The 144,179-nt window shown below is 46.0% G+C and overlaps 1 protein-coding gene across 3 annotated transcripts; it reads right to left on the bottom strand.

Annotated features, from left to right (window-relative positions):
- Positions 1–33,380: 33,380 nt before the first annotated feature.
- On the bottom strand, positions 33,381–122,939 carry LOC137421694 (mucosa-associated lymphoid tissue lymphoma translocation protein 1). 3 transcript variants are annotated; one of them, XM_068107989.2, is made up of 15 exons: positions 122,750–122,939; positions 87,257–87,320; positions 81,548–81,633; positions 81,259–81,383; positions 81,000–81,144; positions 80,268–80,348; positions 74,828–74,863; positions 68,069–68,272; positions 61,723–61,900; positions 58,258–58,332; positions 49,795–49,928; positions 45,727–45,873; positions 41,499–41,656; positions 40,178–40,306; positions 33,381–36,804 (listed from the first exon to the last, which is right to left on the bottom strand). In XM_068107989.2, the coding sequence occupies exons 1-15, from the start codon at positions 122,772–122,774 to the stop codon at positions 36,388–36,390; spliced, it is 2,004 nt and encodes a 667-aa protein (XP_067964090.2). In that variant the 5' UTR covers positions 122,775–122,939; the 3' UTR covers positions 33,381–36,387. The 3 variants fall into 3 exon arrangements, with proteins under 3 accessions (XP_067964090.2, XP_067964092.2, XP_067964091.2); XM_068107991.2 differs by having other exon boundaries at positions 122,817–122,919; XM_068107990.2 differs by having other exon boundaries at positions 122,799–122,883.
- Positions 122,940–144,179: the final 21,240 nt, after the last annotated feature.

Genomic DNA, 144,179 nt, shown 5'->3' with positions numbered 1-144,179 from the left:
ACTTTCGGGTTTCCGGGAAAGGGATTCCTACGACAGAGTTGTCATCACTGTGACCGGTCAACCTGCGTGTCAGGTTTTGCGATCGATTCAGGAGAGAATCATCGCCGTGCCGTGCACCACGAGACCGGGTCGTCGGCCATTTTGACTCGCGCAGGACTTGTGCTTCGCTCACGGTTTCGTCTCTTTTCGACCATCTCCACCGCATTCAGACGTCGATCTGGGGCGTGTGTGTGACGTGGCTTTTTGAAGGTTAATTCGTCCATACCCGAGGGTGTGATCTCTGTCGCCTGCAGGGCGCCTTTGGATTTCCCAGGCGCCTTTGTGCAGCTTCAGCTGTGTGACTGTATTTGCCATCCGCATGGGATTCTGGTCTCGATTGGACCTCGTTCTGGCGATCGCTGGAGCGAATCAATTTCGTCTCGAAGCCGGGAATAAGAGACATTGGGGAATGTTCGTGTTTCACTCACTTGGAGCACAGTGAGTTAAATATTACAAAACTGATGGTACCATTCCCCCATGCTACCATTGGTACCATTCTGCTAGTCAATTGCTTACGGGTTAACGTTCTTGCTTTCGGTGGAGAAACTTCCCAACATTGGTACCAAATTGTACCATTGGTACCAATTGTAAAAAATTGGTACCACAAATTGGTACCAAAACTGATGGTACCATTCCCAACCGTTCCCCCATGCTCCTGCCCATTCCCTCCTCCCCCTCCCTCCTGCTCCCCCTCCCTTTCCCCCCTCCCCCTTCCCTTCCTCTCCCCCTCCCCTCCCCCTCCCTTTCCCCCATGCCCCTCCCTTTCCCCCCTACCCCCTTCCTTTCTGCCATAGCCTTTCCCCATCCCCCTCCCCCTCCCTTTCCCCCATGCTCCTCCCTTTCCCCCTACCCCTTCCTTTCTGTCCTACCCCTTCCCCACCCCCTCTCCCTCCCCCATCCCCTCCCCCTCCACCTCCCCCTCCACCTCCCCCACCCCCTCGCCCTCCCCCTCCTCCCTCCCCCCACCCTCCCCCTCCCCCTCCCCCCACCCTCCCCCCCCCTCTCCTCCCCCCTCCCCCCTCCCCTCCCCCTCCCCCCTCCCCTCCCCCTCCCCCCTCCCCTCCCCCTCCCCCCTCTCCTCCCCTCCCCCCCATTCCCCTCCCCTCCCCCCCCCTCCCCCTGCCCCTCCCCCCTCCCCTTCCCTCCTCCCCTCCCCTCCCACTCCCCCTCCCTTTCCCCCCTCCCCCTCCCCCTACCCTTCCCACTCCCTTCTCCCTCCACCCTACCCTCTCCCCTTCCCCACTCCCCTTTCCCCTCCTGTCCCCCTCCCCTCCCCTCCCCCTCCCTTTCCCCCCTACCCCTTCCTTTCCGCCCTACCCCTTCCCCATCCCCCTCCACCCTCCCCTCCCCCTCCCTTTCCCCATGCTCCTCCCTTTCCCCCCTACCCCTTCCTTTCTGCCCTCCCCTCCCCCCTCCCCTCCCCCTCCTCACCTCCCCTTCCCCCTTCCCTCCCCTCCCCCGCCCGGCAATGCCGGGTACTTCTGCTAGTAGGACATATTGATTGTACTTTTGAATACTATTATTGTTGTACTGTTATTCTTGTGTGATCTTAATACAATATTTGTTTGTGAGTAACAATGGGGTGGCTTCTCCCTTGATCTTTGACCTACAGAATAACACATTTTTCTGCCGTGACTCTTCTCGGGGCTCGGAGGTACACCGTGACCAGGGGGTCGGGGAGGAGCACGTAACAATATAGATAAATGACTGTACCCGAGTTGCTGTTTTGTCATGGTTTAAACCAATCATAATTTAACCAAACCAATTAAATATATATATACACTTGAGTACCAGCTTGCTGGGATGAATGATCCTGGTGTATACCCCGGTTTAGAATAGGTACACCGTATCCCTGCGCATCGTAAGAGGCGACCAAGGGTTGGCGCCAGGAAGGGCATCCGGCCATAAAAACATTGCCTCAAACAGGGAACCATGATTGTCATGGGACCCGCAAGGCTAACCCCCGCTCTAGCGGGGCAAATGGCCTTAAAACGATCATTCCTATTCATATATTCATCACCGAAAGAAAAGGTGAAGCAAACTCATCCAACTGCATATTCATCCGCCACCACAGCTCCATTCCAAGCTTCAAATTTTCATCCTAACATGTTACCATGTCATCATGCACCCTATCTACCACCCTCGACTTCACCACATGGGCATCCAGTTCACCCATCTGAGACGCCTGCAACACCGAACCTCATGGACCTATTAATAGCTTCATCCTATGGCGTACCAAAACCGAGTCTGCCTTATTTCCAGAGTGGCAGAGAAAGTGATTTTGCCCTTCTCAAGCTTGCATTGGATAGCCTGATAAGTAATCACACCTACTTGTCAGAGGAGTACAAATATCAAGTACTCTTAACCCACCTCAAGCTCCCAACTGCATACAAACTTGCTCAGGCCTACATGCATGATCCGAAGCCATACACGGTGGCCTTACGGGCCCTGCAGGACAAGTATGGACAACCAAGGCAACTCGTACAGAGCGAAATTGGTGCCATCATGAACATGGCACCAGTGAGGACTGGAGATGCAGAGGCCTTTGAAGAATTTGCTCTCGCAGTGCACTCCCTTGTGGGTATGTTACAATCCCTCGAGGGTGAGCATGGATTTGAACTACGATGTGGTTCACATGTAGACAGGCTAATTAGCAAACTGCCACCGAGCTATCGTGATGGATTCATTGAACACTGCATTAACCAAGGACTTTTAAATGCAGATTCTAATCAGACCTACACGTTGCACCATCTGGCAGCTTGGCTGCAGGAGAAGGCCCGAGCTAAACGTATAGCAAACCAAGCTGCTGTCCTCTACAAATGCGAGGACCAGGGATTAGAGAGAAAGGAACAGCATTCTTCATCTTTCAAGAAGAAAGAATCACAGGCCTCGGTGTTTCACAACTCTGAGTCACCAATAGCTGGCACAAGGCCACAGCCATTGCGTAATGTTTCTTCAACAACCAAGACCAAGCCTTATTGTCCTCATTGTGACACCAGTGATCATTACCTCGGTTCCTGTGCGGAATGCAAGAAGCTTTCCACAGACCATATTATTAAGTGGATAAGGGAACATGACCGTTGCTGGAGGTGCGGTCGGTCACACCCAGCTGATCGCTGTACACTTAGGAAGCCATGCGTTGCTAGCAACGAGTTGCACCTAACCATCCTACATGATGCAGCGCAGAGATCCAGTGATACCGTCCTAATGACAGGCTCCGCACCATCTGCAGTGTACCTTGACAAGCCTTCCCGTCCACATGATGTCCTGTTAAAGGTCGTAAAGGTGCTTCTTCATGGCCCACAAGGGTCCATAGAGACCTATGCCATTCTAGACGATGGTTCAGAAAGGACTATGCTTTTGAATTCAATAACGGAGCGGCTGAACCTGGTGGGTAAACCTGAAGCATTACTGCTCAAGACAGTGCGAGAAGATACGTTGCAGTGTACCGGGGCTTCTGTCAAGCTTCAGATATCATCGGTCGAGAACCCGAACCAGAGGTATGGGATAGATGCAGCATTCACTGCCACGATGCTGCGCTTATCTGAGTATTCGTACCCAGTGGCCGATCTTCAGAAACGGCACCCCCACCTAGCTGGGATACCACTCCCTTTGATTAACAAGGCTCAACCAACAATATAGATCGGGTCAGACTATCCGCACCTCATCTTACCAAAGCAACCTGTGCGATTTGGCCCCATGGGTGCTCCAGTAGCAGTTTGTACCAACCTGGGCTGGTCACTACAAGGACTGGTCAGCGTACTAGAGCAAAGTGATGTGACTGAGCTCCAGAAGTCAACCTTCTGTGGAACAATGTCGGTGGACATACAGGCCTTACCTGACCCTTCACAGTACAAGACTTGGAACGCTCTGGTTGTGGCTGCACAGCAGTGTCCCAACGGGGTGGCCTACGATCAAGACTATCTTACCTTAAGCGCTCACCAGCATGGGGAGATAGAGAATCCTCTGCTTCAACGCTCACAGCACAATAGTTTTCCGGACGAAGTCCAGATACTTGCCACGGGTAGGGATTTACCCATCAGAGGTCGACTGGCATCTCTCTCACCTGAATATGACGGTAGCCTTGGTCTCATCAGAGTAGGAGGAAGACTACGCCGTGCGGATGTCCTTACACAAGATGCTGTGCATCCTATTGTTATAGATCCTCCTCACCCAGTAACCAAGCTCCTTATTCAAGAATGTGATGACCAACTGCTTCACTGTGGTCCGGAGAGAATTCTCGCTGAAGTACGTCGCAAGTACGGGATTCTGCGTGGTCGAGAGGCTATTCGTCGACACCAACATCAATGCTACGAGTGCCGAAGATGGCGTGCCAATCCAGAGGTGCCAAGGATAGCTGATCTACCCCCTGCTCGGTTACGACTATACAAGCCTGCCTTCTACTCTACTGGAGTGGACTGCTTCGGTCCTTTCACCATAAAAATTGGAAGACGAACGGAGAAGCGCTGGGGTATAATTTTCAAGTGCCTCACTCCCCGCAGCGTACATCTGGGCCTCCTGGAGGGCCTTGATGCTGATGCCTTCCTAATGTCCGTCCGTCGCCTCATCACCCGTAGAGGGAAACCTCACGAGACCTCTCCGGGCTCAGATGGCCGTGCTCGAACTGCCAGCGTTCAAGTTCGTGGCAAGAACTATGTTCGACCACTTGCTAAATTGATCCGGCTGTCGAAGCTTGAAGATGATGGGTGAGGGGTGAATGGACTGATAGACTTTCCCTTTTTACAAATTTATTCCACAAATTTGGGGGTGGCTGTTAGAAAGTCTCTGATGTTATTCGTACGATATATGTGAACGTTTCCTGCTTTGCTTATGAATGTTTTCTTGAAATATGTTGATGCCATGTTGGTGTAGTGCGAGCCTGTAATTCTTACTTTTTTCTCTTAATTTGCACCGGAAAGGGAGGAGACTTCCAGCTTCTTGCTGATGGCTCGTGTGAGCGAGTTGATTGCCGCCATCTTTCCCTTCTTTTATTAAATGTTGTGCCGAAAGGGAGTTTAGTGTCTTGTCCTGTCCGAACCGTTTGATCACGTCCCTTTTCCTGGATCCACTGTTCTATATTATCCTCCGTACTAGCTAGCCTTTACCGTAGGATTTCAAACCCTACTTTTCACTTACATCATAACACATACCTGTACCAAGTTCTAATTAAAATCCCTTCAGCAGTTCACAAGTTATCACATTTTTACCTGACATGACCTCTGACTTTTGGCCTTTGACCTTGGGACCCAAAAATCTAATTAGTTAATCTTTAAATCATTATACATATCTGTACCACGTTTGAATTAGATCACTTCAGCTGTTCTCAAATTATAGACCTGTAACAGATTTTTGACCTTTGACCTCTTGACCACAAAATCGAATCAGTTCATCTTTATATCATTTTACATAATTGTACCAAATTTGGTCAGAATCCCATCACTGGTTCAGTAGTTATTGTGGTAGCAGGTCTTTTACCTAACATGACCTCTGACCTTTGGCCTTTGTGACCCCAAAATCTAATCAGTTCATCTTTACCTCATTATACATACTGTTGTAATTCAGAGATACAACATTGTCCCAAGAGTAGGTTTAATCGTAATCGTTCTCAAACAGCATCGAGAGAGAAACCAATAATCATTGTATTAATATTACTTCAGGTGAATACAGGTGCATACAGGTGGTATCTCGATAAGCGAGCAGATAGTGTGCATTGCAGAATCGTTACCATTCTACGGAAGCCCAGAGGTGCTATAGAGTTACATAGCGATGATGGATGAAGAACTCCTGTCTGCGGCTCTGCGCTGAAGCCTGAAAGGCAGTCTCTTTTATAGGAGCCGCGGTGGTGTCGCGTCGCGGCAATGAGGAGAATAACATCAGTGTCGTAACTTGGATGACGATTTCATCACACATACTCGTACATACATGCACCCAGTTTGATTAAGATCTCTTCAGCCGTTCTCAAGTTATTGCGGTGATGAAAACCTATCACGGACGGACGGTCTACTTCGTCGGCGGAGGCATAAAAATGAATCCTTTAGTTTAGCACATACACATGATAGTTAGGTGGCTTAGTGGAAATATCGTTACAGGTTGGATAAAAGCGCCATTTTTGGTACAGAGCTTCCTTTTAGCCTAACTTTTGATTTTAGAAGGGGTGCCACCTGAACGGGGTCATGGATCCGGGTCAGGGGGGCCGGGGGCACTACCCCCCTCCCATATTGCTGAAATACGGGTTTTACACCAATCTTATATTGTCTATGAGCACAATTTTTTGGTACATAACATTTTTAAGCACTCCATTTCATTTTAGACTGTGAGGTTCCTGAGAACAGGGGCAAATGGTCGGGCGATTGGGGTGGGGAGCCCCCCCCCCCTCCCCTACACCATAATATTATTTTTCTTTGCTTGTGATAATTATGAGGCACATTTTGGCAGAGCTCATCTTGTGTCCCAACTTTTGACTTTAGATTTTCCTATTTTTGAAATAAAGCACATGCAAGATCTTCAGCATGGGCCCTGGAACCGGGGGGAGGGGGCTGGGGGCTGCAGACCCCCCCGCCCCCCAATTTTCTAGCAAAAAATAAAAAGCAGAAATGAGACAGATGTATCTTGCAATGCAGTAGTTCATAGTCTATTTCTTACAGCTGCACTTGCAGAGTGGAGAGCAATCCAGATTTGCATTGCTACATTTGCAGGTAGAACAGTTTCCTCTGCAGGAACATTTGATCAGTTCTCGGCATGCTCTGGAACTGTCATCCACACCGGCACCCAGGATCCTGATTCCTTGGTCCAGCCATAGTCTTCCGGAGATGGAATCACTTGCAGAGACTGAGTACTTGTTGTCCAGATTCCTGCCTGATATATTGCCCTTCTTACAAGCTGCAGCAGTGCATCCTGTGTTGGGGGCAGGTTCTCCATTGTTCGATTCTCGTGGCAGAAGAGTTTTCTCCTCGTCTCATTGACAGAACTCAGTGGACTGGATTTGTCCTATAGGATTACAGTCAGTCTCTCCAAGATTTGGAATATCTCAGAGCCAACATGCAGCTTTTGGAAAGGATGCTTTGCTAGGTAGGTGAATGCCTCTGTAGCATCGTCATACGCCTGCCAAGCCCGCCAGGCTAACTTTTTGCCCTTGCCACGGAATGCTGATGTTGTGTCACATCCAGAGAATGAATGAAACACAGGCAGGGATTGTGATTTCGATGTCCCAAGACTCTGGCAGATTGAATTGATGTGGTAATATCTGTATTTCCTTCCCATTCAAAAGGCCACCCAGATATCAGTCGACTGTTGGGTCTTGAGGAGCTCATGGAATTGGCCTACAATGATTACTACAACATCTGTATCTACTGTTCGCACTAACACTTGCTTTGCTCCTTGTTGAAGAGCATGGACAATGTGGACAACGATCCTGGTGTCGGCTTCCTCGTGATTACATTTTTCCATGTTGTCTGATCCTGAAGATGACACACTTTCCTCTGAAGTGACATTGATATTTTTGCCCTGTGGCCAGTTGAATCTTTCGATCTTGGCTGTAAGAAAGGCAAACAGTTCCTTCTTGTTGACTGGATCACGAAGAAATTCCATCCAGTTGCGTGATAATTTAGTTTGGCCAGACACTTTTCTGCGCACACCAGCTCCCCTCTTTTCTCGTGTACTCTCTTTCAAACTGCCTTCGATGTATGTGTCCCATACCAGGTCTAACCTCTTTGTATGTTGCAGCTGCTTCTCTAGGTATGGAATAAAGACTTCATCTGCATGATTGTCAAAGGTGCTGACACCAATCACAGGTAGACAATGGACAATAACGGCTCCATCCATAATCTTGCAACAAAATGTTGACGGTGGCTCTCGTTGCTCTGGCTGCTCAAGACATTGCAACAGATCTGACTTGGTACCTGGCAGATAAAGTTTACCAAAATCTGACAGAGAAGGAGGAAATGACTGTATCTCATGTGCAAATAATTCATCCAAGTCACTCTCACGGCTCTGCATGGCGATGTATAGTTGGCCAAAGAGAGCTACATTATTCTGAAGCACTTTGATGAAGCGCTTCTTTCAGCCTTGTCTTGTTCACGCTTTTTTCGATACCTAATTCAACGAGACGATTTACGTACAGAGTATGAATTTCACTTAACTTGAAGAAGAATATTCCTGAGTCTACCTGGCATTTGATGTAGCTTTTTAGTTCAGCAAATGCACGTGCTTCATTCATTTTTTCATCATTATCCAGCGTTTGAGATGCCCTCATGTGAGAACGGTACCGGTTTCTTAAGCTCACTAGACACAGTAGATGATACTTTGCTTCAAGTGCTATGAGATCGCCTCCAACTATTCTAGTCATGAGTTTTGTGTCATTCAGTTCGGTTATCATTTCCCTGATATTGTTGTCTGCTTCTCGGGTGCTAACTTCACGTAGGGCATCTTCCTCTTTTCCCTTTTCACAGAAGATGCATTTCTCAACATCAAATGATCGGCGCTTTATAGGTTTCTTGCTTACAGCATCACTGGAATCTTTCATTTTTCTTTTTCTGGCCCTTTCAATCTTAGAGTTACCGAATTTCAAATGACAGGACTTGTGCCAAGAAGCAGCATGTGAAGCAAAACTGTCAGCAGTTTCTTCACCAAAGTAGAGCTCAGTAGGAAGAGCATCATTGGCTCGAAATGCTTCCACAATTAACAAAAATGATTTATAGGCATCTGCTCCATCAACGCCTTTATCTAAGGACTTCATGGGACACTTTAACGGTTCATCCTTGTCTTTCTGACAAATGATGCAGCGGCTCCAGTTGAAATCCATGGTGATACGTCGAAGCTGTAAGCACAAAATTGAAATGGATGGATTCAACATCAAAGGACATCAACATCAAACATCAAATGATTCAACATCAAAAAAATTCAGATGTCTGTATTTTATGCTACGTTGAAATTTTACCTGACACAAGCAGAAAGATAACTTGGAGAATTAATGTTGCAACAAAGTGTCGCTGATTTTGTGTGGGCAACAAACGACAGGCCTAATCCAAGTGCACCCATCATAAAACGAAAACAACAACACATGTCAACTCAAAAATAAATCTCTAATAACTGCGAACAAAGCCCATATTTTTGACATTGAGAAATGGGGGGGGGGGGGGGCTCCCCCTGGGCCCTCACCTGACCTTTAGCCCCTGTTACAAGGGCCATCACATTCTAAAATGAAATGTTGTGCGTAACCTAGGTTATGAACCCAAAATAGTGTTAATAGACAATGTGAGAAAGGCATAAAACCCGTGTTACAGCTACATGGGAGGGGGTTAGTGCCCCTAGCCCCCCTGACCCGGATCCATGACCCCGTTCAGGTGGCACCCCTTCTAAAATCAAAAGTTAGGCCACAAGGAAGCTCTGTACAAAAAATGACGCTTTTATCCACCCTGTAACGATAATCGACAAAATTGAGGCTAAGCCACCCTACTATGAGGGGTAGGGGCAGACTGGAAGTTTGGAACGATTTCACAAAAGTTTGGGGGAATAGTTCAGTGACGTGACTGGACATGACAAACACTGCACAGATATGGATATACCGTATATTAAATATTGCACTTGACCTCAACACCAGATAATTCAAAACACCTTACGAACACACACACGCCACGTTACCAAAAACACCTCACCGCCAAGTAAACGACGGTTTGAGGGAGTAGTTAAGTGACAAGACAGACACCAAGACAGTGACGTGGCGTGTACCAAGACAGTGACAAGACTGCACATATATACATACAAGTAATACATACATACATATATATTATATATATATATATATATATATATATAATATGTATATATATATATATATATATATATATATAATATGTATATATATATAATATGTATATATATATAATATGTATATATATATAATATGTATATATATATAATATGTATATATATATAATATGTATATATATATAATATGTATATATGTATATATGTATATATGTATATATGTATATATATATGTATATACGTATATATATATATATATATATATATATATATATATATATATATATATATATATATATATATATATATATATATATATATATCTACACTGCCGATCAAAAGTTTTAGAACACCACAATTTTTCCAGTTTTTATTGAAATTTACGCAGTTTAATGTCTCAATGTACTCTGAAATTAAGCAATGAACAAATAAACAATTGGAGATAAAAAAAGAAATCATAGAATCATTTTGTTTAACAAAATTTAATTTATATTTTTGACTCAGCAAAGTAGCCCCCTTTTGCAGATATAACCGCCGAACACACTTGTGGCATTCTTTCTACAATGGAAATCAAATATTGTCGGGAAGTTCTTCCCAACACTGTTGCAGAAGTTCCCACAAATGTGTTGCACTTGTAGGTTACTTTGCTTTCACCCTTCTGTCCAGTTCAGGCCAAACCAGCTTGATGGGGTTTAAATCTGGAGACTGTGCTGGCCATTCCATGATTTGAAGCCTACTGTCTTGTTCTTTTCCTCGAAGGTAGTTTTGACATAGCCTGGAGGTGTGTTTCGGGTCATTATCTTGCTGTAGCATGAACCCCTGACCAACTAGGCGTATACCAGAGGGTACTGCAGGGCGCAGCAAAATGCTGTGGTAGCCCTTTTGGTTGAGAGTGCCAGTCAGTCTGTGCAAGTCGCCGACTGTGGATCCAGCAAAAGAGCCCCAAACAATCACGCTTCTTCCTCTATGTTTGACATTTGGTGTCACACACTGAGGAACCATCCTTTCGCCTCCTCGACGGCGTACAAAAACCCTGCGTGATGAACCAAAGATTTCAAATTTTGATTCATCGGTCCATAAGACCTTCTTCCAGTCTTCAGTAGTCCACTGGCGGTGCTTCATGGCCCAGGCAAGCCTCTTTTTCTTATTTTGCCATCTTAGCAATGGCTTTCTTACTGCCACTCGACCTGTCAAACCTGCAGCTCGAAGTCTTCTCTTCACAGTTGAAACTGAGACTTGCTTACTTCGACCAGTGTTCAGCTGTACTTGAGCTGTTGTCCTGTGAGCCGCCTATCACGCAAGCTGTTGACTCTCAGAAACTTGTCTTCTGATTCTGTTGTGGCTTTGGGTCTGCCAGACCTCTTCCTGTCAGAGTTTCCTCCAGTTTCCAAGTGCCTTTTGATGGTGTAGGAAACTGTACTCACTGACGCCTTGGCTTTCTTTGCAATTTATTTGCAATGATTCTATGATTTCTTTTTTTATCTCCAATTGTTTCTTTGTTCTTTGCTTAATTTCAGAGTATATTGAGACATTAAACTGCGTAAATTTCAATAAGAACCGGAAAAATTGAGGTGTTCTAAAACTTTTGACCGGTAGTGTATATATATTATATATTGTCATTTTCCCGGGGTTAAGACCCCAAGAGGACGAATGACCGGAACGAGCTTTAACTCCGAGGCATACTCCGAACCTTGGCGGGATTATCTTTGGCGCGTGTGGGAAGGCCCGATCCTTACCTGATCGGGAACACACAGGGTTACTCCAAACCCACAAACAAAGAAATGGAACAAGACCAGAAAAGTAAGATTCAACAAATAATGATTTAATGAAAATAAATGCAAAGACAATAAAATGTAGGTGAGGTAAAAACTATTTCCTAAATTGAGACGTCTCCATCAGACTCGAATACAAACAAGGGAAAAGATTAAATAAAAATGAATGATGTTTCTGCCGGCCGGCACTTAGCTCTGTCTCAACAAGGGGGCTTGGCGTTCGTCGCCTCCTCACCACCGCGCGGGAAGGTCACAAGATGGCGTGGAACCGCGCCGGTAGCCAGCCGCCGTCATGAGGCAAGCAAGTAGGATCCCTCTTTGTTTCGCTCACGACCCCTTCCTTCTCTGCAGAGCACCACCATCAACCAACACCTCCTCCTTCCACATTGCAAAAAGTCCCAAAGCCCCGACACGTGTCCTCACCAGCGCACCCGAGACAACAGCATCCACTGTCCATTGGTCATTTCATGAACCTAGAAATGTTCAATCCTATGAAGTTTTTTGATGGATTTGTGCTCCCATGGGTTCCTACAACAAATTCAGCTTGGTTGCCTAAACTTCATCTTTGGGCAAATCTGGTAAATTCCATAAATCCGAGACGGCCTCTGGTGGCCATATTTCACATTTAACTTTGGAACAGTTTGTCTTCGAATGATGTATAATACCTCTTTTAAGGAGTTTTGGGAGGTGTAGAATCCATTTCTGTGGTTATTTTTTCGGTTCAAGGTGAACATCAGGTCATGATCAAAGGACAAGGTATGACACGGTCCCGTTTTGGACTCTCAGAGGACAAATCACATTATTTTAGTCATTACGTGGATAATTTGTTCATATTTCAAGATGGCCTACACATGTCCCTATAATTTTGGGAGTACAGGTCAATGAAAGCTTCAACTAAATAATATTTTCGTATTTATTCATGCACAAGTCTTGAAACACGTCCTAACATTTTACGCACTGTAAAATAAAGATTAAATTTTACGGATGTTAATGTATACGGATGTTACAAGGATTGGTATCTATACTATAGGTACAATATACTACCTACATGTACAACATATGCGACATGAATACTACTGATATCATCTAATAATCTTCATCTTTCGCGTTCTCCCACTCATCAACCAGGTAATCAGATTCAGCCAGACCATCCTCAACCTCTTCACGGCCTTCATCCTCTTCCTCTTCCTCAAAATCGTCCTCCTTAACATCCTCATCCTCAACATCCTCCATCTCGACACCCTCCTCGTCTCCAGCCTCAGCCTCTTCTGTCTCAGTGTATGGATTGCTGCAGCCCCTGCCAGAGCAGTTGCAGTATGATGTGCACGAAAGATGTTCTTTGTGGCAGCCACAAACCTGAGTGCTGCACTTCTTGCCCTGTGCCATACACTGACACTGAATCACGTCAATCAGCTCTGGTGGAGCGGGGTCACCCTGAGCAATGACAGGAGCGAGGACGCCATCCCGGATCTCCCAGCCGAAGTGAGTGATATCGGCCGACTCTTCAGGTGGGGCTTGCTGGTTTGCCGCTTTCCACAGCATGACCTGCAGATGGGCTCGCAGCGCATGCTGGAACAGGTTGGTGGATGTTGGAGGCAGGGCCATGACTTTGGGACTTTTCTTCTTCTTTTTGAAGAGTGCGAAGTGTGCAGCCTCCATGGATGTCCCCAGCAGCTGAGCATACACAGCGAGGAAGAAGGTTTTCGCCGCCTCCCACAGATCTGCCTGCGTGGTTTCCACCTCCCCAAGCACATCAGCCAAACATGGGAAGTCCCCAGCAAGCATGGTGTTTAGTGCGCTCATCTTGCCTTTACCATACGGATATGAGACCATATCGCACCCGCTGAGGGCGTGGATGCCAAGCAGCTGCAGACACTTTGGCCCTAAGTCAGCGCAGGTGGTGTTGATATCCAGCAATGTCACATCCCACCGCTCCATCTGCACCTTACACTCCAGCCCCTCCTGATACACCCAATATACGTGTAGAACAAACATGTCTGTGTAGTTGCTAAGTACACAGGTTATGCTCTTGCCAGATTTTGCAGCCTGAAGGACATAGGAGATCATGGTGATGTCCGCCTCATCATGACCAAACAAACCATCGTTCCGAGTATCCATCGTAACGTTCTCTCCAAGACTGAATGTACTGTTACGTATTACCTCCCCAAACCCCGGTTACGGTGCACCTCAGAGACTGGAGCGGAAACACGGCAGAAAGATTTGTTATTTTGCGGATTCTAATAAACCATGGTAAAACCACACCAATGCAATTGTAGAACAAAACAAGTAATTGTATTCAGAACTCTCACATACACAATAATAACACTATTAAAGAAAGTACAATGAAAATATCACTTGCATCAAATGAACAATACATATGAATCACTTTCTTCACTCCTCGTGGCTTGAATGTTTGTAGTGGTCCAGCCCTGCTGCAGGTTGGGACGAGGCACTTCCCATCATCAACAGCTGAATCGGCCATCTCAAACTCTACTACCGCAGAAAAAGACTGAATTAAAAACTAGAACGTGGAATTGACACTTTTCTTTCCACACCAGATACACACTTTTCACCAGATTACACACTTTTCATTACATACCACTCTTACTAAGGCGCCATCTTGTGTGCTGACTTTGTGGGTGGGGTATTCCCATTAGGAAGAAATTTGCATAAATTCATGTCAGAATTGGCTAGAATATGAATCCGTGTAAAATTCCCCTTCATTTGAGCCTAATTTGAAGTCTCTATGACAATTTTGAAAATTTTACCCCTGCGATGCAGGTATTTTTGGATGCATCTTTGATTTATGCAAATTACGAAAGTTGCCCAAGGATATCGTAAGAACAACCAAACTTAATTTGTTCTAGGACCCCATATGAGTACAAATCAACAAAAAAAACTTCAAAGGATAGAACATTTCTAGGTTGGGTATTGAATACATAGGAACATCAACCCGACTATCGAGATGAGAGCCAGAACAGAGAGAGATGAGAGCAAGATGGCGAGATGCGTCTTTTTCCTATCAGTTCTCGAATATTCCACGCTGACGTCACACTCTGTCCAATCATCGAGCGCTACTCAATCACGAAGGCCGGGGTGTGGCCTCCCCGTTACGAGTCGTCAGGGGGCGGAGTCTAGTCGTCGTTTGGGAACGTGCAGATGACGTCGTTGGCCGTGAGGCGGGGCTTGACTGGCACGATCGGCAAATGCGCTGGGTGTTGCTTAGCCCTAGCGGCGTTATGAGCGAATGTAGTCATTTGTTACTCCCACCAGGGAGTAATGCATTCGATCGTGCCCGTTCGTCTGTGTGTGTGTGTGTGTGTGTGTGTGTGTGTGTGTGTGTGTGTGTGTGTGTGTGTGTGTGTGTGTGTGTGTGTGTGTGTGTGTGTGTGTGTGTGTGTGCGCGCGCGCGCGTGCATATGTGTGTTTGTGAATAAGATATCTGGAAAAGTTCTGAACTGATTTGGATGAAAGTTGGTGGGATGATTACCCTTGGGATAAAGAAGAATTGATTAGTTTTTGGTGAAGCTCAGGATATTATTCCGGATCCAGGAATTTTTTGAAGGATTTTTTACCATTGGAAGATAGGGCTCAGCAGCGGCCACCCACGGCGGGAATATGCGCTCTACTGAGTGGCGTTCTAATTATAGTTGTTTTTTGGCGAGCTTTTTAATTCTAATAAATACGGAGGGAAGATCACAGGGGCAATTTACACACTGGGGAATTAATCTTCTCTTTATGGCAACATGCAAACGCTAATATCCGGACAGACGTCCTACTTAGATACATCGACATGAATGGCGATTCATCAATGTGTGGCCGTCCCTCTGATGGATGTTAAACAGGCGTCCCGTCTTGCGACATTAGGTAGTGGATGTTAAAGATCCCATGGTGTCCTTCACGAAGAGTAGGCGAGCTATCGCCGACACCCTGAACAAATTACAAATTTGTACTGACTTCTAGCTTTATATGCATGATTTTCTACATGAACAGATGATTCAGGCAGAATCATTTCACCAAGCTTATTCTTGACATACTGACGCTCTACTAACAAACCAAACGTTTCATTAGTAGGGCGTGGTTTAAAACCAGGAACAACCAATCAATGCTAAGCACGTGAGGACGAAGTTCAAGGAGGAAGAAGAAGAAGAAGGAGGAGAGGAAGAAGAGGGTCATTGGTTTTCACGCGAATTCTCTTCTCTTGAGGGTTTTTGAGCTACAAGGTGTGCTAATGTGCAGTGGGTAAATACTGTACTTCACTGTTCTTTGGTTTCCCTTTGGACTATTAGCAGATTTCTACTTCACCACCTGCTCGCTGCTCACGACAAGCTGTCAAACTATTCTACGGCCTGGGGTTATTTTTTTTTCGTCCGCCATTTTGGATCATATTGTCGTGCGACTCCCAGTTAACACCAGAAAATCGTGGAATGGCCTAAACGGTTTATTGGAGGCGACGACCAAACACGGATTTCACTATCAAATGCGGGAGGAAGAAGGAAAATGGAAGGCTGTGGGAAAAGCTTACCTTCAGCGCACCGACGTAGTTCCGGTCCTGTAAGGGGATTAACTCAGCGGGCACAGGTGTAACGGGGAATAGAAAATAATACAAGGATTTATTACAAATTAAAGCAAGGACAGGAAAATATGCGCAGATAATAAAATAAGGTAACTAAATTCGGATCCCACACACCGACTTCAGAAACAAGACAAGGAATGGATTAACAAAAGAAACACGTTCGTTATGTGCGTCTGTGGTGTGCGAGCTTATCTGTCTTGTCGTCTTTCAGGGTATCGTCCCCCACGCGGCTCCATGTTCCGCCGCACACCACGAGGTCCCTCGCTCCAAGCCTCCCGCCGCTCACGAGTCCGTGTACCAAGCTCCAAAGCACCGAGCACCGCTCCAAGCACCAGCACCGCTCCAAGCACCACGAGGTCCCACAGCAGGAAAAGCACCAAGCGTCCAACGCAGGCTAGCGGCTCCACGCGAGGTCAAAAACAAGCGAACTCCACCCAGGCCACGACCCAACTCGGGCTGCGCAAGACGAAGAAGACCGAGCGCCGCTAGAGACTGCCAGAGCACGAGCGTAGATGTCCAAACACCAAGAGAGCAACTCAACTACTGGTCAACTACTCTGTCTCTCCCTCTCCTTCTCGAACTCAATCCAACTCTCGTGTCTTTCTCTCGTCTCTCTCTCCCGAACCAACTCTCGTGCTCTCCCTCTCATCTCTCTCTCTCGAACCAACTCTCTCTCCTCGTAAATGGCGTTCGGCACTCGCTAATATCTCCTGGCCGGTGACGTCAGCCTTGGCGCGCTACCAACCAATCAGTGTCTTCCACCGACTCATTGGCTCGCTCAGGCCCATTCCTACCGCGCCACCCCAACACTCGTTCTCTGTTCCATGGTCATAGCGCTTGGTACTCGAGGTGGATAGGCCTGTCGGAGGTGTACTGGCGGCGGCGCCCATCAGCGGTGTCTTGGCTTGGTTTCTTTGCCTGCCCGTCTTCCAAAGTCATGTCAGGGAAGGGATTTTAATGTTGCACTAAGGAGATCCTAACTAAGTGTCTAAGTGGTTGCGGTGCCAAAAGGGACAAAGGTTTGGCTGACCAGGTGAGGACACACAGGGGCACTACTCTTTAATCCCTACTCTACTTAACACACGAACCTCCTGGTAGGTTCACAAGTATACTCCTTACTGACAAAACGCCTACACATGGAACTTATTACAGTGTGGTTTCCTTACTGCGACTGACGAATACCTACCTACACAGATCTAGATCTATCTGGCTCTACATATTGCTACCCCTACCGACATAACAATATTTTGTTTTAACCACCACTTGGATCACCCAGAAGCATTAGTATTTTCGTCTCCTGAAAATCAACATTTTATGAAGGGTTTACCAGCTGAGACCTATCAGCTTCTAGGGAGCATTGGTCGTATCTTGGTGGAACATCCGCCTTTACTGCCATTTCGCCACGTTCGTTGAGCGAAATGGAGACCGGGGATTTCCAGCAAGCATCTTACCACCATATGACCACACGTGAGTAGAAATTCACACACATAATTTCTACAACTTCCTGCACTAACCAGTCAAACGTCAGGCCTAGCCAGCCGGCTCATGAAGACTCAAGCCAGGCTGCCCCTGGCTGACCCGATAAGAAAGGTGGGATAAATTAATGGTGGCCATTAAAGAAGAAGAAGAAACTTGTATGTATGTATACTCAAAGGCAAAAGTTATTGTGACACACAAACAACAAACAGAATCAGTGTTAAACTTTTACTGCCGCGAATGAAATGTTATTACATGGAAAGACAAATGTTTCAAGGTATGGTAACGATCAACAGTCCATAAGAACAGTGCACCTGGCATATGCAAATGAGCCACAACACAAGAGGGGGTTCACAAGCAAGTTCACACAGTCAGTAGCGAGTGTGTCCACCTTGTGCATTGATGCAGGCCTGGCACCTTCGCCTCATTGAGGCCACTAAACGTCGATGAAAGTCCTTGGGAAGATCATTCCATATCCGAGGAAGGATTTGGTGGAGTTCCTGCAGCGTTTTTGGAGGATTCGGATGACGTCGTAAACGTCGCTCCATTTCATCCCAGACGTGTTCAATGGGTGACAAATCAGGGGATCTTGCAGGCCAGGGTAACACATTAACATTGTTCTGATTAAGATACTGCTGTACAACTCGAGCAATGTGTGGTCTGGCATTATCGTGTTGAAACGTCACTCCAGGGCCGTTCTGTTGCAAAAACGGTAAAGCGGCCATTTGCAAAATCTCGTCTCGGTACCTCACAGCATTCAAGTTCCCCTCGATCACAATCATTGGCGTTCTTGCTGCAGCTGTTATCCCACCCCAGATCATAATGCCCCCACCTCCAAAATGATCCCCTTCCAGAACACATGGCCTGATGTAACGTTCACCTGTGCACCTGTAGACACGTGTCCTACCGTCAGCTCGGTGAAGCTGTGCCAAATGGTGTTTCTATGGATGTTGAATCGACGAGCAACATCACGCTGCGAGGTACCAGACTGAAGCACACCTATAGCTCTCCATCTGTCATTTTCCCCGAGGCGTGGCATGTCGAACTTGTTCCAGAACGATGAATAGAGGTGTTTTTCTGACTTCTGCACTTCTTCAGACTGCATTGAGTGGAAATGATAAGCGTCTGGTTGTCTGGCCTTTTAAAGTGAACATTGCTGGCCATTTTTCTCGAATATGTCATGCTTCTTGCAAATTTCGTGCAATTCGAACAACAACTGCTTGGTTGCGTTTCTTCGACCATTTTAACACACTCTTTCTCTGGTTCAAATCCAAAAATTCATTCACAAGATTACCAATGAAAAAATTCCATGTCACAATAACTTTTGCCTCTGAGTATATTTACCCATACACTGTATATATAGTAGGTGGCGAAAATTTTGATATCAATTATTAGCGTTTTATCTCATGAAAACCTAAGCGTGGTCCAGCAAAGAGAAATATGATTACAGTGTATCCTAATTTTTTTCAAGTGCACAGTGTGTTCCAGAAGGAAGCATCACTTGGTGATATTTTCACAACTTCATATATCGCCCACCGTAGGTGGACCGAGATGGGCACTCCCGGCTGGAGGTATCTTGCTTCTTCCATGCTTCCACCAGAGGGCAGACACTTCTATTAGAGGGCAGACGTGCTGATGCTCGTAGATTGGCACTTTTTTTTTTCTTTTCTTTTTTTAAAATACAGAATCGAGGCTCGTGAAAGAGCTAACATTTATTTCACAAACAAATCAAACAGACAAACAAAATATATAAAAAGAGGAAGCGGAAGACAAGATGGGGAGAGAAAGGGGAAGCACACAAACACAACATTTGAGAGCAGGGAGATGCGTGGGAAGGGGGGGGGGGGCGGGTGGGAGAAGTATAAAACAACAAGGACATCAAGGACTTCCAGGACAGAAGTTGGTATTTCAAAAAAGTGGATTTGGGGTGAAATTAGCAGGGGTAGAAAAGATCAAGGTTTTGGATGGGGGAAGATAAGAGATGGTGGTGTAACACTGCTAAAATTAATATCTAATTTAGATATAATGGAGCAAGTGTATCTGTCCAGCCATGAATGTCACCTTTTATGACATCATAAATAAACAGCATCTATTCGTGTTCTCTGTGTTCCAGTTAGAACATAATGAAACAAATTACATGCGTGTTGGTAGTACCCAGGGTCAGGTCATGGGCACAAGAAAAAATTATCTGCCTCTGTGAGGAGCAAGGGGAGGGGGAGATGACCTACGATTTTCACCTGTACACATGCCACAGTGCAAGTGGTTTACTGACCCCTGCTGCAGACAGGGGATTATTGGCCATGGCACAAAATATTGTTGAGGTTTTGAGATTGTACATATAACATCATTAAAGGTTAAAGGTTTGCCCCCCATAGTTAGTCCACAAGCAACACGTTGGCCTATTAAAATTAGTTATGTCATAGTATGTGTAAGAGTATGCCATTTCCCAAGTGACATCTGCGTTGTGTAAAGAATTAAGCTTAGGTCCCTTTAATTTTGTGGCCACCCTTCAATTACATCATGGGCAAACTCGATCCCGCGCCCCATTTGGCATCCCTCAATTTGTTACGCTTTGGGCTACCCGCAGCAGTTTGTTACGCTTTGGGCTACCCGCAGCAGTTTGTTACGCTTTGGCCGCCAGCAGCGTTCGCTGCCCTTGGTTTCGCTCAAAACTAGTCCAATGACACGAGGTAGGCCTGGAAAGAGGGAAGAGCGTGAGGACGAGGTGTGGCCGCGTCAAGCAGCGCGTCAGAAGGCGGTGACGGTAATGGCAACAGCCAACCAGAGCTCGGTGGACATGGCTTGAGAGGGCGTGGTAAGGGCGCATCTAGCAAGTGCTGGAAGGTTCGCTGGTCAGGGCTATATAAGCCTTTGCACAAAGCCCTTGAACAGGACTTATGAAGAGGACTTGTCGGCACGAGAGTTGAGAGATGAGAAGGGAGAGGCACTTACAGAGGACTTGATGAGGACGGGAGCCAAGCGCTGGTATCAAGAGGACTGGTTGGAAAAGGACACGGAGTTGAGAAGGGAGAAGCCATTGAGAGAACTGATCCGGAGTGTTCGTGTGAGAACTGCATTCAGAGGACTGGCGTGCACCCGACAGCTTCGAGCCTTGATTGCGAAGCGCATTGTTCGCGCTAATTGAACTATTGCGAACTATTCGCTTATTACGTACGTGGCTGAGTCGCGAGTTAACCGCCAAAGCCAGCCTACCGTTTGCCCTATAATAATCCCGTGCATGCCAAACGACACGTGGAGAGCTCCTGCCGTCTGTTCATCTACTTCGAGGTGCGAGTTGGGGACTGGAGAGCGAGCTTCCTGGACACCATCCCTGGACCTTCGACCTGTTCGTCTGCAATCCCATGTGAGTGTGTCTGAGTGTGACGGGCCCGTTTGTCCAGGGATAAGTTAAGACTGTTTAAGGCTGCACTGTGTATTCTTCTTCTTCTTGTACAAAGTGTAAATAAATTATGTTATTCCTTTCTTCCAAATTCGACCGTTGCAGTCATTTCCTCCATTGGGTAAGCGTGGCACGATTATGAACCGCTGGATCGGGTTTAGTCATTGCTAACGGCTCGGGTCCCGGGTCGCTACCGCTCGGCGTTTCCACCTACACCCGTGATTCGGGCGGGGCTTATTTCCTCGTTTCCGGTCAGCGTTAGTACTTAGGTAATAGCGAATTCATAGTCCTAAAACCCTATTTAACGCTGTCCGGGAAGGACGTCATAGGTCCCGGGTCCCGTCGGCTACTAAAAGACAAGGGGACTAATCTGCCCTACTTTGACACAAGGAAGCAACTGTCATTTTTGTCGAAATTGAGTTATCACTTGTTCTAGGGTATTTGAGGTATGCTCTACACGTTCGTACACAAAATAAAGTAACACGACCCTCCATTTCTGAGATATTAACATGTCAAAAGGAAGCAAGTACAGAAATATTGTCATAAAACTTTGACAAAAGGAAGCAACTGAGCAGGTCTTAGTTAGCCAATCATATATCAGCATAGAAATGGCAGATTGAGGGAGTTAACCAATCAGAGAGCTCCTATTATCCAGCTTGGCTTTCTCATGGTTTTTGCTCTGTGTTGTGCTTGTGCAACTGGTTGTGAAACCGCCCGAAAATGCTGAAATTATTTGATGTTTTCGCCCATTTGAGAGATATGTAAGTACCTGACTGTTCAATATGCTATTAGGCATTCAATTTTTAGACTCTTTTGAGTGAAACTCACGTTAACTAGTGTTTATTGTCTATTTACTAGACGTTTATATCCTGTCTTGTTTGTGCGCAGTTTCTGTGTCCCATATATTGCTCAGCCCAGAATAAAAACTGGGTTCTCTTCACAGGCATGGTGCTCATGGTCAATGAGGATGGGGGACCAAACACTGTGATTCTCAACTACTTTGAGAAAGGACACACCTTCATGTCTGCAAATGCATTCCATGCACAGATTGAACGGGGCATGCGATCAAAGAAGAACATCTACGACTTTGCAGACTTCGTTGAAGTTGTTGACAAGAGTGGTGCTGCCAGCCAGATGGGACCAGCAGACTTCAGTTTGTGGGGGAATGGAATGAGCAGCGCAGGATTCACCAACAAATCAGTTCTCCGCACGGTCCATGTTGCTCAGTTTCAGCGAGGCTCCAGCAAGATCTACTGGAAGACATCAATCGAGGATGATGATTTCTCGTGCGGGGAATTTCTGAAGAAGAAAGTTGCTGAGAAGTTGTTGAAGGGGCAACGTTTTCCCTCCAGGAATAGTGCACGGGGAATCCCAAGCAACAAGAAGGATGACATCCTCAAGAAACTGTGCCCCCTCATGCCTCCAAACAGATGTCAGTTCTGGAGAGACATTGCCGAAAACCAAGCATCTCAAGATCTCATTGACAATGAGTGAAACAAAATGAGGACAAGATATGTGTGACCATGTAAATATCAGGTTTTTGTGATGTACATTTTTATGTAGCATTTGATTTAATATCATTTTATCTTTTTCAGCTTTTTAAATTAAATATTGCCTGTAAAGTAACGTTCTTATTACACGTATTTTGCGGTTTCATGTTTAATGTAATACATCTATATGTACAGTAGCATGTTAATTCCATGTACCTGGTAACACGTTTGTATTACATGTAATTTGTTCGACCTTTCTGTAATGTACATACACATGTTTGTACTCTGTCATGATTTAACACTTAATTTGTTTTTCCTTGTCATCTTCCACTAAAAATTAACTGAATGCATGACCAAAGAAATTACATTTCTCCACATATCTGGTTGTTTATTCTTTTTCCAGTTGTGATACACGTTCTTCTGTAGCAGAAGTGTTTGAGTGAGTATTTAAACAAAAAAAAACAAGCCCAAAACAAACCAAAACAAAATAATAACAAATGGTCTGCTTTAGGATAGTATTGTGCATTGAAAGTATTCTGCCTTTTTATAGGGGTGGGGGGGGACGTCGATTACGTACATGTGCCTGCACATACCCTTCCCGCCCTGTCACTCCTTGATGTGTAAACAAATTTGGATTATTAATAAATACACACAAAACCAATAAATATATATCTAGCACAGTTTCATACCAGAGTGATCAGAAAATTTGAAAAGTTGCTTCCTTTTGTCAAAGTATTAGGCCTGGAACTATTACCATAATACTTTGACAAAAGGAAGCAAGTGACATAATTCACACAAAAATATGAATTCATATCTCCAACCATGGTTGCCTAAAAAGTCTTCTTTGAGTATAGTTTGAAAAACTTTATACCCAGGAAGTAAGAAACTCTGCCAAAGAGAGCAGAAAGAAAAACACATTTCCTCATTTACAAGAAAACTCCTTTCAGGCAGTTGCTTCCTTTTGTCAAAGTAGGGCAGTAATCCCCCCTTGGTAAAGGGGAAAGGCCCACGCTGAGATCCGCAACAATATATTTGCCCCGCATCCCACACTACTCCCCCCCCTCCCTCCCCCCCAGGCTTCTCCTGAAGGGAATGGTGTTTCTCATGTAGGCCTAATACAATTACTATGTATACCCATTGCTGTCTGGTATTGCATTCAAATTACTTTTTTTTAAATGAGATCATATACATCATTTAGAATTTTTAATTTTGCTATATCTATGGGCAAAAAGTGTGCAAACAAAAGCAACATTTGGAAAGCAACCACAGACAAATGGCCTTTTGGCATGATTTCGAAACTTTGACCAGCCTGGGGAATTGTCTCTTCAATAATCATGGCTTTAAAAAGTGCTCCTCCAATAAAACATTTTCCTTAAAATAGTATGACACTTTGGAATATTATGTTAGTAACATGTTTGTTTTTAACACACTTTTAAAATGTTATCATTCCAGGAATATATGGTTGTCCACAATTTATTACAGATCGTTAAGTAAGGTTGTTTATCTTTTCCATCCTTGAGGCTCTCAACATGTGAATAACGTAATGATTACGATAACAACAACCAACAGCAGATGAAGAAAGCCTGTCTAAAGGGAAGATGTATTTATTTACAGAGTAAATAACAAATCAGGAATAGGATGTTAATCAAAAGGTTTAGATAAATCATGAAACTTCTTGAATAGAGCAGGAGAAATGGAAGGTATAGGAGGTTTATCAAATGTTGTAGAAAAGTGGATAAATGAACAAGAATAGTAAGTTCAAATCACATGAGATCTGAGCTCTATTCTATATATTAAACAACTTTCCTTCTCTTCCTGCAAGGCAAATCCAATCGGAGACAACCTGAGATAATTCCAAAAAGTCCGCAACAAATGTGTGTCCATTCTCAGGAGAGCCAGAAGACTACATCTGTCCAACCTCAAGAATTAACTTTCAAACTTGTCTCCCTCCTGTAGAACCTGGTGATACCTTGTGTGGCCTGTCTCGAGAGTCTAGACTCTAGACTCTAGACTAGAGTATGCTCCCTTCCATCCATTCCCTCTCTTCAAGTGGCATCACAGCCGACTCCGCATGTGAGAAGGCAGGATGCCTCAATTCTGTGTTTGCTTGCAAATACTGTGTCGCCCAACCATTCACCCTCGGTACCCATCCTTCCCTGTCGTACCCAACTGCTCCTGAACTCTATCTTTTGCACCTGAGAAGGTTCTTTCAACCCTCGACTCTGACTCCGACTGAACCTGACTTGGAAATCCATCTGCTTGGAAATCCATCTGCTTGGAAATCTGCCACCATCACAGCATTACATAACTACAAGGGCACTCGCTATAGGTCACACCTCCACCAGGCTTAACAGTTTACGTTTTTGTATCCCACTGATAGGCCGGATCTGGATCCGGAACTGAACCAAAATCGAATCGGCGTCTTCTCATCTATTAACCAACTCATCCACCTAGTTTTGTCGGAACTCATCCACAATTGTGAGATATCCTGCTTTTATGTCGTTTTTGGCCCAACCTTTCAATGCTGAAGAATCACTTAACCAATTCTATTTTCTGGATTCAGATCTTCACCAAAATCTAATCTATTTGTCCTTGTCACAAACCCAACCTGTCCACCAAATTTCGTCCAAATCTGTCCACAACTTTTTGAGATATCCTGCTCACAGACAAACAAACAAGAAAGCCGTCATGCAGGGCACGATACTTGCGAAATCTCTAAAACAACTTTGAGCATAAAAATAATGGGCGGTTAAATTCAGTGACATGATATGCAAATCATATTCAAATGTTAAGTCAACTGGATAAAAATTAACGATTTTAAAAATTCGGCCTATGTTGACCTTTTGGCCTATATTGACCTAAAAATAATTTATGGTTGAATTCAGTTACTTGATGTGTAAGTCCTCGATCTTCAAATTTCAAGTCAATTGGATGAAAATTGAGGATTTTTGAAATCCCACAGGTCTAAGTTATTGACATTCGGCCTATGTTGACCTTTTGTCTGATGTCGACCTCAAAAATAATTGGTGGTTGAATTAAGTGAGCTTGTATGCAAATCCTTGACAAATTTAAAGTCAATTGGATGAAAATTGAGGATTTTAGAAATTCGACAAACTTGTTGACCCTTGGCTTATGTTGACCTTTTGACCTCAAAAACAATAGGCTTCCTGCTTTTGACCAACTCTACCATTTTGTGAAATTTCATGAAGATCCACGTCAAAATATGACCTGATGAAAATTTATGATTTTAGAAGTTTGACCTTGAGTTCACCTTTGACCTTTTGACCTCAAAAATAAAAGTTTTTGACCTTTGAGGGAAGCACACCAACAGTAGGGAACAGGGACATCAGGAGATCTGTGGAAGGGAGAGGGCTGGGACAGGGTACAAGGGATAAACAAGATGGGCACTACAAGGATTTTCAAGAAAGAAAACGGAATTAGGGTTAGGGTTAGGGTTGTTAGGGGTAGGGTAGGGTTAGGGTCAGGGTAGGGTTTGAAAAGGTGGATTTGGGGTGAATTAACGGGAGTAGAAAAGATCAAGGTTTTGGATGGGGAAAGATATGAGATGGTGGTGAACAGCTGTTTTAAAGACCTGGAGGGAGGAGTGGGATTGAAGAGAGTGACTAGCTTATTATTCGTTAATTGATAATGACTCCTGTTTGGCTGTACCGACAATTAGCCAGAGTCCGTGAGACATCGTTTGTTCCTTGCCATGGTGTGATGCAACTGTATCATACTATGGCAGATGTAATACAAAATTGGCCTCCATCAGTATGCCTTCAGGCATTGAGGGGAACTGGGGATACACTAACAGTACAATAAAAAGAAAGCGAAAATACTTCAACCTAAACACAAGTTTTTATTTTGAAAAGCTTCTGTTGCCCAGTTTTCTTCAAAACATCAGGTTAACCAACACCTCTTTCGGTTTTGGCCACTGATGACATTACCAGGAATAGGGGTGTTATTTCTTTCACATTCTGGATGTTATGAACACCTTCCATGTTAGTTAAACTCAAACTATCCTTGAAGATTTGTTGGTCCCCAACTGGTTTCATCGTAGGAGACTATAGGTTTGCTCTCCGCCCGTCACACCTGTCCTTTTTCAGACCTTTTTCCTTTCCCTTTAACATGTACTGAAACTTGGCGCATGGCTTTACTATGATATGTTACAAAAGCAGTTCGAGTTTCAGGGCGTTTTGACATTTTTTGACGGAGTTATGCCCTTTTTGGACTTGGAAAAGAGCACATCGGTAGGGGACATTTATTGCAAGGCAATTCTCGCTCTTGTTTCATGTTAAGACCTTCTGAGATTCTCACATATCAGAACTGCCCTTAATTCAGATAGATTCTTACAATGAAGACCAAATGGGACCATAAGGTGGGAAAAATCCCTTCTGGGAAGGTGTCCGTTCCTGGAATCGCCATATTTTTGAACTCATCAATCCTTAGGGATGTAGCAAAAGCAACTTCATAAAGTCAAGATGAAAAATCTCACATAAGTTTATAAGAAGGCTTCACTAGGAGCATGGAGAGGTTTAAGGCACCATTGTAGGTCACTGCATCACATGGGCTGGCAGGATAGAAGATGGCACATTAGAAGATGGCTCCGAGACGCTGGCACAAATTCCTGCTCCCATCCTCAAAGACAAACGACGTGGCAACCCAGTCTCTGTACTTAACCTTATCTATGTCAATGACAACGACTTAGTTACCGGACACTCTACAGCCATTCAACTGTGGGACCAGATTGATGGACGGAGTACTAATCCATTCCCAGAATAGGTCTATTTTGAGCCAGCAGATTGATCCTCAGGGATGCATCAAAAGCAGCTTCTTCAAGTCAAGATGTGGCCTCTCTGAGAATCTACAATGAAATGTGACTGGGGCGAAATGTAAGCCATGACATGGGCTGTTCACTTTCGGCCTCTCACTGCGATAGGCATTGGCACTCGTCTGCTCAAATGCCACATGTGCATACTTTGGCAGAAAAGTTTGGGGAGGTCTATTTATTACGGAAATGCAATTATGGTGTAAATTTGGACCCCGAACTCCCCATTCCCCATGTACAGTGGAACTTTACTTCATGGATTTAATACCATAATGCTAAGGCGTTTCCTTCGATTACTAAAGCTTAGGCCAAACATGGAACTACATATATAATATATACATATCTATTGATGTACCGCACTCTTTACAAAGCAAGCTAAGCACCTTATTGGCCACGGTTGTACTGGGTGGTTTGCCATTGCCTTCCCAGCGTTTTTGGCTGTGCTCTTTTCTTCTTAAATGCTGAGTATCAAGCAAGGAAGCAATCTTTTTAAAGTCTTTCATTTTTAAAGTCTTTGTCATGGTAGCATTATGGGGGAAGGGGTTTAGGGTGGGAGGAAGACCCCAATTCCCTGTATGTAAATTTGTATCCTATAGTGCTACGCGGTGGTGCTCAATATTACGAAACATCTCAAAGAAGGTTGAACCAACCTGATACTACGCATTACGGTGATGTTGAAATCTGAGCGAGAATAAGTTGAAAATTTTGAAATATTTAATTTCATCCATTTTAAGCGGAGGTTCAAACCAAAGCATTCAACACTGAGCTTCATTTTGCACCGAAGGGGAAGTTATTTTGATAGCACCATATAATCAGCAAGGATGGCCGAGGCCCTAGAAGTATACAAACTTACCTCTGAGCTGTCTACCCTGGATTCGTATCTCAGGCTCTCACAGTGAGGAAGTGTGTAATCATTAAACAGGTGTCCCACCTGCTGGCATTAGTTGGTGGACGTTAAAAATCCCATCGTATCCTTCGCGAAGAGTAGGCGAGGTATCGCCAGCACCATGAACAAATGACAAATTCCTGCCCGAACCTTAGTCGAATGTCAGGCCTGGCCGGCCGGTTTGTGAAAGACTTTAGCCAAACTTCACCACTCTTCCTGCTCCTTGTTCACCCATCCTACTTCTCTCCACTCACTCCTGCTCCTTGTTCACCCATCCTACTTCTCTCCACTCACTCCTGCTCCATGCTCACCCATCCTACTTCTCTCCACTCACTCCTGCTCCCTGTTCACCCATCCTACTTCTCTACACTCACTCCTGCTCTATGCTCACCCATCCTACTTCTCTCCACTCACTCCTGCTACATGCTCACCCATCCTACTTCTCTCCACTCACTCCTGCTCTATGCTCACCCATCCTACTTCTCTCCACTCACTCCTGCTCTATGCTCACCCATCCTACTTCTCTCCACTCACTCCTGCTCTATGCTCACCCATCCTACTTCTCTCCACTCACTCCTGCTACATGCTCACCCATCCTACTTCTCTCCACTCACTCCTGCTACATGCTCACCCATCCTACTTCTCTCCACTCACTCCTGCTCCCTGTTCACCCATCCTACTTCCCTCCACTCACTCCTGCTCCATGCTCACCCATCCTACTTCTCTCCACTCACTCCTGCTCCCTGTTCACCCATCCTACTTCTCTCCACTCACTCCTGCTCCATGCTCACCCATCCTACTTCTCCACTCACTCCTGCTCCCTGTTCACCCATCCTACTTCTCTCCACTCACTCCTGCTCCATGCTCACCCATCCTACTTCTCTCCACTCACTCCTGCTCCCTGTTCACCCATCCTACTTCTCTCCACTCACTCCTGCTCTATGCTCACCCATCCTACTTCTCTCCACTCACTCCTGCTACATGCTCACCCATACTACTTCTCTCCACTCACTCCTGCTCCCTGTTCACCCATCCTACTTCCCTCCACTCACTCCTGCTCCATGCTCACCCATCCTACTTCTCTCCACTCACTCCTGCTCTATGCTCACCCATCCTACTTCTCTCCACTCACTCCTGCTCCCTGTTCACCCATCCTACTTTTCTCCACTCACTCCTGCTCCATGCTCACCCATCCTACTTCTCTCCACTCACTCCTGCTCCATGCTCACCCATCCTACTTCTCTCCACTCACTCCTGCTCCTTGTTCACACATCCTACTTCTCTCCACTCACTCCTGCTCCTTGTCCCATCCTACTTCTCTCCACTCACTCCTCTCCTCCAGCTCCCCTCACTCTCCTACCCACTCACCCTTCCCCCTGCTACCCGCTCCCTCACCTCCTGCTCACCCGTCCTCCTGATACCCGCTCCTGCTCCCAGCTCTTATCCTCCCCCCATTATTTCTCCCTCACCTCCCCCCTCCCTCTCTCTCTTCCCCCCTTCCACCTTCACTTCCCCCCCGCCCCCCCTAATCTCTTTCCCCCTCTCTTTATATTCCCATCAGCGAAGCGACCCTGCACTTCCCGGTAATGCTGGGTTCCTTTGCTCGTATATTATGTATATAATAAAATGTATGGCCCGTTTAATGCTCGGACAGAAACTGGATGTAAATGAGATGCGGATGCTGAGATTGATGCACGGAGTGATAAGAAAGGACAATATTAGGAACCAGTACATCAGGATGTCAGTCAAGATTGCAGAAGTATCAAAGAAAGTAGCTAAGAAGAGATTTAATTGGTTTGGTCACGTGACGAGGCGAGAGACAGAGTATGTGGTGAATTGAGTGATGGAGTTGCAGGAAGAAGAGGAGGAAGGTCAAAAAACCAGATAGAAGGATGTGGTGGTGGGAGATGTAGAAGTTGTGCGATTGGAAGAAGAATGGACAATTGACAAGAGGAGATGAGACGAGTAATGAACCTGCATTGTGGCGATCTATACCCAAGTAAAAATGGGAGAGCCGAGAAAGACAAACAGACTGGACATTTAGAGTGAATTGTTTCTGTGCAGGGACAAGACCGAGCTGCACAGAGGCAAATTGGTGTGGAAACGACCAAGGAATAGAAATGTTGCGGTACAGGCTTTAATTATACTAGGGCGTGCCCGCACGTACGTGCTTGCCCGTACGTGCGTGCAAAAAAACATGCGTGCAAACAACAACAACAAAAAAAAACTTTGAAACCACGTGGCAGTAACGACCACAGAACCCCCCCCCCCCCCTCTATTTACATGAAATGGTTTGGTCCATTCGCAAAGCCAAAGCGAACGGCTTGCGAGTACGGTGACCATACCTTGGGAACCACTTGTCCGATTAATTTCAAACCTTGAAAAGGCACATCCTCGGGTCCCCAGCAATATACCTGGCAAGTTTCAAGTATATCGGACCGGTAGTTGTCAAGAAACAGCGGTCGCATACAGACAGACAGACACACACACACACACACAGAGATTGCTGGAATTATATAGAGATATGGTGTGTAGGAGGTCTTAACGTAATGAATGGTTTTCCTGCACAGGTAGATGCAGATGTATGTGCTGAACTCTCAAGTCAACTTAGGGGTCATCCATTATGATGACGTCATTCGAGTGGGGTTTATTAAAGCGAGTTGGAGCAGCAGTCCGTGACATCAAGATGCATCTTGGATCCGTCTCACTCCTGGAGCACAGTGGGAAGTGAAGGATGTCATGTTGAGCCAACAATGTGGGCACCGCGACAATGCATTCGAAAACAGCAAGGAACAAAGAATGAGGAACAACAGGAAATAAGAAAAATGAAAAGAAATAAGGAAGAACAAGACATTTGGAACAAGCATTCTGAGTATTGCGCTGCTATACATGTCCCCAAAGTTCAAAGTGCCATAACTTTGTCAAAAATGATCGAATATGCAAATTTATGCACAGTTGATGCTGGTTTTCAAACTTAATCTGAGGTATGCTGAGACACATGTGTCACGTCTCGCCTCGTTGATAAACCCGCAATGTCGCTCGTGGAGCGGCCTGCACGTATTGCACTGTGTGAATTATATAATTACCAACTCACGGTCTGAGGTACTACTGATTAAAGAGATATCCATTTTTAAAAAAATATTTTCGTTTAATTAACGATACCTGCCAAACCACGTGCCCTATCGCAAATTCCAAAAGGACATTTTAGTAGACTGACATGCTGAACAGATCTGTGAAGTTTCCCCTCTATTGGATCAAAAAGGAGGGAGGAGCTCGGTTTTAAAGGTTCATGCTTAAAAACATCATAACTCTGAAACCATGTGACGCATGCCGTCATGCTCACTGACCTTTTTGTTCGTCATGGGTATGTGATTCTGCCTGCAAAGTTTGGCCTCGATCTGTTCAGCCGTTGCAGAGAAAAAGGGGGTTTTCGTGTTTTCACGAAAAACAATATGGCGGCCAAACCACGTGACCTGACGTCATAATTACCATTAAAATATTCTACAGACCGAGTCCCCCCTACGGTGAAAATTTGATCTCAATCGATCCAATTATTGCAGAGAAAATCTTTTTTAAAGGAAATTAAAACTTAAAATGGCACCGAGTTAAGGATCATCAGAATTATCAGAATTCCCAAAGTTCAAAGTGCCATAACTTTGTCAAAAATGATCGAAACGTTGTGAAGTTCGAACTTGACCTGTAACTTATCATGAGGAAACCATGTACCAAGTTTGAAACCATTAACATTAAGAGTTTAGAAAAAAAAAAGTCCGGAAAACTGTTCTTTGCGTGACGGACTGACGGACGGACAGACGGACAGACGGAGGGACAGCGTGCAAACCTATTGTCCCCTCCGGTGTACACCGGTAGGGGACTAATAAGATGGTTACTCAAGCAATGGCATACAAACCAGCTCGATATATGGTCTTTGTTTTAGGCCTTTTGGGAAAAAAAAACTCTGAACCACTATGGTTAGCAACAAGGGTAGTTACTTTGTTGATGCAGTATGTGCTAGTACAGCTAGACAATACTATTCATTTAAAAACGTTGACAATTGGCCTCATGATGGAAAATCCATGAGCAAATTGCTTTACTAGAATTCAAAAGACTGGAATCATTGATTCGGATGTACGAATCATGTACCATACTCCATTAGAGAGCTTCCGCACTGCCAAGGCAGCTTCCTTCCCCCACCATCTGTGATGGTTGCTGCTTTTGCGACGTCAGCAGTGGATGAACGTCCTCGATCTCAAGCAAGAGGCAGAGATATCTCACTGGGCACCTCCTGTGAATTTGATTGGCCAGTACCCCATCCTGATTTCCAGTGTTCCATCCGAAACCATCTCATGCTGTATCAGTAGAGGCTGGTGCCCCTGTAGGTTGAGTTCTGGGATGGATTCTGTTCTTTAGATACACCAATGGCATGTATTAATCACTGGCAAATCTAAGGTATCGCTTCACAGCAAACTTCACTTTGTGCGGAATAGATCCACACCCATCCAAGTCAGCAACCTTGTCAGCAACCTTGTCTGCTAATCTGTAAAAAAAAAACAAGGAACTGTGTCATCTACCTGTAACATGTCTCTTGGTGGAAGAAACTCTGTCCCTACATAAAGAGCAGTTGGAAAATATCTCAATTTACTAGTACTAGGCGTCCTCAACCATCCTTTTTGTGGAATGTCAGCTGAGCCCTCACTTTTTCACCTTTATTCACTTTTAAATTAGTTTTCTCAGCAATCGTTTGAATACTTGACACAAAACTTTCAATAATGGAGAATTTTTAACGAAGTTGCATGACGATTTAATGGAAATCGCGCCCGGCGTTCTGAAAAAGTAAGTTTTCTCCAGGCATGCATTGCGGGGTGTTTCAGGTATCAGGAATAAACGGCCTCGACCTCGCTTTGCTTGGCTTGGCCAATTTTTTTTTGTCAGTTTTTCCAAGAGGTGTGATCTCTGGAGCATCAGTTATAACCTGTCTTGGGCATATATATTATCTTTCCAAGGAGGTCAGGTAAGTGCTTCGAAATTTTCCCCAGAGCCAAGAGCTTCCTCAACATACAGTCGTGGCCAAAGATATTGGCACCCTTACACTTTAAAAAAAAAAAACTAACAATTTTCTATAAAAATAAGTTGAAATTGACAAACATATTTCATCTCCACAATTCTTTATTTTCACAATTCTTTATGTTAATATTACAGAACCTTTCTTTTTGATTCAGAACTCAATATATCATTTTAAAATCAGAAAATAAAAAGACATGGCATTGACAAAATTATTGACACCCGAGACTTAACATTTGGTAGCACAGACTTTGGACAAAATAACTGCAGTCAAGCGCTTCCTTTAGACATGAATGAGCTTCCTACACCATTCTACTGGCAGTTTGGCCCTCTCTTCTTGTGCAAACTGCTCCAGTTCTCCCAGATTTGCAGGGTGCCTTCTCCCTACTGTTGTTTTCAGATCTCCCCACAGGTGTTCAATGGGATTTAGATCTGGACTCACTTCTGGCCACTTCAGAACAATCCAGCATTTTGTCTTGAACCATTCCTGGGTGCTTTTAAAAGTCTGTTTGGGGTCATTTTCCTGCTGCAAGACCATGCCCTTCGGTGGAGACCCAGCTTTGACACTGGGTTCAACATTGCGCTCCAAAATACCTTGGTAATCTCCTGATTTCATGATTCCATACACACATTCAACGTACTCGGTGCCAGAGGCAGCACAGCAACCCCAAAACATCACTGAACCTCCTCCATGTTTGACTGTAGGGAAGGTGTTCTTTTCTTTGAAGGCTTCATTTTGTTTTCTCTAAACATAGAGATGATGTGCTTTAACAAAAAGCTCTAATTTGGTCTCATCTGTCCACAGAACATTCTCCCAGAAGGATTTTGGCTTCGTTCAGATGTGTTTTGGAAAACTCCAGTTGGGCTTTCTCAGCAGTGGGGTCCACCTGGGTCTCCTACCATAAAACCCCCTTTCATTGAGTTGGCGACGGATGGTTGCAGTTGAAACTGTCGTACTTTGTCTGAAGGTGAGCTTGAATCTGTTTGGCAGTTGATTGAGGTGCTTTCTCCACCATTGAAACAATCCTTCGCTGCCTTGCGGCCATGTCCAGGGAGGTTGGCAACAGTGCCATGGGCCTTAAACGTCCTGATAACATTGCGTACGGTAGACACGGGAACATCAAGGTCTCTGGAGATGGACTAGTAGCCTTGAGATTGCCCATGCTTGGCTATAATCTTGTGTCTGACCTCCTCAGACAATTCTCTGGTTTTCTTTCTTTTCTCCATGCTCATTGCGGTACACACAGTGACACAAAACAGCAGAATGACTCCTTTTCTCTATTCAAACTGGTTCACCGAGTGATTTTTATATTGCAGGCACCTGCAACTCACCACAGGTGAGTTCAATTCCAAAGTAAAGCAGAACCACCTGCTTGAAATCTAATTATTCTTAACGACTTCTAAAAGGTGCTGATATTGGCTGGGCCATTTTAGGATTTCTGTGTGGATTAAGCTAAGATTTAGTAATTTTTTCAGCTTTTTTTGTTTTGTTCCACTGCAAACTAAAGAAATACATATCTGGATACCAAAAGATTTTTTTAATTTCAACAATTTTCTGGAAGAAATGGTTCATTGTTTGAAAAAAGTGCAAGGGTGCCAATATTTTTGACCACGACTGTAATAGTATACAAGCTGATATATTTGTTTATTCAACTCAAGCTCATGGAAAAGCTGGAACACTGAACGGATCAGGACGCAACAGTACAAAAGGAACAGTCGAAAGAGGGGAGAAACACTAATAGAGTTGAAGGACAAAATTGAGAGGACTTGGACAAATAATGAATTGGGGAAGGAATGGGGGACAGGAAGGGATGCATGGGGTGGACAAGATGGATACAGAAGCAAACTCTCAGGAAGGAAAAAACTGGAAATTTGGCAGGGGGTAGATTTGTACATCAAGGATATGGGTTAACGGTGGTAGAAAAGATCATGGTTTTGGATTGGGGATGATCCTTGCAGATGGTGGACTTGAAGACCTGAAGGGAAGAATGAAATTGAAGTGGATGTGGAAATTGGTTGAATAGGCAGGAAAAAAAGAGTAACGAATGAGTAGTGGTGAGCAGTGATTCTGGATTTTGGCAGTTTCACCAGAAGAGGGTTGCTGGTAGACCTTGTGCCCGTTGTCGGAACTTGGGGGGCAAGGGGCAGTGTGTGAGGGGGTACAAAGCACGAAAAGAGCAGAGGGTGCAAGACCAGAAAGGGGGTGGAAGAAGACAGAAAAACCACCGACCTGTCTGCGATGGGAAAGAGAAAAGCCAATAGACTCAGCTTTATCTCGGGAGATTCCAATTATCTGGAAGGTCTTGGTTTCCACGCCATCAAGCTGAGCAAAGTCTGAGGCAGGGGCACCAGCCCAGAGAGGAGTGCAGTACTTCATGAATCTGGTGGTAAAGGCCTTCATCCGGAGACGTCATAGAACATGGCTCTCTTCTGTGGACTGGTGCGGCTTCTTTCCCATCGAGCATACAGCCAAAGCAACAATGAAATGGCTTCAGAAGAAGAACATGGAAGTCCTTGAGTAGCCCAGCTAAGGCCGAGACCTGAATCCCATTGAGAATCTGTGGAAAGACTTGAAGATTGCTGTTCACCGACTCTCCCCATCCAACTTGACAGCTTGAGCAAATCTGCAAGGAAGAATGGGAGAAACTCCCCAAACTCCCTGGATATGCAAAGCTGATGCAGACATGCCCAAGAAGACTCAAAGCTGTAATCATTGACAAAGGCGCTTGTACGAAGTATTGACTCAGAGGGTTGAATACTTTTGTAAATTAGATATGTCTGTATTACATTTCTAATTATGTTGTAAAAATTTCTAAAAATAAAATTTCACTGACATTATGGGTTAGATCAGTGACAAAAAATCTCAATTTAATCCATTTTAAATTCAGGCAGTAACACAACAAAATGTGAAAAAATCCAAGGAGTGTGACTACTTTCTGAAGGCACTGTATACTGTAATCAGCAAGTCCTAACTCAAAGGTGATGAGGTCCTCACACAAAGCAATAATTTCCTGCATGTGAAGCCAAGTAATCACATAGTTGTGATCTTCCTCTTCAACAGTCTTTAAGGCACCAGTGATAACATAAGCATTGTTTATGAATGATGATCAGAAACATCATAAGACCTTGCAAATGGCAATTTAGGAGTTACAGTCTGACTCGGTGACCGTGATGCAAACTTTGGGCTGGACTTTAGAGTTGGGACTGCAGGCAAAGTGGAAACTGGAACAGCTGGCAGGGAGCTAGCGTTTGCAGAGCATTTCATACAAGAAGTGCATTTTTGAGGGTTGGTCTCAGTTGAAATGCCTGCTTGAGAACCCGTCCTAGGGGCCATCGGTATTTCTGCAGCCAATCTCGAGGAGACATTTGTCCCAGAGTTATGTGCATTGCAGGTGGGTCGCTGCAGGTCCAATGCAGCAAACAGTGGACAGCCAACGTCTACAGGTAATGTCTCACATTGCACATAATCATGAAGCTGGCTGTGGAGCTCCAATGTGAAGGTCAAAGAGCCCTGTGGTTCACAAAATGACAGGATAGAATAAATAATGATCAAAGGACAACTCATGAAAACATCGCTTCAAAAATGTCCCCATTCTATAAGAAATCACAAAGCAACGATGATCAGTTGCAGAACACATTAAGAACCATTGTATTGAATTTATCATCTTAGCAAGAGCACCATTAAAGTGATTTCATTAAGAAAGCAATAATCATTTACCATCAATTGAAGTGAAAATATATTTTTTAAGAAGTGATGTGAAAAACATCACAGCTGTAAAATAATATTTTCATTTGGCATGGGGATCCCCCCTTCCTTCGGATCTTCACCAAAATCGAATCGATTATTCCTTGTCACACACCCAACCTGTTCAAGTTCGTTGGAATTCTTCCATAACTATTTGAGATATCATGCCATATATAGTTTTTGGCCCTATCTCTCAATGGTGAAGAATCATTTAAAATATTCTATTATCCGGATCCAGATCATGACCAAAAGTAGGCATTGCTGTCCTTGGCCAGTCACTACATACACAAAATATTTCAGAACGATTGCTTCAAAATTATGGACAAAATTTGCGCGACAGACGCGGTAGACCAACATACTTGGCAAAATAATTTTGCCAAGTAACAAACAGACAGACAGGTGAAAATAACCTCCATCCACCTTCCGTGGCAGAGGTAATTAGGAAAAGTATCCGTCCCCAGTGACAGGAAAAGTTGAAGTTAATTTATCAATTTGAATTATTTCACTGGACTTAAAAAAAAAGGTTAATTGTGTTGCACTCCAGGTTTCACTCGGAGCCAAAGCTCTGAGCTACTTATACCACCCACCGTAAAATGGTGGTACAAAGCGGGCGGCAGAGGTTTAATTTGTCTTAAAAGAGGGCAGAGGGAGAAAATATGCTGCTTTAGAAATAAAATTTGGCAACAACATTATTCACGCCTGTTCTCCCATCATTTCAAAAGTGAATGTTGAGATTTTCAAATGCAACACGGAAAGCGGCTGCTGCCATAAACGGGAGACAAACAAACGCATGGACATAATGGATGACTTTTCTTTGAAGTAACTTCAACACAGAAATAGACCATTCGGCCCATCAAGCTTGCACAATGTATTTTTTGTTTTTAATCCATGGTCTTGTCTTGTGGAAGAGCTAAGACAAAGAACAGATCAAAAACACAACATAACAAAGAGAACATCAGTAGACATCTCTTTCACGAGCCTCGATTCAGTATACAAAAAAAAATACAAAAAAACAAAAAACAGGGGAAACCCCAACAGCAGGGAGGAGGGAGAAGATAGACTGAGACGGAAAAACAAGGAATGCAGGCAACAATAAGGTAGGGGGAAACGCAAGAGGGGAGAGCAGGACAAGATGGATACATAAGCAAAATTTTGGGAGGGGTGTGGGATGGATTAACGGGTGGAGAAGACATCATAGCTTTGGATGGGTTATGACCTGAGATGGTGGTGAACAGCTGTATTGAAGACCTGGAGAGAAGAATTGGATCAAATAGAGTGTGGAAGGCTGTTCCACAGGCAGGAAAAGAGATATAAATGAGTGGAGGTAAGCAGTGGTTCTGGATTTAGGCAGCTTCAATAGGAGGGGGTTTCTTGTGGACAGCTTGCGTCCAGCAGATACTTAGGGGAGCGGGGGAAAGGACAGAGGGTGCAACATCAGAAATGAGGTGGAAGAAGAGAGAGAGACCAGCAACCTGTCGGCAATGGCAAAGTGATATGCCCATAGACTCAGCTTCATCATGAGGGATTCAAATGATCTTTAAAGCCTTGTTTTCCATGGCATTAAGCTGAGCAAGATATGAGGCAGGGGAGCCAGCCCAGAGGGGAGAGCAGTACTCCATTAAACTGTGGATGAAGGCCTTGTAGGTGGATAGAAGCCCAGGTGTGCCAAGGAAGGTCTTGGCACAACGGATGCCCAGTTGGTGTCTGACTTTGGAGGCCAACTTTGAAATATGGCTCACCCAAGAGAGATCATGGCTGAAAGTGAGACCCAAGAGTTTGAGTGAATGAACCTCTGAGACGGATGTTCAGAAAGCAGATGGGAGGATTTGCGGAAAGGTCCTTTCAGAGAGACAGAGACAGAGACAGAGACAGAGAGAGAGAGAGAGAGAGAGAGAGAGAGAGAGAGAGATTTCTCAGGATTTAAAGACATGTTCCAAGTGTTTGACCAGATTGTGATTTTGTCAAGGTCTGAGGAGAGGTAAGAGGATACTGCCTACTTGTCAGAATGATGAGGGATGTCACGGCAGAGAGTAGAGTCATCAGCAAAGAGATAAAGCTGATTTTCCAGAGAGTCAGAGATCATTGATGAAGATTCAGAATAGGATGGGGCCTAGAACACTGCATTGGGGTACTCCATCCTTGACAGGGAGAAGAGAAGAAAGGATTCCGTTGAGAAACATGTCTATGAGAGTAGAAGAAGTCAGTAATCAGAGTGAAGTTGGATTTAGATTCCATAGGCAGACAGTCTGGAGAGTAAGACAGGATGCCAGACTGTGTCACACAGCGTCGGCGCCACCGAAGCAGCTTCCTGAGCAAGGGTTATACCGAGTGGCTTGCCATTGTCTTCCCAGCAGTAGTTCAGGCAGGAATTTATAATTTGGCCATGGTGCGGCCGATAGCTCACCTTCTCTTCGCGAATTTGCAAAGGACACCGTGGGGATCTTTAACATCCACCAACTAATGCCAGTAGACAGGATGCCCAGTTTAACGTCCATCGGAGGGACGGCACAAGCATTGATGACTTAGTCTGTGAAAACCAGGATAACAGTTTATAGCTGGGCCGAGATTTGAACCCTGGCTAGCCAGCTTAGAGGTGAGTGTGTGTATCTCGAAGCCATCCTGTCAACGATTCTATGTTGTATCTATATGTTTAAAATGTATCTCGTTTGGTATCATGTTCTTCTTCTTTTTGAATGTTGAGCTTTGCCTGCGTGCAGAGCTTTTCAAACGTAGGGTGAGAAGCAGCCGCCGGAAACAGGAGAGTTAAACATGCGAACACACAAATGTACGGACAGACACCACATTTTGCATTAGAGAATGGATTGACAGACACATATGATATGTGGGATTTTAATCCGAGTTCCTAATAATGAGCCAAGAGTTTAGAAGAGAATGATATTTGGCAAACACTGTTAAAAATGGATTATTATAAAAGCATTTAACAAGGTTTATGGGTAATGAAAATAACTGACAACCATTAAGGGCATCTCAAAGGATTGGACAATGCGTGCAAAATAGTGGCCTTGGTTTGCTGCACTAGACTGTCATTCACTGACCGTTCTTCTCTTAAAGGTAAACCACAGAACCAAAAAGCCAATTCAGCATCACAAATATAACAAATGCAACTGCCAAGTATTACCTGTAGTGCCTGCAGGCCTGAAAGTCGGGTGTACACACAGTTTTGAGGAAAGGTATGTGCCGAAAGCACAGGGCTTCCAGAGTCTTCAATGCTCTCGCGGTTCACGGCTTTTGGATCCACATTAAGTTCCTGTTGGCCACACGTTAGCAATTCCAAAAGAACATGGTCAAGATGATATAAGCAGATGAAGAACCACAACCAGGACAGTCATTAAATCCATGCTACATTAGTCATGATTGCAAGTCAAAAATAAAATAAATAAATGAATACCAATCACCAAGCCGATCTGTATACAAATCAGATTTTGGAATGCCTATGACATATTAGCTTGAATTCTCAATTTACCTGTCATATAAACTTTACAACTTTGAGATTATGAGGATGACAAGGTCAAAAATCGCAGCGCGCCCATTTTCGAAAAGAACCTTCCTCTACCCAACCCCAACACACACTGCAAAAATGAATTTAATCGGACAAGCCATTCTGCTCGAAATTTACAGAAACTAATTTCAAGATGGCTGCCGTGGCGGCCATATTGAAAATCGCAGCGCGCCCATTTTCGAAAGAAACCTTCCTCTACTCAACCCCAACACACACTGCAAAAATGGATTTAATCGGACAAGCCGTTCTGCTCGAAATTGACGGAAACCAAAAGTTGACGGACGCCCGGATGGCTGCCGTGGTGGCCATATTGAAAATCGCAGCGCGCCCATTTTCGAAAGGAACCTTCCTCTACCCAACCCCAACACTCACTGCAAAAATGGATTTAATCGGACAAGCCGTTCTGCTCGAAATTGACGGAAACCAAAAGTTGACGGACGCCCGGATGGCTGCCGTGGTGGCCATATTGAAAATCGCAGCGCGCCCATTTTCGAAAAGGACCTTCCCTCTACTCAACCCCAACACACACTGCAAAAATGAATTTAATCGGACAAGCCATTCTGCTCGAAATTGACGGAAACCAATTTCAAGATGGCTGCCGTGGCGGCCATATTGAAAACCGCAGCGCGCCCATTTTCGAAAGGAACCTTCCTCTACTCAACCCCAACACACACTGCAAAAATGGATTTAATCGGATAAGCCGTTCTGCTCGAAATTGACGGAAACCAAAAGTTGACGGACGCCCGGACGACAATACCCCTTAGCCCAATGTGGGCTGAGGGGTGAAAAGTGACATCTATGTGAGGGGTGCAAAGTATCAATCCTGTCCGACCTGAAGCTGTGACCTCTAAAGGCCTCTTCCTCGAAATGCAACCACAATGGAGAAGATATTGCTTTGCATTAAATGGATTTCAGAGCCATCGCAGCACAAAAAGCCTACCATTGGAAGGTTTGTGAGGCAGATTGAAGAGGAGAGGGCACCCTGGGCCGGTCGCAGTACACGCAAAAAGACTACCAGCACATTGCTGAACTCCGCAGCAAAGCAGAGCCGTACTTGAGCACCAGATGGGAAGTCATGTTGTATGGGTGCTGGTAGCTCTGGTCAGACAGAGGAAGACAAAATAACTACTTTAGTGATATGAATTCAGGGAAATTAGCTGACAAAGCTTAGCCTAACTGCTTCCATTCAAATGAAGTATTTTAGTAGAGATGAAACCCCATTTGAAAGGTTAAAAAACGGCAAGTATACAAGTGAGAAATAAGTATAATTGAAAAAAAGTTCTATGACAATTGGTCAACTTGCATCCCAAATTAATTTAAAATAACCATCAATATCTCTCCGTTCTCAAGACCGAACTCTCTTATCTGTCTCCCTCTTCCAAATCCTGGTGGCGTCTGGTCAAATCCGTTTCTGGTGTTTGTTCCCCCTCCATCCCCTCCCTTACCTCAAACGGCTACACAGCTGACTCCGCACGTGAAAAAGCTGAATGCCTCAACTCTGTGTTTGCCTCTAAATCTTGTGTCCCAAACCCATCCCTCTCTGTACCCACCATACCCAGTCGTACCCTGCTGCTTCTGGACTCCGTGTCCTTTCCTCCTGACAAGGTGGAAAAGTTTCTGTCAACCCTCGACTCTGATTCTGCAACTGGACCCGACGGCATCAGCCCACGGGTCCTAAAATCCTGCTCTGCTGCTCTATCTCACCCTCTCTTTTGCTCAAGGTCAACTGCCATCTGCTTGGAAATCAGCCAACATCACCGCTTTGCACAAAAAAGGTGCAAAAACAGATCCTAGCAACTACAGACCAATCAGCCTTCTCCCAATTATCAGCAAAGTCATGGAATCCATCATTGCTTCTGATATGAAATCTTTCCTCTTCTCCAATGGCTTGATCTCTGATCATCAATTTGGTTTCAGACCAGGTCACTCTACTCTGGACATGCTGCTTCTGCTGTCTCAACAATGGATGGAGGTCCTCAATGCCAAACAGGAAATTAGAGCCGTCTCCCTCGACATATCACGTGCCTTCGACACGGTCTGGCACCCCGCTCTGCTCACCAAACTCTCCTCCTTTGGTATCCATGGAAATCTCCACGCATGGCTGGCGGACTTCCTCTCTAGTCGTCGTCAACGTGTGGCCCTGAATGGGTTTCTCTCATCTCCTCTTCCTGTTCAGGCTGGAGTTCCCCAAGGCAGTGTTCTGGGCCCCGTGCTTTTTCTGGTCTTCATCAATGATCTCTCTGACTCTCTCGAAAATCCTCTCTATCTCTTTGCTGATGACTCCACTCTCTGCCGCTCCATTCCTCTTCCCTCAGATCGGCAGTCTGCTGCCTCCTCACTCTCTGAAGACCTGGACAAAATCACAGACTGGTCAAACAAGTGGAACATGTCTTTCAATCCTGACAAATCTCACACTCTTACTATGTCTCTCCGAAAAGATCGACTGGACAACCCTCCCATCTACTTTCTCAACAATCCTCTCCAAGAAGTTCTGTCGCTCAAGATTTTGGGTCTCACTATCTGCCATGATCTTTCTTGGGAAAACCACATTTCCAAGCTGGCCTCCAAAGCCAGTCGCCGACTGGGCATCCTCCGTCGTGCGAAGTCCTTCCTCGGCACACCTGAGCTCCTCACCACATACAAGGCTTTCATCCGCAGCTCAATGGAATACTGTTCTCCCCTATGGGCCGGTGCTCCTGCCTCACACCTAGCTCGGCTTCACGCTGTTGAAACCAAAGCTTTCAGAATTATTGGAATCTCCCGCGATGAAGCTATCTCTGAGGGCCTTTCACTCACTCACCGCAGGCAGGTAGGTGGTCTTTCTGTCTTCTACCGACTCCTCTCCGGCCTTGCACCCCCAGCTCTCTCTGTGCTCTGTCCCCCAAATATTCCTACAGGTCGCACAAGATCTGCCAGCAACCCTCTGATGGTTAAACTGCCGAAATCTCGGCTCTCCGCTCACCTTCACTCTTTCATTCCTCTTTTCTCCCGCCTCTGGAACAAACTCCCTCACTCCCTTCAATCCCACTCCTCCCTCCAGGTCTTTAAAACAGCTGTTCACCACCATCTCTCATCTTCCCCCATCCAAAACCTTGATCTTTTCTACCCCCGCTAATTCACCCCAGATCCACCTTGTTTGAAATTCCAACTTCTTTCCTGGAAGTCCTGGCAGTGTCCATATGTTTTATACCTCTCCCACTGCCCCCTTCCCACGCCCCCCCCCCAAAGCCCTCACCCTCTCTCAGATCTCTCGATGTCTCCATGTCTCTCGGTCCCTGCTCTCAAATGTTGTGTTTGTGTCCTTCCCCCTCTCTCCCCATCTTGTCTACCGCTCCCTATGTTATGTTTTATGTGTCGGTTTGTCTTTCTGTGTGATTAATGTTCGCTCTTTCACGAGCCTCGATCTTGTATACAAAAAAAAAAAAAAAAAAAAAAAAAAAAAAAAAGGTACCTGAAGTGGACAAAAAAATGGAAACACCAATATAAAGTAACACAAGTCAGGAGACGACGATGGTTCACGAGCGAGCGGTATTCAATGACAAAGGACGGACTATAACCGAAACAGGCCCGGACAGGCCAGGCCTGGAAATGTCAAAACGAAGGTTACCGACCTTGAAATGAGATAGAAAATAATGTATAATCAGTTATGAGGTTAGTTAGCTACACAATACCGAAAATTCGGTGAAAAATGAAATGAAAATTAATTAATTAATTTTTTTTTAAAATGAAAATCGAGCTCCGTGGGGCCGGACACATGACATTGGCCTAACCAAATACCGAAACCCCTGTCAGATTCCACCAAACCCCTCAGAGAAGATGTAGCTTGAACTCGATTACCCCCTAAAAAGACATCTTTTTCGGGCGTGGCTCCGCCCACAATGGGCGCAATACGCCCACTTTATGTAGGACACAACTAGATCATGATATCAACCTCCCACCCAAGTTTCATCAAGATCGGATGACATCATCGGGTAGTTATGCTGCTGACAGACACACACACACACACACACACACACACACACACACACACACACACACACACACACACACACACACACACACACACACACACACACACACACACACACACACACACACACACAGTGGTCACTTGATACCTCGTGAACCAATAATAGGGCATTGGGCCACCACGTGCGGACAGTACGGCCTGTATGCGCCGTGGCATAGAGTCCACCAGCGGCTGGAATTCTGCAGTTAGGATGCATCACCATTCCTCCATTTGCTAGGACTTTCTGTGCATGCGCGCCGATCATTCTGGGCAGGATTACGTAATTTTGAAAGTCACGTATTAGGTAATTTGGACGACAGCTGAGAGAAATGTTGAAGTGTGTGAAAATATGGCACATACATGTTAAACTAATCAACAGCAGCTCAGCTGGTCCTTTGACTGGAGTATTTCGTTCTCTAAAGACATCTGGGCATTTAAAGTTTATGACTCTCCATTTTCAGCAATAATCCATGTATTACTCCTGAAAGGGCTAAAATTCCAAGAACAAACAACAATAGCTTATTAATGTGCACATGTGGTGTGTTCAACAGTTTGTCTTTGAATTTAATTGAAACACTTTCACACAAACACCATTTGACTAAATTAATTATCACACGCTTTCACAAAACAGTAGTTATACACATCAGTAAAGGTGGCATTTGATGAGTTGGATTTTTAGGGTGTTTTTAAAAATTGCTCTATAATGACTTTGTAGCTACGTGAAATGATCCCCGACCCCATTACCTAGTGAATGTAGGGAAGGGTTTTAGGTCCTCACAAAAAAATTGAAAAAAAAAATGTTTTATTCAAAATGTAAACAGGATTCTAACAGCACCGGACAAAGCTGAGTACCCCTGCTAGTTTTATATAAAGAAGTGTATTTTAATTATCGTACTTGAAAATTTGTCCATATGCAACAAATTTGTATCTGCAAGACAAGTGTGATGTATCCAGATATAAAGGTTTCAGTCCAGCATCTGCTTTAGTCAATTAGGGTACAGCAATTAGACCATTTGTTCGGCCTAGTGAGCCAGCAAATAGTAAAATGAAGGAGAGTAAAAAAGAGACAAAAAAACCCAACACCTTAAGGTCTCAAAGAATTGTTGATAGGGAGACCAGCGTAGAGAGCCCATTAAAACAGGGAGGTCAGATTGCTTACCATGTGCTCTAGCCCAACGCTGGTAGATGGAGCTAGACGAGCTTGGCTGTTGCGGTGCTACGGGATCTGTGAGTGAACGCCGTTCAGAGAGATTGCTGCGAATCTCAAGTGCTTGCCGACCACGAGCCAGTGGAGATTGTCCCATGTCTGATGGTTACAATTAATAGGTTGACTTTATCTTGGATTTATTCAGTACATTCAATTTTTTCTTGGACGAGCAAAATCACAGGCATCAGCAATGTGTGTGAACGAGGCCAAGGCACAGGCCTCTCTGGTATAATACTGCAGAGAAATTGGATACTATTTAGCCCTCTGTTATCTCTCATTTAGCTTTATACTACCTACTCTTGGGCAGGACAAATAAATATAATGTATGAGATTTGAACTTGATTTCCATCACGAGCCATCTGTGTATATGGGAACATGAAACAGGCCAACACCATCTGTTGAATTTCATTCCGAAATTAAATCGTTTTCTCTTCTTTTCAGTAATTCAAGGCAGAGGCTTATTGCCACCATGTTTAATCTGATGTCCAAATTCGATTTTAAAAAAAGAAGTTTTTCATGGACAAAGTCTCGGCTCATGGAAGAGTAGGAAGTTAATATGATTGGAAGGAAGGAATAAAGAAAGTCTATCTAGGCAGTGGGAAAAGGAGGATGTAGTAAGGGAATGAATCAATAATGAAAAAGTGGTGAGAGAGAGAGAGAGAAAGGAGAAAGGGGAGGGAGACGGGAGAGAGAGAAGAGACCGAGCAGAATTGGAAAGATGGAGGGAGATGAGGAGGGAGAGGCGAGATATGAGGGAGAGGCAAGAGATGAGGGAGAGGAGAGAGATGAGGGAGAGGAGGGAAAGGAGGGAGAGGCCAAGAGATAGAGGAGAGAGAGGAGACTGAGCAGAGTTGGAAAAATGGTGGGAGAGAAGAGAGGTGAGGGGATTGGTATGTGTGCCACAAAGTGTCTTGTGGGTGGAGTTTGTTTATGTGTAGAGGTTTTCGTGTTTTTGTGTGGTCGGGAGAATGGAGAATGAATTGTGGAAGTGTGATTATTGAAATGTGTTTTGAAATGTGAATGGGGATTTCACATGTAAGCAGGCCATGGCAGTATCTTTTTGTGACATCTTTTTATGGAAATATGTGGTTGAGAATTGAATGGCAACGGGGGAGGAATTTTTTTTGTGGATTTTGTGGGTGGGGAAGGTGTGTGTCCCCGCAGGTACGGATCAAGCTCTGGAGGCGCGGTGACTGTGGCCCCCTCTGCGGTAATTGCCCCTGGCAGCCAGTGGTGTCTGGAAATTGGGAGCTCGTCGGAGTGGGGTCTGTTTGGGCGTCCTGCGGTATGGAGACCCTCGGCGACCCGTGAGGCTGTGTGAAAGCCTGAGGTGACGAAGCCTGGTGTGGAGACCTCCCCGGTGGGACGACAGCATAAGGAGCTGTTTGGCTGTCAGGGGGCCAAGAGTTAAAGGGGGTGTGGGGGGTGTGGGGGGCGGGAGGTGAAGAAGTCGTAAGTCGGGCGACTTGTTTTTGGACTGCGGGCACCACAGCCTGAAGCGCCCCCACCATCTTGCTTGTACAGTACCTCCCCGCTGCCTAGTAGCAATGCACACACATGTGTAATGACATCTATGCCATGGTCTTTCAGGGGGGTGAAATACGTGCTTTGGTAATTTTGTGCTTTGATGATTTTTGAAACGTGTGTGAATGGTTATGGGATTTGTGTGAGTGAATGTGGGCGAAATCCACCAAGCCATGTCACTCACCTGTAACACCAGGACAGGGTCCGTGGAAATTTGGGGTACATTGGGATGGCCCCGCAGGTAATGTTGGGTATTGTGGCATCCACCGGGGGACGTGGTCTGTAGGAAGGGGTTACATTCATGTTTTTGAATTTTTGCATTTTTGATGGTTAAGTTTTGTGGTTAAGGTCGGTGTTTGTGTGCTTTGTTGATTTTCTTCCTGCCCCAGGAGTTAGGAGCAAGGACTTCAAGTTTTGTACATAGTTGCATTGTTGCTTAAGGGGGTAGAACGTTAAGGAGAATAGGTAAGTAGCTACAGCTGCTTCTCACAGCCCTCCTGATTTCTTTCATGGGCTAATTAAGTGTGAGTCGGTAAGTGGTAAGACTGGGATGGTAGCGCCTGCAATGAACCTTGGGGGGAGAGGGGGAGGGCTGTGTTACGTTTGTAGGGGGTAGACAATGATTACCCTTAGAGCCAGGTAGTGTGTATAGATTAGTGTGCTCTGACTGTCGTGGTGAAGAAGAACCATCTCGAAGTACCATAAGTAGGGAGATTTGTGTAGACCAAACTGATGTGTAAGCTTGTATCTTCGTCCCCATCAGAGTGGGGCTTGTTAATTAGCGAGGGATTATGGGTAAATTAATCCCCTGTGTGTCGTTGCCTCTGTAATTTCTCCTTTGTTCCTTTTGACACTGCATTAAACATCCAGCCAGAATCGTGCATTTAAACACACTAATTAATAAAAACCACCAGAAACCATGCATCAACCACTACCGCTAACAACCCCAACTTGGTAAGCGCAGAGGGCCGTGGAAACACACCCAAAGAGCAGTCATTGGTCAAAGGATGATTGACTGGAATGACTGGTGAGATGGAACTCGCTGATAGGAGCAGAGACGGAGGCGTGGCGAGATGACGTCAGAGCAGCGGATACAAAATAGTTGGAGCGGCGGACATCTTCCTTCTCTTTCTGGATGCCATAACATACGGTTGTGGACCAATATTTTCTCCTCTTGAGCCTTATTGTTTTGGAACTGTTGGTGAACGGTCGCTGCTGCTCTTGCGCCTTCTCGTTTTGGGCTTTGGGTCACATTTTGGTCTCTCCCAGAATCGACATTTTGTCTGTCGGCATCGACATCTTCTCACCCCTTCTTTGTTGGACACCATCGCGAGCGATCGTGTGCCAACACCTTACTAGTGGCTGTGAAGAGGAAGAGCCACAGACTGAGAACCGCGGGTTTCCAAACAGGAACGGCGAGTGGACAGGCGCTGCCCGTTCGGCTCGCGCGCGCGGCCCGTAGTGAAACGAGGGCAGACTGAGGCCTTCTCCCTGCCAAGGCCGGAGCCGCATCCGGATTGCACTCCCGCGGGCCTGAGACAATTCCTGACCAGATTCGGGAGCCGCTCGCAGATAAGTGCCAACCACACCTTTTATTTTTGGCGATCATTCTTTTTCCCTTTCGTCTGTATTTGGATCTGTGTGTGGAGGCGTCCCAATTTAGGATTTAGCTTATCGTGCATTTTTTTTTGTTACCGGCATTTCTTTTAATAAAACCAGTATTTCTTGTACGTTTTAAACCTGTGTCGGTTGAGATTATTTATCCAGGTGTGAAGACTGCCGGTGGGATCCGTGAAGGTAAGCGCTCCGGCTTCTCCCCCCACTTGCCCCCATGCGTATTCTCCACTATATTTTGACTGAACGCCTCAGAGTATTAAGCATGTTTGGCATTCCGTTTCCTTCGACGATATTAATCACCAGGAACGCGACAATATGTACTGTATATGAATGTGTGAATTTGTAATTTATATAGGGGAGAGTTAGAGGGAGTATAAAAGATTGCAGGTTGATAGAGGATGACATGAAATGGTGGTGCACTGCAACCTTGAAACCACAGGGGAAAGAGTGGGGTTGCATCGTTTCAAAAGCATGGTTTTACAAGTGTGGGTTAGCTTTTTCGTGAGCCTTTATAGTTTATACCCCGCATAATGAAATATGTACTTGTAAAAACAAATACCAAAGCAAAACGGCAGCACTGTCATTTGTTTAACCTTTGTAGCATCATACGATAAAACCCCTTTACACAATGGTTGAGCAATGCAGCCACTTTGAAATGGCAGAAGAGGTTAATAAACATGCCAGTGAAGGATACATTCAAGAACTAGCAAATTGGTTAAAATGCTGCTTCAATTGTATTTAAATGCCAAAAATGGCCAAAAAAGTAACCTTGGTAAGGCAGGATTCCAACTGAGGTACGAGGGGGAAAAAAAAACAAAAAAAAAAACTGAAGATGTAAAAGAAGGAAAAAACAGACAACTTTAAACGTTTATCACATACCTTCAGCAACACGATCCAGCAAAACAGACACCTTTTCAGTTTCGAGGAGACGCTTCTTAAGAAACTGCATAAACAAGCCATTGTTTAATCGTGGGCCAGGTCTCTCCACTTCGTAAGCCTCTGCATCTTGGCACCTGTTATGCACACGTGGGAGTCGCATGATGAAAAAGTGTGGAGACAGACTCAGTAATAAAATGGGGGGGATTGGAAAAAAGGGACATTTGTTGTGACAGAAAAGGCATGACAGAAAGGAAATTTATTTCTAGCCCTCAAGAAAAATAAAAAATATTGTTTCCTACTCTCTCCACCTCATCCCTCTCCACCTCATCCCTCCTCTCCTACCTCCTACGAGTTTTTATATCAAACATTCTTGTATTAAGCTACAATTTAGCTTATGTATCATCTCTAAGCAATATAACAATTCACTGAATAATCATTGTTACCCCGCACACACAAAGCGAGAGGTTAAGCAATTGGTTCATGTCTGTCCGTAAGTCTGTCTGTCTGTCTGTCTGTCTGTCTGATCAGTTTATAATAGAGGAACAACTGATTTAAATCAAATGTTATATTTTGAACATGAATATGAAGACAAGTTTGCCGTTTTACCGTACTATGGCTCAGAATCTGTCCCAACTGCACATCCACAGAGATAAGTGATATATTTTACTGTCTGCCTGCGTGGCAGCCAAACAAAATTGAAAATCACTTTTTCATAAAATAGAAAAATTGGACAGGTAATAAAATATATCATTCATGCCTTGGGGTGTCGAGGGGAGGGGGGGGGGGGGGGAGGGGGTCGCCGCCTCAGGGCCCCAGGTCTGTTGAGGGGCCCAAGCTTCTCCTGTAATTTGTTTCAAACAGTACAGTGAACCCCTCATCAGCTAATCCTCATTTCCTCATTGTTACATTTAAACCCAGAAGCTGATTTTGCTTTCCTTGCCGTAAACGAAATATTTGCCGCTGTTAATTGGATAGTTTCAAACTTTACATTAAATGGTTATTAACCAGAAATGTGCATTACAAAGAAATGGGTTTGTATCCTCTTTGTCCAAAAAAAATATTAACCATCTTCGCACGTATTTTTTTGCCAATTTTATGGAGAAAGTGTTCAACAGTTGAGGGTGCGAATTGACTCGATTGGTCCAAATGTCCCGCCATCTGATTTATTTTCGATCAAAATAAAAGTGACCATTTGTTTGTTTTTTTGAAGTTTTTTTTTGTTTTCCATGAAAGAAAGTTCCTTAAGTTATAAAAGAGAGAAAGGGTGGGGGTGGGGGCCCTGAGGTTTTTTCTCGGGGCCCGTGCTGGCTCTCGACACACCTGTAATCATGCCTAAAAACTCATTTAAGCACCTTTATTCACTAAAGTCCATTGCAGCCTAGCTAGCGGTCTACCTAGAAGCCTAGCAAGTTGAGGCTTGGATCCATTAGTCTGTGGTTGACTTAAAAAGCATAGAATGCCTCAATGATGTCGGTTTCCTCCATATTTCTTTCAGTTTAGTGTTAAACAGTAATGACTTAAAAAAGGTAATCACATGTTGGAAAGAATTGAGTGAATTGTTTGTGGCTATAATAATTTTTACTCCCTGCAGATGTACCCCATGAAATGCCACAATAATCTATTTATATACCTCAAAGGTGGAAAAAAACATTGAGGCAGAGAGGCAAATTAAGTTTCTACATCCTCCGTCATGTGACCCCTAATCCCCTTGGCAAGTTTGGTTGAGATTGGTTAAGTAAAGACCGAATGTATCATGGTCAGACAGACAGACAGACAAGACAGACACCAAATTGCATATTTTAGTACGATTGAAAAGTGGCAAATGATATACTAACTCCCACAATGCTATCACAATTAAGGATTTGTTTCCAAGTGCCTTCAAGGTTTTATATTTACTCCCGCCAGGGAGTAATGCATTCGATCGTGTCCGTCCGTGTGTGTGTTCGTGTGTTTGTGAACAAGATATCTGGAAAAGTTCTGAACGGATTTGGATGAAAGTTGGTGGAATGATTGCCCTTGGGATAAGGAAGAATTGATTAGTTTTTGGTGAAGCTCAGGATATTATTCTGGATCCAGGATTATTTTTTTTCTGTTTTACTGCATTAAAGCTTTTATTCTTATTCTTAAATGATGTTTTTCTCCTCTAATTCCGAGGTATATCAAAATAAATTCTCTGACAGTTCGGGCCTACTTTCTTTTTCATTTATTGTTTTGGGGAGAGGGGATGTTAAACAAAACGTATTATTCCAACTTGACCCATGGCGGGAGTATGCGCTCTACTGAGTGGCGTTCTAGTCTCTCTTGTTTTCTCTCATCTCCTTTTGTCTTGTCTGTGACATCACCTCTGCCCTTGCAGTCGGAGCCGGTCCTAGATCAAATGATGCCCCGGGCAAGTGGGCGATTTTGGTTGCTGAAGGTATGTGCTAAACATTTTAAAACTTTTGAATACCTTATTCGGTGGTCGTGAGTATAGGCAGTGTTGAGGGGGTAGCAAGGGCAGGCAGTGGTGAGGTTCCTTTACTGTTGCTTACAGCAAATTGATGTCTACGGTTTCGATGTTTTGAAGACAGTGTCTGATGTAGGGGGAGGCCATGTTTTGCTGCGTTAACAGAAGCCATAAAGTTGTAGCCTGCAATCATTTTCTTTGCAGCCATTTGTCATCCTCGCTGCGAGCTTCCTGGAGTATGGCTACATCGATGTTGCGATCCTTCAGGATCTTGGCAAGGATCTCACACTTAGGAAGTGTCAACCCCTCAACATGAAGTTGGAGGATGTGGAGTGAAGAACCCACTGGTCTTGTTGTGGTCCCTGAGAAGGTCCTTTTTTAGCACGACACAGCCTCGAGCCTCATTGCTGGGGTTTGTCCCGAGTGTGTCGGTGGTATTGTCTAGTTGACGACATTAGTCCTGATATCTTCAGCGTATAACACTGTCGAGTATCATTTAACAAGACCACCACGTGTAGGTTGACATGTCCACCCCGATATGAGTATCGGTAATCGGCACAGGCTTTCTAAAGCACACCCGATTCATATAGAATAACCAAGCAAATGCTTTATAAACAGCCAGGACAAAGGAAAACGCGATCGCTCTTACGCTGTTGAGATTAAAAGTTAAAACCTACTTCCTGGCCAAGTACGTCTTGATGTCACACGTTCACACTGTTCCACTGTTTCAGGCATACTGAGTGCATTAAAGCATCTGTTAAACCAGAACGCCACTCTTCGACGTCACGATGTCGACCGATATGCCTCCGCCCACATTATTACATCATTATACATACTTGTACAAAGTTTGATTGAAATACCTTCAACTGTTGTCAAGTATCACATTTTTACCTGACATGACCTCTGACCTTTGACCTCTTTAACCCAAAATCGAATCAGTTAATCTTTACATCAATAAACACACCTGCACCAAGTTTGACTTAGACCTTGAGCCATTCTTAAGTTATCATGGTAACAAAATAATTGCAACTCCACATGTCCTCTGACAGTTGGACCTATTGACCCAAAGTCTAATCAGCTCATCTTTGCATCATCTATCTATAATTCCAGTAATCTCTGTATGTCTGTGTGTATGTCTGTGTGTTTGTCTGTGTGTTTGTCTGTGTGTTTGTCTGTGACCGCTGTTTCTCGACAACCACGGGTCCGATATACTTGAAACTTGCCAGATATATTGCTGGGGACCTGAGGATGTGCCTTTTCAAGGTTTCATATTAATCGGAGAAGTAGTTACCGAGCTATGTCCAAAAAACGATTCAACCAATCAGAGAGCAGCGAGCTATCACGTGTGCCGAACGTGGCGAACAGACTCTCCTCGGACGGCACATTTGAGAGCGTATTCATTTATTTCACGTTGGCAAACTATGTTGGCGCTATGTTGGCGTTAAACTATGTTTTAAAACTAATTAAAACTAATTTGCGATTCATCGTAACTGCGATATGCGACCTTCCGGACAGTCAAATGAGGACGTCACTTCCGGACTTACGGATAGTCATAGTGATGACGTACTGATGCTGAACGTGGCGAGCAGACGCTGCCTCGGACGGCACATTTGAGAGCGTATTCATTTATTTGACGTTGCAATCTGTGTTGATTGTTGTAAGGTACGATCGATTGTAGTACACGTTTATAATAACTCTGCCGATACAGGCCCGATTAACTGCAGCGCCATCCGAGCTGCGGCGTCGGGACGATACATTCATTGTACGGTCACATCACGCACTTACGGGCACGCCCATGGGCCCATGGGCACGCCCATGCATGCATGGGCGAAGACATTTTTATTTTTTTTTTTGGCAAGGAACGGGCACCCACGTACGGGCACGTCCTAGTAATATATAATTATACCAAGTTTGGGCAAAATCCCATCATAGTGCAGCAGATAAACACAAAAATTGTGCATTTTATGAGAAAAGCATGAAAATTTTAACATAGTGCATACCATAAGGTTTATTTTCAGATGTGGAGGGAAGTCAGATTTGACCTCTGAGAACCGTGAGAGGTCAAATCCAAAATGGCCACCAGTCCACCGAGTCTAATGTTCAAACGCGCTTAATTTTGGAACCAAATAGTGTAGAAAAACATTATAGGTGTCAGTTCCAACTAAACTGGGGATGCCCAGAGGTGAATGATGCTTTCAATGAACTCCTAGGCATGCCAAGTGAGGTCAGTGAAGGCTCAATGTTACTGCTGGAGCGATTTGTGGTGCTGATGTACGATAGAACCAGTGAGAGCACGGAAGTGAAAGATGCCAGGAAACGGCTCTTCACACAGAAGTGTAGAACTCTAGAGAACATTCCTCCAACCCAGGCAACACTCAAGCAGCACATCAAGCGCACTTGCTACCAGACCAACTGTTGTAACCAGGCATTGGTCATGGATCCAGAGATGCCAGACCCAACTGACTGGGGCTGGACAAAGGAGACAACTGGGTGGCAGCCTCTTTGGACCACTCTTCCTGAAGCATCAAAATCGTGCCATGAATTGATCGACTGTGGCTGCAAGAAAGGGTGCACTGGACGCTGCAAGTGTGCCAAAGCTGCATTCAAGTGCACTGCACTGTGCTTCTGTTCTGGAGACTGTTAGATTTTGATCATTACCAATTTTCATCATTGCACTTGATTTAATGTAAGCTTTGTTGGACATACTTGGTTAACTACAGTTATTTTTTCAGAGGTTATTGCATCATTCCTTGCAGTGTAAACACTTTTTTTTTCATCATTTCTGGTCTTTGGGTGTTCTGTACCTATCCCTGTACCTGAAAAAAATAAAGTTTTAAAAGTTCAAATGAACTTTTTCCAATAGCAGTTCCAACTGCAGTATCATAAAAATAGATATTTAACGTAATTTGACCTTGACCAGTGCACCTAAATGCATGTCCTTGAGTTCTAGCGATCTCAAAAGTATCACCAAATGAATGGGCATCCCCAATTTAGTTGGAAATGACACCTACAAGCGCGTTTGAACATTAGACCCGGTGGACTGGTGGCCATTTTGGATTTGACCTCTCATGGTCCTCACGTCCGTGAGGTCCTCACGTGAGGTCCGTGACCCCACGGTCCTCAGAGGTCAAATCTGACTTCCCTCCACATCTGAAAATAAACCTTATGGTATACTAGCAGAAGTACCCGGCATTGCCGGGCGGGGGAGGGGAGGGGAGGGAACGGGGGGGAGGGGAGGGGAACGGAACGGAGGGGAGAAGAGTGGGAGGGGGAGGGGAGAGGGGAGAAGAGGGGGGGATGGGGAGGGTGAGGGGTGGGAGGGGGGAGAGGGGGGAGGTGGGAGGGGGGAGAAGGGGGAGGGGGAGAGGGGGGAGGGGAGGAGGAAAGGGAGGGGGAATGGGGGGAGGGGGGAGGGGGAGGGGCCGGAGGAGGAGGGGAGAGGGGAAGGGGGGAGGGGGAAGGGGGAGGGGGAAAAGGGAGGGGGAAGGGGGGAGGGGGAGGGGGGATGGGGAAGGGGGGATGGGGGAGGGGGGGAGGGGGGAGGGGAGAGGGAAGAGGGGGCGATGGGGAGGGTGAGGGATGGGAGGGTGAGGGATGGGAGGGGGGAGGGGGAGGGGGGGAGGGGGAGCGTGAGGGATGGGAGGGGGGAGGGGGAGGGGGTGGGAGGGGGAGGGGGAGGGGGAGGGGGAGGGGTGGGAGGGGGGAGTGGGAGTGGGGAGGGGTGGGGGAGGGGAGGGGTTGGGAGGGGGGAGGGGAGGGGAACGGGGGGGGGAGAAGAGGGGGGAGGGGAGAAGGGTGGGGGAGGGGAGGGGGAAAAGGGAGGGGGAAGGGAGAAGGGGAGGGGGTAGGGTGGAGGGGGGAAGGGAGGGGGGAAGGGGAGGGGAGGGGGAGAGGAGAGGGGGAAAAGGGAGGGGAGGGGGAGAGGAGAGGGGGAAAAGGGAGGGGGAGGGGGAAAATGGAGGGGGAGGGGAGAAGGGGAGGGGGAGGGGAGAAGGGGAGGGGTAGGGTGGAGGGGGTAGGGTGGAGGGGGAAGGGAAGGGGGGACGGAGGGGGGAGGGGGAAGGGGATGGCCAGTCAACAATGACGTTGCAGTTCTCATGGTCGGAGAGCAGCACAACAATCGGACATAGTCCTGCATATTCGCAACAGCACGAAGCGGATTTTGGAGACTCACCGATCCTGTGACGTCCTCCAGTACCGGCGTTGCCGGGCGGGGGAAGGGAGACCCGTACATTCCCAACCCGTACATTCGCCCTCTCGACTCAAGCTCACTCGGACAAAAGCCTCGCACAAATTACACCGTGAAGGCCCAATGGTCATGTCTATGCCACAAATCACGGGCGCACTGAATTGAAAATATATAGAATGCTCATACTCCGTGAAAAGTGAAGCCGCCGTGTCGCCATCTTGGTCAGCACGACTCGACTAACTCGCTTCGCGGATCTCGTTTTGTGCGGCAATAAACTGCTCCAATCGGTTACGGAAGGGTTGTGGAAAGACGTTTCACAGCTGTTTCAAAGACATTTAATTCATATCGCACAAAATCGATACAAAACACGATCGCATAAAAGGTGAAAAAACGTGTAACGGGATGGAACATCACGTGATCGCTCTGAGCGAATCAGTCTGGCGGCGGAAATGGAACATCACGTGATCGCTCTGAGCGAATCAGCGAGCTGCTCTGGAACCGGCTGAGATTAGCGGGTACTTCGCTGAAATGCGCTGAGGTAAATATGAATAAAAAATATGGATCGTCAAATATTTTGAGTTCGGCCATGTTCGTCCCAGGCTCAATGGCCATGTCTATGTCAAATATCAAGCACGTAAGCCTCTCCGTTTAGGAGTCTATCGGTAACATTACACACACACACACACACACACACACACACACACACACACACACACACACACACACACACACACACACACACACACACACACACACACACACACACACACACACACACACAGTGTTTTATATATATAGATACTAACTATGCTAGAAATTTCATGCTTTTCTCAAAAAATGCACAATCTGTTAAAATATGAGAGCTTAGCCGCTGTACTATCACTGTTAAAGTTATCACCGTATCAGGATTTTTACCGAACATGACTTTTAACCTCTTAACCCAAAAATGTAATCAGTTCATGTTTACATCATTATACATACTTGTACCAAGTTTGATTTAAATCCATTCAGCTGTTCTCAAGTTATCATATTTTCACCTGACATGACCTCTGACCTCTTGATGCCATAATCCAATCGGTTCATCTTTGCATCATATATACTTATCCCATGTTTGTTCAAAATCCCATCACTTATTCACAAGTTGGCCTGGCAACATACATTTTAATTAACATGACATCTGACCTTTGACCTCTCGACTCCAAAATCTAATCAGTTCATCTTTCCTCATTATACGTCACCAAATTTGACACCATTTATACAAAATGCACCAAATTTGACAAACATCCCTTCAGCCATTCTCAAGTTATTGTGGTAAAGAAAACCTATCACGGACGGACAGATGGACAGCCGGACGGACAACCTGAAGACATAACCTGGGTCACCTACACTAAATCACCTGGGTCACCTGCCACTAAATCTGGCCCTGCTTGTAGTTATGTGTTCCCTCAGTTCATAAAGGTGGAAGCTGAGAACCTCAAAAGATCAAGGTTTTTTTTTCTACTTGAACCTTGTTGATGTTTTTAATCACTCGTTTGCCAATTCCACACCATCCAGTGTTCATATATAAATCTTGCTTTCTTTACTGTGTTTAGCTCCTCCATTAGCCTCAATCATGACATGCAAAATTATTGGGGTTAACGTTAAATGCAGGATTTGTCCAGGCAGAGGCCTTCAATCACCAAAACTTATAATTACTCATCAAAAAAAGCTCCTGTTTTAACTTGGAAAGGAATAGGTCCTGTATAATCTATGGGTGCGGAAAGGCATGCGATTGGTCACACAGGAAAGAATGATTAGAAAAAGAATCCGAATATTTAATGATACTCACGTGGCATATCCAAAAACGATGTTGGCCGTCACCTCCAGGTTCTCCAAAACTGGGAGCCTTGAGTCATAAACATTCCTAACAAAGGAATAACAGCAGTGTCAAAATCGTATTTTTGAAGCGGAACATTATTTCCAGCACCACAATTTGTTTTCTTTACTTCATTGGCAAATTGATTTGATTCAACCACACTGAAATAATTGATTTTTTCATGCATCACCATTTGTATGTTTCCATTCCAGATGCAGTTTTAGAATAAAAGAGATGACCATGTGTGCCAGTATGTTAGCCAAATTCGAAATTCCTTCCCTAATTTAGAAGAACATGCCTCATCAAAAATAGTTGTGGCTTAGTGATGATGCAACCAGTGAGAATTATTTGTAAGCATTCACTAGATAATTTCCTTTTCCGTCTTCCCTCTCACTGCTTTGTGCACTATCAGAAAACTTAGTCGGCATTATCACGGTTTACACTTGGTGTCTGTTTATCGTGTCTCACATTTTGAAGAATAATCTCTTCCATTATTTTATTTTTATTTATTTATTATTTCCCCCCGCCCCCAATCTTTAATAGTTTCATTTTCAAATATTTGTTTTTTCCAAAAAAAATTCTTCCAAATTTTCAATTATTTAATTTTTTCCCATTATTATGGTTCCTAAAGGGAGGCATTAAGTGTTTGTTAATTGGCATCCATGGTGTCCCGCTTTTTGGAAGGCGGGGTGGAGGGGAGGGTAAAAAGTTTGTTTTCATCATGAGGCAGAATTTCAAGTGCTACCAATATACCATCATATAAAACACTATTTTTGTATTTCTCTGTCCCCCTCCATAAGTACAATTTGAGTCGGGTTTTAAAGGCCAATCTTTCAACATGATTGTTTGTTGACTACGGTCTATTTTTTAAGATAAAAATTTTTTTTAAACATCTTCCAAAACAGTAATTATGTCTCTTCTATTTGAATTGTCGACGGAGCTTGCAAACCGAGCCTGAAGGGCGCTGTACAGAAGTGTTTTTTTTTTAATAACAATAAATACAAAGCATAGAGAGGTGAAATTCACTGCACGTGATGTGCAATGTGTGCAGAGTAAAATGAGTGTTCATTTTACGTCCATAGGATGTCTAAAGTAAAGAAGATAAAAGCATATCTGACGTTACGCCAAGGCTTCAGACTTTGGCACACTCACAAGGATGTACTGTTGAAATGAAATGTCCCAGAAGATAAAGAAAATAGGGCCATATTTGTACACAGTGTTTTAAATATCAATTCTTGCTACGAAACATCACATCTTCCAGTCTCCTGAATATTTCGTTGCTATTTCTCCAACATGTCATTTTTGACGTGCTTTTATACGAGTTGGCTAATACCCATCAGTGATCTCCGATCGCAGCCATTTTGTTCACATTGGCTGACAACTATGCTTACAACTCCTCCTTTTGTTCCGTTTGGTACAGTTGAAGGTAGACTTTTGTCAAAACATTCGCCATGCTGGATCATGTCACGACATTCTGGTGGGCAGTGCTTCAACCCTGTAATTCTTTACAGGATTGTTGTTGTTCTATGGCCCTTTCATCCTATCAAATGCCATTCCATCCCATCACGCATCCATGACAGATTTATCCACTCTATTTAAATACAAAGACAGTTGCAAGGGGTGGTCAAAATGTTTTTCCGTTTTCAAATAATTTCAGAGCCAAAACTAGAATGGCACTCGGTAGAGAGCATACCTCCACCAGACTGAACAGTTTATGTTTTGTATTCCACTGACAGGCCGGATCTGCAAAGTTGCAAGGGGTAGTCTAATCGGCTTTTTCTTGTCACCTAACCAACTCACCCCCAAGTTTAGTCATAACTCGTCCATAAAAATTTTAAATATCACATTCTATATTGCTTTTCACCGAGCCTGGTGTTGGCTTAGCGGTTAGCTTGGGATCCTAGGATCCTGGGTTCAAATCCCGGTCGATCGCTGAATTAATGCCAGGGGGGTTGACTCAGCCTGTCATCCTTCCGAGGTCGGCAAATTGAGTACCAGTTCACTGGTAATTCCTTGTGTGTCGCAAGAGGTGACTAACAGGGTTGGCGGCAGGAAGGGCATCGGGCCATAAAACATTGCTTCAAAAAGGGGACCACGGTGCCCGAAATAGGCCAACCCCTGCTCTGTGGGGGAAAATGGCCTCTAAAGGTGGTTCTTTCTTTCTTATATTGCTTTTCACCCTGATCTCTCAATGATGAAGAATCACTTTCAAATTAAATAATTCTCTCATCCGAATCCATATTCAGATCTTCACCAAAATCTAATCAATTCGTCCTTGTCACTCACCCAACCTGCCCACCAAGTTTCGGCCAAATCCTTCCATAACTTTTTGAGATATCCTGCTATATGTCGCTTTTAGCTCTATATCCCAATGGCGAAAAATCACTTTAAAATTCTCTGATCTGTATCCGGATTCGAATCTTCACCAAATTTGAATCGTCTTCCTTGTCACATACACAACTTCTCTACCACGTTTCGTCCAAATCCGTCCACAACTTTTGGAGATATCCTGCTATATATCGTTGTTGGCCCTATCTCCCAATGGTGAAGAAGCACTTCAAAAATTCTAGTAGCCGGATCCGAATCCGGATTTTCACCAAAATCTAATCATTTTGTCCTTGTCATATACGCTACCTCTCCGCCAAATTTCGTCCGAATCCGTCCACAACTTCTTGAGATATCTTGTTCACAGAGACAGACAGACAGGAGTGAAAACATAACCTCTATCCATCTTCGGTGGCAGGGGTAAAAACGCCTCACATTCAAATTGCATCAGGAACCTCCATTGCTACGAAAAGTTTGTGACACCGACTAAAAAAAAAAAAAAATGCACAGAAAAGGACCAAAATCTTTGCCAGGTCTCAGTGGTGCAAAACTCTTTTTCCTCCATTATATTTGGAAGTGGAGGTGCACGAAGATGGGATCATTTTGCCTCCCAATTACTCAGATAAAATTGCCTCCTCGACATTGTGATGCTTGCCATTTCATCTCCCTCTCATCGATCTGAGCAAGTTTTATTTCCTGTCGTGTAAATCATCATTCAATGACCATGACGAAGGTATTCAATTATGTTCCTGGTATTGTGATGTAGATAACATTGCTTTAACATCTTGTTAATCCATGATGACAGCAAATCCGCAAGGATAATCATTATGGTTCGAGAAAATAATGTATGGCTGTAGAGTCCAGTGTTTATGGACCATATATTTATTATGTTTTCAATATGGCAGAAATTTTTCACACATACACAATCCTATTGATCCTTACATGCCCCATTCCATCTTTCTTCTATCCCAAATCTTATTTTCCTTCTGTCCCCACTCCTTCCACACACCCATACCTTTCTCTCTTTTTTTACCATCTCCCGACCATTTCCTAATTTCAAGTTTAATATATTTCGCTATAAAACCCACTGTGTACAGCAGATGCCACACCTACCTTTTACGACACATGTCAAGCAGTAACAAGTTGAGGGCAGTGCCACGGGCCTGCATGGCACGCAGTAGAGAATGCACACACACAGCATGCTCCCTCTGACTCGGGTTGGGTGCATCCACTGGCAACAGATAACTATGACCATAGTTCTCATAACCGTGGCCTGCATAGTAGAGAACACCTGCACAAACATGAGTTTTCCCATTTTGCTCAAATTGTAATACCTCAAATATATCAGCAAATAATTGATCAATGACAATAAACAACACATGCTGTCAATGTTTTCTCAAAGCATTATTCTCCTTTCTCAAAGTACAAGCTTGAGTCTGAAGGTGTGCGTAAAACAATGCAGATCAAACTGTGAGAGATGTAGGACTAATTTTAGAATTGAAGAACTCCTTTTATGTGAATATCTATGGCCTATAGATGGCCTATATAGACAAATATATCCAAGGACAGAAGATGATCCTACAGTTATATGAAGGTATCCACTATCTCTAAGATATGCCTAGATGCATCTCATCCAACACGTTTAAAGCTATGGCAATGAAATAGTGGAAGGCAGGGGGGGCTTACTATGCACAGGGCCAGATTCACACCCGTGCCCGCTCTGTTGCAGTTTTGCTATTGAAGTGAATCTCATAGAATGGCCTAAAGCAACTCTTAGACTCTTAGAGACTCGGTATTCAACAGAACAGTGACCTCAGTTTCACCTGAATCAGCTGTCGGGAGCATCCTTTTGTTGGGGTGTGCAGTTTCCGCAAGGCTTGTGATGTCCTATTGGGCCATTTGTCAGGCTGGTGATTCACTCCAGCAGGGCAGGTTTCCCAGCCAGGGAGACTGTTGTGAATCAATACCAGTATGCTTTGTACTGAAAATGAACATCATTTCTCAGCACCATTAAGGTACACTGATCTTATAATGTTCTTTTATTTTACTACTTTGTCCTCCGACTCAGAATTACTGTTGTTGTAAATTAGTTATGGCTGCTTCCACTGCTTACTACACCATAACGTTGATCATCACATGTTTGATACATCATCGTCATCTCAGAGCAGCTGCATACTTAGACAGCTACCCTGGTTTCACATAAATTTAGTGTTTGCGTACATACATCTAGTTTTTTCCCAACATTATGAAACGAGTTCTGTTTCATTTGTATTTGGTGAAATGTCTTGTGTACTCCAACCATTTATAATCTGGGCCGCAACAAGCTCTGCGATCATGCGTGTGTTTGTCACTTTCTTGGGTGTGGTGGCCTTATTGCGCTGGGTGGATATTTGTGACCCCCTCACCACACCTCTAGCACCCTTCAAGCATATCATTTGTGTAAGGTAGTGCAGTGGTGCCCTCTTTTGGTAGGGTGCTCCATTGCACCCTCGAGTGACCATTTGTTTTCCCCCACTTTGTGTTTGTATTCACACAAGATGGTAACATACTCTTTAAGTGATTCTTCACCATTGGTGATGGGGCTAAAAACGATAAACAACATGATATATGTTTTATTAAAGAAATAAAAATGAATTGTATTTAAAATGTCAATTCATGAAATTGTAATATTTGATGTGACCACCTTTTTTTGTTCACAACTGCAGGAATTTACTTTCCTGCAATTTCTGGATAATTCCATTGAAGAGTTCCTTTAAAGAGTTCCTCACCAAATCGCCATGCAGCAGCAGAAATACATCCCCAAACCTAAACAAAGCCTTCACCATGTTTCACAGTGGGCTGTAGACACATATCCTAATACTTCTCATTAACCCTCTTTCGAACAAACCACCTTCTCTTTGTTTCAAAAATTCCAAACATTGACTCATCACTCCACAGCACATTTCCCCACCAATTAGCATTCCAAATCTCATGCTTTGGGGCATATTTCAGTCTTGTCTTTTTTACCGTTATGCAGAAACAGCTTTTTGACAGCAACTCGCCCGTGGCAATCATTTTCAAAAGAGACCTTCGGGCAGTGGACGAGTCCACTCGAATAGAACAACTCGAAAATAAAAGAACAGTTTTTGTACAGCACTTGATTTTTTCCATTTCTTAAAGAACCTATCTTTGGGTAATCACTCATCTGTTTTGCTGAGTTTCTTTGGTCTTCCAATCCATCTATTATCTATAACTTCTCTGTTCTCATTATGGTTCGTATTGTTGTTCGAATTCCATATCTGGAAATACTTGTTTTGTGGGATATTTCTCTCTAGAAATTGATTTATCAGTGTAAACTATTATTTTGAGTCTTATTGACTTTGATATTGTCGTGTCAGACGCCCAGTTAACACAGGCGCTCTGAGCCAGAGGCCCAATAAAGGCCTCTGCGAATGCCAAAACCAGATTTGAATTTACTGCATTGTGTTGGCTTAGCGGTTAGGGTGCCGGCTTGGGATCCTAGGATCCTGGGTTCGAATCCCGGTCGATCGCTGAATTAACGCCAGGGGGTTGACTCAGCCTGTCATCCTTCCGAGGTCGGCAAGTTGAGTACCAGCTTGCTGGGATGAATGATCACGGTGTGTACCTCGATTTAGAATAGGTACACGGTATCCCTGCGCATTGTAAGAGCGTGACCAAGGGTTGGCGTCAGGAAGGGCATCAGGCCATAAAAACATTGCCTCAAACAGGGAACCATGATTGTCATGGGGCCCGCAAGGCTAACCCCCGCTCTAGCGGGGGAAAATGGCCTTAAAACGATCATTCATTCATTCATTTTAAACAAGTTTAACCCCCCCCCCCCCCCCCCACTCCCCCCAAGGATCGCTGAAATGCAAGCTGAAACTGCCGGTTCTTCGCGTGCGGGAAGGCAGAATATATATATATATATTTTAACAAATAATTGTTTAACAAAAGGAAATATGGTGGATAAAGAAGGCCGGGACAAAAAAAAACAAAAAACGGAACAGATCTGACGGTCGACAGACACAGATGGGAATAGGAGGGGAAGCACACAAACGTACAGCCGTGGCCAAAATATTGGCACCCTTGCACCTTTTTCAAATAATGCACCATTTCTTCCAGAAAATTGTTGAAATTAAAAAATATTTTGGTATCCACATATGTATTTCTTTGGGTAGCAGTGGAACAAAACAAAACAAGACCGAAAGTCTAACTGCAGCATAGCAGGGCTTGTTTGATACTTTAGTTGAAGAGGATAGTATGACCTGGGTGGAGATACCAGTTAGCAAATAATGTAAGTATTAAATTATTTTGAAGTACTTTAAGTCTCTAAGCTGTCTGTCACCATGGAAGTGAAGAGATTGCATTGAGACACTGATTTATTCTATATGTTGGTCAGTTAGTCAACACGATCAAAGTGACCTCAGCACCATCACCACACACACCACTCTGTGTGTTACGGAATGAGGTATTTTACGGCGGCCGGAGTGCAAATCCTGCTACCAACCTCTGAGAGGACCCAGTGAGATGATACTCATTTTGCCGACCTTGGAAGGATGACAGGCTGGTCAACCCCACCTGGTGTAAATTCAACAGCTGACCAGGATTCGAACTCAGGACCATGGATCCCAAACCCACCACCCTAACCGTTAAGCCAACACCTTCAAGACTTTAAATCAATCTGGGGATGCAATCTTTGTGCATCTGCCTGGTTTATTATCCCTATATGAGTGGAGGGCCTGTCTTTCCCTTTCTCAACGCATAAAGACATACTAACCCGAATAAGGCGAAGGGGCTAAGATAATGGTCTGCTATGAAATAACTATTCTAATGGACCTGTATGGTGGTTGCCATTACTTTAGTGGTTTCCCAAAACCGCAACAATATTATTGGCACCTTTTAAAAGTTGTTAGAAATAATTCGATTTCAAGCAGGTGATTCTCCTTTACTTTGGAATTGAACTCACCTGTGGTGAGTTGCAGGTGCCTGCAATATAAAAATCACTCATTCAACCAGTTTAAATAGAGAAAAGGAGTGATTTTGCTGGTTTGTGTCACTGTGTGTACTGCAATGATTATGGAGAAAATAAAGAAAAACAGAGAATTGTCTGAAGAGGTCAGACACAAGATTGTAGCCAAGCATGGACAATCTCAAGGCTACAAGTCCATCTCCAGAGACCTTGATGTTCCTGTGTCCACCGTACGCAATGTTATCAGGGAGTTTAAGGACCATGGCACTGCAGCCAACCTCCCTGGACGTGGCTGAAAGAGAAAACTTGATCGAAGATTGCAGCGAAGGATTGTTCAAATGGTGGAGAAAGCACCTCGATCAACTGCCAAACAGATTCAAGCTGACCTTCAAACACAAGTTACGACAGTTTCAACTCGCACCATCCATCGCCAACTCGATGAAAGAGGGTTTTATGGTAGGAGACCCAGGAGGACCCCAATGCTGAGAGAGAGACATAAGAAAGCCTGACTGGAGTTTTCCAAAACACACCTGAACAAGCCAAAATCCTTCTGGGAGAATGTCCTGTGGACAGATGAGACCAAATTAGAGCTTTTTGGTAAAGCACATCGTGTCTATGTTTACAGAAAAGAAAATGAAGCTTTCAAAGAAAAGAACACCTTTCCTACAGTCAAACATGGAGGAGGTTCAGTGATGTTTTGGGGTTTCTGTGCTGCCTCTGGCACCCAGTGCCTTGAGTGTGTGCATGGCATCATGAAATCAGGAGATTACCAAGGTATTTTAGAGCGCAATGTTCAACCCAGTGTCAGAACGCTCGGTCTCCGTCGAAGGTCATGGGTCTTGCAGCAGGACAATGACCCCAAAAACACTTCAAAAGGCACCCAGGAATGGTTCAAGACAAAATGCTGGACTGTTCTGAAGTGGCCAGCAATGAGTCGAGATCTAAATCCCATTGAACACGTGTGGGAAGATCTGAAAACAGCAGTTGGGAGAAGGCACCCTTCAAATCTGGGAGAACTGGAGCAGTTTGCAAAAGATGAGTAGGCCAAACTGCCAGTAGAATGGTGTAGGAAGCTCATTCATTGCTATAGGAAGCGCTTGACTGCAGTTATTTTGTCCAAAGTCTGTGCTACCAAATATTAAGTTGAGGGTGTAATTTTGTCAATGCCATTTCTTTTTATTTTCTGATTTAAAAGGATATATCAAGTTATGAATAAAAAAAACAAAGGTCCTTCCTGCAAGCTGGCGTGGTACAGTGTGAAGTACAGCTCAAGGAGCGATGGCGATAAGGAGGCCACGAGACAAGGGGATGGCGATTGGAAGCAGTGTGTGTCTGTGACTTCTGACCTATATGGAGTAATGAAACAGAGAAAGGTGGAGATGTTTTCTCCTCTGTACCAAATGCTCAACTGTCGCATGCATGGGCATGGTCTTTACCACCTTTGGGACTGCCTTAATGGGCGGCAGGTCCCTTCATTTGCCGCCCCCTGCCTTGAGGCGGTGCCAACTTCAGGGCCATACCATCCTGTGGGGTGGCCCCTCATAAAAGTGTTTTACCCTTCTCCAGGACCCCACAGCCAGGACTTCTCCAACATGGCCTGCACTCTGGGCAAACAACCTGTGTTGTTTTACCTCCGGTATCGATGGTGGACGGAGGTTATGCTTTCACCCCTGTCTTTGTGTTTGTTTGTTTGTCTGTGAGCAGGATATCTCAAGTTTTGGACGGATTCGGACGAAATTTGGTGTACAGGTTGAGTGTGTGACAAGGACTAATTGATTAGATGTTGTTGAAGATCTGGATTTGGATCCAGATACTAGAACTTTATAAAGTGATTCCTCGCCATTGAGAAATAGGGCCAAAAATGATATATAACATGATATCTCAAAACGTTATGGACGGGTTAGGACAAAACAAGGTAGATGAGTTGGTTCGGTAAGGAGAACAAGCCGATTCGATTTTGGTTCAGGTCCGGATGCAGATCCTACTTATCAGTGGGGTACAAAATGTAAACTGTTTAGCCTGGCAGAGGTATGTGCTCTACCGAGTGCCAGTCTAGTTCATCCTGCGGTCCCTCTATTGTGTCTCTCTACCCTGTTATTGGTGCGTTTCTCCACTTTCCACTGTGTTTTTACTGTTCTGCTCCATTCTAACTCTTCTGTAGCCTCAACTTCATATACAAATACAAGCTAACTTTAGCTTGATATACTGTATACTTACCTGGATTATTGAATTGAAATTATTCAGGAGAGTGATTAACCAAGGAAGCAGAAATATAACAGCACATGTGATTAAATAGGATTGAAAGCATTTTTTCACACTTGTAACATCATAACACAATCTAGATCATCCATGACAATCCAAAATCATAAACATAGACTGTGTTAAAATGGTTTTTTGTTTGTTTAATACTACACTCAAATCTATGTGAAATACTTGGTAAGAAAACTCGAACTTGATTACTTCACAACTTTCAACCCAATCCATTCTCACCATAGACTCCTGGGGCCAGAATTTGCAGGAAGAGTTGCATCATGGTTTGCATGTCACGTAGTCTCAGGTCAAGCAATGACATGACCCGGAAATTCAACTGACGTAAAATGGCCGTGAGATCACACACGTCTACAGCCGGGGCCCTCAAGCGGCGGTGATGCATGTAGTTCTGGTTCCCAATCAACAGAGCCACCTTCTCTGTTGCTGGGGTTAGGGTTAAGATAAACATCAAGCTAGGATTATGATTAACAAAATAATTTTAAAACCTCACAAAGGGCAAAAGTTAAACACAATAAGCAAGGGAATTAGTGAACAGAAGAAGAAGAGAAGAAGAAAGGATAAAACAGTACGAGAGAATCAGAGACAGAGAGACAGAGAGACAGAGAGACAGAGAGAGAGAGAGAGAGAGAGCGAGAGAGAGAGAGAGAGAGAGAGAGAGAGAGAGAGAGAGAGAGAGAGCGAGAGAGAGATTAGGCTTGGTTAGGTTAGGTAGAAATGATTGTGGTAGGGATGGGGCATAACATGAAATGGTAGTGCAACACCTGCTTTAAGCCTTGCAGGGAAGAGTGGGATTGAACAGTCTTAGAAAGCCAGTTCCACAAACAGAAGAAAAGAAGAACAAAAGAGTGGAGGGGTGCGCAGTAAGCTTGAATGTTGGGAGTATAACCAGGAGGGAGATGCTGGAAGAACATGTGCATCCCGTTTCTAGGTAGATTCAGAATATGGAGAGGGGAAGACCACTCGTTTTGCATTTTATATACATAGGGCTGGCAAGGCAGTTTCATAGCTATTGGGCACAATACTGGATGGGTCGCCACTCCAACATAATCGAATGCTCATTCTTCCCAGTGAGCTGGTACTCAATTTGCCGACCTCAAAAGGATGACAGGCTGAGTCAGCCCACCTGGTGTTAATTCTCAATGGCATGACATCTCAGGTTTAGCTTAATTTCGGCAGAATTGTATAGAATCAAAACTGTCATTGTATGCTGTAAAGTGACGTTCCGCAACCTATGGGTCGCAACCCAATGTTTGGGTCACGAAGGATTTTCAATGGGTCGCACGATCGTTTCAGAAATCGTGGGGAAAAAAACTTTATCGACGATTTACTTCTCCCGACTGAACAGAACAGAGATTAAACGAACGCCGACACAAACTTTATAGTGTGGACTCTTCTACCACGCTGTATCGATGTACCACATGTGCATCCGGTCAGTCAGATCATACGTTTAGTTTCCGACAAGCGAATGTCCATTGCTTTTCATTCGAAAGATTGAGCTATGAGCTTAAGGTACTCGCCATGGCTAGAAAGTATCAGCCTGTGTTCCTGAACTATGGGTTCACCTTGAATATCGATAAGCACAATGTTCATCGACCACAGTGTGCGATATGCCTTGACATGTTGGCCAACAAGTCCCTCAGATCCCAAAAGCTGAAACGGCACCTCAAGAAGAAACATGGAGATCATGTCAACAAGTCGCGGGAGTTTTTTCTCCGGAAAGAATAGGAGATGAACAACAGCAAGTCAGTAATGAGTTCGGCTGTTTTTCCGTCGAAGGGACTGACCAAAGCCAGCTACCTGGTGGCGGAGAAGATAGCCAAATAAAAGAAACCCTACACTATTGCGGGTAAGTCTTTTGTTTATTTTCGTTAAAGTATTCCACTGCATTGGCGGTTTGTAGGTTCATAAAGTAATACATGGGCTGTAAGTATAGTTAAATTTAGTTTTTCATTTCATCTTTAGAATATTGATGTGTCGGGTTCTTGCTTACTATTACTCGTGCCATGTATACGTTGGTATATCACAACTTCATAAGTTTTAATGTTTGTTGCAATACAGCCATTCTTAAACTTTGCCTCTTTTTAAAAAGTACGTATGGCAATCACATCGTACATATTGAATTTTTATAATGCCTTGGAACAGCGATTCTTAACCTGGGGGTCGTGTCGTACGCGCATACGCGAACAAAATACTGTGTGTGGTATGTACCTTTGTTAGGTTCCTAAAAATGGGCTCAACAAATTGATATGTTATTTATGACCCCTTCATGACCACCGGAAAACCCCAAACGACCCCCAGGTTAAGAACCGCTGCCTTGGAACAAAATCAAGATTAATCATAAAGTGAAAGAAATGTTCATGTGTTATTTTATTTATCTTGTATTGCAGAGCATCTCATCCTGCCATGCGCCAAGGCGATGTGCAGAGAAGTGCTTGGAGAGACGGCGGCTTCCAACATAAGCACCATTCCGCTTTCTGCCGACACGATTCGCCGACGGATAATAGACATGGGCGAAGACTTCGAGCACCAGCTGTACGCAAACCTAGAGGCCAACAAGTTTGTCATCCAGTTGGACGAGTCAATGGACATCGCACAGAAGGCGTTGATCCTCATCTTTGTTCATTATCGGCATGGCGATGATTTTATGGAGGATCTTCTGGCATGTGACGAGCTACAGACCAAGACCACGGCCGCAGAAATATTCGCAGTCATCAACAAACACATTGCATTGCATAGCCTCAGGTGGGAAGACTGTGTTGGCATTTGTACCGATGGTGCGGCATCGATGACAGGTCGGCGCAGCGGTGTCATTAAGCTCATCCAAGATGTGGCACCAGAGGCAAGCTGGACCCACTGCTTCCTCCACCGCGAGGCATTAGCGGCGAAAGAGATGTCACCTGGACTTGCCGAAGTAATGGACATTGCAGTGAAAACAATCAACCATCTCAAGAAGAGCACCGTGAATTTGAGGTTGTTTGCAGAGCTGTGGAAGGAGCAAGATGCAGAACACACCACGATGCTGTATTTTGCGGCTGTTCGCTGGCTCTCCAGAGGAGATGCTTTGGCAAGATTGTATGAACTTTGCTACCAGGTCCTCGCATACTTGGAGGTGGCTAGGTCAGACCTGGCAGTCTACTACAAAAACAACAAATTCATCGCAACATTGGCATACATGGCCGACATCTTCAACTTGTTGAACAATCTGAACATATCGTTCCAGGGCAAAACGAACAAGCAGGCGAAATCCGTGTTCGTAATGTATGACAAGATAGCGGCGTTCAAGTCAAAGCTGGATCTATGGAAGAGAAGAGTACAGACCAATGATGAATTTGACATGTTCGAAAACCTGGATGATCTGCTCAGCAAGAGTGTTGAGGAACGTGTGGACATTAAGGATGTCATCGTCGAACATCTGGTGAACCTGCGCAAACGATTTGACGAATACTTTCCTGTTGATCCACGCGTGGAGAAGAAGTGGATCCGAGACCCTTATTCAGTCGACGTTCAGCAGTGCTGCAACTTGTCCAACAGATTGAAAGAGGACTTGATCGACATCGTGTCCAACGGTACACTTGAAACACTGTTCAGGAAGGACACTTTAGTAAAGTTTTGGCTGACAGTGTCTCATGAGTACCCAGAGATTGCACATCTCGCGGTAAAGTTCCCGATGCCATTCACGACGACGTGGATGTGTGAGGCAGGTTTCTCAACGGTGACATATCTGAAGTCCAAGTATCGAAACAAACTTTAGACAGTGGCCCTGTGCACAGTAGTACAATTCGGCTGGATGCCTGGGTTTTTTTTATTGGGTCCTGGGCTAAAAAGGTTGCGGAACGCAGCTGTAAAGGGTAAGAGAGCCTACATCTTAGAGCACTAGCCTGAGGGGAGGGTATTGCATTTGAGTCCGTTTGTTTGTTACTTGGAATTTTTTTTTTTTTGCAGGTATGTTGATCGTGTGTGTGTGTGTGTGTGTGTGTGTGTGTGTGTGTGTGTGTGTGTGTGTGTGTTTATCCGCTCACTTATACTTGCCTACAGGCCACAATTTTAAACCGATCTTCACGAAACTTCACCAAATGGTAGCGTTTGTGGTCCGACAAAATGCTCTATGTATTTGAGGTCAAAAGGTCAACATAGGCCAAAGGTCAACCGCTTTTTTTTGTTAATTTCTAATATCCTCAATTTTCATCCGATTGACTTGAAATGTGAATAGGATTTTCATAAAGGCTAACTGAATTCAACCAACTATTTTTGAAATCAACATAGGCCGAAAGGTCAACATAGGCCAAAGGTCAACCACTTTTTTCGAATTTCTAAAATCCTCAATTTTCATCTGATTGACTTGAAATTTGAAGAGGATATACTGAACCTGAACCTAACTGAATTCAACCACCAACTATTTTTGAGATCAGCATAGGCCAAAAGGTCACCATAGGCCAAAGGTCAACCACTTTTTTTCGAATTTATAAAATCCTCAATTTTCATGCGATTGACTTGAAATCTGAAAAGGATTTACAGATTGGCGAACTGAATTCAACCACCAACTATTTTTTCAGATCAGCATCGGCCAAAAGGTCAAAATAAGCCAAAGGTCAACAACAATTTCAAATTTCTAAAATCCTCAATTTTCATCCGATTGACTTAAAATTTGAATTGGATTTTCATATCAGCAAACTGAATTCAACCACCAATTATTTGTGAGGTCAAAAGGATGCTCTACTGAGTGCCATTCTGCTTTGTTCTCTTTTGCCAAGTGTCGCTCTATGAGTGATTTTTCATCTGTCTGTTTGTCTGTCTGTCTGTTTGTCCGCACAGAATAAATAAGATTTTTCTCTGCAACCGTTGGTCTGATTGACAGGAAGTTTTCACCATAAGTGCAACTCCACCTGTATAATTTTTTTAATGATAATTATGAAGTCATAGGTCACGTGGTTTGGCCGCCATCTTGGAAAAACCGAAAACTTTGCACCTCTATATCTCTGAAAACACTGCATAGAAAAAAATTGAGACATGGCTCATTGTAAAGAACTCTCCATGGGGAATAAAATATGTTAATGATGATGTCATAGGTGCCTCCATTATGACGTCATAACTTGGCAAGTACAAAACTTCATCGATCAAGATGAAATTTCTTGAGCGCCATGTAGGCATAAATTGGTGGAGAAAAAATAATAATGATGTCATCAGTCACGTGGTTTGGCTGCCATCTTGGAAAAACCGAAAACATTTGCACCTCTATATCTCCAAAAGCACTGCATAGAAAAATTGAGACATGGCTCATTGTAAAGAACTTTCCATGTGGAATAACATCGGTTAATGATGATGTCATAGGTGCCTCCATTATGACTTCATAATTCGACAAGTACAAAACTTCATCCAATCAAGATGAAATTTCTTGAGCATAATGTAGGGATAAATTGGTGGAGAAAAAAAAATGATGCCGTCATCAATCACGTGGTTCAGCCGCTATATTTGTTTTAACATGAAAGCCTTAAAACCACTGAAAACACATCCTGGCGAGGGTCTGCAATCTCTGATTGCTCTTTCTTGTTCTTATTGTAAGAGCATGTTTAAACACATTGTCCTATCAGTAAGCAGGTGGATAATATTGCATGGTCTATTTTGCAACAGTAATCATTGAGGCCAACACTGTGGATTGAATTACTAGTATGCATCTAATTGAACATGTGTTAAAGGTAAGGTTCATCAAGGAATATGAGACTTTGTCAAGGCTTTTGTCGGTCTGCATCCACAAATTTTCGAGCGTTAGATTTTATCAACTGTATGTTGGAAAATATATGACAACCACTGTCGGATGAAAGGTAAAGCTGAGGATTCAGGTGTTAGTCCTTCAGAAGGAAGAGGAAACTGAACAAAATTAAACAATAAAGAACTCTTGCTCCGGCAAAAGGCTAATTCCAGAATCAGCAGCTCTTACAGGTCTACTGAGACAATGGCAGGAAAACAAAGTCAGCTGATCAGATCGTTGTACAAAAGACATCAAATTGCTGTTTTTAACGCTGATTTGGGGAGGTGGGTAGGGGGAGGCTGCAATGGCGGAGGAACTAACTATAAATGCTGCTGCAAAAAAAAAAAAGAAGAGGGTCCGACATAACACTTGAGTAGCGAAGTTCAATGTATTTTGTGCATGGTTTACCATAACTCACCCTCAACCCTTACTCATTTTATGTTCCAAATCTTACCCCAAAGTTGTGTAACAAACTTAAACCCAGAGCTCTGACCAACAATCTCTGGAATGACAAAACATCATCACAAGGCCTTATAGAAAGCAAGACTGACAATACTAGACTGATGGTAGGGAGCAATAAAAAAAACATAGGGGCAATATACCTGGCGCTCACCTGGTAGAATAAACAGCACACTGCACAGACTAAGGGTATTTTAAACCAATTTCAATGGTTGCTAGAAGACAGGGCAGCATGGAGAATCATACTAACATAATCATAAGACTTTAAACAAACAAATAAAAGAATACCTATTTTAGGGGGCAATCCGCCCTCCCTCAACCCCATATACCTACTAAGACCCCAATTTTTCTAATGCCTTGAACAAACATTGGTAAATCATGGGTGATTAAGGTTGTGGTCAAGTTTCATCGAAATGGTATTTTGCTTCAAATGGTATGATTAAAAAAGCAAATTCCTATTTTGGGGGGGTCAAACCTGGATCCACTTTGACCCCAGTAAACCCCCTTAGACCCCAATTTTATTAATGCCGTGAACAAACTTTAGTCACAACACAACAAATATAATTTGTGCCAAATTTGGTCGCAATCCCATCAGCGGTTTCGGAGAAGAAGTTTCAAGTGTTGACGGAGTGATGGACGGACAACGCGCCATCGCATAGGCTCCCCTGAACTTCGTTCCAGGTGAGCTAAATATATTATTCATGTAATATGACAGAGTGGAGTAAAATGCATATTGCAGTAAGTACAAATAAATAAGAATCGTTGTACATTACCATAAAGTCCCATTTCAGCAGATAGGAAATCAGACACTGCAGGAGAAAACAGCAAAACAAAGCAATTCATAAAAACGTAAATACACAGGTAAAGCAAATCATTGTGCGTGCATGCAAGCATGTGCATTTCCGTAGTACACACGCAAAAATTCTCATGCTATGCTACATTTCATTGTGATCAGAAAACGACTTTAAGCTGGCTGTTCAATTTGCTTGTACACCCGGATACTATTTAAGAACCTACGGTATATTTAATAACAGTGGTGCATTGGGCAATAACGTGGCCATATTCCCTGTATGGATTAACCACCTCGCCTAAATTAGACCTTTTATTGATTACTATGTGTGCCTACCCATCACCTCAGTGACGGTTTTAATTAGAGGACAGTATGATGCATTTCAAACATAGGAGCAATACCCCTGGCGCTCACCTGGTAGAATAAACAGTATACTGCACCGACTAAGGGTATGTTAAACCAATTTTAATGGTTGCTAGAAGACAGGGCAGCATGTAGAATCATACTAACATAATCATAAGACTTTAAATAAACAAACAAAAAATACCTATTTTGAGGGGCAACCCCCTCTCTCTCCCTCAACCCCATATACCTCCTAAGACCCCAATTTTTATATTGCCTTGAACAAACATTGGTACATCATGGGTGATTAAGGTTGTGGTGAAGTTTCATCGAAATTGTGTGTGTAGTTTCTGGGAAGAAAGCAAATACCTATTTTGGGGGGCAACCCCCCATGGATCCCGAAAGGGGCAGATTTTTTTTAATGCCGTGAACAAACTTTGGTACAGCATGGGTGGTGAAGGTTGTGGTGAAGGTTGATCGAAATAGTCTGTGTAGTTTCAGAGGAAAAGGGAAATTCCTATTTTCGGGGGTCAAACCTGGATCCACTTTGACCCAGCTAAACCCCCTTTAGACCCCAATTCTTTTTAATGCCGTGAACAAACTTTAGTCACAACACAACAAATATCATTTGTGCCAAATTTGATCGCAATCCCATCAGCGATTTCTGAGAAGTTTCAAGTGTTTACGGACGGACGAACTGACAATGCACCATCGCATAAGCTCCCCTGAACTTCGTTCCAGGTGAGCTAAAAACATATTGCATGTCTATCTGTGAGTCTCAATGAAGATGGAAAATGAAGTGAAACGCGTGAAAAAAAAGGATATTTTATAACAGTAGTCGTCATCGACATCATGCTTCTTGTGCTTGTTGTTTATGTGCTCCTTACATGGACTATTACATAGTACTTGTATTTTTTCTATTGCTTCGAGAAGTATTACCATATATAATTTTGTATGCTCCTTCCATGCCCGCAATGCTTTAATTTAAAACTGTCATACCGTTGGAACTGCGACATTACAGTTCTAAGTCATGATTCTTCTTCTCCCCCACACCTCCCCTCCGCCACCCCCCTCTCTCCCTGAAAAACTGGCATATTTATGATTAAAGGACCAAATTTTTGTTCTATGTAAATCGATTATTAGCTTTGCAATGAAACCATTTTTAGCTCCCCTGGAACGAAGTTCAGGGGAGCTTATGCGATGGCGCGTCGTCCGTCCGTCAGTCAGTCCAGTCCATCCGTCCGTCCATCCATCCATCCGTAAACACTTCAAACTTCTTCTCCGGAACCGCTGATGGGATTGCGACCATATTTGGGGTACAGGGGGTGTTGCCCCCCAAAATAGGCATTTGCTTTCTTCTCAGAAACTACACACGCAATTTCGATGAAACTTCACCAGACCCTTCATCACTCGTGATGTACCAAATGTTTGTTCAAGACATTAGAAAAATTTGGGTCTGAGGAGGTATACGGGATTGGGGGAGGAGTTTCCCCCAAAAATAGGTATTTGTTTGTTTGTTTAAAGTCTTATGATTATGCTAGTATGATTCTAGATGCTTCCCTGTCTTCTACCAACCATTGAAATTTGAAATTGGTTTAAGATACCCTTAGTCAGTGCAGTATACTGTTCTTTCTACCAGGTGAGCACCAGGGGTATTGCCCCTATCTTTATTGTTCTACGACACCAGTAGAGATTTCACCGAGGCACTCGGAACACCGAGGCACTCGGAACACCGAGGCACTCGGAAACATGGTGGTGGGATGATGAAGTTGGAAAGAGGATTGACGAGAAGAGGAAGAAGTTCAAGGAGTGGCAGAAGGCGAAGGATACGGGAGCAGAAACAGCAGAGCATGAAAATTATAAGGCAGCCAAGAAGGCTACAAAGAAAGAGGTAGCAAAGGCGCAGGAGGCATGGAGGAAAATGTTCGGAGAACGTTTGGATTCGGAAGAGGGTCAGAGAGTGGTATTCAGGATTGCAAAGCACATAGCGAAAGAGAGGTGTGATGTGATGGGGGTGAGTTGCTTGAAGGATGAAGTGGGACAAATCGTTGTGGACCCAGATGGAATTAAAGGAAGATGGAAAAGATATATGGAAATGCTGTTGAATACAGAGAATGAATGGGATGGCAACATGGAGAGTAACCCAGTTTTAGGACCGGCAGAGAAGATAACTGTGAAGGAAGTTGAGGAAGCGAGAAAAGCAATGAAGAGTAGAAAAGCAGGAGGGCCGACGGGAGTTGTGGGAGATATGTTGAAGGCAGCAGGAAGTTGGGGTGTGAAGAGAATTACAGAGATCTGTAATCTGGTGGTGAAAAAAGGCCGCATTCCAGTGGATTGGGAACTGAGTACCCTTGTCCCTCTATACAAGGGGAAAGGTGACCCTCTGGAGTGTGGCTCGTACCGAGCGATAACGTTATTGGAGCATGGAATGAAGGTATTGGAAAGGGTGTTGGAGAGGAGGATAAGGAAGAAAGTGAAGATCGACGAAATGCAGTTTGGATTTATGCCAGGAAGAGGAATGACAGATGCGCTTTTCATTGTGAGGCAGTTGCAGGATAAGTACATGGAGAAGAGGAAGAAGTTGTTTCTTGGGCTTGTTGATCTGGAGAAAGCATTCGATAGGGTTCCACGCAAAGTATTGACATGGGCATTGAGGAAGTTGGGAGTGGAGGAATGATTGATCAGAGTAGTGATGGCAATGTACAAAAGAGCACGCACAGCTGTAAGGACGAAGGACGGGAACAGTGGAGAGTTTGAGGTGAAAGTGGGAGTGCATCAGGGGTCGGAACTAAGTCCACTACTATTTGTAGTTGTGATGGAGGTGCTGGCTCAGAACGTAAAGGAGGGTTTACCATGGGAGTTGTTGTATGCAGATGATCTGGTGTTGATTGCAGAAAGTATGAATGGACTGAAGGAAAAGATGAACAAGTGGAAGGAATGTCTGGAGACAAAAGGTCTGAAGGTGAATATCGGAAAGACAAAGGTGATGGCAAGTGGTAAAGCATGTGGTGAGGTGGAAAGAACTGGGAAGTGGCCCTGTGCTGTGTGTAGGAAGGGTGTCGGAGTGAACTCCATTCAATGTACAATGTGCGCTGAGTGGGTTCATCAAAAATGTAGTGGTCTGAGAGCGTCATTAACCAGTGTGGCAGCTACATTCAAATGTAAGGTGTGCACAGAGGGAGCTGCAGATGGAGGAAATGTTGAGTTGGATCTTGGAGATGGCGTGAAGCTGGAAGGTGTGAAAACATTTTGCTACCTCGGAGACATGCTGAATGGAGAAGGTGGATCAGACTCGGCAACGGTTGCTCGAGTAAGATGTGCATGGAAGAAGTTTCGGGAACTGAGTGGCGTGCTGATGAGGAGGGGAGTGTCGTTGAAGCTGAAGGGAAAGGTGTATGCTGCATGTGTGAGAAGTGTTGTGATTTATGGGAGCGAGACATGGGTAATGAATGTAGAGCAGCAACGAAGGTTGGAAAGGGTGGAAATGTGAATGGTTCGATGGATGTGCGGAGTATCGTTGAGAGAGAGGAAGACAAATGATGAATTGCGAAAGATGATGGGAATAGAGCCTGTGATTGATGCTGTGAAGATGAACAGGTTGAGATGGTTTGGTCGTGTGTTGAGGAAGGATGAAAGTGACTGGTTGAGAAGAGTGAATGAAATGAATGTAGAAGGAAGTAGAGGACGGGGAAGACCGAGAAAGACTTGGCTAAAGATGGTGGAAGAAGAAATGCGGGCAAGGGGGTTAACAAGGAGAGATGCAGAAAATAGGGTAAAATGGAGAAGATCGTCATGGGGACCGCAAGGCTAACCCCCGCTCTGGCAGGGAAAATGGCCTTAAAATGCATGTTGTGTTGTTGTGACAGCAGGAACTTTTTAGAACTCTTCTTTTTTTTCCTCCAAACTTTTTCAGTTGGCTCCCGTTTCAGTAGAGCTCATTCCTTCCGCCCTCCCCTTCCCCCTCCACTTTTGTTCCTTGTATGGTGAGCGAACAGTGACACATGGATAAATGAATGAAATGGTGTCAGCAATTTTATTTCAGTTCTGTCAACCTCAGATACAATGAAAGAACTATCAATGATGTAATTACCGAAGGTGGACGGAGGTTATGTATTCATCCCTGTTTGTTTGTCTGTTTCTTTGTATGTTAGAAGGATATCTCAAAACGTTATGGATGGATTCGGAAAGAACTTGGCACACAGGTTGGATATGTGACAAGGATGAAATGTTTTGCTTTTGGTGAATATCCGGATCTGGATACTATAATTTCTCAAGTGTTTCTTCACCATTGAGATATAGGGCTAAAATCAATATACACTATAGCACAATATCTCAAAAAGTTATGGACAGATTCGGACGAAACTTGGTAGATGAGTTGTGCAGGTGACAAGAAGAAGCCGATTAGATTTTGATTAAGGTCAACTAAAATATACGTCAACCATCAGTGGGATATAAAATGTAAACTGTTTAGCCTAACAGATATATGCGCTCTATTGAGTGTCGTTCTCATTCTCACAAAACTTCACCTTCTTTGAACAGGAGGCCATAATATTCGATTGGTAGGTGCTTTTCTGCACAAGGACACCAGCCAGATTACAAAATGCTTTATACTAGGCAGGCCAATGTATCAAAATGCTGGGTCATCAGTGGGCATGCCATGACTGCAGAGCAGAGTATAGTCTGAGCGGTGCTGCATACCGCTTTGTTCAACCTATCAACGTTGGCAGGACTACTGACATCAGCACGATTTAACATGCTTATGTTCATACTAACTTTCAAATGTGAAAATAGCCAGAATTTCAGAATTTTTTAATGGTGCATCAGTCCTCCCTCCCTCCCCAAGCACCCTACTCCTTTACTTCCGAGTTTCCATATTCCCCCCTGGAGGGAAATTACCTGCAGGTCGGGAACTGGCGCTTTAGAATATGCCGTCATGGGCACAGACACAGACATAGACACAGTTCTTCTTTTAGCAATAGATGAGCACTCTCCTTCTCTGAAGTACTGTTTGTTCTGCTCAGTTAGCTTTGGCATACATTTATCACAAACCAAGTGACACTTCAATTGAAAAACATCTTTACCTTGCAGTGAGAAGTTGGAGTTTAACGATTCTGAATAGCTCTCTGGTTCTTCCGAGTTCTCGATCGGCATTGACCGGGAGCCTGTATGCAAAACAGTCACGGTAAAGTTCGGTTAAAAAAAACTGTGTTGATGCCTTTTATGCAAGATATGTCCTCACAGGACGGTGCAAAGGTAGCAAACTTTCTTTTGCGCTGGCCAGTCAGGATTTGTTTCAAGTTCCAGGTATAAACTCTATTGTGCTTCACAGACAGGACATTGCATTATGAAGTACATTATCCCTTGAATGGACCTTAAGCTAGGGACTCATCTGCTGGCATTAGTCACTCGACGTTTAGGATCTTTCGACAAAGTGAGTTGAGCACCTGCACCCTAGCCAAACTCCAAATTCCTGTCCTAAACTACAGGGGAACTGCATCATCGGTACAATTGTGCCACCCAGAAATGATGCTGCATGTTGACCAAACTTGTAATGGACTGTCCAATATGCATATATTGATTTTAAAAATCCAATATGCAACACTGCATGGTAAAAAAAAGCATCTGCACAGCATCTTTGCACTAATGAGGACCAGACTTCAATACTTCTGTTTCACAGCACAGCTCGACTTCAAAACACAGCTCTTTCCTATCACAGAAAGGCATTTCATTCCTGCCCAGATGTTTCCATACCATATGTGGGCTGGTGAACATTTATAAACCTCTGTTCCTTTGTGATATATTGTGCCACTAACCAAAGAGCTTGTTCGTTGTCACCTCGAGCTTTATCCAATCAGAGAAGGCGTAACTGACCGAGTTGTTAACACGGCAGGTATAATAACCAGCATCGAGGAGACAAACAAAATTGAACGTTAGTTCAGGGAATCGGCTGCCAGGAACCTGAAAAGCAAAGGCAAGCCATTAGCTAAAGTTACAAACCGCATGATTTTTTTTGCACAATGCTGTCTATTCTTGCGGCCCTTTTCTGTCAATCCTGGCTGCTCATCACTTCACCTCGTTAGCTCCGCAGAACCACTGGTAGTTTGGTAATGGAGAACCAGCAGCAAGGCATCGCAGCACAGCACGCTCACCCTCGACTAAACTAACACACTTTGACTGTTCCAGAATAGTCACTGGCTCTGTGGCACACAGAGGGGGTGGAGGTGGGGGAGAGCCAACTTGTACTTCATACAATCCATCATTGTATTAAAAAGAGCCAAAATGGTAGCATCTCGAAGAAAACATCGCAGCATCTCCAGCTTGGGACTTTCATCAAGCCTTTGCCAGATTAAGTTTCTCAAACCTGTTAAGGTGAGATGGCCCACCATGCACGACACATCTTGCAGGTCATGTGGTTTGTCATTCCTCAACATCAAACGTGGGCATTCACTGGAACACACAAAACAAAGAGATCACCTCGTTCCTTTATTTCTGCACATCCTGGTTATACACAGGTTTTCTTTGTGAGTCTGTGTACTCAAGTTTTGTGAACCTGTCAGTTTTATGTTCAGTCACATTCTGTTCGTTCAGGTGAGTACTGTTAAGGTTTACCAGCAGTTTAAACTCAAACCCCAAAATGACTTGTGGCCTTTTCTTCAAAGCCACATCTTGTTGCCTCTCAAGCAAAAATAAGACATTAATCTCAGGTTTCTTAATCACTTCATCCACATCTTCTCGATGCCTTTATTATGCAAACACCAGAGTTACTTTATTCCTTCAACCAAATATTCTGCCCTTTGTCATCAATTTCTTTAAGCTTTATGCTTCCAGGGAATAGAATATTTCTCCAGGTCAGTGGAAATTTTCATTATACTTGTCAGCCCTCGCAGAACATTTAAGTCTCCCTGTTACGGATTCGTCACTTCCTTTGTGGTGGTTTGCATCCACTGTAAACATTTTTGATTCCATGTACTATTATTGTTCTCAAAAGGTTTATTGTTTATGAACTGTTTTCAAAAGGTGAAAAAGTTAGAGTTAAAAGAAACCAGAAACCAGAAACCAGATCGGGAACCGGACGACGAAGAGGAAGAAGGGAGAAGAAGGCGGAGCGAGTGGAGTCGGACAAGAAGCATAGTTGCTTTGCGGTCTGGAGCGAACGTTGGCGAGCAAGAGTCACGAGTGAACTTTGGGTTTCCCAGGAAAGGGATTTCTGCGACAGAGTTGTTATCGCTGTGACAGATCAACCTGCGTGTCAGGTTTTGCGGTGGATTCTGAAGAGAATCATCGTCATCATCGTCGTGCCATTACGCCACGAGACCGGGCCGTCGGTCATTTTGACTCGCGCGCTTTGCGTCTTGCGCAAGGTCTTTGCTTCGCGTATGCCGTTCTCACCGCATTCAGACGTATCTGGTGTGTGTGTGTGCAACGCGGATTTTGAAGGTCAATCGGAGGTTCGCCGACTGTGAGCCGCGGAACGTCCATACCCGAGGGTGTGATTTCCCAGTCGCCTGGAGGGCGCCTTGTGATTTCCCAGTTGCCTGGAGGGCGCCTTTGCACAGCTTTGGCAGCAGGACTGTAACTGCCAACCCAACGGGATTCTGGTCTCGATTGGACATTGATCTGTCGATCGCTGGAGCGGATCGACTTTGGCTTGAAGCCAGGGATTAGAGACATTGGGGATGTTCTTGTTTCACTCGCTTGGAGCACAGCGAGTTATATATTACAAAACTGATGGTACCATCATAGGATATTGATTGTACTTTTGATTCATATTATTGTTGTACTGTTATTCTTGTGTGATTTTAATACAATATTTGTTTGTTGGTAACAATTGGTGTGGCTTCGCCATTGATCTTTGTCATACAGAATGGCACGTTTTTCTGCCGTGGCTCCTCTCGGGGCTCGGAGGTGCACCGTGACCAGAGGGTCGGGGGGGAGCACGTAACACTCCCCTCCTACAGGGAGGGAAAACAATTTTTTCTTGTGCTTCCTCTTTAGTAACTACTTTTGTTCTTTCCAGCAACTACAATTGCACACCATTCCTATATTTCTGAGCCAATCCTCATCAAATTGTGAAGGGGTAACTTCGTCCAATACACCCTGCATTCTCCTTTCTGATTTTAAAGCTTGGTGTCGGCAATGATTAAGGTGGCCGTCGTAAGATCTTCGGGTCCTGGATTTGAGCTCTTGTCGTTCCGTTAAATAACACCAGGTGAGTTGACTCAGCCTGCCATCCATCATGATCAGAAAAATGAGTACAAACTTACTCAGAAGAATGAGCCATTTGAGTATCCTGTGGCAGAGGGATGACCCATCCAGGATTGTGCCCCCTAGACAATGGAAAACACGAAAGGAGCTCTTCTTCTTCTTTTCCAATATTAAAGGGCAAAAGATGAAACACTGAAGAAGAAGAAAAATACATTTTTGTCTTTCCTTTGTATTTGAGTGGATAAAGATGAAAGTTGGCACAAAAGTGCTTTCAAACAGCCACTATAGAGATGCGGATAATCATTTGAGTCACTTTTGGGATGTCACAGAGGTCAACGGTCAAGATGAGTCACTAAATAAGGTTTTTGGCCTTACAAGCTTTTATATTTAAGCCTCGTAATACCTAACTGCTCTCTCGGACGGAGCAAAATATGGTGTTAATTCTGCCTCCCTCAAGCAGGGATCAGTGGTTAAACTGCTTGCACCATTCCACATATGCAGGCGAAAATTACAAGTAGTCTTCCCACCCTCATGTGGAGGGGGTGGTATTTTTTGTCTATAATTTGTCCACAGGTAAAAATTGTGTTGCTGTGGCAACTTATGAACCAATGAGAGTTTGACCAAACTTTGTAGAGGTTTTTACTGTACATGATGCAAAGATGAAATGTTTTTTTTTGTTTTTTTTTTAATGTAGAAGGCTCCAGGCATGTATGTATGTAGAAGGCTCCATGGAAGGTTTTATGTAGAAGGCTATGTAGTCCTTATCGAGGCCAGGCCTAAATAAAAGAGCTGCATTGATAGAAAAGTGAAGAAGGAGAGAATAGTTTAAAAGTTTTCGAGAAAGCAGAAAATCTGCTTTTTGAAAAGTGAAAGATCATAAGTGTTTGGAAAGACATGGGAAGGTAAAGAGTTCCAAAGTTTGGCAGTGGAGGGGAAGAAACAAACATCATAACGGCCAACCCTTCAGATGCCTATGGCCACACAATAATCATGGGATGTAGTAGCTTGTCGAGTATTCCGTGGTCTCCCTAATGGAGGAGGTATACAAGCAGCAAGTTCTCGGGAGCAGAAACCGAAGTAATATCTGTAGAAAAGAGAAAGAGAGCCAACTTTGCGACGTAATTTGAGCGGGTTGAGTTTTGAGGTCAGATTGGGAGAGTTGATAAGTCGAATTACTTTTAATTCAATTCTGTCCAGTAAGTATGTGGAGCTAGAACCTCCCCAGATGTGAGAACAGTACTCAATACAAGGACGAATCAATCCTTTATATAGTTGAAGCAACTGTTGAGAGGAGAAGAATCTTCGACATCTGAACAGGACTCCTAGTTTCTTCGAGGCAGATTTAGCTATTTGTGTAACATGTGGATTCCAGGATAAATTTGAAGTTAGGGTAATACCTAGTAGGTTTTTTGTAGGATTAGATTTTGGCGTCAAAGATCAGGTCGGGTAAAATGTGGTACTTGAGTATGTGATAACAGCTGAATGGATTTAAATCAAACTTGGTACACGTATGCATAATGATGTAATATTGTGGGTGGAGGCATATCGGTCAACGTCGCGATGTAGAAGAATGCCGTTCTAATTGTCTATGGACTGATTCATTGAAAAAAGATGGAGTGATCTGAAAAAGAGGGAGTTGGTCAGTAATGTTGATGTGCATTATGCCGGCAGCAGTAATATTTTGATCATTTCTGGTAAATATATTATCAGTTAGCGACATTGTATGTGGGGTGATGCAAGTCAGTTTGTCGTGTTAACAAAGACGTTTGTGAACTGATCAGACCAAGTGAGTAAATTCAGGTTAAAATCCCCCATGATATGACACTAGCAAGTTGACCGTGTCCTCGTGGGATTCTAAACAGGGTAGGGATGGGGACGGAAAAAATGCAAATGCCATATTGTCATCGACCCGGCTAGCCGGGAGCAACAATTCACATTTGTTGCCACATTTGTTGCCACATCTGATGCAATTGAAATGCTCTAACGGCGGCGATGATCCATTTAAAACTGTTCGATATATGCAGCTTTGTGATGTCGAGGATCCATAATAAAAAATTGTATTGGTGTCAAAGCCAGTGACAAATTGCAAATTGATAGTCGGATAATTTATTCTCTGAGATCGCATTCATGCAAGAGTTGAGTAAAGTCAGGAAACTGTTAAGTAGAGTACCAGGAGTTCTGTAGACTAAGGAAGCAATCACAGGGAAGGGAGTGGGGGATGCATACCAACAGCAGGGTAGAGGGATAAAATAGAGGGAGACCTGGAGGAAGAATGGCTTGGGGAATAATGAGAACAAGGTGAGTGAGGAGGGCACGAGGTGAATGAGCTGGATACATGCACAAACTCTCAATCACACAAGTGGTAAAAGCAGAAACAGAACAAAAAATAAAAACACAAAAGGGGAGGGTGAGGAAGGAAAGAATAAAGTTAAGCAAAAGGTGAATCTAGAATGCCACTCAGTAGAGCGCATACTCCGCCGTGGGTCAAGTTGGAGCCCTATCTTCCAATGGTAAAAAATCCTTCAAAAAATTCCTGGATCCGAAATAATATCCTGAGCTTCACCAAAAACTAATCAATTCTTCCTTATCCCAAGGGCAATCATCCCACCAACCTAACACATCCACCAAACAAGTTGGAATAATACGTTTTGTTTAACATCCCCTCTCCCCAAAACAATAAATGAAAAAGAAAGTAGGCCCTAACTGTCAGATAATTAATTTTGATATATCTCGGAATTAGAGGAGAAAAACATCATTTAAGAACAAGAATTAAAGCTTTAATGCAGTAAAACAGAAGAAAAAAAAATTCCAAAAAAATTCCCCCCATAAAATTCCTGGATCAGGAATAATATCCTGAGCTTCACCAAAAACTAATCAATTCTTCCTTATCCCAAGGGCAATCATCCCACCAACTTTCATCCAAATCCGTTCAGAACTTTTCCAGATATCTTGTTCACAAACACACGAACACACACACACACACATACACACGCACGATCGAATGCATTACTCCCGCATAAAAGCTTTAATGCAGGAAAACAGAAAAAAAAATTCCCCAAAAAATTTCCTGGATCCGGAATAATATCCTGAGCTTCACCAAAAACGAATCAATTCTTCCTTATCCCAAGGGCAATCATCCCACCAACTTTCATCCAAATCCGTTCAGAACTTTTCCAGATATCTTGTTCACAAACACACGAACACACACACACACACACATATATACACGCACGATCGAATGCATTACTCCCACATAAAAGCTTTAATGCAGGAAAACAGAAAAAAAAATTCCCCAAAAAATTTCCTGGATCCGGAATAATATCCTGAGCTTCACCAAAAACGAATCAATTCTTCCTTATCCCAAGGGCAATCATCCCACCAACTTTCATCCAAATCCGTTCAGAACTTTTCCAGATATCTTGTTCACAAACACACGAACACACACGAACACACACACACACACACACACACACACACACACACACACACACACACACACACACACACACACACACACACACACACACACACACACACACACACACACACACGATCGAATGCATTACTCCCTGGCGGGAGGAGTGACAAAGCAGGCCTGTTGAACATGTGGACGATATAACTAAACGAGGCAGATGAACAAGATCAAATAACCAAACAGGCACACAAAGACACAGCGATTAGCACATTATAGATTGATAAACTAACAGAGTGGACAACAATTGATGGCAACAAAGACAAATGTTCCATGGTTGACAACTTTGGAAGCAGGTCACTCAGACAAGAGCAAATGCTGCCAAAACCCAAAATTAGAAACCGAAAAAACCTTAAGCAATAAATAAATGGACAGACAACTAACTAAACTCACCTCCCCTGTATGTAGCTGGAGGTGCTGGTCATCCTGCAGCACACGTCCTTTTCACCAGCCAATCCTGCACCATCGGCAAAAACAAGATCTACAACAGTACAGCCAATATAATTCATTTAAATAGAAGGTGTACATTTTTATTTTTTAGGTCACCTAATCTCTATTATTGAAGAGATGAACTTGCAAAATGGCTCGTAATGTTGGGATGTCTGCCTGTCTGTCCGTCCGTCCATCCATCCATCCGTTAACTTTTTCCTATTTTTGCTACTCCTCCCTCATCACCTGGCTGAATGTTTTGAAACATGACAAATGAAAACAAAACAGCAGCCCGCACAATTGCACAGGCTAAGATTTGTTGATTTTGGATCATGGGGTCTCGCAGAGGAGGGTTACCCCCCCCCCCCCCCTACCCCTTCCTCCAAATTTTGGATATTTACTCGTCTCTTATTTACAAACCGATTGCTCTGAAACTCGATACAGCCCTTCTACTCAATGGACCACACAATCGCTCAAGCTTCGATTTTCCGATTCCAGATCTTGGGGGTCTCAGGGGGGCTCCAGGGGTTGGTTTTCCCCCCAAATCAGCAGAGGTCTGAACTACAACTTCAAGAGATGACAGTCAGCACACTCGGGGCTATTTAATTCTCCTTTCTCACTGTTTAGCACATAGTCACCAAATTTTGCATGCACAATGAACAAGTCTTATAATTCTGCTTGCGGCATCCAAATTTGCTTTCAACTTTTATTCCATTTGGCCAAGTCAAATATAAACTTTTGTCTAAGTGATGGCCATGCTGCAAGACATCACAACATTCCAGTGGTAGGTGCTTCAGCTTCAAAGCCCAGTTTCTGCCACCGATTGGTGGTGTTGTTTCCACTTATTCAGTTAGTCACAGGATTGTTGTTGTTATATGTCCCTGCCATCCAATCCTATCCCATTACCAGTCCATTACGAGCACATCCGCTTGTGTTTAAATAAACATAGCAATGAAAACTAGAGAAAACATTTGCTTGAGTAAAAAGGCAGTTTTCTTCTGCAAATATTTACTGTAGAAGCTTCCTTTTGTACAGGTTAAAAAACCACCGTTTAGAGGCCATTTTTTCCCCGCAAAGCGGGGGTTGGCCTTTTCGGGGACCGTGGTAGTTGTTGTTTTTTGGTCCCCTTTTTGAAGCAATGTTTTACGGCCGGATGCCCTTCCTGACGCCAACCCTTTTTGCCGCCTTCAACGACAAACAGGGAATTACCAGTGAACTGGTACTCAATTAGCCGACCTCGGAAGGATGACAAGCTGAGTCAACCCCCCTGGCATTAATTCGGCGATCGACCGAGATTCGAACCCAGGATCCTAGGATCCTAAGCCGGCACCCTAGCCGCTAGCCCAACACCAGGGATGTACAGGTTAAAGCAATAAATAAAAACTCAGTTAACTAGAACGCCACTCAGTAGAGGCATACTCCTGCCGTGGGTGGCCGCTGCTGAGCCCTATCTTCCAATGGAAAAAATCCTTCAAAAAATTCCTGGATCCGGAATAATATCCTGAGCTTCACCAAAAACTAATCAATTCTTCCTTATCCCAAGGGCAATCATCCCACCAACTTTCATCCAAATCCATTCAGAACTTTTCCAGATATCTTGTTCACAAACACCTGAACACACACACGGACGGACACGATCGAATGCATTACTCCCTGGCGGGAGTAATAAGATCAAAAGCGTAGTGATACTTTGTCTCCACCTATTTCCTGAAATTATATTTTCTACTTTTCAACAGAAAATTTGCCATTTTGACCACTTATTACCTCCATCACCAAAAGTGGACGGAGGTTATGTTTCGGAAGACAGGTCACCCCTGTCTGTTTGTTTATCTGTGTGAGGGGATATCTAAAAACGTTATGGATGGATTTGGACGAAACATGGCAGATAGAATGGGTATGCGACAAGGACAAATTGAACTGATCTTGGTGAAGATCCGACCCTGAAGTGACGACACCGATCCAGATCCGATAATTTTTTAATTACCTCCCCTCCTGAAAGTGGATGGAGGTTATGTTTTCACCCACGTTTGGCGGTTTGTGAGCAGGATATCTCAAAAGGTTATGGACTTCTTTGGACAAAACTTGGTGGCCAAGTTAGGTATGTGACAAGGACGAATAAGTTCAATTTTGGTGAAGATCCGGATCAAGCCTATTAGTGGGATACAAAACGTAAAATGTTCAGCCTATGGAGGTATTATGCGCAATACCGAGTGCCGTTCTAGTTTTTTAAGTGATTCTTCAACATTGAGAGACAGGGCTAAAATAATATATAACACAATATCTCAAACAGTTATGAACGAATTTGGATGAAACGTGGTGGATGAGTTGGGCAGGCAACAAGAACAAGCCGATTAGATTATGGTTGAAGGCGAACCCAAATGCAAAAAATAAATGTTCTGAAAATCATTAATCACAGTCTAATTTGAAAGGAATTTTTATTTTTATATTTTCTTGCCAATCACAGTGTCGAAAAATGCCTGAAGAACATAGATTTTCGATTTCGCCAGTGACGTCACACCATGAACTCACCTTGATCCAAATGGCGTCTGTACATATAGAACTGTGTATTTAGAGCTCGGATTCCACTTACGATTCCACCGTCATCAGCAACTCTGAAGGTTCTCTGTATGTTTAAACTAATCAGTGAGATATTGAAGAAACTATTGGAGACAAAATTTTGATGGAAACGCTTTCAGAAAAATTGTGGAGCTGTATCATTTTGAGGCTTGTGCATGCGATTCAGATGAAGATGGTGTTAATGAAAATGATGGTGTTCATAATGCAAAAGCTGATGACTCGACATTACATTTCTCCATAGTTTTCCCATCTGTTCCATCTTCCCTCACTCCATCTACATCTTGTTTCATCACAGCCATCTTTTTAAATTTGGATTTGGACAAGATTTCCCAGTGGGGCAAATGTAATCAGGTTAAGTTCAATGCTTCTAAAACTCAATTTCTTCCAATCTCTCTCTCTCTCTAAAACTCCACCCAACTCTCCAATCTCCTTTGAAAGCTCCACGATTACACCATGTAATTCAATAGACCTACTAGGCATTACCATAACTTCAAATCTATTCTGGAATCCACATATTACACAAATAGCTAAGTCTGCCTTGAAGAAACTAGGAGTCCTGTTCAGATGTCGAAGATTCTTCACCTCTCAACAGTTGCTTCAACTATATAAAAGGATTGATTCATCCTTGTATGGAGTACTGCTCTTACATCTAGGGAGGTTCTAGCTCCACATAGTTACTGGAAAGAATTGAATCAGTAATCCAATTTATCAACTTTCCCAATCTGACCTCAAAACTCGACCCACTCAAATTATGCCGCACATCTTTCTCTTTTCTACAGATATTACTTCGGTTTCTGCTCCCAAGAACTTGCTGCTTGTATACCTCTGCCATTTGCGAGACCGCGGAATACTCGACAAGCCACTACATCTCATGATTACTGTGTGGACATTGGCAACTCAAGGGTGGGCCGTTATGATGTTTGTTTCTTCCACAACACTGCCAAACTCTTGAACTCTTTACCTTCTCATGTCTTGTTTATTTAGGCCTGGCCTCCAAACGGGCCTGTGCCTGGAGCCTTCAAAATAAAATTTAAAAAAAGATGAAAACGTTGGTCACATGGTCACTATAGATTGGTAGGTTTTGTTTTTCTGTTCAATTGACTGTTTATCAGAGAATTTGTATTACTTTATAAATCAGTTGTATTACTCCAGAAGAAATACGGCATGACACAGCACGGTTATGACACAGCACGGACATGGCACAGAACGAGTGTCGTTCTCATATTGACCCCGCACACGTGAAGTGTAAAGTAGGGTTAAGCAATTGGCAGGGTTAACAAATCTGTCTATCCGTCCTTCCATCCGTCCACAAACGTCAGTTTATGATCGAGGAACAACTTCATTTCAATTGAATGTTATATTTTGAACACAAAATTGGCAAACAAATGCGTAGTTTAGCAGTACTTTTACGAATTTGTCCCGATACCAATGTGCAGAGGGGAGAGAGATAATTTCTTCATCTGTCTGCCTGGCAGCGAGACAAAATTGAAAATCATTCCAAATAGGAAACTTCCTGTTTTTAAGGATGTTATAAAGAACACAAACAACAGGCACGAATAACTAATGTAACATGCAGTATCATCAGGAATAATTTTTTTAATGTGACCTATAAAATCAATATATTCTATTTTCAATTGAATTAAATACTTGAACTCTCCAGTATAGACTTTTTTTTACATCCAAGGTGTGCAGGGTATTCAGTGTTATTTTGTCTCTAATCCTTGATAGTGTCCGCAAACATCGTTACAAATGAAGAAAGATAACGAATACAATACAAAGACACTTTGTGATGAGGATGGACGTTATGGGAGTGATTTGCTTCGTTTTTCACACTTCTATTTCAGGTTTAGCTTAATCTACAATTATACCTGTCATCTGCATTTCTCTCTCAGGTATTGCAAGTTTTATAGTCTCTTATATCAGTAATAGATATATTTTAGAAAGGGAATGACTGAACAAGTCACAAAAATGGGATGCTAAGTGCATTTATCACATGACCGTTTCACTATAACCCTCATAAACCCTTCCAGGTTAAACGCCTTTCCAGCAAACCTGTTTTTTTTTTAACCTTCCAAAGTCAAGACTCCCTGCTCACCTGCAACATGAGTCTATAGCCTCCCGACATTTCTCCAACCTGGAAAATGGCCTCCCTGCTTTTGTACAACCATACTCCCCTCCAAATTCTTCCAGACTGTAGCCGTGGACCATTTCAAGTCTGCACTTCCTACCCAAACCCTAACTCTGGCTAACACTCCTCCCTATATTCACCTCATATACTCTGGTTAACACTCCTCCTGATACCCACCTCTTAAACTCTGGCTAACACTCCTCCCTATACCCACCTCTTATACTCTGGCCAACACTCCTCCCGATACCCACCTCTTATACTCTGGCTAACACTCCTCCCTATATTCACCTCTTATACTCTGGCTAACACTCCTCCCGATACCCATGTAGCGGCTACCGCTGGGTTTACACAATCGCCTTTCACCTACCAAGGACGCGGAGCGATCACCATGCCGGGCTCGTCCAGGACGCCCGGGCATGCCCGCCCTCGACTTGCCAGGCCGCCCGGCCACGCCCCCTCTCGCCTTTCCCGGGCAAACGCTCCGGATAATGTGTGTATATATATTGCTGCCCGATAAACGGGCTTTTCAGAGTACCCGAGTTGTTTTTTGACAATAAAGAAACTCGGACGAATTCCAGCTTTTTGTCGCGTCCATTCTTCCGATTACGTGGGAGCTCCTTCATTGGTGACCTACCGACATGGACACGGCAGTTGCCCTTAAACTGCCTACCTTCTGGGAGGCTCACGCGGCGGTTTGGTTCGCCCAGGCGGACTCCCTGTTCGCCCTGCGAGGCATCACGGCCGACGACACCCGCTTCCACCATGTGGTAGCAGCGCTCGGTTCAGCCACCGCGGCCCGCGCCCTCAACCTCCTCGAGAGCCCGCCAGCCGCTGACAAATACGGCGTGATTAAAAAGCTCCTCCTCGACGCTTTCGCCCTCTCATCGGCGGAACGCGCACGGCGCCTGCTCGACCTGCCCGAGCTCGGCGACACGCGCCCGTCCGAGCGAATGGACTACATGTTTTCGCTGCTCGGCGAGCACTCTCCGGCATTCCTGTTCCGGGAGCTGTTCCTCCGTCAGCTGCCTAGCCCGGTACGCCTCGCCCTGGCGAGCATGACGATCACGGATCCCCGCGCCCTCGCCAGGGAAGCCGACAAGATCTCCGCGGCAGGCCAACGCATTGCAGCAGCGACCTGGGGCCCACCGCCGTCCGACGCAATGCCCATGGCGCCTGAGCACCCGGCACGGTCGACGACCGAACTGCCGATGCAATTGGCGGCCGCAACGCCGAGCCGACCACCTCCAGCACGACGACCGGGGCCTCCACCTGACCAAGCGTGGTGTTACTATCATGCCAGGTTCGGACAGAAGGCCCGGACATGCCGACCCCCGTGCACCTTCGGCAGGCCGGGAAACGGCCGGGCCGGCGTTCATTACCAGCCATGAGCGCCGGCCACACGGGCAACTTACTTTTCATCACGGACAAAGCGTCCGGACGGCGCTTCCTGTGCGACACCGGCGCCCAACTGAGCGTCATACCCGCCTCTGATCAGGACAGGCAGTCCGTGGTTTGTGGCCACTCCTTGGTTGCGGCCAACAGATCGGCCATCCGCACCTTCGGCCCGCGCAACGTCACCCTCTGCTTCGGCGGCCAATGCTTTACTTGGACGTTTGTAACCGCAAACGTGCCCATGGCTCTGCTAGGCACCGACTTCCTCTGCGCACACGGACTGCTGGTGGAGGTCCAACGGCGTCGCCTCATCAACGCCGAGACCTTCAGCTCCCTGGTATGCACATTGAGCAGCTCCGCTCCGACCGAGCTGGCATGCGCCCTCCCGGCGGCGAACGAGTTTGCTCGCCTGCTCACGGAGTTCCCGGCCCTCACGCGGCCGACGTTTTCGGCCGTCGCGGTACAACATGGGATCGAGCACCACATACCAACCACGGGCCCGCCGGTCTACGCCAGAGCCCGCCGCCTCGACCCAGCCAAGCTCGCCGTGGCCAAAGCCGAGTTCGACGCTTTGGAACACCTCAGCATCGTGCGGCGCTCCGATGGCTCCTGGGCTTCGCCACTACACATCGTCCCAAAGCCAGGGGGCGGCTGGCACCCATGTGGCGACTACCGCCGCCTTAACGACGCTACCACCCCCGACAGGTATCCGATCCCGCACATCCAAGACTTCTCCGCCCGTCTGGCAGGACGGGTCATTTTTTCAAAAATCGATCTCATACGGGGATATCACCAGGTACCTGTCAGGGCGGCCGATGTCCCTAAAACGGCCGTCATCACGCCGTTCGGCTTATTCGAATTCCTACGGATGCCGTTTGGCCTCAAGAACGTGGCTCAGGCGTTCCAGCGCTTGATGGACGGCGTGCTGCGTGACCTGCCGTTCCTCTTTGTTTACCTGGACGACATCCTCGTCGCCAGCACGTCCCGGGCCGAGCACCTCCTCCACCTCCGAACACTGTTCGGGCGCCTCAGCGAGCATGGCCTCATCGTCAACCCGGCCAAATGCCACTTCGGCACGACGGCCGTTGATTTTTTGGGCCACCACATCACCAAGAACGGGGCCGTGCCGCTGCCAACCAAGGTCGAGGCCATCACCACGTTTCCGCGTCCCCGCTCCATAAAGGCCCTGCAGGAATTCCTGGGAATGGTGAATTTCAATCACCGCTTCGTGCCCCGCGCTGCTCAACTCATGCGGCCCCTCTACGAAGCCCTCCGGGGCAAGCCAGCCAAGCACGACATCGTCTGGTCCGCAGCAATGGACGCGGCCTTCCAAAGCTCAAAGCGGGCCCTCGCCGACGCAACACTGCTCGCTCACCCGGTGCTCAACGCTCCCATCGCCCTCACCACGGTGGCCTCCGACTACGTGGTGGGCGCCGTACATGAGCAATGGGTGAACGGGGTTTGGCAGCCACTCGCTTTTTTCAGCCGGCAGATCCGGCCGAACGAGCTCAAATACAGCACGTTTGACCGTGAGCTCCTCGGTCTACACCTGGCCGTTCGCCATTTCCGCCACCTCCTGGAGGGCTGACCCTTCACGGCGTTCGTCGACCACAAGCCGTTGGTTTACGCAATGGCCAAGGTCATGGAGCCGTGGTCGGCCCGCCAACAGCGCCACCTCTCCGCCGTGTCGGAGTTTACCACGGACATCCGGCACGACGCCGGCAAAAACAACGCCGTGGCCGACTGTCTTTCTCGGGCCAGCGCGAACGCAGTCCACCTCGGCGTGGACTTCGCGCTTATGGCGGCGGACCAAACCACCGACACTACGGTGCAAGCCCTCCGGGCGGCGGACACGGGCCTCCGCCTGGCCGACATCCCCTTCGCGGACACTGTCCTGCTCTGCGACGTCTCCCAAGGCCAGCCTCGCCCCATCGTGCTCGTCACCTGGCAACGCCGCATCTTCGCCTCCCTCCACGGCCTTTCCCACCCGGGCCGGAAAGCTTCCCAGAAGCTGGTGTCGGCGCGATTCGTCTGGCACGGCCTTCGACGGGACGTCCGCGATTGGACCAGCACCTGCACAGCCTGCCAACGGGCCAAGGTCCACCGACACACCCAGGCCCCGCTGGCACCTTTCACCGTGCCCGAACGACGTTTCGACCACGTCAACGTGGATCTGGTGGGCCCCCTCCCCCCATCACGGGGGTTCACACACCTGCTCACCATGGTGGACAGGACCACCAGGTGGCCGGAGGCCGTTCCCCTCGTCTCCACCACCACCGCCGACGTGGCGCAGGCTTTCATCGTCACCTGGGTCGCCCGCTTCGGCGCACCGGCGGACATCTCGTCAGACCGCGGACCGCAGTTCACCTCCGAGCTGTGGGGCGCGGTCGCCCGCAACCTGGGGGTCAAGCTCCACCGTACTACGGCCTACCACCCCCAAGCCAACGGGTTGTGCGAGCGATTCCACCGCTCCATGAAGGCCGCGCTCATGGCCGGCCTTCAAGACGGCGGTTGGGCCGACCGGCTGCCGTGGGTCCTTTTGGGCCTCCGCACGGCCCCCAAGGAGGACCTCCGGGCATCCACCGCCGAGCTTGTCTACGGCCAGGCGCTACGCGTCCCGGGCGAATTCGTGCCCGACGCTACCAGTCCCTGGTCCGCAGCTCACCAGCGCTCGGACCTCCAGGAGGCCGCCCGACGGTTTGCCCCCGTGCCAACATCCCACCACGGTGACCCCCAGTCCTACGTCCCCCCAGCGCTTCGCACAGCGGAGTACGTTTTTGTGCGTCATGACGCACATCGGGGGCCACTCCGGCCGCCGTACGACGGGCCCTTCCGGGTCCTGCGACGGGACGACAAGTCGTTCGTCATCGACATCGGCGGCAGGTCGGACCGGATTGCGGTGGACCGCCTCAAGCCGGCGCACGTGGACATCGACCAACCGCCACGGTTGGCCCTTCCGCCGCGGCGAGGCCGCCCCCCGTCCACGGTGCCCCCCACTCGACCGCCCACCACCACACCGGACCCCCCCCCCCCCACGACCCGCCAGGGGTCGCTTCGGCCGGGTCATCAGGACCCCCCTCAAATTGACCCTGCCGGTGCAAGTCGATTCTGGGGGGACGTGTGTAGCGGCTACCGCTGGGTTTACACAATCGCCTTGCACCTACCAAGGACGCGGAGCGATCACCATGCCGGGCTCGTCCAGGACCCCCGGGCAGGCCCGCGCTCAACTTGCCAGGCCTCGGCCGGGACGCCCGGGCATGACCGGGCACGCCCAGCCACGCCCGCCCTCGACTTGCCAGGCCGCGGCCAGGACGCCTGGCCACGCCCCCTCTCGCCTTTCCCGGGCAAACGCTCCGGGATAATGTGTGTATATATATTGCTGCCCGATAAACGGGCTTTTCAGAGTACCCGAGTTGTTTTGTGACAATAAAGAAACTCGGACGAATTCCAGCTTTTTGTCGCGTCCATTCTTCCGATTACGTGGGAGCACAGCTCCTTCACCCACCTCTTATACTCTGGCTAACACTCCTCCCGATACCCACCTCTTAAACTCTGGCTAACAATCCTCCCTATATCCACCTCTTGTACTCTGTCTAACACTCCTCCCTATATTCACCTCTTATACTCTGACTAACACTCCTCCCAATACCCACCTCTTATACTCAGGCTAACACTTCTCCCTATATGCACCTCATATACTCTGGCTAACACTCCTCGCGATACCCACCTCTTATACTCTGGCTAACACTCCTCCCTATACCCACCTCTTATACTCTGGCTAACACTCCTCCCGATACCCACCTCTTATACTCTGGCTAACACTCCTCCCTATATTCACCTCTTATACTCTGGCTAACACTCCTCCCGATACCCACCTCTTATACTCGGGCTAACACTCCTCCCTATATTCACCTTATATACTCTGGTTAACACTCCTGATACCCACCTCTTAAATTCTGGCTAACACTCCTCCCGATACCCACCTCTTATACTCTGGCTAACACTCCTCCCTATATTCACCTCTTATACTCTGGTTAACACTCCTCCCGATACCCACCTCTTATACTCTGGCTAACACTCCTCCCTATATCCACCTCTTATACTCTGGCTGACACTTCTCCCTATATCCACCTCATATACTCTGGCTAACACTTCTCCCAAAATCCACCTCATATACTCTGGCTAACATTCCTCCCTATATCCACCTCTTATACTCTGGCTGACACTTCTCCCTATATCCACCTCATATACTCTGGCTAACACTTCTCCCTATATTCACCTCTTATAGTCTAACTAACACTCCTTGCTTTACCCACCTCTTATACTCTGGCTAACACTCTTCCCTATATCCACCTCTTATACTCTGACGAACACTCCTGATACCCACCTTTTAAACTCTGGCTAACACTCCTCCCTATATTCACCTCTTAAACTCTGGCTAACAATCCTCCCTATATCCACCTCTTGTACTCTGGCTAACACTCCTCCCTATATTCACCTCTTAAACTCTGGCTAACAATCCTCCCTATATCCACCTCTTGTACTCTGGCTAACACTCCTCCCTATATCCACCTCTTATACTCTGACGAACACTCCTGATAGCCACCTTTTAAACTCTGGCTAACACTCCTCCCTATATTCACCTCTTAAACTCTGGCTAACAATCCTCCCTATATCCACCTCTTGTACTCTGGCTAACACTCCTCCCTATATTCACCTCTTATACTCTGACTAACACTCCACCCAATACCCACCTCTTATACTCAGGCTAACACTTCTCCCTATATGCACCTCATATACTCTGGCTAACACTCCTCGCTATACCCACCTCTTATACTCCGGCTAACACTCTTCCCTATATCCACCTCTTGTACTCTGGCTGACACTCCTCCTGATACCCACCTCTTAAACTCTGGCTAACACTCCTCCCTATATCCACCTCTTCTACTCTGGCTAACACTCCTCCCTATATTCACCTCTTATACTGTGTATTATGTATTATTGCATGGGATTAATCGGAAGGCGGTCATCGAGGAGGCGGGGCATACTGCAGGGCAGAGGAAGCTGGGCCTACGCTGGGTGCTTGTGGTTTTCCCGGCTGCGCAATAAACGACTGATGGTGCACTCAAACTGTCTTCCCAGCCTGATAGATTACATGGCGACGAGGATGGGATTCTGGTGAGCGCATGCAAAGCAAGCTGAGCTATTGCAGTGAGCTGTTGGCCTGCCAACTCGTTATTTCACGACATACGCCACTTGATCACCATGTCCTACGGCCGGATTAACGAGTTCAACCTGCGCGAAGGAAACTGGGAGGCGTACATTGAGCGTCTACAGTATTACAACCAAGCTAATGGCATTGAGGATGATGCCAGGAAGAAAGCAATCCTGATGTCGGTATGCGGCAGCGAGACATTTACTATTCTGAAGAATAGTAAATTGCTCTCTCTCTCATGCACAGATTTATCCCATCTCGTCTTCAGTTGTCATACCCTTCCTCCCGTCCATGGTACACGGAATCTTGTGGTGAGGCTGTTGCCCAGAAACAACTTGCCTTCGTCTCCTGGAAAGCAAATCCAACGGAAGGAAATCTCATTTCCTTTCACAAAGCCCGAAACAAGTGTGTGTCCACCCTCAGGAGAGCCAGGAAACAATATCTCTCCGTTCTCAAGACCGAACTCTCTTATCTGTCTCCCTCTTCCAAATCCTGGTGGCATCTGGTCAAATCCGTTTCTGGTGTTTGTTCCCCCTCCATCCCCTCCCTTACCTCAAACGGCTACACAGCTGACTCCGCACGTGAAAAAGCTGAATGCCTCAACTCTGTGTTTGCCTCTAAATCTTGTGTCCCAAAACCATCCCTCTCTGTACCCACCATACCCAGTCGTACCCTGCTGCTCCTGGACTCCGTGTCCTTTTCTCCTGACAAGGTGGAAAAGTTTCTGTCAACCCTCGACTCTGATTCTGCAACTGGACCCGACGGCATCAGCCCACGGGTCCTAAAATCCTGCTCTGCCGCTCTATCTCACCCTCTCTCTCTGTTCTCTTCACCCTCTCTTTTGCTCAAGGTCAACTGCCATCTGCTTGGAAATCAGCCAACATCACCGCTTTGCACAAAAAAGGTGCAAAAACAGATCCTAGCAACTACAGACCAATCAGCCTTCTCCCAATTATCAGCAAAGTCATGGAATCCATCATTGCTTCGGATATGAAATCTTTCCTCTTCTCCAATGGCTTGATCTCTGATCATCAATTTGGTTTCAGACCAGGTCACTCTACTCTGGACATGCTGCTTCTGCTGTCTCAACAATGGATGGAGGTCCTCAATGCCAAACAGGAAATTAGAGCTGTCTCCCTCGACATATCACGTGCCTTCGACACGGTCTGGCACCCCGCTCTGCTCACCAAACCCTCCTCCTTTGGTATCCATGGAAATCTCCACGCATGGCTGGCGGACTTCCTCTCTAGTCGTCGTCAACGTGTGGCCCTGAATGGGTTTCTCTCATCTCCTCTTCCTGTTCAGGCTGGAGTTCCCCAAGGCAGTGTTCTGGGCCCCGTGCTTTTTCTGGTCTTCATCAATGATCTCTCTGACTCTCTTGAAAATCCTCTCTATCTCTTTGCTGATGACTCCACTCTCTGCCGCTCCATTCCTCTTCCCTCAGATCGGCAGTCTGCAGCCTCCTCACTCTCTGAAGACTTGGACAAAATCACAGACTGGTCAAACAAGTGGAACATGTCTTTCAATCCTGACAAATCTCACACTCTTACTATGTCTCTCCGAAAAGATCGACTGGACAACCCTCCCATCTACTTTCTCAACAATCCTCTCCAAGAAGTTCTGTCGCTCAAGCTTTTGGGTCTCACTATCTGCCATGATCTTTCTTGGGAAAACCACATTCCCAAGCTGGCCTCCAAAGCCAGTCGCCGACTGGGCATCCTCCGTCGTGCGAAGTCCTTCCTCGGCACACCTGAGCTCCTCACCACATACAAGGCTTTCATCCGCAGCTCAATGGAATACTGTTCTCCCCTATGGGCCGGTGCTCCTGCCTCACACCTAGCTCGGCTTCACGCTGTTGAAACCAAAGCTTTCAGAATTATTGGAATCTCCCGCGATGAAGCTATCTCTGAGGGCCTTTCACTCACTCACCGCAGGCAGGTAGGTGGTCTTTCTGTCTTCTACCGACTCCTCTCCGGCCTTGCACCCCCAGCTCTCTCTGTGCTCTGTCCCCCAAATATTCCTACAGGTCGCACAAGATCTGCCAGCAACCCTCTGATGGTTAAACTGCCGAAATCTCGGCTCTCTGCTCACCTTCACTCTTTCATTCCTCTTTTCTCCCGCCTCTGGAACAAACTCCCTCACTCCCTTCAATCCCACTCCACCCTCCAGGTCTTTAAAACAGCTGTTCACCACCATCTCTTATCTTCCCCCATCCATCTTTGACCAAACCCTTTCCTTCGACAAATACACTAAACAGATCACAAAGTCAGCCTTCTTTCACCTGAAAAACATTGCCCGTCTCCGCTCATCCCTCTCCTCCACGGCTGCAGAAACCCTCATCCACGCCTTCATCACCTCCCGTCTGGACTACTGCAATAGCCTCCTCTATGGTTCACCCTCAAAAATCACCAATAAACTCCAATACATTCAGAACTCCGCTGCCCGTCTACTCACCCATTCCCGGACCCGTGACCACATCACCCCCGTCCTTTACAAGCTTCACTGGCTCCCCATCCCCCAGAGAATCCAGTACAAAATCCTCCTCTTGACATACAAAGCCCTCCATAACCTGGCCCCATCCTACCTGGCTGACCTCCTCTCCAGACACACTCCCACCCGCAACCTCCGCTCTGCTGGTACCAACCTCCTGACCCCCTCCATCCGGACCAAATTCAGATCCTGGGGGGACAGGGCCTTCTCCATCGCTGCTCCCACCCTCTGGAACTCACTACCTCACACCATCAGAGACTCCTCCTCACTCACCACATTCAAAACATCACTAAAGACCCACCTGTTCAACACTGCATTCAACATTCAACCCACAGCATTTAACCCCTGACTATCTCTTCTCCTTCTCCCTTTGCTTTAAATATTTCCCTATTGATTCTTGTCTTTTTGCAATTGTTGTTTTCATGTATTGTTATGCATTATGTTTGCCACTCTGTCAAAGCGCCTTTGGGCTTCTGGAAAAGCGCTATACAAAATAAATGAATTATTATTATTATTATTATTATTATTATTATCCAAAACCTTGATCTTTTCTACCCCAGCTAATTCACCCCAGATCCACCTTGTTTGAAATTCCAACTTCTTTCCTGGAAGTCTTGGCAGTGTCCATATGTTTTATACCTCTCCCACCGCCCCCTTCCCATGCCCCCCCCCCAAAGCCCTCGCCCTCTCTCAGATCTCTCGATGTCTCCATGTCTCTCGGTCCCTGCTCTCAAATGTTGTGTTTGTGTCCTTCCCCCTCTCTCCCCATCTTGACTACCGCTCCCGATGTTATATGTTTTATGTGTCGGTTTGTCTTTCTGTGTGATTAATGTTCGCTCTTTCACGAGCCTCGATCTTGTATACACAAAAAAAAAACAAAAAAAAACAAACAATATCGCCATGCCCAGGACCACAATGGATTTAACACACGCCGAGCTTGTGGCAGCTATGAAGGAGCACTGTGAACCTACACCCTCAGTCATTGTGAGTCGATTCAATTTTTACATGTGTCGCCAAACCTCAACGCAGTCCATTTCGGCATTCACAGCTCACCTGGTGTCACGCCTGTTGTTGTGTGGGGAGTGATGTGGTGATGGATAGCCTGTTCGCTGCTGAAACACACGTTGTTGTTCACCAAGACGACATCCTAGTCACTGGCCGCTCAGATCTTCATCATCTGGACAACCTCAAACGTGTTCTACGTATTATTTCCGACTCTGGACTACGCCTGCGGAGAGACAAGTGCAAGTTCATGGTTCCGTCGGTGACCTATTTGGGCCATCGTATCGATGCCGAAGGCTTACATCCCACAGAAGAGAAGATCAGAGCAATCAAAGACGCCCCTGCTCCGACCAACATTACTGAACTCAAGGTTTCATTGGCATGCTGCAGTACTACAGCAGGTATATTCCAAACATTGCTACCATGCTTGGCCCACTGTATTGCCTGTTAAAAAAAGGCATCAGCTGGAAATGGGACATTCCGGAGTCAGCAGCCTTCCAGAAGTCAAAAGACATGCTGCGGTCTTCAAATGTGCTAGTTCACTACGACCCAGACAAAGACATGGTCCGGTCGTGTGATGCGAGTCAGTACGGGGTTGGTGCTGTTCTGTCACACATCATGCCAGATCGCACAGAGAGACCAATAGCATTCGCATCTCGTACACTGTCTCCTGCTGAGAAGAACTACAGTCAGCTGGACAAAGGACTCGGCATTGTATTCGGAGTTAAGAAATTTCACCAGTACGTTTTCGGTCGGCATTTCACGATTTACACGGACCACAAGCCACTGATTAGTTTGTTTGGTCCATCAAAGGCTACCTCAGAGGTCTTACCGCCTCGGATCATACGCTGGTCACTTTCACTCTCGGCTTATGATTACGATATTACATACAGACCTAGCTCCACAATTTCAAATGCAGACGCCATGAGTCGCCTACCACTTCCGGACACAGTGTTTTACCCCCCTGTACCTGGCAGCGTGATATCTCTGATGGACTTTTTGAATGACAACCCAATTGATGCCAACCAGATACGGACCTACACCAGGAGTGACCCACTTCTTTTCAAGGTAATTCGTGCTACTGGGCATGGGTGGGGCCTTCTATGTGATGCTGACCCTGAATTGAATTCTTACAAGGCCAGGCAAAATGAACGAAGTGTCGAGAATGGCTGCTTGCTGTGGGGTTGCCGAGTGGTCATTCCCCCAAACTTGCGCACAAAGATTTTGGATCAGCTTTACGACTGTCATCCGGGCATTGTAAGAATGAAATCGCTGGCACGGAACTATGTCTGGTGGCCTCACCTCGACTCTGAGATCGAACAGTGTGTAAAACATTGTTATCCATGCCAAAGCAGTCGAAACGCCCCTGCGAAGGCACCACTACACCCCTGGGAATGGCCCACTGAACCATGGCAGAGGATTCAGCTTGACTATGCTGGACCCATCGAAGGCCGTATGATCCTTGTTGTTACCGACGCTCACACTAAATGGATCGACGCCTATGTAACACATACAGCAACCTCACACGCTACCATAGAGAGGCTGCGCCAGTGCTTTGCCACTCATGGTTTGCCACGCTTAATAGTCACTGACAATGGAACCTGTTTCTCAAGTTCTGAATTCACTGAATTCACCCGCCTGAATGGTATAATTCACAAGTTTGTGAGCCCACACCATCAAGCTTCAAATGGTCTATCTGAAAGCTCTGAGTTTCGTCAATTCTGGTCTAAGTAAGATACCAGGCGGAAGCCTTCAGACCAGACTATCATGTGTGCTTTTCGCTCACCACATCACTCCCCACACAACAACAGGGGTGACACCGGGTGAGCTGCTGATGAAACGACGTTTGCGTACACAACTGGATTGTCCAAGTCCAGACGTGGTGTCGGTTGTGAATCAAAATCAGTGGAAACAGAGACTTCACCATGACAACCACGCTGTACAGCGCTCTATAAAGATCGGGGACCCGGTGTTTGTGAGAAACTTTGGTCGCGGAATGGTTTCGTTACCAGGGCAGGTTCACAAAAATGAGGGACCATTGTCCTACGTTATCAAACTAGAGGAGGCACCTTGATCATGTCCGGTATCGGTCCTGTGATCCTGTCATTTTCACAAATGATATCTCGCCACTTCCTGAACCTGTGAACAGCGACATTGTTGCCGCAGATAGTACTGCACCACTCCCTGAGGCTGACCCCAATAACGCTGTTGCAGCACCACCAGTGGGGCCGTGTGGCAGCTTTGCACCCCGACGATCATCCAGAGTTCGAAAGGCGCCTATCCGCCTTGACTTGTAGCTAATATTCTTGTATGCATATTGCATTCGATTTTCAATTTCATTCAATTCAATTTTTGCATTCAATTTTGCATTTGCAATTTTGCAATTTTGTATGTTTGCATTCTTGTATGCATTTGCATGCTTGTTGTATACATTTTCACTGTTAATGGGGGGGGGGGGGGGGGAGATGTTATGTATTATTGCATGTTGCATGGGATTAACCGGCAGGCGGTCATCGAGGAGGCGGGGCACACTGCAAGACAGGAAGCTGGGCCGACGCTAGGCGCTTGTGGTTTTCCCGGCTGCGCAATAAACGACTGATGGTGCACTCAAACTATCTTCCCAGCCTGATACATTACACTTTGGCTAACACTCCTCCTTATATTCACGTCTTATACTCTGGCTAACACGCCTCCCTATATCCACCTCTTATACTTTGGCTAACACTCCTCCCGATACCCACCTCTTATACTCTGGCTAACATGCCTCCCTATATTCACCTCTTATACTGTGGCTAACACTCCTCCCTGTATTCACCTCTTATACTTTGGCTAACACTCCTCCCTATATTCACCTCTTATACTTTGGCTAACACTCCTCCCTATATTCACCTCTTATACTCTGGCTAACACTCCTCCCGATATTCACCTATTATACTCTGGCTAACACTCCTCCCTATATTCACCTCTTATACTTTGGCTAACACGCCTCCCGATATCCACCTCTTATACTCTGGCTGACACTCCTCCCTATATTCACCTCTTATACTCTGGCTAACACTCCTCCCGATATCCACCTCTTATACTCTGGCTAACACTCCTCCCTGTATTTACCTCTTATACTTTGGCTAACATTCCTCCCTATATTCACCTCTTATACTTTGGCTAACACTCCTCCCGATATCCACCTCTTATACTCGGGCTAACACTCCTCCCGATATCCACCTCTTATACTCTGGCTAACACTCCTCCCGATATCCACCTCTTATACTCTGGCTAACACTCCTCCATATATTCACCTCTTCTACTTTGGCTCACACTCCTCCCTATATTCACCTCTTATACTTTGCTAACACTCCTCCCTATATTCACCTCTTATACTCTGGCTAACACTCCTCCCTATATCCACCTCTTATACTCTGGTTAACACTCCTCCCGATATCCACCTCTTATACTCTGGCTAACACTCCTCCCTATATTCACCTCTTATACTCAGGCTAACACTCCTCCCTATATTCACCTCTTATACTCTGGCTAACACTCCTCCCAATATCCACCTCTTATACTCTGGCTAACACTCCTCCCACTATCCACCTCTTATACTCTGGCTAACACTCCTCCCTATATTCACCTCTTATACTCTGGCTAACACTCCTCCCGATATCCACCTCTGATACTCTGGCTAACACTCCTCCCTATATTATCCTCTTATACTCTGGCTAACACTCCTCCCTATATTCACCTCTTATACTCTGGCTAACACTCCTCCCAATATCCACCTCTTATACTCTGGCTAACACTCCTCCCAATATCCACCTCTTATACTCTGGCTAACACTCCTCCCTATATTCACCTCTTATACTCTGGCTAACACTCTTCCCTATATTCACCTCTTATACTTTGGCTAACACTCCTCCCTATATTCACCTCTTATACTCTGGCTCACACTCCTCCCTATATCCACCTCTTATACTCTGGCTAACACTCCTCCCTATATTCACCTCTTATACTCTGGCTCACACTCCTCCCTATATCCACCTCTTATACTCTGGCTCACACTCCTCCCTATATCCACCTCTTATACTCTGGCTAACACTCCTCCCTATATTCACCTCTTATACTCTGGCTAACACTCCTCCCGATATCCACCTCTTATACTCTGGCTAACACTCCTCCCTATATTCACCTATAATACTCTGGCTAACACTCCTCCCTATATTCACCTCTTATACTCTGGCTAACACTCCTCCCTATATTCACCTCTTATACTTTGGCTAACACTCCTCCCTATATTCACCTCTTATACTCTGGCTCACACTCCTCCCTATATCCACATCTTCTACTCTGGCTAACACTCCTCCCTATATCCACCTCTTATACTTTGGCTAACACTCCTCGCTATACCCACCTCTTATACTCTGGCTAACACTCCTCCCAATATCCTTTATCCACCTCTTATACTCTGGCTAACACTCCTCCCGATATCCACCTCTTATACTCTGGCTAACACTCCTCCCGATACCCACCTCATATACTCTGGCTAACACTCCTCCCTATATTCACCTCTTATACTCAGGCTAACACTTCTCCCTATATCCACCTCTTATACTGTGGCTAACACTCCTCCCGATACCCACCTCTTATACTCTGGCTAACACTCCTCCCTATATTCACCTCTTATACTCTGGCTAACAATCCTCCCTATATTCACCTCTTATACTCTGGCTAACAATCCTCCCTATATTCACCTCTTATACTCTGGCTAACACTCCTCCTGATACCCACCTCTTATACTCTGGCTAACACTCCTCCATATATTCACCTCTTATACTCTGGCTAACATTCCTCCCTATATTCACCTCTTATACTCAGGCTAACACTCCTCCCGATATTCACCTCTTATACTCAGGCTAACACTCCTCCCTATATTCACCTCTTATACTGTGGCTAACACTCCTCCCTATATTCACCTCTTATACTGTGGCTAACAATCCTCCCTATATTCACCTCTTAAACTCTGACCAACACTCCTCCCTATATTCACCTCTTATACTCTGACTAACACTCCTCCCTATATCCACCTCTTATACTCTGGCTAACACTCCTCCCTATATCCACCTCTTATACTTTGGCTAACACTCCTCCCTATATCCACCTCTTATACTTTGGCTAACACTCCTCCCTATATCCACCTCTTATACTTTGGCTAACACTCCTCCCTATATTCACCTCTTATACTGTGGCTAACAATCCTCCCTATATTCACCTCTTATACTGTGGCTAACAATCCTCCCTATATTCACCTCTTATACTCTGGCTAACAATCCTCCCTATATTCACCTCTTATACTGTGGCTAACACTCCTCCCTATATTCACCTCTTATACTGTGGCTAACACTCCTCCCTATATTCACCTCTTATACTGTGGCTAACACTCCTCCCTATATTCACCTCTTATACTGTGGCTAACACTCCTCCCTATATTCACCTCTTATACTCTGGCTAACAATCCTCCCTATATCCACCTCTTATACTCAGGCTAACACTCCTCCCTATATCCACCTCTTATACTTTGGCTAACACTCCTCCCTATATTCACCTCTTATACTGTGGCTAACACTCCTCCCTATATTCACCTCTTATACTGTGGCTAACAATCCTCCCTATATTCACCTCTTATACTCAGGCTAACACTCCTCCCTATATTCACCTCTTATACTTTGGCTAACACTCCTCCCTATATTCACCTCTTATACTGTGGCTAACACTCCTCCATATATTCACCTCTTATACTGTGGCTAACACTCCTCCCTATATCCACCTCTTATACTCAGGCTAACATTCCTCCCTATATCCACCTCTTATACTTTGGCTAACACTCCTCCCTATATTCACCTCTTATACTGTGGCTAACAATCCTCCCTATATTCACCTCTTATACTGTGGCTAACAATCCTCCCTATATTCACCTCTTATACTGTGGCTAACACTCCTCCCTATATTCACCTCTTATACTGTGGCTAACACTCCTCCCTATATTCACCTCTTATACTGTGGCTAACACTCCTCCCTATATTCACCTCTTATACTGTGGCTAACAATCCTCCCTATATTCACCTCTTATACTCTGGCTAACACTCCTCCCTATATTCACCTCTTATACTCTGGCTAACAATCCTCCCTATATTCACCTCTTATACTGTGGCTAACAATCCTCCCTATATTCACCTCTTATACTGTGGCTAACACTCCTCCCTATATTCACCTCTTATACTGTGGCTAACACTCCTCCCGATATCCACCTCTTATACTCTGGCTAACAATCCTCCCTATATTCACCTCTTATACTCTGGCTAACAATCCTCCCTATATTCACCTCTTATACTGTGGCTAACACTCCTCCCTATATTCACCTCTTATACTGTGGCTAACACTCCTCCCTATATTCACCTCTTATACTCTGGCTAACAATCCTCCCTATATTCACCTCTTATACTCTGGCTAACAATCCTCCCTATATTCACCTCTTATACTGTGGCAAACACTCCTCCCTATATTCACATCTTATACTGTGGCAAACACTCCTCCCTATATTCACCTCTTATACTGTGGCTAACACTCCTCCCTATATTCACCTCTTATACTGTGGCTAACACTCCTCCCTATATTCACCTCTTATACTCTGGCTAACAATCCTCCCTATATTCACCTCTTATACTCTGGCTAACACTCCTCCCGATATCCACCTCTTATACTCTGGCTAACAATCCTCCCTATATTCACCTCTTATACTCTGGCTAACACTCCTCCCTATATTCACCTCTTATACTGTGGCTAACACTCCTCCCTATATTCACCTCTTATACTGTGGCTAACACTCCTCCCTATATTCACCTCTTATACTGTGGCTAACAATCCTCCCTATAGTCACCTCTTATACTGTGGCTAACACTCCTCCCTATATTCACCTCTTATACTGTGGCTAACACTCCTCCCTATATTCACCTCTTATACTGTGGCTAACAATCCTCCCTATATTCACCTCTTATACTCTGGCTAACACTCCTCCCTATATTCCCCTCTTATACTCTGACTAACACTCCTCCCTATATTCACCTCTTATACTCTGGCTAACACTCCTCCCTATATTCACCTCTTATACTGTGGTTAACAATCCTCCCTATATTCACCTCTTATACTGTGGCTAACACTCCTCCCTATATTCACCTCTTATACTGTGGCTAACACTCCTCCCTATATTCACCTCTTATACTGTGGCTAACACTCCTCCCTATATTCACCTCTTATACTGTGGCTAACACTCCTCCCTATATTCACCTCTTATACTCTGGCTAACAATCCTCCCTATATTCACCTCTTATACTCAGGCTAACACTCCTCCCTATATCCACCTCTTATACTCAGGCTAACACTCCTCCCTATATCCACCTCTTATACTTTGGCTAACACTCCTCCCTATATTCACCTCTTATACTGTGGCTAACACTCCTCCCTATATTCACCTCTTATACTGTGGCTAACAATCCTCCCTATATTCACCTCTTATACTCTGGCTAACAATCCTCCCTATATTCACCTCTTATACTCAGGCTAACACTCCTCCCTATATCCACCTCCTATACTCAGGCTAACACTCCTCCCTATATCCACCTCTTATACTTTGGCTAACACTCCTCCCTATATTCACCTCTTATACTGTGGCTAACAATCCTCCCTATATTCACCTCTTATACTGTGGCTAACACTCCTCCCTATATTCACCTCTTAAACTCTGGCTAACAATCCTCCCTATATCCACCTCTTGTACTCTGGCTAACACTCCTCCCTATATTCACCTCTTAAACTCTGGCTAACAATCCTCCCTATATCCACCTCTTGTACTCTGGCTAACACTCCTCCCTATATCCACCTCTTATACTCTGACGAACACTCCTGATAGCCACCTTTTAAACTCTGGCTAACACTCCTCCCTATATTCACCTCTTAAACTCTGGCTAACAATCCTCCCTATATCCACCTCTTGTACTCTGGCTAACACTCCTCCCTATATTCACCTCTTATACTCTGACTAACACTCCACCCAATACCCACCTCTTATACTCAGGCTAACACTTCTCCCTATATGCACCTCATATACTCTGGCTAACACTCCTCGCTATACCCACCTCTTATACTCCGGCTAACACTCTTCCCTATATCCACCTCTTGTACTCTGGCTGACACTCCTCCTGATACCCACCTCTTAAACTCTGGCTAACACTCCTCCCTATATCCACCTCTTCTACTCTGGCTAACACTCCTCCCTATATTCACCTCTTATACTGTGTATTATGTATTATTGCATGGGATTAATCGGAAGGCGGTCATCGAGGAGGCGGGGCATACTGCAGGGCAGAGGAAGCTGGGCCTACGCTGGGTGCTTGTGGTTTTCCCGGCTGCGCAATAAACGACTGATGGTGCACTCAAACTGTCTTCCCAGCCTGATAGATTACATGGCGACGAGGATGGGATTCTGGTGAGCGCATGCAAAGCAAGCTGAGCTATTGCAGTGAGCTGTTGGCCTGCCAACTCGTTATTTCACGACATACGCCACTTGATCACCATGTCCTACGGCCGGATTAACGAGTTCAACCTGCGCGAAGGAAACTGGGAGGCGTACATTGAGCGTCTACAGTATTACAACCAAGCTAATGGCATTGAGGATGATGCCAGGAAGAAAGCAATCCTGATGTCGGTATGCGGCAGCGAGACATTTACTATTCTGAAGAATAGTAAATTGCTCTCTCTCTCATGCACAGATTTATCCCATCTCGTCTTCAGTTGTCATACCCTTCCTCCCGTCCATGGTACACGGAATCTTGTGGTGAGGCTGTTGCCCAGAAACAACTTGCCTTCGTCTCCTGGAAAGCAAATCCAACGGAAGGAAATCTCATTTCCTTTCACAAAGCCCGAAACAAGTGTGTGTCCACCCTCAGGAGAGCCAGGAAACAATATCTCTCCGTTCTCAAGACCGAACTCTCTTATCTGTCTCCCTCTTCCAAATCCTGGTGGCATCTGGTCAAATCCGTTTCTGGTGTTTGTTCCCCCTCCATCCCCTCCCTTACCTCAAACGGCTACACAGCTGACTCCGCACGTGAAAAAGCTGAATGCCTCAACTCTGTGTTTGCCTCTAAATCTTGTGTCCCAAAACCATCCCTCTCTGTACCCACCATACCCAGTCGTACCCTGCTGCTCCTGGACTCCGTGTCCTTTTCTCCTGACAAGGTGGAAAAGTTTCTTTCAACCCTTGACTCTGATTCTGCAACTGGACCCGACGGCATCAGCCCACGGGTCCTAAAATCCTGCTCTGCCGCTCTATCTCACCCTCTCTCTGTTCTCTTCACCCTCTCTTTTGCTCAAGGTCAACTGCCATCTGCTTGGAAATCAGCCAACATCACCGCTTTGCACAAAAAAGGTGCAAAAACAGATCCTAGCAACTACAGACCAATCAGCCTTCTCCCAATTATCAGCAAAGTCATGGAATCCATCATTGCTTCGGATATGAAATCTTTCCTCTTCTCCAATGGCTTGATCTCTGATCATCAATTTGGTTTCAGACCAGGTCACTCTACTCTGGACATGCTGCTTCTGCTGTCTCAACAATGGATGGAGGTCCTCAATGCCAAACAGGAAATTAGAGCTGTCTCCCTCGACATATCACGTGCCTTCGACACGGTCTGGCACCCCGCTCTGCTCACCAAACCCTCCTCCTTTGGTATCCATGGAAATCTCCACGCATGGCTGGCGGACTTCCTCTCTAGTCGTCGTCAACGTGTGGCCCTGAATGGGTTTCTCTCATCTCCTCTTCCTGTTCAGGCTGGAGTTCCCCAAGGCAGTGTTCTGGGCCCCGTGCTTTTTCTGGTCTTCATCAATGATCTCTCTGACTCTCTTGAAAATCCTCTCTATCTCTTTGCTGATGACTCCACTCTCTGCCGCTCCATTCCTCTTCCCTCAGATCGGCAGTCTGCAGCCTCCTCACTCTCTGAAGACTTGGACAAAATCACAGACTGGTCAAACAAGTGGAACATGTCTTTCAATCCTGACAAATCTCACACTCTTACTATGTCTCTCCGAAAAGATCGACTGGACAACCCTCCCATCTACTTTCTCAACAATCCTCTCCAAGAAGTTCTGTCGCTCAAGCTTTTGGGTCTCACTATCTGCCATGATCTTTCTTGGGAAAACCACATTCCCAAGCTGGCCTCCAAAGCCAGTCGCCGACTGGGCATCCTCCGTCGTGCGAAGTCCTTCCTCGGCACACCTGAGCTCCTCACCACATACAAGGCTTTCATCCGCAGCTCAATGGAATACTGTTCTCCCCTATGGGCCGGTGCTCCTGCCTCACACCTAGCTCGGCTTCACGCTGTTGAAACCAAAGCTTTCAGAATTATTGGAATCTCCCGCGATGAAGCTATCTCTGAGGGCCTTTCACTCACTCACCGCAGGCAGGTAGGTGGTCTTTCTGTCTTCTACCGACTCCTCTCCGGCCTTGCACCCCCAGCTCTCTCTGTGCTCTGTCCCCCAAATATTCCTACAGGTCGCACAAGATCTGCCAGCAACCCTCTGATGGTTAAACTGCCGAAATCTCGGCTCTCTGCTCACCTTCACTCTTTCATTCCTCTTTTCTCCCGCCTCTGGAACAAACTCCCTCACTCCCTTCAATCCCACTCCACCCTCCAGGTCTTTAAAACAGCTGTTCACCACCATCTCTTATCTTCCCCCATCCATCTTTGACCAAACCCTTTCCTTCGACAAATACACTAAACAGATCACAAAGTCAGCCTTCTTTCACCTGAAAAACATTGCCCGTCTCCGCTCATCCCTCTCCTCCACGGCTGCAGAAACCCTCATCCACGCCTTCATCACCTCCCGTCTGGACTACTGCAATAGCCTCCTCTATGGTTCACCCTCAAAAATCACCAATAAACTCCAATACATTCAGAACTCCGCTGCCCGTCTACTCACCCATTCCCGGACCCGTGATCACATCACCCCCGTCCTTTACAAGCTTCACTGGCTCCCCATCCCCCAGAGAATCCAGTACAAAATCCTCCTCTTGACATACAAAGCCCTCCATAACCTGGCCCCATCCTACCTGGCTGACCTCCTCTCCAGACACACTCCCACCCGCAACCTCCGCTCTGCTGGTACCAACCTCCTGACCCCCTCCATCCGGACCAAATTCAGATCCTGGGGGGACAGGGCCTTCTCCATCGCTGCTCCCACCCTCTGGAACTCACTACCTCACACCATCAGAGACTCCTCCTCACTCACCACATTCAAAACATCACTAAAGACCCACCTGTTCAACACTGCATTCAACATTCAACCCACAGCATTTAACCCCTGACTATCTCTTCTCCTTCTCCCTTTGCTTTAAATATTTCCCTATTGATTCTTGTCTTTTTGCAATTGTTGTTTTCATGTATTGTTATGCATTATGTTTGCCACTCTGTCAAAGCGCCTTTGGGCTTCTGGAAAAGCGCTATACAAAATAAATGAATTATTATTATTATTATTATTATTATTACTAGGGCATGCCCGTACTATATCTATATCTAAAATTATATCCCCCCCCCCTCTATTTACATGAAATGGTTTGGTCCAAAGCGAACGGCTTGCGAGTGGTGACAATCCCCCCCCCCTCTATTTACATGCAATGGTTTGGTCCAAAGCGAACGGCTTCCGGAGTTTGGTAAAGAAATCGCCATCGCGTGCACAAACGCGCAGGAAAGCGAATGAATCGCAAATTCGTTTTTATTAGTTGTAAAACATAGTTTAACGCCAACATAGTTTGCAAACGTGAAATAAATGAATACGCTCTCAAATGTGCCATCCGAGGCAGAGTGTGTCCGCCACGTTCGGCACACGCGATCGTTCGCTGCTCTCTGATTGGTTGAATCGTTTTTTGGACATAGCTCGGTAAGTAATTGTCCGATTAATATGAAACCTTGAAAAGGCACATCCTCGGGTCCCCAGCAATATACCTGGCAAGTTAAAAGTATATCGGACCCGTGGTTGTCGAGAAACAGCGGTCACAGACAAACGTACAGACAGACAGAGATTACTGGAATTATAGATAGATTATTATCCAAAACCTTGATCTTTTCTACCCCAGCTAATTCACCCCAGATCCACCTTGTTTGAAATTCCAACTTCTTTCCTGGAAGTCTTGGCAGTGTCCATATGTTTTATACCTCTCCCACCGCCCCCTTCCCATGCCCCCCCCCCCAAAGCCCTCGCCCTCTCTCAGATCTCTCGATGTCTCCATGTCTCTCGGTCCCTGCTCTCAAATGTTGTGTTTGTGTCCTTCCCCCTCTCTCCCCATCTTGACTACCGCTCCCGATGTTATATGTTTTATGTGTCGGTTTGTCTTTCTGTGTGATTAATGTTCGCTCTTTCACGAGCCTCGATCTTGTATACACAAAAAAAAAAAAAAACAAAAAAAAAAAAACAATATCGCCATGCCCAGGACCACAATGGATTTAACACACGCCGAGCTTGTGGCAGCTATGAAGGAGCACTGTGAACCTACACCCTCAGTCATTGTGAGTCGATTCAATTTTTACATGTGTCGCCAAACCTCAACGCAGTCCATTTCGGCATTCACAGCTCACCTGGTGTCACGCCTGTTGTTGTGTGGGGAGTGATGTGGTGATGGATAGCCTGTTCGCTGCTGAAACACACGTTGTTGTTCACCAAGACGACATCCTAGTCACTGGCCGCTCAGATCTTCATCATCTGGACAACCTCAAACGTGTTCTACGTATTATTTCCGACTCTGGACTACGCCTGCGGAGAGACAAGTGCAAGTTCATGGTTCCGTCGGTGACCTATTTGGGCCATCGTATCGATGCCGAAGGCTTACATCCCACAGAAGAGAAGATCAGAGCAATCAAAGACGCCCCTGCTCCGACCAACATTACTGAACTCAAGGTTTCATTGGCATGCTGCAGTACTACAGCAGGTATATTCCAAACATTGCTACCATGCTTGGCCCACTGTATTGCCTGTTAAAAAAAGGCATCAGCTGGAAATGGGACATTCCGGAGTCAGCAGCCTTCCAGAAGTCAAAAGACATGCTGCGGTCTTCAAATGTGCTAGTTCACTACGACCCAGACAAAGACATGGTCCGGTCGTGTGATGCGAGTCAGTACGGGGTTGGTGCTGTTCTGTCACACATCATGCCAGATCGCACAGAGAGACCAATAGCATTCGCATCTCGTACACTGTCTCCTGCTGAGAAGAACTACAGTCAGCTGGACAAAGGACTCGGCATTGTATTCGGAGTTAAGAAATTTCACCAGTACGTTTTCGGTCGGCATTTCACGATTTACACGGACCACAAGCCACTGATTAGTTTGTTTGGTCCATCAAAGGCTACCTCAGAGGTCTTACCGCCTCGGATCATACGCTGGTCACTTTCACTCTCGGCTTATGATTACGATATTACATACAGACCTAGCTCCACAATTTCAAATGCAGACGACATGAGTCGCCTACCACTTCCGGACACAGTGTTTTACCCCCCTGTACCTGGCAGCGTGATATCTCTGATGGACTTTTTGAATGACAACCCAATTGATGCCAACCAGATACGGACCTACACCAGGAGTGACCCACTTCTTTTCAAGGTAATTCGTGCTACTGGGCATGGGTGGGGCCTTCTATGTGATGCTGACCCTGAATTGAATTCTTACAAGGCCAGGCAAAATGAACGAAGTGTCGAGAATGGCTGCTTGCTGTGGGGTTGCCGAGTGGTCATTCCCCCAAACTTGCGCACAAAGATTTTGGATCAGCTTTACGACTGTCATCCGGGCATTGTAAGAATGAAATCGCTGGCACGGAACTATGTCTGGTGGCCTCACCTCGACTCTGAGATCGAACAGTGTGTAAAACATTGTTATCCATGCCAAAGCAGTCGAAACGCCCCTGCGAAGGCACCACTACACCCCTGGGAATGGCCCACTGAACCATGGCAGAGGATTCAGCTTGACTATGCTGGACCCATCGAAGGCCGTATGATCCTTGTTGTTACCGACGCTCACACTAAATGGATCGACGCCTATGTAACACATACAGCAACCTCACACGCTACCATAGAGAGGCTGCGCCAGTGCTTTGCCACTCATGGTTTGCCACGCTTAATAGTCACTGACAATGGAACCTGTTTCTCAAGTTCTGAATTCACTGAATTCACCCGCCTGAATGGTATAATTCACAAGTTTGTGAGCCCACACCATCAAGCTTCAAATGGTCTATCTGAAAGCTCTGAGTTTCGTCAATTCTGGTCTAAGTAAGATACCAGGCGGAAGCCTTCAGACCAGACTATCATGTGTGCTTTTCGCTCACCACATCACTCCCCACACAACAACAGGGGTGACACCGGGTGAGCTGCTGATGAAACGACGTTTGCGTACACAACTGGATTGTCCAAGTCCAGACGTGGTGTCGGTTGTGAATCAAAATCAGTGGAAACAGAGACTTCACCATGACAACCACGCTGTACAGCGCTCTATAAAGATCGGGGACCCGGTGTTTGTGAGAAACTTTGGTCGCGGAATGGTTTCGTTACCAGGGCAGGTTCACAAAAATGAGGGACCATTGTCCTACGTTATCAAACTAGAGGAGGCACCTTGATCATGTCCGGTATCGGTCCTGTGATCCTGTCATTTTCACAAATGATATCTCGCCACTTCCTGAACCTGTGAACAGCGACATTGTTGCCGCAGATAGTACTGCACCACTCCCTGAGGCTGACCCCAATAACGCTGTTGCAGCACCACCAGTGGGGCCGTGTGGCAGCTTTGCACCCCGACGATCATCCAGAGTTCGAAAGGCGCCTATCCGCCTTGACTTGTAGCTAATATTCTTGTATGCATATTGCATTCGATTTTCAATTTCATTCAATTCAATTTTTGCATTCAATTTTGCATTTGCAATTTTGCAATTTTGTATGTTTGCATTCTTGTATGCATTTGCATGCTTGTTGTATACATTTTCACTGTTAATGGGGGGGGGGGGGGGGGGGAGATGTTATGTATTATTGCATGTTGCATGGGATTAACCGGCAGGCGGTCATCGAGGAGGCGGGGCACACTGCAAGACAGGAAGCTGGGCCGACGCTAGGCGCTTGTGGTTTTCCCGGCTGCGCAATAAACGACTGATGGTGCACTCAAACTATCTTCCCAGCCTGATACATTACACTTTGGCTAACACTCCTCCTTATATTCACGTCTTATACTCTGGCTAACACGCCTCCCTATATCCACCTCTTATACTTTGGCTAACACTCCTCCCGATACCCACCTCTTATACTCTGGCTAACATGCCTCCCTATATTCACCTCTTATACTGTGGCTAACACTCCTCCCTGTATTCACCTCTTATACTTTGGCTAACACTCCTCCCTATATTCACCTCTTATACTTTGGCTAACACTCCTCCCTATATCCACCTCTTATACTTTGGCTAACACTCCTCCCGATACCCACCTCTTATACTCTGGCTAACATGCCTCCCTATATTCACCTCTTATACTGTGGCTAACACTCCTCCCTGTATTCACCTCTTATACTTTGGCTAACACTCCTCCCTATATTCACCTCTTATACTTTGGCTAACACTCCTCCCTGTATTTACCTCTTATACTTTGGCTAACATTCCTCCTTATATTCACGTCTTATACTCTGGCTAACACGCCTCCCTATATCCACCTCTTATACTTTGGCTAACACTCCTCCCGATACCCACCTCTTATACTCTGGCTAACATGCCTCCCTATATTCACCTCTTATACTTTGGCTAACACTCCTCCCGATATCCACCTCTTATACTCGGGCTAACACTCCTCCCGATATCCACCTCTTATACTCTGGCTAACACTCCTCCCGATATCCACCTCTTATACTCTGGCTAACACTCCTCCATATATTCACCTCTTCTACTTTGGCTCACACTCCTCCCTATATTCACCTCTTATACTTTGCTAACACTCCTCCCTATATTCACCTCTTATACTCTGGCTAACACTCCTCCCTATATCCACCTCTTATACTCTGGTTAACACTCCTCCCGATATCCACCTCTTATACTCTGGCTAACACTCCTCCCTATATTCACCTCTTATACTCAGGCTAACACTCCTCCCTATATTCACCTCTTATACTCTGGCTAACACTCCTCCCAATATCCACCTCTTATACTCTGGCTAACACTCCTCCCACTATCCACCTCTTATACTCTGGCTAACACTCCTCCCTATATTCACCTCTTATACTCTGGCTAACACTCCTCCCGATATCCACCTCTGATACTCTGGCTAACACTCCTCCCTATATTATCCTCTTATACTCTGGCTAACACTCCTCCCTATATTCACCTCTTATACTCTGGCTAACACTCCTCCCAATATCCACCTCTTATACTCTGGCTAACACTCCTCCCTATATTCACCTCTTATACTCTGGCTAACACTCTTCCCTATATTCACCTCTTATACTTTGGCTAACACTCCTCCCTATATTCACCTCTTATACTCTGGCTCACACTCCTCCCTATATCCACCTCTTATACTCTGGCTAACACTCCTCCCTATATTCACCTCTTATACTCTGGCTCACACTCCTCCCTATATCCACCTCTTATACTCTGGCTCACACTCCTCCCTATATCCACCTCTTATACTCTGGCTAACACTCCTCCCTATATTCACCTCTTATACTCTGGCTAACACTCCTCCCGATATCCACCTCTTATACTCTGGCTAACACTCCTCCCTATATTCACCTATAATACTCTGGCTAACACTCCTCCCTATATTCACCTCTTATACTCTGGCTAACACTCCTCCCTATATTCACCTCTTATACTTTGGCTAACACTCCTCCCTATATTCACCTCTTATACTCTGGCTCACACTCCTCCCTATATCCACATCTTCTACTCTGGCTAACACTCCTCCCTATATCCACCTCTTATACTTTGGCTAACACTCCTCGCTATACCCACCTCTTATACTCTGGCTAACACTCCTCCCGATATCCTTTATCCACCTCTTATACTCTGGCTAACACTCCTCCCGATATCCACCTCTTATACTCTGGCTAACACTCCTCCCGATACCCACCTCATATACTCTGGCTAACACTCCTCCCTATATTCACCTCTTATACTCAGGCTAACACTTCTCCCTATATCCACCTCTTATACTGTGGCTAACACTCCTCCCGATACCCACCTCTTATACTCTGGCTAACACTCCTCCCTATATTCACCTCTTATACTCTGGCTAACAATCCTCCCTATATTCACCTCTTATACTCTGGCTAACAATCCTCCCTATATTCACCTCTTATACTCTGGCTAACACTCCTCCCGATACCCACCTCTTATACTGTGGCTAACACTCCTCCCTATATTCACCTCTTATACTGTGGCTAACAATCCTCCCTATATTCACCTCTTAAACTCTGACCAACACTCCTCCCTATATTCACCTCTTATACTCTGACTAACACTCCTCCCTATATCCACCTCTTATACTCTGGCTAACACTCCTCCCTATATCCACCTCTTATACTTTGGCTAACACTCCTCCCTATATCCACCTCTTATACTTTGGCTAACACTCCTCCCTATATCCACCTCTTATACTTTGGCTAACACTCCTCCCTATATTCACCTCTTATACTGTGGCTAACAATCCTCCCTATATTCACCTCTTATACTGTGGCTAACAATCCTCCCTATATTCACCTCTTATACTCTGGCTAACAATCCTCCCTATATTCACCTCTTATACTGTGGCTAACACTCCTCCCTATATTCACCTCTTATACTGTGGCTAACACTCCTCCCTATATTCACCTCTTATACTGTGGCTAACACTCCTCCCTATATTCACCTCTTATACTGTGGCTAACACTCCTCCCTATATTCACCTCTTATACTCTGGCTAACAATCCTCCCTATATCCACCTCTTATACTCAGGCTAACACTCCTCCCTATATCCACCTCTTATACTTTGGCTAACACTCCTCCCTATATTCACCTCTTATACTGTGGCTAACACTCCTCCCTATATTCACCTCTTATACTGTGGCTAACAATCCTCCCTATATTCACCTCTTATACTCAGGCTAACACTCCTCCCTATATTCACCTCTTATACTTTGGCTAACACTCCTCCCTATATTCACCTCTTATACTGTGGCTAACACTCCTCCCTATATTCACCTCTTATACTGTGGCTAACACTCCTCCCTATATCCACCTCTTATACTCAGGCTAACATTCCTCCCTATATCCACCTCTTATACTTTGGCTAACACTCCTCCCTATATTCACCTCTTATACTGTGGCTAACAATCCTCCCTATATTCACCTCTTATACTGTGGCTAACAATCCTCCCTATATTCACCTCTTATACTGTGGCTAACACTCCTCCCTATATTCACCTCTTATACTGTGGCTAACACTCCTCCCTATATTCACCTCTTATACTGTGGCTAACACTCCTCCCTATATTCACCTCTTATACTGTGGCTAACAATCCTCCCTATATTCACCTCTTATACTCTGGCTAACACTCCTCCCTATATTCACCTCTTATACTCTGGCTAACAATCCTCCCTATATTCACCTCTTATACTGTGGCTAACAATCCTCCCTATATTCACCTCTTATACTCTGGCTAACACTCCTCCCTATATTCACCTCTTATACTGTGGCTAACACTCCTCCCGATATCCACCTCTTATACTCTGGCTAACAATCCTCCCTATATTCACCTCTTATACTCTGGCTAACAATCCTCCCTATATTCACCTCTTATACTCTGGCTAACAATCCTCCCTATATTCACCTCTTATACTGTGGCAAACACTCCTCCCTATATTCACATCTTATACTGTGGCTAACACTCCTCCCTATATTCACCTCTTATACTGTGGCTAACACTCCTCCCGATATCCACCTCTTATACTCTGGCTAACAATCCTCCCTATATTCACCTCTTATACTCTGGCTAACACTCCTCCCTATATTCACCTCTTATACTGTGGCTAACACTCCTCCCTATATTCACCTCTTATACTGTGGCTAACAATCCTCCCTATATTCACCTCTTATACTGTGGCTAACACTCCTCCCTATATTCACCTCTTATACTGTGGCTAACACTCCTCCCTATATTCACCTCTTATACTGTGGCTAACAATCCTCCCTATATTCACCTCTTATACTCTGGCTAACACTCCTCCCTATATTCACCTCTTATACTCTGGCTAACACTCCTCCCGATACCCACCTCTTAAACTCTGGCTAACAATCCTCCCTATATCCACCTCTTGTACTCTGGCTAACACTCCTCCCTATATTCACCTCTTATACTCTGACTAACACTCCTCCCAATACCCACCTCTTATACTCAGGCTAACACTTCTCCCTATATGCACCTCATATACTGTGGCTAACACTCCTCCCTATATTCACCTCTTATACTGTGGCTAACACTCCTCCCACTATCCACCTCTTATACTCTGGCTAACACTCCTCCCTATATTCACCTCTTATACTGTGGCTAACAATCCTCCCTATATTCACCTCTTATACTGTGGCTAACAATCCTCCCTATATTCACCTCTTATACTCTGGCTAACAATCCTCCCTATATTCACCTCTTATACTGTGGCTAACACTCCTCCCTATATTCACCTCTTATACTGTGGCTAACACTCCTCCCTATATTCACCTCTTATACTGTGGCTAACACTCCTCCCTATATTCACCTCTTATACTGTGGCTAACACTCCTCCCTATATTCACCTCCTATACTCAGGCTAACACTCCTCCCTATATCCACCTCTTATACTTTGGCTAACACTCCTCCCTATATTCACCTCTTATACTGTGGCTAACAATCCTCCCTATATTCACCTCTTATACTGTGGCTAACACTCCTCCCTATATTCACCTCTTATACTGTGGCTAACACTCCTCCCTATATTCACCTCTTATACTGTGGCTAACACTCCTCCCTATATTCACCTCTTATACTGTGGCTAACACTCCTCCCTATATTCACCTCTTATACTCTGGCTAACAATCCTCCCTATATTCACCTCTTATACTCTGGCTAACACTCCTCCCTATATTCACCTCTTATACTCTGACTAACACTCCTCCCTGCTGACAAGCCAGACGGGTTTACACGATGTAGTCCACAAAGTACGTACATGGAAGCCAGGCGGATTCACGATTTAGTCCACAAAGTATGTACATGGAAGCCCCAGCGGGTTTACACGATGTCGTCCACAAAGTACATACATGGAACCCCAGCGGTTTCGACAGCACGCTAAACAATATCGAGGGATGCCAACTACGTACAGAGGGAAACACGAGGTAGCTCGAAGACTACTGGGAAAGTACAAGAACGGCATCAAATTATCGTAATAAAGAATATATCGATGTTTGTATATAGAAGCGAGCAAAGCATGCCAAGGTCGTACAGTTCCCATTTGCAATTATCGCAATTTTCCTTCCCCTTCCTGGGTTCTAAGCACCCCCGATAACCAGCCCTCCTCAAACCTGACCTTTTATTCGAGGGAAAAGCGCCATTTGAGCTCAAAAATATTCTCATACCTCTTCTCCCCCTCGTACCTTCCATTGTTTTAGTTCTTCAGCACAAAGTAAAACTTCCCCGGTCCTTCCCACATTGTCCCTCAATGCTGCAAAGTGACCGTCTCTCGGCCCCGCCCACATCGATCAACCGCACCCGACTCCTCCCACATCGTCACTCAATGCAAAGTGCCGTCTCCCGGCCCCGCCCACATCGATCAACCTTCCACAGCGAATGTCACCAGCTCCGCCCAAATCGGCTCAACGTCTCCCGCCTTCCATCCACACCTGGCCACATTCCTTCCTGTTTCCTTGTGCAAAGATTTATCGATAATCAACTTCCGCTGCTCCAACCATTTTTTACACCACTGTTGTTCCGATTAATATTTGGTTTGTTTATTACATGAGCTGCGGGTAAACGATGTTTAATGTACAGCCGACGGTGTTCAGAGGGTTTCTATCAGCCGTCAATGGGAGTTTTATATTAACGGAACGGCACGTTTTCTGGCAGGCTACCCGGCCTTTGATTTACAGTAATCTGACAACATGACATGATGACATCATAAAAAAAGATTTGCGTGAAAACAAACATTATGAAACATTTTGTAGGGTTTTAAAATCATTATATTATCGGTTGAAGTGCGGTGCTATGCGCACGACTTGTTTGCCAAGAAGATAAAGCAACAACGCCGGTAACCAAAAAGAGTCTTTATTCCAAAGCTCAACAAGAGCACTGAGGTGCTCGGGGCTGCGCGCCCCGTGTATATCCCGAGGCCACGCCTACCCCTCGGGCGTGGCCAACACCCTCTTGGTGCGTGGAATGATGTCACCGCGCCAGCGAGCCATCGTGTCCGCCACACGCGCCCCCCCCCCAGAATTCCCGCGCACCTGAAGGGTCAGTTTGCGGGGCAAATGGATGACCGGGCCGAAGCGCCCTCTGGTGGCTGGCGGCGTCTGGGATGCCGGGATGTCATCTGGGATGCTCCCGGCGGCACCTGGGATGGCTGCAGGACCGGGGGGGGGGGGGGCGTGCCGGCGGGGCTGGGCGGTGCCGGAGGTCCGACGCGGGGGCCGAGCCACTGGCGGGGGGTGGTCCATGTCGAGGTGGGCTGGCTTGAGGCGGTCCACGGAAACGCGGTCAGGAGTACCGCCGATGTCGAGGGTGAAGTGTTTCGCCCGGGTCTCCAGCACGTGGAAGGGCCCGTCGCACGGGGGCCGCAGCGGTGTCTGGTGGGCGTCGTGGCGGACGAACACGTACTCCGCCGTGCGAAGCTCCGGGGCGACGTGCGTTGGCGGGCACCCGTGGTGCGCCGTCGGCACCGGGGCGAACCCCCGGGCGGTCTCCTGCAGTGGGGAGCGCTGCTGCGCCGCGGACCATGGTGCCGTGAAGTCGGGGAGGAACTCGCCGGCACCCGCAGCGGTTGTCAGAAGACCAACTCCGTCGCGGATGCGCGCAGGTCGTCCTTGGGCGCCGTCCGGAGGCCCAGCAGGACCCAGGGGAGCCTGTCGACCCAGCCGCCGTCGCGGAGGGTGGCCCGGAGCACGGCCTTCAAGGAGCGGTGGAAGCGCTCGCACAGGCCGCTGGCCTGTGGATGTAAGGCCGTGGTGCGGTGCAGCTGGACGCCGAGCCCCCGCAAGAGCGCCCCCCAGAGCTCCGAGGTGAACTGGGGGCCGCGGTCGGACGAGATGTCCAAGGGGGCACCGAACTGGGCAACCAAGGTGGCGATGAACGCCTCCGCGACGTCCGCCGCCGTCGTCGCCGCCAAAGGCACGACCTCCGGCCAGCGGGTGGTGCGGTCCACCATGGTGAGGACGTGGGTGAAACCCCGCGAGGGGGGCAGAGGTCCCACCAAGTCCACGTGAACGTGGTCGAACCGACGTTCGGGCACCGTGAACGGGGCCAATGGGGCCTGGGTGTGGCGGTGCACCTTCGCGCGTTGGCACGCGAGGCACGTCCTGGTCCAATCGCGGACGGCCTTCCGGAGGCCATGCCAGACTAACTTGTCGGCGACCAGCCTCTGGGAGGCCTTCGTGCCCGGGTGGGACAGGCCGTGGATGGCGTCAAAAACCGCCCGCGGGCACGATGGGGCGAGGCCGCCCGAGGGAGACGTCGCACAAGAGGGCAGTGCCCGTGCCGTCGAACGGCAACTCGGTGACGCGGAGGCCCGTGACGGCGGTCCGCAAGGCCTGGACGTCGGGGTCGGCGGTCTGGTCCACCGCCATCCGGGCATAGTCGATCCCGAGGTGGACCGCGTGGGCGACGGACCGGGAAAGGCAATCCGCCACCGGGTTGTCCTTTCCCGCGACGTGCCGGATGTCCGTCGTGTACTCGGACACGGCCGAGAGGTGACGCTGATGCCGGGCCGACCATGGCTCGGCGACCTTGGCCATCGCGAAGACCAGGGGCTTGTGGTCGACGAAGGCCGTGAACGAATGGCCCTCGAGCAGATGGCGGAAGTGCCGGACCGCCAGGTGGAGCCCGAGCAACTCGCGGTCGAAGGTGCTGTCCCGGCGTTCGTGCGGGCGAAGCTGCCGGCTGAAAAACGCCAGCGGTTGCCAAACGCCACGCACCCATTGCTCGTGCACCGCGCCCACCGCGTAGTCTGACGTGTCGGTGGTGAGGCCGAGCGGTGCATCGAGCGCCGGGTGCGCGAGCATGGTGGCGTTAGCCAAGGCGAGCTTCGTGCCCGCGAACGCCGCGTCCATCTGCTCGGTCCAAACAACGTCACCTTTGCCCGGCTTCCCCCAGAGGGCCTCGTGCAGGGGGCGCAGGAGCTGGGCGACGCGGGGGCAGGAAACGGTGGTAAAAGTTCACCATGCCCAGGAACTCCTGGAGCCCCCTGATCGTGCGGGGGCGCGGAAACCCCTTGACCGCCTCCACCTTTGCCGGTAAGGGGGTGGCCCCGTGCCTGGTGATGCGGTGCCCCAAAAAGTCGATTTCGGCGACGCCGAACCGGCACTTGGCAGGGTTTACGATCAGGCCATGCTGGCCCAGGCGTTCGAAGAGCGTGCGGAGGTGGCGGAGGTGCTCTTCGTGGGACGCGCTTGCGACGAGGATGTTGTCCAGGTAGACATAAACGCAATCCAAGTCGCGCAAGACGCTGTCCATCAACCGTTGGAACGCCTGAGCCGCATTCTTCAACCCAAAGGGCATCCGAAGAAACTCGAAGAGGTTCTCCGCATGGCCGCACGGCTGCCATCACCCGCCGGGCTTCGGCACGATGTGCAGTGGCGACGCCCAAGCGCTCTTGGAGCGCCGTACGATGCCCAGCCGCTCCAGCGAAGCGAACTCCGCCTTCGCCACCGCGAGCTTCGTCGGCTCGAGGCGGCGTGCCCGGGCGTAGACCGGTGGCCCGACAGTGGAGATGTGATGTTCCACCCCGTGCTTGACGGCCACCGCCGAGAAGGTGGGCCGCGTGAGGGCCGGAAGCTGGCGAGGAGGCGGGTGAACTCGTCCGCTACCGGAAGCGTACAGACCAACCTCGCCAGGACCGAACCGCTCAGCAAGCCACTTGGCGAGCCGCTCGGTGAGCCGCTCAGGGAGCTGCCCAACGAGCTGCTCAGCGAACAAGCGAGCGAGCTGAACGTTTCGGCCAGGACGAGGCGTCTGTTCTTCACGTCCACCAACAACCCATTTGCACATAGGAGGTCCGCACCGAGCAATGCCATGGGCACGCTGGCGGTTACGAACGTCCATTGAAAGCGTTGTCCTCCGAACCGCAGGGAGAGGCAGCGCTTCCCGAATGTGCGTATGGGTGTACCGTTGGCTGCAAGCAACGCGGGGCCCCGGCCCGCGGTTCGCTTGTCGGACGTGGAGGCGGGGATAACGCTCACCTGTGCGCCTGTGTCGCAGAGGAAGCGACGCCCGGACAAGTTGTCCATGACAAAAAGGAGGCTGCCGGAAAGGCCGACGCTCAAAGCCGCTACCGAGCGCCGGCCCGGGAGTTTCCCGACTTGCCAAACGAGCACGGCGGGCAACAATTCCTAGCCTTGTGGCCAAACCTGGCGTGGAAACGGCACCAGGTTTGCGGCGGAGGCAGAGGCCGCGGCTTTCGCGGTGGTGGTGGGCGGGGCGTGGCGGCGGCCACGAGGTGTGCATCGGCATCAGCCTCGGGATCCACGAGGTGTGCAGCAGCATCAGCCTCGGGATCCGCGACGGCCGCACCGACTCTCGCCCGCTTGTCACAAGCCGCGAAAAACTTGTCGGCCTGGACGGCCAGAGCGCGGGGTTCCTTTATGTTGGAACCGGCCAACGCGAGGCGTACCTGTGCCGGTAGCTGGCATAGAAAGAGCGCCCGGAATAAAAAATCTGGGGCTTTGTCACCCAGCAACGGCAGCATGTAGTCCATCCGGACCGATGGTCGTGTGTCGCCGAGTTCGGGAAGGTCCAGGAGGCGGTCAGCCCGTTCCCACTCCGTGAGGCCGAACGTGGCGATGAGGAGACGCTTGAGCGCCTCGTACCTGTGGTCGGCCGGTGGGTTCCGCAGGACGGACACGACTCGGGCGGCTGTGCCGGGCCCGAGGGCGGCGATGACGTGGTAATAACGCGTCTCATCCGCCGTTATGCCTCGAAGTTGGAACTGTGCCTCGGCCTGCACGAACCATACCTCGGCCTGAGCTTCCCAAAACACAGGGAGCTTCACCGCTACCGCATTGTTTGACATGGCGCGTTCTGTTGGTCAGCGGCGGCTGAACCAGCGTCGAGGTCACCAGTGAATTGCGGTGCTATGCGCACGACTTGTTTGCCAAGAAGATAAGCAACAACGCGGGTAACCAAAAAGAGTCTTTATTCCAAAGCTCAACTATAGCACTGAAGTGCTCAGGGCTGCGCGCCCCGTGTATATCCCGAGGCCACGCCTACCCCTCGGGCGTGGCCGGCACCCTCTTGGTGCACGGAATGATGTCACCGCGCCAGCGAGCCATCGTGTCCGCCACACGGTATTGAATAACATTAAAAAAACACCTTACCATGACATTACTAATTAACATAATAAACGTCGAAAAGTTATTTTTAAAAAGTTTTTTATGTGTTCTGATGATGTTTTAAAAGTCTACAGAATAATATTTGTATGTCGGTTGGGTAGGGCATATATAGATCCAGGTAGATCTGCATAGGTATCATGCTTCGGCTGTCGTGATAGGAAACCTCACCTGTAATAAGTTCTGTTTAGGGACTTTAGGTGGTTTGTTCGGATTAAGGTGTAGCTTCGTCCCCATTACGAGGAATGGGGCATGATAAATAGTTCTAGGGACTATGCTAATTCCCACGTGTGTGAAACCTCTGATCATCCCAGTGTCCCGTATGGCAACTCACTCATATACATTAGCTAGGCCCGTTAGTGCACACATTCATTAATCCCCCTCCACCACAAGACGATAAAACTGACCAGAAGAGCAGACCAGAAGCGGCTGCTGAAAACAGCGGCAGGGCAGCAAACATCGAACAGGCAGGCTGAGAGGCATGCCCAGGAAGGCTCATGACTGACCGGGGGGAGGGGCGAGCAATAACCAGAGCACCGATTGGAGAGAAGGGAGGATGAAGGACGTGCTACACTGATTGACCACCGACAAGGATGTGCGACCGATGACGCAACACCAAAGGCGAGAGACACTCGGCCAATCAGTGCGGAGGGCGTGAATGAGCTATCAACAAGCGACACGCTGATTGGAGGGAAAAGACCAGGACATGAGGAAGGTGCAAAAAGCCACAAGGAAACGATGCACTGATTGGCAGAGAGAGAGCTGACGTCAGAGGACGTCTGATAAAAGTAAGCTGAGACGGACATTTTAGCCTTACTTCATCTCTCTTCGCCCCTTCGCTTCTGCCTGTCTTCGCCTCCGCTTTTCTCTTCCCTTCTTGCCTTCTCGTTCCCGTGTGGACCTTTACCTGTTGAGCGCCGACGATCATCCGCTCTGGTTATTCATCGCGCGGGGACGTGAGGCTTGCCACGCACCGGCGGACGTGGACCCGGCAGAGCGCGAGCAATAGGTGTCATCGAGGCCTGGTCGCGCCGACGGCCGAGCGGTTCCCGAGGATCGGAGCCGTGCCGGACTGCACACTTGCAGCCTGAACAATTCCTGACATCCAGACAGACAAGCACAAACGCGCACACAACGGTTTATTTCGATTATCCTTCGATTTGTCTTGTATGTGAAGTGAGGTGTGCGGGATCCCGATTTCGGAACATTATTTATTTACCGTCACGTCCATTGTTCTCGAGTTCCGTAAAATAAACGTGTTTTCTTTTTGTACATAAATTCTGTTTCCATTCGTGAGTTACTTTTCGCAGGTTGAAGACTTCGCACGGCCCGTCAGGTAAATCGCGCCGTTTCTTTTTCTTTCCTTCTCCCTCCCGTGCGTGAATAGCAAATCCACCATTGACCCGGACGCCTCAAGTAAGCTCGTTTCCATCTGTGATTTCCCCGGTCCTAACCGAGGGGGAGTCACACGACAATATTGTTGCGGATCTCAGACGTCGGCTCTCCCCTTATCAAGAGGGGGTTAATCCCCTTGTCCTTTTATCTGGCCGACGCGACCCTGGGGGTTAAAACGTTCCTTCCGGTCGGTAGGGTTGTTGGTCGAGTTTTAGTCCTATTACCTAAGTACTACCACCGACCGTGAAGCAAGGGAATAACTCCCGCTCGAATCACGGATATCAGGTGGAAACGCCAAGCGGATAGCGATCCGCGATCAGAGCTGTTAACAATGGCTAACCCGATTATAGCGGTTGGGATCGTGCCATGTTTACCCAATGGAGAAAAGACTAGGACGATAGGATTAAGGAGAAACCAGAAAGAACAGGGCAATTTATTTACAATGTACAAAGAAGAAGAGGAAACGAAAGAATGTACAAGAAAGAAAGAGGAAGGAAAAGTACACAGGGCAGCCTTAGACAGTCTTATTCTATTCCCTGGACACGGGCCCGATCGCTCTCAGATTCGGTCTCAGATTCCAGACTCACGCGGGGATGCAGATGGTAGGGTGGAAGGTCCGGCGATGGTGTTCGGCTCCGGTCCGGCTCTGGTCCTCGACCCGTACCAGCGGACGAAACCCAGCAGGCAGCTCTCCACGTAGTGTAGCACGAGCGGACAATTATCGTAATGGGGAAAGGTAAGCTGGGCTATTGGCGTACGTAATTGGTGTACCGGCACTTTTGTACTCACACTACCGGTCTTACTCGCTCCAAGCGCCCCCTCCCCAATGTCCTGCACACTGCAGTTCTTGGCAATGCGTGCCGCGCGCTCACCCTTAGTACAGCGGGTTGCCACAGCGCGTCTCTCCCTTCCGTACTCAACTCTCGTACCAGTTCTTTTGTAGTACCAATCTTGGCTTCAATCCTTGGCAATGAGCGCTGCTCCGTAAGTCCTCAAGTTCTCACTTGGTAATCGCATTCGTCCTTTGTATTCAGCGCCCGCGAGTCCACTCCGCACAGTCCTGTTTAAGGGCTTTGTGCGCTGGCTTTTATAAGTCAAGCCAGCGAACGCTCTGAAAGCCCAAACCACGCCTATCAGGCGACCTCACTCCAGCCCTGGTTGGCTGGTTATGGCTTACCAGCCCCGCCTTGATGGCTGGTTGACGTGGCCGCACCTTCATCCTGGCACTCCGCCCCCTTTTTCGGGCTTTACCTCATGGCTTTTCGGGCTGGGTTGAGCGAGCCCACGGGCAGCGAAGGCTGCTGGCAAAGGAGCGTACCAAATTGGGAGGGCCGATGGGGCGCAGACTGGAGAGCGCTTAATGGCGTCGATGAATGGAGGCTGCAAAATGGACGAGGGGCCTACTCTTATTTGATTGACACAACGCAGATGCCACTATTGGGAATGACCTTATCTAAACACATATTATGAAATAACTGATGTCCTAAGGTGACCTACGTGTTGCTTGTGGCCTATCTATGGGGTGCACCCTTTTACCTTTAATGATGTTATATGTGTGGGTTCTCAAAACCGCAACAATATGTTCACAACAAGTGTGATGTAATCCTGCACTCCCAGCAATGATGCAACCAGCAGCCACAGGATGCACACGAAAGGAGAAAAGGAGGATCGTTCAAGTTACATATATATATCGTTATGTTTATGGGGGGTAGGCAATGGAATATAGTAGTCCAGGTAGAATTGTATAGGTAGTGTGCTCCGACTGTCGTGAAGAAGAACCCCCATGTCCCATAAGTAGGGATCCTTTGAGACCGGATGTCGTGTAGGAGTGTATCTTTGACCCCATGACGAGAAGTGGGGTTATGTTAATAAGTAAGGGATTAAGGGTAATTAATCCCCTGTATGTAATTGCCACTGTAATATTTTCCTGTGTTCCTTATGACACCGCACTACACACCATAGCCAAACCAAGCAATCAACACAATAATTCATAACACTAAATAAAACAACCGGAAGCAGGACATTGAAAACTACCGCGGGTTCTGCCAGCCGAGCCATCACAAAGGCCGGCAAGTGGCGATGAGGCCACGGCCCGAAGAACGATTGGTCAGAGCGGCGATAGAGTGATGTGGTGGCGGCCGTTGATTGGACCGCACGCAGACATAGTCAGGTGACGTAAGAGCTCTGAAAACCAAAAGACTGTAGTCATGACATTTTGTCTTCTTGGGTCCTGGCTTTGGTGGCGAGCAGACGGGGACATTTTCTCTCTTGCGCCAGGGACATTGCAAGTGAACGGTCACATATACGGTGCTAGATTGTGTTGGGTCCTCGTTGTGTGCAGTTGGAGTTCGGGCTCGCTCTTGGTGGTGGCATTCGCACACCACACCCTCTCGCTTCCTGGTGTTCGTGAAAGGCGGATGCAGTCGCGCATTTTGTCATTATGGTCCCTGGCTTTCATCGATTCGAGCGACTGCATTGTTCTTTCCAAGGCTCGTCTGTGCGTCGTGTGGGTGCGCTGAAAGACGTCCGTGCTGTGAGAAGTGGATGGTGAGGACGAGCGTGGCTGGAGTGAACGAACGGTGCACTCAGGCCTGGTTCCCACGCATGAACTGCGCGCGAAGGCATGTTTTCTCGGGCAAGGACGTGGGGGGCTGTGACGATCCGGGATGTAGACACACACACACACACACACACACACACACACACACACACACACATTTATTTTCCATTTATTTTTCCTCTTGTGTTGTATACGAGTCCGTTTGGACTTTGGAGGGTCCCTCGATTAGGAATTGTAGTTTAACGTGCATTCTTTTGTTACCGGCATTCCTTTCAATAAAGCCGGTATTTGTACATTTTAATTCCGTGTCGGTTTGAATTGATTAATCCAGGTTCAAAGACATCCAGTGGGGTCCATGAAGGGAAGACGTTCGTTACCCTTCGCTGCCCCATCCCCCACGCGTATTAACTCCGCAATAGTTGAATTGAATGCCTTGGAGTTTAAAGCTTGCTCGGCTAATCCGTCCCCAGGGGTGTTGACACCGGGAACGCGACATAAAGACACATGAAAGCCCGTTTGGAGTTTGCAAAAAAGCACCTAAAGGACTCTCGGACTGTGAGAAACAAGATTCTGTGGGCTTTTATGTGTCTTTCACTGAGGAGAGGCTTCCGTCTGGCCACTCTGCCATAAAGCCCAGATTGGTGGAGTGTTGCAGTGATGGTTGTCCTTCTGGAAGTTTCTCCCATCTCCACACAGGATCTCTGGAGCTCAGCCAGAGTGACCATCGGACTCTCGGTCATCTCTATTACCAAGGCCCTTCTCCCCCGATTGCTCAGTTTGGCCGGGCGGCCAGCTCTAGGAAGAGTCCTGGTTCCAAACTTTTTACATTTAAGAATTATGGAGGCAACTGTGCTCTTGGGAACCTTCAATGCAGCAGAAATTTTTTTGTAGGCTTCCCCAAATCTGTGCCTCAACACAATCCTGTCTCTGAGCTCTGCAGGCAGTTCCTTCGACCTCATGGCTTGGTTTTTGCTCTGATATGCATTGTCAGCTGTGAGACCTTATATAGATAGACAGGTGTGTGCCTTTCCAAATCATGTCCAATCAATTGAATTTACCACAGGTGGACTCCAATCAGGGTGTAGAAACATCTCAAAGATGATCAAGAGAAATGGGAGGCACCTGAGCTAAATTTCAAGTGTCATAGCAAAGGGTATGAATACTTATGTCAATGTGATATTTCAGTTTTTTCTTTTTAATAAATTTGCAGAACTTTCAAAAATCCTGCTTTCTCTTTGTCATTATGGGGTATTGAGTGTAGATTGATGAGGAAAAAATAATAATTTAAACGATTTCAGCATAAGGCTGCAACATAACAAAATGTGAAAAAAGTGAAGGGGTCTGAATACTTTCTGAATGCACTGTAGCTCCACCACTCGGGATCTCGTCGGGGTTCGTCGGCTCGTCCAGTGCGTTGGCGGGAACCGCCCGGTCATTGGCGGGAAGTACGCCTCAGTCCGCCTCGTTCGCGCGTTGCGAGGCCTCACCAGACGTCTCGCTCGCCCCTGCCTCGTCACGTTCCAGCGGCAAGCCACACTTGTACGCGTCGTCCGCTTGGAGAACCGCAGTTCCCAGGCTGCGGCTCTTCCCATTGCCTCTGCACATCTCCCGGTGGCGTCTTTGACACGGTTGGTCCAAGCACAAGAGCGCAAGGGAGAAGCACAAGCGAACCAGCGGAGGGCAAGTTCGGAGGGCCAGCGACAGTAAGAAAGCAAGAGAGGGTCCAACGCAAGAGAGCGAAAATGTCGGACGCACTCCCTTTTTATAACCTCCCCTTGGCCAATCAGCTCGCTCCTTCTTGCCTCTGGGCTTCAGCTGCGTGCCGATTGGCCCTCCCTACCATTTGGTGTGATCTCCCCATCAAACTCCTCGACCAATCCGTCGCGAGGTGGGCATGGCCTCAGCCGGCCTGAACAATGTTTTATCGCCATGTTGGCACAATGCGTGGGTGCTTCCTGCCTGCACTCCCGGTGAGTTTTATTGTGGGGGGAATTTAATTAGTATGTGTCGTACTAAAAGGCCTGCCTAGTGTCTATTGGTGTAGTGCCATAAGGGACAATGGATAAATCACAAGGTTTCACGAACAGGGGAATTAGCATAATCCCTACGATAATTAGCACAAGGCCATCCTCGTATCACCACAAATATACAATAGCCCAGGAGCATTAGCCAAAAATGAAGGGGAAGCCTAGAAGAAATTAGTAGAAAGATGATTTTTTGCACAGAGCTCCAGAATGTCATGTGGATACCCACAGTACAAAGTCCCACGAGTCCCACCTTGTGGCATTTTCAAAATTCAAGATGTCCGCCGGTTAGACGGAAAATGCATAAATTGCGATAACTTCAGCCTAGAACCTCATAAAAGAGGGTGATAACAGTGATGGTGATAACAGTGTTTAAGTCAGGAATAAGTAAAGTGACATTCAGTTAACACGGTACTGTCCAAAACACTAGAATCAGGTTGGGATGACTGGGATCAAAGAGTTGGTCTGCTTTTGTATCGTATTGTAATTAAATGTCAAATCCCCATGTGTTGTTTACCTCTTGCAGCCCTTGTGGTCACAATGTGAAACATTTTGCATTAAATAAAATAATAGCAAATTAAACTTATCATGATTTTGATGTTTTTTTGCATTACAGCAGCGGCAATTTTGTCAGCCATCTTGGACTATAATCTACAAATCATTATCTGAGGTCACTGAAATATATTCTATTAAAATCCTAGTGTGCTAAAACATATATTTAGCCACGAAAAGTACACTTTTATGAGGTTCTAGGCTGAAGTTATCCATATTTATGTATTTTCCATCCAACCGGTGGCCATCTTGAATTTTGAAAATGCCACAAGGTGGGACTCGTGGGACTTTATATTGTGGGCATCCACATGGTATTCTGAAGCTCTGTGCAAAAAATCAGCTTTCTACTAATTTCTTCTAGGTCCTAACCTAATGCTCCTGGGCTACAAGCTTAATCTGACATCTGGGCTAAACAGGTCCCTGACTTGTGTACATCAAAATGGTTTTTTCTACCCCCGATCATCGGAGCATCTACCGATACAGATCTACCTGAATCTATATGTTACTTCCCCAAAATTCATATATATATATATATATATATATATATATATATATATATATATATATATATATATATATATATATATACATATATATATACATATACGTATATATATATATATATATATATATATATATATATATATATATATATATATATATATATATATATATATATATATATATATATATATACGTATATATATATATATATAAGCAAAGATTTGCGGTTGGGAGTATATCCAAATGACTCCATGGTAAGATCTCCAACCTTTAATTGAACAAACAATGACTCAACGTTTCGATTAACAACATGTGAAGCCACACGCCTCCGTTAATCTTCCTCAAGAGTGATAAAATCATCTCAACATCCCTTACATGCACAGTGGGCGGGGTATATGCAAAGTGGGGTGGGCAATGCTGGACAGCCAATGAAACCGTATCACACCGCTCTCATGAACGGAGACGTTACCGACCAAATTCAAAATCAACCGCATATTAACAGCTTAAAACTAGAACGGGCACTCGGTAGAGCGCATACCTTCGCCGCAGCTACTTTTGTTGCCAAATAAAAGACTACAAGATCTGTGTAGCAAAGCCACACCTACGTTGTCATGCGGGAAGATTTGTTTCAAATTAAACCATTCTATCCCGCCAAAAGTTTGATATTGTAATCACATCCAAATATTGTAATCACAAATCACATCCGTGACCCCCTGACCTTTGGCCCCCAACCGCTAACAAGGTTATGACGTCAGAGTGTCATGTCGCATATCACAAGATTGGGCATTGAATTCTGAACATTTTGGCATTAGTTTCATACAAATTGGACACAAATTGACCGCGCTATGGTAAAAAGACGATTTTGACCTTTTCATGACCTTGACCTTGACCTTTGACCCGATCGATTCCAAAATCTAATCAAATGGTTCCCGGATAATAACCTATCATCCACCAAATTTCATGCGAATCGGTTGAATACTTTTTGAGTTATGCGAATAACATACACACACACACACAGACATACAAATAAATACACAGCGATCAAAACATAACCTTCCGCTTTTGCGAAGGTAATAATCCTGTAAGCAATGCTGGATTATACGTGGTGCCCTGTGGTTGTGGAGCTGAGTATGTGGGTGAAACCGGGAGGACCTTAGGTCAACGTATTACTGAACACCAAAAAGCATTTGAATGTAATTATCCCAGCAGATCTGCTATTGCCAAACACGGCCTCAAGGAAGGCCACACACCTTTATGGGACAGGGTTGATATTTTGGGCTCCACACCCAACAGAAACAGAAGACGTGTTTTGGAGGCTTGGCACACAGAAGAAACTGTTACCTCGATCACACAAGAGGTCGTTGACTTACCGGTAGCGTTTGACCCACTCTTGTGTAAACGAAGCAGGCATTCCGTACTTTGAACAACGAGTCCACATAATATGTCACACAAGGTTTTTATTCGGACAAATTGCCCCCTCCCACCTCCAATCCCTCCAAACCACCCCCTCTCCCACACCCCCCCCCCCTCCACTTCCAACCCCCTCTGGTTCCCCCCCCCCCCCCCCCCATTTTATCCCCCCTAAAACCAAGCTCCTTCCCGCCTTCACCTTTACCGCATAGGGCCACATGTGATGATCTTGATAATGTGACAATTTTATTTTGTCTTAAAAAATTTTTGGCTTTAATATATTTACAGTTTTAATTTAATTTACAATTTAATTGTTTGCAAGTTTAACTTTTGATTAAATGTAATGATTGTTCCGGATTTTCTCAACACTTGAGTTATAATCCAGCATTGCTTACAAGATTGTTTTGAGCCGTTAATATGCGGTTGATTTTTGAATTTGGTCGGTAACGTCTCCGTTCACCAGAGCGGTGTGATACGGTTTCATTGGCTGTCCAGCATTGCCCACCCCCACTTTGCATATACCCCGCCCACTGTGCATATAAGGGGATGTTGAGATGATTTTATCACTCTTGAGGAAGATTAACGGAGGCGTGTGGCTTCACATGTTGTTAATCGAAACGTTGAGTCATTGTTTGTTCAATTAAAGGTTGGAGATCTTACCATGGAGTCATATATATATATATATATAATATATATATATCTATATAAATATATATACATACACACATATATTGACCGCAAGCAAAAAAATCTGAAGTTAGGACTTTTTTGATGGGCACATTAGGCAAGTTAGGTCTGAATAGATTTTATCCATTTTGTGACAACAGTGAGTTTACTAAACGTATTTGTATTTATTGTATCAGTCTCTAGTGTATCGAAAATAATAATGTCAATATTCTTGAAATGTTTTGATCGGCATGTACGTGCATATGTTTCTGGATGGATTATGAAACAAGTGTGTGCTGTATATGGGGAGAAGAGCATACATTTTAGCAATCTTTTTTCCTGGTTATAATGATCTTTTTAAGGTACTACAGACATGTACTTGGTGACTTTGGAGGAAGAACAATGGGTGAATACACTTAACACACCATGCAATTTATAATGTCAACTGGCCTGTCTCTGAAGAAAAACCTATATGGATGAAATGGCAAGGAGGCATTTGGGCCTTCACATTTATTTGAAGTTGTTTGCAGTAAGTAGTTTTTTGTTTTATTCTTATTTTGGTTAATTGGGCTGACAGGATGGCCTACAGGTACGCACACTCGCCTCTAAGCTGTTTAGCCTGGGTTCGAATCCCGACCCAGCTATAAACTGTCGTTTGGTGTTTCACAGGCGGGGTGATTCATCGATGTGTGTGCCATCCCTCGGATGGATGTTAAACCAGGAGTCCTGTCTGCCAGCATGGGTTGGTGGACGCTAAAGATCCCATGGTGTCATTCGCAAAGAGTAGGCGAGTATCGCCAGCACCATGGCCAAATTCCAAATCCCTGTCCTAACTAGGCGAATGTCAGGCCAGGCCAGTTCGTGAAAGACTTGGGACCAAGCTTCCCCCGGCCGATCCCACAAGGCGGGATAATAGTGGCCGTTAAAGAGCAACAACGTCTTATTTTGGTTAATCATGTGGTTAAAGTGATGGTCAGGATTGACATTTTTGGTTCATAATTTTAAGTGTTACTTTACAAATGGCATAAAAATGTGCAATTAATTGAATCCTAAAAATAGGTAAATATTGAGAGGTTAGTGAAATTAAATGTATTTTTGTTCCTTTTTTTTCATTGAGGATCTATCGAGAAGACGTCAGACTGCAACAAAAAAGACATTTAAGTCGCTGTTGCCAAGTAGTCGATGGGTGGGAAGGACAGGGACGGAAACAGAGGCAGGCGAGCGGAAGAAGCCCACAGAAAACAACCCAACAGACAGCCTGACGCTTCTATTACATAAGCAGTGGGCCTTTCTATCTTCCACCACCTCCTTTCTAGTCTTGCACACTCTGCTCTTTCCATGCTCGATCTGTTCCTCCTCATCCCCCAGGTTTATATAGGGTGCACTCGATAAACCAGCAACTCCCTTCTGGTGAAACCCCAAAAGTCTAAAATCACTGCTCACCTCCATTCTGTGTGTTTGTGGCTGTATCCATCTTGTCCCCCTGCCCTACTTGGATGATTCTTCCCCTTTCGCCCACAGTTTCTCCAGGTTTCCCTTATATTTTGTCCCTCGTTCCTGCTGTTGGTGTTCCCGCCCTCTCTTTCTTCTGTTCTATGTTTTAGCTACTCAACGAGCCATGACCTCAAAGTGGTTAAATATACTAACCCAAAAAAGAAACTGTGCATATCATAAATTAAATGTTAAACTTGTGTCAATGAATGGAGTGATGATATTGAAATCTGGATTTCAGATGGGAATCTGAAATCTGTTTAAAGGTAACCAACATTTACATGTGTGTATGGAGGTTGAGCAGCACATGAAAATGTGTCCATGTGGATGGTATGGGGACCACTTGAACTCCTGAAACTGAGAACGGTGTATTGTATTGTTACCTGTAGCAGGTAGTCAGCCATTGCCAACGTTCACACTCTAAATTTTGCATCTTGGAAAAAGTCATGGCATGCTTAACTTAAAATGAGCGTCATCATGCCCTTGGTATGCTGGAAGCAGGAATAACGCAGCAAGTCATTGCAAGACATTCCAGATGCCACAGGGACACCATTGACGTATTAGAGGATTTACTGCTTTTCTATTAACTTAAATAAACCAGAACGGCACTCAGTAGAGAACATACCTCTGCCTGGTTGGCCATATCACTCAGTGGTGAAGAATCACTTAAATTATACCAGCTGGATCTAGATCCGACTTTTCACCAAAATTGAATCTATTCTTCCTTGTCACACACAACATGTCCAACAAGTTTCGTCCAAATCAGTCCATAACTATTTGAGATAACCTGCTATGTATCGTTATTGGCCCTATCTCCCAATGGTGAAGAATCACTTGAAAAAAAATTAAATAATTCTCATATCCGAATCCATATTCGATTGCCTGGTGTTGGCTTAGCGGTTAGGGTGCCGGCATGGGATCCTCGGATCCTGAGTTCGAATCCCGGTCGATCGCTGAATTAACACCAGGGGGGGTTGATTCAGCCTGTCATCCTTCCGAGGCCCGCAAATTGAGTACCAGCTTGCTGGGATGAATGATCACGGTGTGTACCCCAAATTAGTATAGGTACACCGTATCCCTGCACATCGTAAGAGGCGACTAAGGGTTGGCGTCAGGAAGGGCATCCGGCCACAAAAAACTGCCTCAAAAAGGGAACCGTGAGGTCATGGGGCCCGCAAGGCTAACCCCTGCTTTAGCGGGGAAAAATGGCCTCAAAACGATCATTCGTTCATTCATTCATCCGAATCCATATTCAGATCTTCTGAATGGAATCGCCAAAATCTTCACCAAAAAAATTATACGAGCTGGATCCGGATCCAGATCTTCACCAGGAATGGAATCGAATCGTCCTTGTCAGACACCCAACCGGTCCACCAAGTTTCGTCCGAATCCGTCCACACCTTTTTGAGATATCCTGCTACGTATCGTTTTTGGCCCAATCTCCCAATGGGGAAGAATCACTTTAAAAATTCTAGTAGCCGGATCCGAATCCGGATCTTCACCAAAATCTAATCATTTCGTCCTCGTCACATACGCTACATCTCTACCACATTTCGTCCAAATCCGTCCACAACTTTTGGAGATATCCTGCTATATATCGTTTTTGGCCCTATCTCCCAATGGGGAAGAATCACTTTAAAAAGTATAGTAGCCGGATCCGAATCCGGATCTTCACCAAAATCTAATCATTTCGTCCTCGTCACATACACAACTTCTCTACCAAGTTTCGTCCAAATCCGTCCACAACTTTTGGAGATATCCTGCTATATATCGTTTTTGGCCCGATCTCACAATGGGGAAGAATCACTTTTTAAAAAATTAAATAATTCTCATATCCGAATCCATATTCGATTGCCTGGTGTTGGCTTAGCGGTTAGGGTGCCGGCATGGGATCCTAGGATCCTGAGTTCGAATCCCGGTCGATCGCTGAATTAACACCAGGGGGGGTTGATTCAGCCTGTCATCCTTCCGAGGCCCGCAAATTGAGTACCAGCTTGCTGGGATGAATGATCACGGTGTGTACCCCAAATTAGTATAGGTACACCGTATCCCAGCACATCGTAAGAGGCGACTAAGGGTTGGCGTCAGGAAGGGCATCCGGCCACAAAAAACTGCCTCAAAAAGGGAACCATGAGGTCATGGGGCCCGCAAGGCTAACCTCCGCTTTAGCGGGGAAAATGGCCTCAAAACGATCATTCATTCATTCATTCATTCATTCATTCATCCATCCGAATCCATATTCAGATCTTCTGAATGGAATCGCCAAAATCTTCACCAAAAAAATTCTACGAGCTGGATCCGGATCCGGATCTTCACCAAAATGGAATCGCAATCGTCCTTGTCAGACACCCAACCGGTCCACCAAGTTTCGTCCGAATCCGTCCACACCTTTTTGAGATATCCTGCTGCGTATCGTTTTTGTCCCTATCTCCCAATGGGGAAGAATCACTTTTAAAATTATAGTAGCCGGATCCGAATCCGGATCTTCACCAAAATCTAATCATTTCGTCCTCGTCACATACGCTACATCTCTGCCACATTTCGTCCGAATCCGTCCACAACTTTTTGAGATATTTTCTTCACAGACAAACGGACAAACAAACAGACAGGGGTGAAAACATAACCTCCATCCACCTTTGGTGGCGGAGGTAAAAATACACTCCATTATAGATTTCTAATGACAGTGAAGCAGACGAGTGATGTGGCTATGGCGGTGGTCGTGGTGGTTTATATGCAGCGTGTGGCTGCTTGGCTGCATCATTTACTGTGGACACGGCCGTGCTGCTGATGCAGTGCCTCCCGTTGCCAGTAGGCAGGTGCTCATTTGGCTGACCGCGGAAGGATGTCAGGCTGAGTCAACCCACTTGGTGTTAATTCAACGGTGCAACAGGGGCTCAAACTCAGGACCTTAAGATCTCAAGGCAGTCTCCTTAACCGTTAAACCAACACCTGGCCGCGATAGTGCTAATTGAATTACACCCATGTGATGTACCAGGAAAAATCCATGCAGAACCTATGCAAAGCCCATATTCGGCCCACACAAAACCCACCCAATGCTCTTACTCACAGGGAACTTTCCTTTCTCCTTTTCCTGTTTGCTTATTGTGTCAAACATTTTCCCCACTGTCACTTCGTGGGTTTTATTACCCTCCGTCACGTCACATTTCCTTGGGCATCGATGTTGTGTGGAAAAAAATAAAAACATAATGTGAGGGGTGGAGATGGAAGTTTTGGACTATTGTTGTTGTTGTTGTTGTTGTTGTTGTGGTTGCTGTATTGCCCCGGTCAGTTCTCTCGAACAAGCCCGCAGCACGGAGACAGCCAATCAATCCCGCAGGAGCAACGCCGAGATCCCCCACATCCAGGATGGTGTACCCAACGTCCACAAAGTCAGTGTCATGACAGAGTTAGAGAGAGATAGAGACAAAAGGGAAAGGGCCGGTCCATGGGGACCGATGGGCTCTCTGACCATGACCACGCTGCCCTGACGAATCCAGGCAGCAGGGAAGAATGGGGAAGATTTGGCCCCAGACTTGCGTTAGAGGGTACAACCACCGCGAAGAGGCATCCCCGATAGCTGTAGTTTTGGACCATTGTGTACGTGGTGCTTCGACAGACATAGCAGTGTGTGTGTGGGTAATCTACACTCCCAAGGCAGCAAACATGCTGAAATTAACGTTGTGAGGTCGTTAAAATATCGCACACACCTCCAAACTTGTTTTATAATGTTAATTGGCTCCAGCAGCCCGTGCGAAACAGCGTGATCGCCATTAATGAAGCTGTCCAGTCTGTTTTTCATACCGAGTCGAATTGGGCTGGCAGGATGGCCTGGAGCTCCATATCTACAGGTGCGCACACTTGCATCTAAGTTGTCTCGCCTGAGTTTGAATCCTGACCCAGCTCTAAACTGTCATCCAAGTGTTTCACGGGCAGGGTGATTCATCAATGTGTGTGACGTCCCTCGAATGGATATTCAATTGGTGTCCCGTATACCAACATTTAGTCAGTGGTGTTCTTCGCGGAAAGTAGGCGAGCTATCACCTGCATCATGGCCAGGTTACAAATTCCTGGCCTCATTACTTAGTCGAACGTCAGGCCTGACCAGCCGGTTGGTGAAAGACTTGGCCCCAAAACGTCCCACCAGCCACCCCCACAATAACGTTGGTATAAATGTAGTGTTAAAGAAGAAGAAGATGCCGAGTCGATTTATTTAAAGCTGCAGTACGGATATGTGACAGCAGGGGGTGCAGTATCTCAGAATATGGCGTGAGAAGGGAAGAAAAACTTGCACGAGTTCCACTCCCAGGAAGCACCACTTTCACAGCCCGCACACCCTGGTATATCGTCTGCACCGTCCTGTGAAAAGTAAAGGTAACAGAGCATCATTATAAATCAATTGTGTTATTCTGAAGTATCAGATTGGGAGTATTTGCGGAGTGGGTTCCAAATTTGCAGATGACACGAAGCTTGAACGTAAGGTAAAGGTAGATAGCAGGGAGGTGAGTAATCAGATTTCAGAAGATCTAAAATTGAAATTCTTTAATGAATTGGGCAAAGGATTGGCACATGTAGTTTAACATAAAGAAATGTAAGGTGCTGGGAATGGGTAAGAATAACGAAAACAGAGATCGCATGATGCAAGGGACAATCTTGGAGCATGTGGCACAGGGGAAGAATCTGAGCGTGAGGGAGGGGGGGAGGAGGGGGGTGGGAGAAGTGGAGGAGGGGAGGAGGGGGTGGTAAGCGCCAGACTATCGCAATGCCCCTGTGTGTGCATGCCTGCGTGTTTTGTGTGTCCATGTCTATATATTTTCACTTAAAAAATGGTTGTCTACAAAAATCTACAACCGCTTTTCTGATGGATGCAAAACTTTAAACAAGGAGGGACTTCCTGTGGAGAAGATTTTTAAAATCTGACGTCATAAGTCACATGGTATGGCAGAAAATGTTGTATTAAGGGAAAATAATTGGACATAATTTTCTCCGTAACGGCTGAATTTTTTTTTTTTTACTTGGCATATGTCTTCAACTCCCGATGGGGGTATATAGGGTGATAACTGATAACAATGATGTAATCGGTGAAGTGGTATTCCAGCCATAATTGGTTGAATTGAAACCTGACTCGTTGCACATTTCTAAGGCTCATAGCAGAACCTGTCGACAAATCATATTCAAGCAAACAGCAGCATATTCGGAGCCAATGTGTATTTTATGTGAACTGGAAGGATATTTTGAAACAATGGACAAACACATAGTACATGGGATCGAACTTGGGTTGCCCACAAGATCCAGACCATGGATCAGACAGAAACATCAAAATGGGCCACACCTTTTATTTGGGGGAATTTTAACCATTTGTCAAAGGGATCATGATTTACCTGAGCTAACAGGATAGCCTGAAGGTATGCACACACATCTGTAAGCCGTCTAGCCTGGACTTGAATCCCGACACAGCTATAAACTGTCATCCCAGTGTATCACAGATTAAGGTAACCTTGGTGTTACGGTAAAGGTGGCTGGCTTGAGATCTTAAGGTGCTGAGTTTGAGCCCTTGCCGGCCCGTTAAATTAACACCAGGTGGGTTGACTTAGACCGTCATCCTTCTGAGGTCGGAAAAAAGAGTACCAGCTTACTGGAAACAGGGGGCACTGCATCATTGGCACAGCTGCGTTTCCAGGAAAGTGATGCAGCCAAGCAGCCACAGGGTGCATACGAAACCACCACCACCACAGCTAAAGTGATTCATCAATGGGTGTGCCGTCCCATCTGCCGACATCAGTTGATGGAAGTTAAGGAACTCACGGTGTCCTTCGCGAAGAGTAG

The sequence above is a fragment of the Myxine glutinosa genome, chromosome 2 (assembly GCF_964187855.1).
Source record: "Myxine glutinosa chromosome 2, kmMyxGlut1.1, whole genome shotgun sequence".
NCBI classification, from domain to species: Eukaryota; Metazoa; Chordata; class Myxini; order Myxiniformes; family Myxinidae; genus Myxine; species Myxine glutinosa.
Note: the sequence above shows the minus strand (reverse complement) of the source record. Positions and strands in the feature narration are given on the sequence as shown.

Excerpts from the sequence above, each read along its gene's own strand:
- LOC137421694 (XM_068107989.2), bottom strand. The coding sequence starts at position 122,774 with ATGGCGCTTTTCCCTCGAATAAAAG. Across the intron at positions 81,634-87,256 it reads TCCAGCTACATACAGGGGAG|TGAATGCCCACGTTTGATGT; the intron begins GTGAGTTTAGTT and ends TGTGTGTTCCAG. Across the intron at positions 58,333-61,722 it reads CTTGACATGTGTCGTAAAAG|GAATGTTTATGACTCAAGGC; the intron begins GTAGGTGTGGCA and ends TTCCTTTGTTAG.